This window comes from Pinus tabuliformis, chromosome 8 (assembly GCF_031772625.1).
Source record: "Pinus tabuliformis cultivar Carrire ecotype Pingquan chromosome 8, CPIR1, whole genome shotgun sequence".
Lineage (NCBI taxonomy): Eukaryota > Viridiplantae > Streptophyta > Pinopsida > Pinales > Pinaceae > Pinus > Pinus tabuliformis.
The window spans coordinates 232,173,926-232,318,104 of record NC_142294.1 but is presented as its reverse complement, the minus strand read 5'-3'; the positions used below and the strand labels follow the sequence as shown (position 1 = coordinate 232,318,104).

Below are 144,179 nucleotides of genomic sequence, written 5' to 3'. Positions count from 1 at the left end.
CATCGTTGTACCATTCCCTAGGTACTTCCCTTATCAACATCATGATTTCCTCAACCTCCATGTTCATCTACGCTCTTGCAGGTACATGTTACTTCTTCTTTGTTGGTCCAAATTGTTAACACAAATCAATCCCATTAGTGTCTATAGGATCTCAATCTCCACCTCATCATATGATCTTCATTCTTCTGCATCCTCATACTAGTAAATAAAATGTAGTATTACAAATGTTTGGCAACTTTCTATCATTGTTTGTTACCTTGAACTCCTTGATTTCCAATAAAACAAATTTTCCAGAGACACACTAATCTCATCATTTTTTTTTCTTCTCCTTATCTTGACAGCATTTGTTGTCCTTCTTTTTCTCCTATAACCATACCTCCAACAGTCTTCTCATCATCATAATACAACTTTGGTTCCTTGACCATTTCAGCTTCACTCAATTCTTTCGTTACATTCTAGAGACCTTAACTCTTGTTCATACCATGGCAACGTAGTAGTTGTACATTGTTTTACACATTCCTTATGGGTGTCTTGGCATTCCAGTTCTTCACTTTCACTCATCTTTGTAGCATCCTTCCAGTGTTGTTTTTCATCATTTGTGTTGTTATAAGTCAACCTTGTAGCTACTTCCATCTTTTCTTACTTCTATTGTTTTGAAGTCATCTCTGCACCTTCACTCTTTTGTACTTCCCATCCATGTTCTTCACTTGCAAAATTCACACATAAACTATCAACATGATGCTTCTCTACCTCTTTTGTTGTTAGCAGTCCTTCCCTTGGTGCATAGGCCTTCTTCTCTTTCATTCTAACAAAACATCGATTATGTCCTTCTTCTTTCTCATGGTTTCTAAGTACCATGGCCACTCTTGGAAATTCCTTGCAAGTCATTCATCCTTATATGTATTCATGGAACAAGTTTATTATTCTTTGCTTCTACCTCGGAGAAACTGCCTTGCGCCGCTTTGAGGACTGCCCACCATTTTCTATATGAATTTTTCCTCCTTGGAATAACTTAGTACCCTCATCCTTCTTTTGGTCTAGTTGTCCATTCTCCTCCCTTGTAAGACTTGCATTCACATAAAATTCTCCAATCTTAAAAAATAAAGGCCTTGTAGCCTCACCTGGTGCTTTTTCCATCCATTCCTCTATTAGCTTTACTTGTTGATTTGTCACAAGACTTCCACTTAGTGTATCATCACCATTATCAGGTTGTAGTTCCTTCTGTTGCTTTGGAATTTCCACATGGTCCATGAGACTTCCATGAAGTCTCCCTTCATCCTCTTTTCTAAGAATGGCTCCTCCATCCACAATATCCATGACAACTTCAGATGGATACCCTTCTTGATTGTGCTTATGGCCTGCACATAAAAACACTCAATTAGTTTTGAAAATATTTGGCCATTGAGCCTCTGTTGGTGTTCCTTGCATCACTTGTTGGTTTGGAATTCTCCCACAGTCCATGGTACTTTCCACCAGTCTTCTTTCCTTATCTCCAAGGAATTATCTCCCTTTTGCTTCTTCTTTTGGCTCAGTTTCTATGAGGTTTTCTTCTTCCATCTAGGATTTTATTAAAGGCCTCATCTAATGCTTCCCTAGCTCTTTGGGTTTTAGGGATTTCCTCTTAAATTCCTTTTGTTTAACAAATAAATTTAACCTCCTCCTTAGGTTTTTCCTCTAGCCTGCTTCACTCTTTTGTAGTAGCTACATTAGAACATTAAGTTTGAGACTTCAACTGTGTCATCTCCTTTTCAAACTCTTCACCACTTATCTTCCTCATGCCATTTCTCTTGTCTTCCTTCTCTCCTTTGTTGTGGCTTTTAATCAAACCTTCATTTTTACCATCAATGGTCACCTTCGTTTTCTTCTTATTTTGTCTGAGCTTCTCCAGGCTCATCTATGAGCTACAACCTAGCCCTATAATAAGCCTCACTTTACTTGTTACTTGAAAACCTCACCTCCTCTTAGTTATTGGTGTCCTTCTTGGTTCCCTCCTCCGAAACCTCTTGAGAACTCATTTCTCCTTTTATGGTTGTTGCACCTTCTGCTCACCTCTTGAGAAATTCACTTATTCTCTCCTCTTAAGGATATCCTTTCCTCTTCATTATTCAACCACAATCGGGTTCTCCTTCTCTGTTTCGGGTTCTTTTCTGCCATAGTCCTTGAGAACACTACTGGTTCTCTCCTAAAATATTATCATATTAATTTTGCTACCAAATTCCTCATCAAACAAAAAGACCAGATTTACCTCCTTATCATAGGAGTCTTCTCCTTTTCCTAGATGCACTCTGCTCCCAAATCTACTTTGACAACTCCTGTTCAATCCTATGTGTTTCTCTGTCTCCTTCGAATGCAAATCCCTTTGCCTTCTCTTCCACGGGTCTCTTCACTATCTTCACCCATTCATTTATGTTGATTTTATAAAACAAGCATCATCAATTATACACCATAAATTGTATTACCTCTTGGGTTCTGCTCCAAACTTCCACGAGATTCTCTCTTTTGCTATCTTCTACAATTTTTCATTCACCAACTGCGATATCCCTTTCAATTCTTGAAAAATATCTTCTTCCTTGATACCAATTAATGGCAGGCCCCTTCGATGGCTTGTTGAAATTGCCCCAATACCTTCATTATTTTATTGTAGTGATGATGTACTTACCTCATTTTCTTTCCCCCTCGAAGTCTACACATCTGCACTCTTTCTTCTCTCCAATAACCCTCTTCCATTATGGGATCAAAAGCTCCCTTTATATTTGGTACAATTTAAACTTAATGGCAGTTGCGGGAAACTTTTATTTTCTTATTATATAATTCAAAATCCCTCATTACAAATTGGCACAATTTCAAGCAAGCCTCAATCCTCCTTTCCTTCATATTTCACTAGTGGATTAAATTTCTTTACAAAGCACCCAACAAGAGATTATATTAATCGTTGTATCCCCCATTGGAACAATTAGGAGGTTGGCTCCGACTATGAGGTCAAAGGTTATACCTCTTTGGAAGCATGTTGTTCATTAATCAATCGAAGCCTGACACCTTTGCTGGTCGACTCGTTAACAAAATTATTTGATAATTTTTACTCGTTAACTCAATTTCCCTAGGCCTAACTCCTTTGGGTGTTGTAGGCATAATTTTTTCCTTGACTTTAGATGTGCACGACAATTTATAGGCCCTCAAACCATAGTGTTTTCCAACATATTTGTTCGCAAACTAGTCGACAAGATTTTCTTCTTTGGTACAACAAAACCCTACCTAAACATATTCAGCCTTACTGAAAATCCATGCCTCTTACAATTTCTCATTTACCACCAGCACCACACTTCCCTTACTCAATTCCTTCACAATTCAATCGAGGCTATTAAACCATACAAATAGCTATGAATGGTTCTAGCAACCAAAACTTTACTCCCCTCTACATGAGTCAACATTAAACATATAAAAAATAATTTCGGAGGTCTTTGGTCAATTGTGTTGGGTTGTGTTATATTCTTTCCATGAATAGCCCACGTAGTTAACTGGGGGGTTAGAAGGGGGTCGGAGCCCCCCTTTCGTTGCGTCGATTGCGTAGTGAGGGGAGTCATAGGGGGTTTGAGGGGTGTAGGTAACGCCACTCTATGGGGTTCGGGGCAACACCGCAGAAAATTTTCTTTTTTGATGCCATATTAGGTTGGGCAGACCTACCCATGGTTTTGTGCATGATTTTTCGCACATGGTTTTGGACACAATGGTTTTCGATCTATGGTATTGGATGCTTCGGCATGTATAAATATGTATTGTAACATTGAAAGGAACATAATGAAAAGTCAAGCTGGTAGTCCCGATTTTGAGACCCAGGGGAAAATGTCTATGTATAAGTGTTTTATGTGTTATGCTCTCGCATTGTTTATTTTCTTTGTTTTAGAATTCGTATGCAGGTAATTTTTGTAAGGGGTTAAAACCTACATTTGGTATCGGAGTTGTTTTGGCATCAAGGGGATGCCTTTGTCGCTGATAGGTTTCGATTGGGCCTGTGGTAGACCCTACTCAATGGGAGATTTGCGAGATCGATTCTGGTAGTGAAAGAAGATGGTGAGCAGTGGAAAGATAGAGATCAAGAAATTTAATAGTCAGAGTTTTGAGTTGTGGAAACTCAAGATAGAGGATCTGTTGGTGGATAAAGATCAGTGGATTACGGCAGATCTAGGTACTAAACCAACAGGAGTGTCCAATGAAGAATGGAAGAAGTTAGATCAGAAGGAAAAGAGCACAATACAATTGTGTGTCTCATATTCAGTATTTCTAAATGTATCAGGAGGAAGCTATGACTAAGGCTTTGTGGGACAAGTTAGGGACTTTGTACCAATCAAAGTCTCTAGTGAATAAACTATTCTTGTAGAAAAAGTTGTATACCCTGAGGATGAAAGATGGAGACTCGGTGACAGAGCATCTGAACGCATTTAATATTGTGGTATGTCAGTTATTATCTATTGATATTAAAATTTCAAATGAAGATAAGTGCATCAGTTTGTTGTGTTCTCTACCAGATTCGTGGGATAGTCTGGTTATTGCAATAGGTAGCAATACAACTACCTTGCAGTTTGATGAAATAGTCTCATCCTTGCTGACGGAGGAAATGAGATGGAAAAATATGGAGAGCCAAAATGGTGATGCCTTGTCTGTACGAGGATGGTCACAGAACATAAACAAAAATAAGTCATCGAGTGGGAGGTCTAAATCTAGAGGGAGATCTAAATCTCCAGGAAAACCTGTAAAGGTGGTGTGCTGGAAATGCAGAAAGGAAGGGCACTGCAAAAGGGACTGTAAATCTAAATCTCTTGATAAAGGAAAGGGATATGATGATGCTCCTTCTGCAGTGGCAAAAACCACCTCAGATGAAGGTGGGGATGTGTACTTGGCTTCTTCAAGTACACATATAGATCATGAGGCATGGTTGATTAACTGAGGTGCATCCTTTCACTTCACTCCCCATAGAGAATGGTTCTACGAGCATAGAAATATGATGGTGGTGATGCCCTCTTGGGGGATGACAGGACGGCTAGAATTGTTGGTCGCGGAAAAGTAAAGTTGAAGTTGCAAGGTGGAAGGGTTATAACACTTCCGGGTGTTCTGCATATTCCTGCATTAGCCAGAAATCTGATTTTTGTAAGCAAGCTAGATGATGCAGGTGTAAAAACAATGTTCGAGAAGGATACCTGTAAGATGGTTCGGGGGACACTGGTATTGATACGGGGAGTTCGAATTGGAACTCTTTACAAGCTGCAAGGTAACACTGTTGTTGATGGGTACAACAGTTCTGTGGTTCCTGAAAGTGGAGCAAAAAATCTAGTGATCTCTGGAGAGAAGACCATGTTGTGGCATCAAAGGCTTGGACATATTAGAGAGAAGGGCCTTCGAATACTTCATGGTAAAGGTATGGTAGAAGGTATGAGTAATAGCTCTCTGGATTTTGATTTCTGTGAAAATTGTGTATACGAGAAGTAGAATCGGGTGAGCTTCCCCTCTGGTGTTAAGAGGGAGAAACAAATATTAGAGCTTGTGCACAGTGATGTGTTTGGACCTGTGAAGGTTCCGTCACTGGGTAAGTCTGTGTACTATGTATCATTTATATATAACTTCTCAAGGAATACATGGATATATTTCCTTAAGAAGAAATCTGAAGTCTTTGACACGTTTAAATAATTTAAGGCTCTAGTAGAAAACCAGACATAAAAGAAGATAAAGGTGCAGAGGACAGATAACAGTGGAGAGTTTTGTAGTAAGGAATTTGAAGAATTCTATAAGAAGTGTGGTATAGCATGGTAGAAGACTACTCCATATACACCTCAACAAAATGGAGTTGCAGAAAGAATGAACAAGACGTTGATGGAAAGGGCAAGAAGCATGCTTAGTGGTGCCGGGTTAGGACATGAATTTTGGGCAGAGGCAATGGAGACAACATGTTACCTGGTCAACGGATCACCTTCATCAGCATTGGAGGATAAGATTCCACAAGAGGTATGGACTGGTAAGAAACCCTCTCTTTCACATCTGAGGGTATTTGGATGTGATGCATATGTACATGTTCCAAAGGAGAAATGAACCAAGTTGGATAGTAAATATGAAAAGTGCATCTTCATTGGGTATAAGGATGGTTTAAAGGGTTATCAGCTTTGGAACCCAGTAATAAGGAAGGTTGTGTACAACCAAGATGTGGTGTTCATAGAGGTGAAAGATGTTATTAAACATGAAGTCCAACCAAAAGAACCCGAGAAGATAGTGTTCGAGCTTAAGGAGGAAGATTCAAACTCTACAGTAGAGGAGGAATCATAAGATGAAGAGCCACAAACTATGGGTGTGAGAAGAACTGTTCGAGAAAGAAGGTAGCCAGAAAGGTATAATCCATCTACTTTCTGTTCAAATTTTGCTTTATCTATTACTGATGATGATCCCAGAACTATGAAGGAAGCAGTAGATTCATAGGATGAAAATCTCTGGAAAGAGGCCATGGTTGATGAAATGGTATCTTTGCACAAAAATGAGGCTTGGGATCTAGTGGAGTTGTCGGCTGGAAAGAATCCCATTGGCAACAAATGGATGTTGAAGAAGAAGACAAATGCAGAAGGAAAGGTGGAGAAATACAAAACTCGATTAGTAGAAAAAGGTTATTCCCAGGTGTCGGGAATTGATTTTGGTGATATTTTTTCTACTGGTGCCAAGGTAACTTTTATTAGATTACTTTTATCTGTTGTTGTTGCTTTTGATTTTGAGGTAGAACAAATGGATGTGAAGACAACATTTCTTCACGGGGATCTAGAAGAGGAGATCTACATGAAGCAACCTAAAGGCTTTGTGGTGAAGGGTAAGAAAGAACTGGTATGCAAGTTAAAGAAGTCTCTGTATGTGTTAAAACAATCACCAATGATGTGGTATCAGAAATTTGATACGTTTATACGAGGACTTGGATTCACCAGAAGCAAAGAAGATAACTGCGTGTATTTTAAATTAATTGGTGACCGTGTTATTTATTTGGACTTGTATGTCGATGATATGTTGTTGGTTGGAAATGACAAAGAAATTATCCAGGATTTGAAGACCCAATTGTCCTCCAAATTCGACATGAAAGATCTTGGTGCTACAAACTATATTTTGGTGATGGAAATTAAAAGAGATCGGACAAAGAAGAAGCTTTGGTTAAACTAGAGGAAGTATGACGAGACAATATTGCAGAGGTTTAATATGCAAGATAGTAAACCAATGAAGGTTCCTATTCCTGTAGGTGTAAAGTTATCTGTTGAACAGTGTCCCAAGACACAAGAAGAGGAAGAGGACATGTCCCGTGTTCCATATGCAAGTGCAGTCAGTAGCATGATGTATGTAATGGTCCGTACTAGACCAGCCATTGCGCATGCAGTGGGAGTATTGAGCAGGTTTATGTCAAAACTAGGGAAGGAGCATTGGACAACAATGAATCAGGTTTTCAGGTATTTGCGTGGCACTAGTGATTATGGTTTGTGCTACCAAGGAAGATCAGGACTGGACAAAGTGTTGGATATTCTTGGCTTTGTTGATGCAGACTAGGATGGAGATATGGATCAGGGAATATCTACAAGTGGGTATGTGTTTAACCTATTTGGAGGTGTAGTCAGTTGGATGAGTAAGAAACAATCTATAGTGGCACTATCAACTACAGAGGTAGAATACATGGCAACCACTCATGCAAGCAAGGAAGCAGTTTGGTTGCAGAGATTATGTTCAAGTATGGGGTTAGTACAGGGAGCTATAAGGATAGACTGTGATAGCCAAAGTGTAATTTTCTTGGCAAAGAACCCTGTATATCATTCAAAGACAAAGCACATAGATGTTCAGTATCACTTAGTGCAGAATATGATAGAAGACAAAAAGGTGTTGTTGGTAAAGGTGGACACTTTGAAGAATACTGTAGATGCATTGACAAAATCTGTGAGCTCTGAGAAGTTCCCTTGGTGTAAAGAAGCAATGGGCATTTTAGGGCTGGATAAATGACTAAGACCTCTTGTGGCCCCCCTGTGGAAAGAAAACAACAAGTGGGAGAATGTTGGGTTGTGTTATATTCTTTCCACGACTAGCCCACATAGTTAATGGGGGGGTTAGAAGGGGGACAGAGCCCCCCCTTCGTTGCACCGATTGTGTAGTAGGGAGAGTCACAGGGGCTTTGATGGGTGCAAGTAACCCCACTCTATGGGGTCCGGGGCAATGCCACGGAAAATTTTGTTTTTGGACCCTATATTAGGTTGAGCAGACCTACCTATGGTTTTGTGCATGATTTTTCACATATGGTTTTGGATGCGATGGTTTTTGGTCCATGGTTTTGGACGCAATGGTTTTTGGTCCATGGTATTGAATGCTTCGACATGTATAAATAAGTATTGTAACATTGAAAAGAACATAATGAAAAATCAAGCTGGTAGTCTTGGTTTTGGGATCCAGGGGAAAATCTATGTGTTATGCTCTCACATTATTTATTTTCTATGTTTTAGAATTCTTATGCAGCTAATTTCTGTACGAGGTTAAAACCTAAAAATTGTACTTGGTTAGATGGAAATTACATGTAGGGATGAATGGTAACTTAGAAACCCACAACCTTTACTTTTTAGCTTCTTTCAGCCTATACAATGTCGATATGATTTAGTACTCCCCTATTAAATTCTAGATTAATAGAATTAAGTCCGCAAAGAGTCTACGAAAAGGAATCAAGTGCAAATACAAAGAGAGATTCTAAACTCATAATCATCCCTTACTCAAAAAATATGTACATTGAGATTTTACGGACCACATGTCTAAGTGCCTCTTCAATGCACTAGGAACTTCTTCCTCTCCAAATTCTTCAAATCTCTAATTCTAGGGTACCCGCCCTACAATATTGCACACATTTACATATATACAAAATATTGGTTGGAAAATATCTCAATCAAAACACTAAGAATGAAACATATGTCACGTAGCCTAAAAATTATCAAATTCTTAATCCTACACATGTTACATTGACAAACGCCCACTTGGTGATCCAGATCTTAGGGGTAGGCCCTCAAGATCTAAAAAATTGAAATGGATCTTGGGGGGAGGCCCCAAAGATCTCAAAAATTGCAATGCTAGAAAGAAAATGAGAGAACACACAGTAAATAAAACCACAAAGAAATTTTTTATTGAAACGAAGAATAATTGTGAAAGCTACATTGTGGTGGACAATCTGTCCTTTTACAAAATGTGACTTGTTACTTATAACCTTCTTCGGTTACAATATCACGGCTAAATTCCATGGGTGAATGAATACTATGGGTGGATGTCACAATACCATGGGCAAATACCATGGGTTAATGAATACCATGGGAAGATGCCACTTACAATACCATGGGTGGATGCCACTTACTATGGGTAAATTCCATGGGTGTATGAATACCATGGGTTGATGCCATTTTCTATTTGGATCACTTGGCTAGTCACTAAAACAAACTAACAACTTAGCATAATTAAAAAGAAACACGTGACAAATTTAAAACCTACAATTTCTAATTTGTACAATTTACCCATGAAGGAAATTCGTTCCCCTGTAGAAAATTTCCTGACCCCTCTTAGTCTGGAAAAAAATATGGGTTCGATGCTTCTACATCACATTTCATGCCAATGAATTAATTTGAAGAAATAAGGGTATTCACAACCTAATGTGAAAATGCACAAGACTTATCCTGGAGTGAAGGTACTTCCATTCAGGGTAATAGGATCAAATGGAATTCCACTAGAAAAAAGTGCACACCCCTGCAAAGTAAGTCCTGGTGCCACTCTTTTATTAGACTTAATATCAATGGAAAATAATGACCATTATAAGGCCCTTCAATCTTGATAAACTAACATATTTAATGTAGAAATTAATGTGTCGATTCAAAATTGCTCATGAAATTTACTAAATCACAAGACTTGAAGCTACTCTACTCATTTGCAGAAGTTAATTCACCATCTAAAACATGAATCATTGACATGCAAAAAGAAACATCGCACATACACATAGATTTATCCAGGGGAAATAAACTTCTCAAAACCACTTACTATCTATATTTCATTAATAAAAAAATAGAGAAGAAATACAATGCTTGCTCAAGCCTGAGCAGACCCTACACTAGTATAATCTATCCCTCTGCTACTAATTGAACTTGGCCCAACACTTAGCCAATTTAAAGCCTTCCCAAGCTCATATTTCCTTGTGATGTTCCCTTGGGAAATTTCCCCTATTATTTAGGAATTTCTCACCAAGGAATTATGAAATTACCAAAGGTCAATCCTCTGATTGCATGCACCACCTATATAACTTGGATTAGTTTACAACTGATAGTACACTTCCCTTGAACTTCAATCTCAACTAGGTAACTCGAATTCTCTGCATGCAACAAATATTTTTGGTGAATTGATCTGTTATTTGGTTAATCACTCTGTGTGGTTGAAGTTAAACACCCACAACTTGACCTCCACAAGTTCTTCTAATAGTTGGAACTAGTTAAACTAACAATAATAAAAATTAGCTAAAATAGATTGCTACAAATTAGCAATCAATCATGTAGAATTGAACTCAAGTGTCTCCAACTCAAATTTACTAAGTTAACTGAGTGACAAGAGCCATGTCACCTCAATTGAATACCTCCAAGTATCCTGCTGAAATTGAAATTGAAATTTTAATCTATTTTGACCAAGGCAAAGTCAAAACTAGTTTTTCTTGCTACAATTTCAACACTCCCTCTCTGCAAGAAAGGGATTATCAGATACCCCAATCCTGCTTCTATGGAAATATAGTTTCCTCTTAACAAAGCCCTTGTAAAAATATCTGCATCTTGTTACTCTGCCAGAATGTACTGCAACAACATAATTTGCCTCTACACACAATCTCCTAGATGGTGATATCAGATGTCAATATGTTTGTATCGATCATGAAATACTGGATTCTTAGAGTGTTGATACAACTATGATTTTCATAGTAAATCACTGTAGGATCCATCTTCTAACCAAATAACCCAACAAGAATCTTTCTCAACTAGATAGCCTCACATGTTGATTGACTTGCAACCATGTACTCTTCTTCTATTGAGGTTAGTGCCACATATATCTACTTCCTAATGTACCAAGAAATTTCTACTAACCCAACACTAAAAATTTCTCCTGAAGTGCTCTTCCTATCTGATGGAATCCCTATCCAAATGTATCTCTGAAGCCTTGCAGCTTCACTCCTTCTAGTCGTCTGTACCAAAGACCAAACTGATTAGTGTCTCTAAGGTATTTCAACACATGTTTTGTTGCCTTCCAATACACTTTGGTTGGCTTAACCATTGCTTGACTAAGTTGGTTAACTAAATAAAACATGTATGATCGTGTGTTAACAAAATAAATGAGTGAACCCTCAAGATGCCTATAAATTGTAGCCTCCACTACTTCACCTGAAGTAGCATCCTCTTTCCTCTAGTTTCCTTCTCGAGGAGTCTCCATGGGTTTGCACCTATCCATGTAGAACCTCTGAAGTATCTCATTGGCATACTTTCCCTAAGAGACAGACAACTCCACATCTCGAACTCTCTTGCAAGGTCCTCCTTGCAAGATATGATCAATTGTTCATCACCAGTAAGGATCAAGTCATCAACATATAAAACAATAATAAATAATTTACCTTCTAGCACAATGTGGTAAAGGTTTGCATCTTCTTCACTTTTGGTGAAGCCAAAATCAGTCAGACAGAAATCAATCCTAGTAAACCAAGCACGAGGTGCTTGTTTGAGTCCATTCAAAACTCACTTGAGTCTACAAACATGCGACTCTCTATCAAAGGTCACAAACCCTTCTGGCTACTTAATAACTCCATTGAGGAATGTTGTCTTCACATCCATCTGGTGGATCTTCCATCCCATCTATGCTGGCAGTGATAGAATTGACTTGATGGATGAGTACCTTGCTACTCGATCAAAGGTCTCCTCATAGTCAACTCCATCCACTTGAGAGAACCCCTTGGTAAAAAATATGGCCTTGTGTTTCTCTATGCTCCCATATTTTGCATGATTTACCTTGTAAAGCCATCTCAAACCAACCACTCATTTGTTTAGTGGTCTTGCGACCAATTCCAAAACATTGTTTCTAACAATGGAATTAGATTCCTCTACCATAGCATAAACCTCTACTGGTTTCTCTACAACTTCCTTGAATCCATATGGATTTGTCTCTACTAGCTCACTCATTAGAGCCATGTAGCCAGTGTATCGATCTGGTGTCCTCCTCTGCCTACCCTCTGAAGTGGGTGCATCCTACAATAATATGTCAAATTCCCTGGTTCACTTCCTTCCTTATCTAGATGTCCCTTCTTGAGTGGATGTCTCCACTCTCTGCTCCTATGCTTGTGGTTGCTCCATAGCCTCCTAAGGTTCTCCTTTTGAGCCAAAATATACTGATCAGGTTGCCACTGAAGCTCCCTCTTAAGAGAACACCTCATTACCTTCTCCTCATCAAATTTCACATCTTGTCTAACCACTATCATCCCAAGGGATGGAAAGTACACACTATAGTTGTGAGGTGTATTAGTGTACCCCATAAATATACCCAACTCTGTTATCGGCTCTAGATTTTTCCTTGCTTCCTTGGAAACATGATAATAAACTGATGATCAAAATATCTTGAAGTGTGACACATCTAGTTTCTTCCCTCAAAAAGCTTCCTATGGTGTACTCATGCCAAGAATCTTATGAGGACTCTTTTTCTGCAACTAGACTGTTGTGTTGCATGCTTTAGCCCAGAAGTGTAGAGGTAGGCTTTGGTTATGCAACATTGTCTGTGCTTCTCCCACAATACTTCTGTTCTTCCTCTCAGCCACCCCATTTTGTTCTGGGTCATGAGGAGCTGTCAACTCTCGTCCGATGCCTTCCTTTGCACATAAATTTTTGAACTCATTCAACACATACTCACCACCATTATTGCTCCTAAGAGCCTTCACTTTCCTGCTAGTCTCTTTCTCAACAGTGTTTTAAAATCATCAAATTTGGAGAATGTATGGTCTTTCTTCTACATGAAGTAGATCCAACACTTTCGTGATAAATCATCTACAAATATAACATAATACCTATGCTTGGAAGTGGAGGTTGTCGAGAAAGTCCCACAAACATCAGAGTGGATCCTTTCAAGGATTGCATGTGCCTTGTTATCTCAATCATTGAAGGTGGATTTTGTGTACTTCCCCAACGTACACCCTTTGCATGTATCCTGCTGCTCTAGTTCTCCTTTGGGGAGGCCTGTAGAAATATTTTGCATGATATTCAAAGCACCATGATGCAAATGGCCAAGTCTTCTATGCCATAATTCACCGACATCTCAGCTCTGCATCTTCTCTAATTTTGTTCTCAATGTTGCAAAGTCTTCCACATCTAATTTGTAGAGGCTCTTTACTCGAACCTCGAGCTGCTTCACTTGTACAATGGCGATATGTCTAAGGAAAGCCTTCCCTTTACTAAATATCACATCGTATCCACAATCTTCCAACACAACTACAAAAACTAGATTCTTCTTCAGACCTGGTACAAACATCACATCCTTGAGCCTGAGAGGGGAGCCATAATCCCTTTAAAAAATAATTGTACCAATACCAGCCACGCTATACCTTCCATAATGTCCTATCTCGATGTGCATCTGGAGATCCTTCTCCTCCAAGTCACTATTTTTTTTTTGTTTTCCGTCATGTGGAATGAACCACCGTTGTCAAGATACTACAGACTACCCATCATTGTGCTTGTCATGCATGCAAAAAGAGTAAAATCAAGTTCGAACAGTGAAGACAAGGCTTCACCCACTTTTCCTCCTATGGTCTTCTTTCTTTCCTCCTTGTGTGGACACTTCGTTGAATAATTCCTAAATTCATGATAGTGAAAGCACTTGATTCTTGACAAGTCTTTCTTATTTCCACCTTGACTTGAATATGCTTTGGATTTGGATTTATTCCCTTTCTTTTCCTTTCCATCCAAGGTACAATTCTCCTCATCCTCACTAAGTTCATCATGAAACTGTGTGAACCTACATAGGTACTATGGAATTATGTCCTTAAAATTTAAACTAGAAGAAGCTAAACGAAAGGAAGAGGTTCTTAAAGATTTGATTCATGAATGGAAAGAGAATTTCAGAGTCTTGAGGTAGAGGTTGTCTCTCTAAGAACAAATGTGGAGGGAATAAAGACTGAGAGAGGTCTAAATGAGAAATTTGCAGAAGGCACAAGGAAACTAGATCAGATTCTAAATAGTCAAAGGTTCTCAAGAATCAAAACAGGTTTGGGATATGTAAAGACACAATGATCCTCTATGGGGAAGATAAACTTTAGGTCCATAGGATTTTAAGAACTATAGAGATATGAAAAGAAGCATAAAAAGGAATCAATGAAGACATAATGGAAACAGGGAAAATAGGACATTATCAATGGAGAACGAACCAATCAGCCATACAACCAAGGTAACTTCATGCACAAACTCATAAGACTTCCAATAATAGGCATGCCTATTTACTTTATGGTCATTGTTATAAGTTTCATATCTTTGGACATAAAGTTGTTGATTCTAGAAGGATCGGAGTTAAAAGAGCTGAAAATCCTAGATATAATAAGTATTTGAGTTTTAGATCTAAAAAATCTCCTATCAGAGATCGAAATGTTTTCTCTCCCCTGTTAAGTGAAGTTGAATGCTTAAAATGTAATAATTTTGGGCACAAAGCAAGTGACTCTAGAAGCAAGTTTGAATACCTATCTAAGTTCCAAAATATTAGACAATCAACTATCCAAAAGGATAAGGAAAGTTGGAAATGAAAGACTGAAAAAGCATGCAGTGTGGACTTGATCTCTCGGCCCATAATCAAGAGAAGATATTGTATGTAGATAGTCGTTATTCCAAGCATATGACTGGGGATAAAAGAAAAAAAAATTGCTAAAAGAAAAGGACAGAGGAAACAAAGTCACCTTCAGAAAGAATGCTCCAACAAGAATTAAGGGTAGAGGCATAGTCAGTGTTGATCAAAACACAAAGTAACAAAATGTGTTGTATGTGGAACGTCTCAAGAATAACTTTCTTAGTGTGAGCCAGATGTGTGATAATGGCTATGATGTGACATTTCAATCCAAGGATTGTGAGATCTGCAATATGAAGGATGGAAAGCTAGTAGGAAAAGCAATTAGAACTCACAATAATGTATATGTGTTTGGTAACTCCAACGTAAGCTGCAATTTAAGAAACACAAGTGAAGCATGATTACGGCACAAGATACTTAGCCATATGAGTTTTTATAGTTTGATAAGAGTCAACAAACTTAGATTTTTGAGAGGTTTGTTGAGATTGTCAAGACCTGAGAACTCAATTTGAAAGTCATGTCAATTTGGTAAGCAGACCAAGACTCACTTCAAGTCAAAAGAGTTCTCTTCATCTAGACCATTGGAGCTAATTCACACAGATATTTGTGGCCCAACTAGAGAAAAATTCCTAAGAGGAGAAAGGTACTTTATGTTTCTCATTGATGATTTTACCAGGGCAACATGGATTGTGCTCTTGAGAGAAAAATCAGAAGCTTTTAAACATTTTAAAAAATTTTAAGCTCAAGTTGAAAATGTGAAAGATCTAAAGATCAAATGCTTAATTTCATATAGAGGAGGAGAATACACTTTAAAATAGTTAGAATAATTCTGTGAAGTGCACGACATCAGGAGACAATATTCAGTGGCTAGAACTCCATAACAAAATGGAGTAGTGGAGAGAAAGAACAAAATAATCCAGGAAATGGCCAGAGAAATGTTGATGAAGTACGTGTGTCTCACATCTTCTAGGGAGATGAAACACATGAAACAATGTATCTATCAAACATAACTCAACTAAGGAATAATAGTAATAAAAGTCCCTATGAGTTGTGGAAGGGAAGAATTGCATCATTTAAACACCTCAAGGTGTTTGGGAGAAAGTTCTTTATCAAAAGGAATGATAAGAATCTTAGAAAGTTTGACTCTCGCGCTGACTAGGGAATATTACTGGGGTACCCTGCTTGAAGTAAAGGATATAAGTGTTACAACAAGTGAAAAAAGAAGATTGAGGATTGCATTGATGTGACAGTAAATGAGATAGCTTCATAACCTGAGTCCTCTAAAATAAAAATGAACTCAGATGGTGAAGTAAATCTAGATATGAGGTCCTAAGTTCAAGAAGAAATAAATTCAGATAGTGAATGCAAGGAAACAAGCACAAATACAAGGCCAAAAACAACTTCCAGGTATGTACAAAAAGAACATCCTGAGAGCTAGATACTTGTAGATAAAAGACATGGTGTTCAAACGAAGAGGAAACTTGTTGGTAGTTCAAGTTGTGAAAATATGGCTCTGTTGTCACAGATTGAACCCAAGAATATTAGCCAAGAAAGTGAGGAAAAATTCTGGGTGAAAGCTATGAATGAATAAATTGACCAAATTGAAACTAATGACACTTGGGAGCTTGTTCCAAGACCTAGAGTGAAAAATATCATTAGGACCAAATGGGTTTTAAAAAACAAGTTGAATGAGAAGGGTCAGGTAATTAGGAACAAGGCTCGATTGGTCTGCAAAGGGCATTCCAAAATAGAAGGGGTAGATTTTGAAGAAACCTTTGCACTAATAGCAATATTGGAAGCTATATAAATTTTTCTTGCCCTTTCCAATCATAAAAACATCAAGGCATATCATATGGATGTAAAATCTACATTTCTCAATGGAGATCTGGAAGAAGAAGTTTACATTGAGCATCCAGAATGATTTATGCTCACCATAGATAAAGGGTTTGTGTGAAAACTGAAAAAGGCTCTATATGGACTGAAACAAGCTCCTAGAGCTTGGTACAAAAGGCTAGATAAATACCTTCAACAACAAGGCTTTAAAAAGGGTATTGTTGAAAACAATTTATACATAAAATCTAAAGGTGACCATCTACTAACTGTAGTGTTGTATGTGGATGATATAATGTTTGGCAAGGATGTGGAATAATTGGGGCATCAATTCGCAAAATGTATGCAGAAAAAGTTCTAAATATCCATGATTGGAGAGTTATCTTTCTTCTTGGGATTGGAAATCCCTCAATCTCCAAGTGGAGTGTTTATCTCCCAATCCAAATATCTTCGAGAAACTCTGAAGAAGTTTGGGATGGAATATTGCAAGCCAATGATCACACTTATGGTTACACGCTATAAATTGTGAAAAGAAGATGAGACACCACTAGTAAATAAGACTGAATATAGATCCATGATAGGAATCTTATTGTATCTTACATCTTTGAGGCCAGATATCATGCAAGTACTGGGACTTTTGGCCCGATTTTAGACCTTTCCTCATGAAAGTCATTTTGTTTCTGTCAAAGGATTTTCAAATATCTTCAAGGAACAATAGAATATGGACTATGGTATGCTAAGAGAAAATAATTCAAGTTGAAGGCCTACAATGATGTTTATTAGGCTAACAGTCTTGATGATAGGAAGAGCACCTCAGGTGCAACTTTCTTCTTGGGAAAATTCTTGGTGTCATGGGTTAGAAAGAAACAAGCCTCCATTACCTTATCAACCGTTGAAGCAGAGTATATTATGGTTGCTACTTGTTACACACAAATTTTATGGATGAAGAAGACCTTAAAAAATATTCAGGTAGATTTTACTGATCCTGCTCCAATTATGTGTGATAATACAAGTGCCATTATTATCTCTAAAAATCCAGCCATGCATTCAAAGACCAAGCATATTCCTATCAAGTTCCATTTCTTAATGGAACAAGTTGTGACCAATGTTGTAAGAATTGAATACATCGCCACTAAATACCAACTTACATATATATTTACTAAGCCACTCACAAGAGAACCCTTTGAATATCGTAGGTAGCAGATAGGAGTTGTGACTCCTCCTTCCAAATGACTCAATTTTGGTGGGTGTTGGAAGCTACTCAACATGTGGAATCGATGGAAGAGTAGGTTGCAGTGGTTTAGGGGAAGTATTCAAGAGCTATTTTTTTCCATTGACGCCAAAGGGGGAGAATATTATTGGGGCATCAGAGAAGACCATGTTTAGTTTTTGGGTGAGAAATGAAGAAGGCCATGTGTAGCTTCAGGGGGAACTTATGGTTTTGCCATCAATGCCAAAGGGGGAGATTGTTAGACAGTTGGCATTATCTGGATGGTTAGTGGCTATGAGTGTGTTGGCATTGATGTCAACCGAATTAGCATGGTGATCCTATGGTAGCTGTAGGTTTCTAATAGAGAATCACCATAGTAGTAGGCTTATTGGAAAAGCCATGAAATGATGACTATGGTGAATCAGGGGTCCAGGTTCTTGGAGATTTATCTGAAATATATTTCCAATAGTATGAACAAGTCCAGGAAAGGCCATGGGGATCAAAATTTATTGACTGCCAAAGTTTGCCCAAAACAGGTAAAAATATCAGGGTAGGCTAGCTTATCAGGACCTCGGGAGGGAAAAATTTCAAAGGGCCGAAGTACTAGAGGTTTTTGAAATATTGGGACTTGATATCAGAGGATAGTAGATCAGAGATCGAGATTTTAGAACTCTAATGAAATCCCCTTTGAAGAAAGTTTCGATATGATGAGATGCAAGCCTAATATCAGGACCTCAAAGCAGGAGATTGATTGGAACCTCGGAGAAAAGGACTGATTTGAACCTCAAAGAAAAGGACTGATTGAAACCTCGGGGAAAAGGTTAGATTGGAACCTCGAAGTGGGAGACTTATCTGAACCTCGAAGTAGGCTATATCAAAGGATGACACCAATGGAATTTCAGAACCTCATAAGTCCTTACAAATTTTATTTTCTTGGAAGTGTTGAGGTTAGCAAAGGAAAAGAAATACAAAGGAATTTTTTAAAGGACCAGGGACCAAGGTGGCTCTCCTCCTAATAAACACATGGTTGTATCCAATTCGTCCTTAAGAGTTGAAGTGGAAAATGACATCAGCATGACATGGAAGTATGGTGGAGATGTGGCATCTTATTTTGACATTTTCGGTGGCCTAATGGAGAAAATTAGGGTGACACGTATCACCACTCAAGAGGTGCCACATGGAGAGATGACGAAAGAATGACATGATCTCGAAGGTCACCATATCAGAGGTTCAGGACTCCAAAACTCCTATGCAATGGAATTTTAAACATGTTCTAATAAAAGGGGCTCTATATTAACTTGCACATGGTCGTGTGGAGACCAAAGAAACTAAGGACTAAGCACCAAGGGGCTAAAGGTATCAAAACTATGTGATTTCATAATGTTCCTTTCATATGAGTTACGATATGTTGTGGCTCTGATGCAACCATATAGATTATTAAAAGGTTGAATTGGTCCGTAGCTAGAGATTAAATGCAAATCAACGAAGTCGGTTTATGGAGACAGTAAAATCTGCAGAAAGAGCTAAGACAAGAAAATGAGGACAATGATCCATAGAGAAGAACTGATGAGATGAAGAGAGCCAACTTCTACTTCTAATGCATGTCTTGTATATTTAAATAAATAATAGAGTGGCCATTCCTAAGTACTTTCAAGCTCTGCGAAGTAATGAATAAGCATGGGAATTCATGGTAGAGTGTGTAGGTTGATTGAGCTTAAATTCTCAATATGGAGGATTACATAGGAAGTCAGTGAAGAACTTGGAAGCCCATTCTTATGTTTACTATAGAAAGTCATGTAGATTGACAAGCTCATGCAATGTACTAAAGCACAGGGCAAGAATATACTTCTACTTTCAACCAGTGAAAGCCAGTAGATTGATGAAAACAATATGAACTAGAAGAAGACAAATCAATGGCACATAACACAAGACGTATCTTGGGAAAGCCACTGCTCAAAATCCTGCTATCTGAATTACATATATCAGAAATATGAGTGAAGATACAAATCTTGTTCTAACTAGAACAATTCCACACAAGTATTCTCAACTCGCTTAGCTCACAAGCTAGCTCAAACCAAATCCTTAACCTATTCAGCAGCTCTCCAAGCCCCTAATCTCTTGCGTAATTCCTAGGATGAATAACCCATATTTAAAGGGAATCCATGCTTCCAAAACTGCGTAATCCAAACATAGGATCAATCTTTGATGCATGCATGATATTTACACTCCAAAAAATAATATCACTAATACAATGTCCCTACACTCTAGTCTCAACTGGGTCTTTCTTAGAATCGACATGCATGAGTTTTTCATGAGGGAATATTCAGTTAACTAGAGTAACACTAGTGGATGCATTAATGCACCAACTGACTGTTAGTGCTCCATTAGTTCCAAAAACAATTTAGAACTAATTTAACTGAACTTAACTCAGTAAACTGAGTGATTTAATTTCCAACTCAATTTAATCTCATACTAGACCCCTAAAACTTAGGGAGAAGATATACATGACTACAGAAAGACTTCCAACTCAAAATTCCTAAGATAATTAAGTTAATTAAACTTAATTAACTATTTACAAGTTTCTATGAGAATAGAATTCGATTTTGATTCTCAATTTAATTCAAGGACAAATTAAACTGGAATTTCTTGTTTCCATTTATCAACACTCCCTCTCAAAAAGAAATAGATTATCAACTATGCTGATCCTATCTTTATGAAACTCGAATTTACATCTTAACAATACCTTTTTCAAAATGTCATCATCTTTCTCCTCTATGGGAATGTACTCTAACAACATAATCCTCCTCAATACACAATCTTTGAGATGATGATATCGAGTATCAATACGCTTGGATTGATGATGAAAAACTGGATTTTCAAAGTGTTTGATACAAATATGATTATCACAGTAAATCAAAGTTGGATCCATCTTCTAACCAAAAAAACCAACCAGGATCTTCCTCATCCATATGACCTCACATGCTACCTAACTCGCAGCCATGTACTCTGCCTCTTCTGAACTGAGCGCAACTGATCTTTGTTTCCTGCTATACGAAGAAACTACCACTGACCCAATACTTAAGATCCCTCTTGATGTGATCTTCCTATCAAATGGACTCCCTGCCCAATATGCATTAGTGAAGCCTTGAAGCTTCACTCCCTCTGTCCGTCTGTACCATAATCCATACAGAGAAGTGCCCCTGAGGTAATTCAACACATTCTTTTTCGCCTTACAATACAGCTTGGTAGGCTTAACCATCGCTTGAATAAGTTGGTTAACTACATAGCAAATATCTACTTGTGTGTTCACCAAGTACATGAGTGAACCCACAAGCTTCCTGTAAACAGTAGCTTCCACTACCTCTCCTCAAGTAGCATCTTCCTTCCTTCAGTTACCTGCTAGAGGAGTCTCCATGATTTTGTTGCTGTCCTTGCAGAATCTCTTGAGTATCTCATTGGCATACTTTCCTTGAGACACAAACAACTACCCATATCCCTGTCATTCCTCCATGCCAATAAATTAATGCATGAGCCCTATTTCCTTCATCTCAAACTCTTTTGCAATGTCCTCCTTGCAAGACTTGATCAAATGATCATCATCTTCTAGTATGATATCATCAACATAAAGTACAATGATCAACAATGTACCTTCCACCACTATGTGATACAGGTTTGCATACGCTTCACTCTTTTTGAAGCCCAACCCGGTGAAGTATTTGTCTATCCTAGTGTAGCAAGCATGGGGTGATTTCTTCAGCCCATACAACGCTATCTTGAGCCAGAGCACATGCGACACACAGTCAAAGGTCTCAAAACCTTTAGGCTGCTCTATGTACACCTCTTCCTCAATCATGCCATTAAGGAAGGTTGTATTCACATCCATCTGATGTATCTTCCAACCCATCTGTGCTGATAGTGCCAATATAGATCTGATCAAACGAGTACCTTGCAATAGGAGCAAAGGTCTCATCATAGTCAATCCCCTCTACCTGTGAAAAGCCACGGGCCACAAATCTAGCCTTATGCTTCTCCAAACTACCATCTGCTGCTTCCTTTACCTTGTAAGGCCAATGGGAGTTCACCATTGACTTGTCCTCTAGTCTCGGGAGCACATCCAAAGACTGTTGCGGACTATGGAGTCATACTCCTCCACCATGGCATCAACCCAAACCAGCTATTGTGTTGCTTCCTTAAAGGAATATGGCTCTTTCGCAACGCATTTACCCATAAGAGCCATGCATCCAGTGTACCACTCAGGTGATCTCCTCTGCTTGTGCTGAGAAGTGGGTGCTTCCACATTCTCCCATGCATCATCCAACAATATGCCAGCCTCTCTGGTGTGCTTTATTCCCTCTCTAGAAGACTCTTCCTGAGTCGATGTCTCCACTCCTAGATCCTCTGCATGTGGTTGCTCCACATCAATTTAAGGCTCCTCAATCTTAGGAGCTAAAAGTTCATCATCTGTATGTAGCTAAAGCTCCCTCTCAAGGGATACTCGCATGGCCTTCTTCTCATCGAATCTAACATCCCCGCGAACCACTGTCATCCTGTTGGTCAGAATGTACACCCAATAGTTATGAGGTGTATCAGTGTACCCCACAAATACCCCCAACTCTACTGTCAGCTCAAGCTTCTTCCATGCATCTTTGGTCACATGGAAATATATCGATGACCCAAAAGTCTTGAAGTGGCCAACATCTGGCCTATTACCAGAATAAGCCTCCTCCGGTGTATTCATCTCAAGTATCCAATGTGGGCTATAGTTCTGAACATAAATTGCTATGTTGAATGCCTCAACCCACAAGTGTAGTGCTAGGCTCTGATCATGCAACATTGACCACACTGCCCCTACTATGATTCTGTTCTTCCTCTTGGCCACCCCATTCTGTTGAGGGTTATGGGGTGTCGTCAACTCCCATTTAATCCCTTCCGCTGCACAGAAGTTCTTAAACTCATTTGAGACATACTCACCACCGTTATCACTCCGTAGATCTTTAACCTTCTTTCCTGACTCTTTCTCCACCAATGCTTTAAACTCACAAAACTTTGTGAAAGTTTGATCCTTTTTTTGCATGAAAAATATCCAGCATTTACGAGAATATTCATCAACAAATATAACATAATACCTGTGTTTGGTTGTGGATGTTGTCAAGAATGGTCCACACACATATGAATGGACTCGCTCTAGAATAGACTCTGCTCGACTGTCTCTGTCATGAAAGGAATACTTGGTGTATTTTCCCAGAGTACACTCCTTTCATGTATCATCTTGCTCAAGTGTACCTTTGGGAAGACTGGTAGAGATCTGCTATGATATCTTCAAAGCCCCATGATGCAAGTGGCCTAATGGCCTATGCCACGACTCACTAATGTCTCATCTCTAATGTTGAAAAATGTGCAACAAGAAATGATAAATTTAGAAAGAGCTAAAAATAGAATTGCTAAAAATAGCACTTCTAAAAATAGTAGTTTGGCCAATGAGCATTTTGGCCACCTTGGGTGAGAGGTGAAACTGCTAAAAATAGAAACTTCTAAAATAGCATTTCTGGGTCCCTTCCTATTTATAGCAATATTTGGTCTATCTATAGGAAGTAAATTCAAATTTGGTCTTGCCAGCACTTTGGAACATTAATTAATTAATTCTCCATGAGTTAATTAGTTAAGGAAAAGAAAACTTGAAGTCTTTGTGAGAACATGCAATTATTTCTCCACTGATTGGGGAATGTGTCCTTGATTTTCTCCACTGATTGAGGAATTAAGGATGAGTTCTATTGAGAGGATCAGTTGACTTAGTTTAACTTAGTCAAGTTCAGTTAGATTAATTTAACAAGTTGTTAAATTAATGAGATATAGTTTGTTGATGCTTGCATGCATGTGACAACTATTATTTTCAAATAACTAAGTATTCTCTCATGAATAACTTATGCATGGTAGTTCAGACAAAGACCTAGTTGAGATCATATGAGGGACAGTGTACTATCAGATGCTAGGATATTTCTAGTAAGTATTCCTTGCATGAGGAAGGAATATATTTTCTTGTATGACTACATAGTTGGACCTAAGGTGACAACAGGTATGATTAGGGCAATTTACAGCCTATATATTGAGGCCTAGGTAGTCCATTATTTTCGTCTTTTTATTATAGAGAGAGCATGATAGCTATTGAGTTGATTCTTTTTGTATGTTGTTGAGGATCTCCACTTGACTGATAATACAATGTTGGGGTTTTATGCTGGTGCTTTCCCCAGTGATATATTCTGTGTTATGTGTGATTGATTCCTTCTTATCAGTTATATGTGTTCATGCTTGATGTTGCTCTTGGTTGATTAGCTTCCGCAAATTTTATGGTAGATGTAGATCTAGTATTATGCTTTAGTACATTGCATATATCAGCTTGATCTGCAGGTGAAATTTCTACATGATATCAGTGAGCTAGCTGATTTGTAGAGAAAATTCTACATCTACGCCATTTCTGTTTTTGTGCTCAAAGCAGCTCACTCCTCTACCTCCAGCTTCTAGTGATTCTTCACCCCAATCCCTATCTTCTTTACTTGACCCGTGGCTATGTATTGAAGGAACTCCTTTCCTTTCAAGAAGATCACATCATAGCCTCTATCCTCAAGCATGGCAATAGATACCAAGTTCTTCTTCAACCTAGGCACATACATAACATTCTTCAAGGTGAGTGGCACCCCATGATCCCTTTGAAAATGAATCGTGCCCAAACCAGTAATACTATACTTCTCGTCATCACCCATGTCGATATGCATCTAGAGATATTTATCCTCTAGGTCACTGAATAACTCTTTGTTGCCAGTCATATAGAATGAAGCTCCATTGTCTAAGTACCATACACTTCCCATCATTGATGACACCATGCATGCATTGAGGAAAAAGTCCAATTCGAATTGAGAGGCCAAAGCCTCACTGTCCGCTCCTCCTAGGGACTTCTTCTTAGACTTATTGAGTGGACAATTTGTAGAAAAATGGCCCAGCTCATGACAATGAAAGAACTTAACTTTCTTCATGTCTTTCTTCTTACCTCCATGATAAGAATCTGATTTAGAATGGGAAGCTTTCCCTTTCCCCTTCTTCACCTTAATTGCTAAGGCAGAGTTCTCTTCATCACCAGTCTTTGATGAAGAGCCATCCTTGGTGTTCCTCTTGAGCTCCTCCTGCATCAAATCCGACCACAGTCGTTCCCAATTTGGCAGCTTCTCCCAACTGTTGACAATCCTGATAACTGTGCCAACTCTTTGGGAGTCCTAGAAGAGCAAGAATCACCATATCATTCTTGGCAACCATGATTTCAACACTTCCAAATTCATCATGACATTAAGTGAACTTGGTCAAGTATTTTGGATTATTCTTGCCTTTTTTCATTTTAATTTTTAGAATTTTATCCTTCAATGCCAATTTCCTTTGGTCATTGTGTTTCTGATACAAGTCCGTCAATGTTTTACACATAGAATATGGAGTTTCTTTTCCATGGAGACTCAAGACAATGTGGTATCAAACTCCCTCAATGATTATCCACCTCACCTTAGTCACACACTTCTTCCATTCGACCAAATTCTATGCATCTGATGCTACTGGCTTAGGAATTTCTTGATCAACGAATTCCTTCAAGCCATTATCCTCAATCACAACTTACATTATGTCCCTGAAGGCTATAAAATTCAAGCTTCTTTCCAAGGCATACTCGAGCCGCAAACCGTAGAACTCCATTTGTTGATCCTGAAGTATGCATTGCAAATTTGAATTTCACTTGTAACCCAAAACTCAAAAATTCGAAATCTCCTATACTATACTGTTCTCAGCTCAGATACGATGTAGAAAATCTTGTAGATTCACAAGCTCATGCAATGTACTAAAGCATAGGACAAGAATTTACTACTACTTTCAACTAGCAGAAGCCAATACATCGATGAAAACAATATGAACAAGAAGAAGACAAATCAATGACACATAATACAAGATGTATCTGAGGAAAGCCACTTCTCAAAACCCCTCTATCTGTATTGCATATATTAGAAATATGAGTGAAGATACAAAGCTTGTTCTCATTAGAACAATTTTGCACAAGTATGCTCAACTCTCTCACCTCACAAGCTAGCTCAAGCCAAATCCTTAGCCTATTCAGCAACTCTCCAAGCCCCTAATCTCTTGCATAATACCTATGATGAACAACATTTATTTAAAGGGAATTCATGCTTCAAAAATTGCCCAATCCAAATATAGGATCAATCTCCGATGCATGCACGATATCTACACTCCAATAAATAATACCACTGATAGTACATTGTCCCTGCACTCTAGTCTCAACTAGGTCTTTCTTAGAATCGACATGCATGAGTTTCTCATGAGGGAATCTTCAGTTAACTGGAGTAGCACTAGTCAATGCATCAGTGCACCAACTAACTGTTAGTCCTCTATTAGTTCCAAAAACAATTTAGAACTAATTTAATTGAACTTAACTTAGTAAATTGAGTGATCTCATTTCCAACTCAATTTAAACTCATATTGGACTCCTAAAATTTAGGGAGAACATATACATGGCTACAGAGAGACTTCCAACTCGAAATTCCTAAGCTGATTAATTTAATTAAACTTAACTAACTATTTACAAGTTGCTATGAGAATGGAATTTGATTTTAATTCTCAATTTAATTCAAGGACGAATTAAACTGGAATTTCTTGTTGCCATTTCTCAACATTTAATGCCATGAAAGATTTCATCCTTCAAATGCAACAACATTGTGCAGTGTGCAGCAAAGGATCAAAACCATGGATTTCCATCAAGCAAAGTGGGGGAAGAGTGTATTGTTGAAGTGTTGAGCAATGTGAGCAGAGAGTGTGTTGTGAAACTAGCGCAAGATCAGAACTGAAAGGTGTGTAATAGAGAGCCTATGCGAGAAAAGGCAAAGGGATGAGGATATGTTGTTGTGAGCAGTGTTGGCATTACGATACAAGTGTTTTCCTTGATGGCAACTCACTCACATTGTAACAGGTCAATTTAGAGGTAACAGGACATTGGTATAGAAGAACAGGAAGTTGGAACAAAGGTCTACTAATCAAAATCAAGAAGTTGAAGGAAAAGGATGTTGTAAGTTGTATATGTAGGTTCACTTTGACAAAGAAGCATATACACACAGGTTAACAGAACAAAAAGAGCGTATACATATGCACGCACTTTCACAAGAGGAAAAGTGTGTATAGGTTGGAAAATCAAGGAAATTCAAGTTTAAAGAATACCAAGGGTCAATACCATGGTATTAGCCCACAATATTGAGTGGAGTAACGACTATTTGATCCTGTCCAAGAATACCACAGGCTCTAAGTGTTGTTTTGGTCCGAGGTATTGAGAAAGGCCAAAAACTATATAAGGAGGAGAATATCAAAGGGCCAAGTGTGCAAGTGAAAGGGTTTCTTAGGAATACTTCTATCTAAAGTATATTTTATGTTGCAGGGGCTATGATTATGATATGATCTGAAATATTTTGTGCACCTTGGATATAATGTTGGATCAGGATCATGAGACCTGAAATGAATTATCATTGTATGATCTAATATTGATTGAGCTATATCTGATTGCTTACACATATTTTACTGTTTAAATGTCATGATCTGGGTGTGTTTGAAGTCTGGAATAGCAGCGAATTTGTAAGTTAATATTTGCAGATCTATACATTGGTTCGCCTTGGTCAAGGTGCATATACATGTATGTTCAACTCTTCCAAGTAGCATATGGAAAAGGAAAGCTTGTTGTTCAGAAATGACTAATCTATCTGATTAGTGTTGTTGTTTTACTGTTGTCTGTCAATGAAGTCTTCTTAGATATGAAAGTAAAAATGAATGCATAAGGAGTTTGTGTCTGATTGATTGATTGATTAAGTGAGAAGAGTTATCTTTGTTGCTTACTGTCTAGATCTCTGCAATTGATAGTATATGTTCAAAATATTACTAGTTGTACAAATTTGATTCAGGATTTTTTATGATTCAGCAGTTTTGGAGGTATACGTAGGTTTTGCTACAGGAAGTAGCATATATACGCAGGTTTGGTTCATTAAAGTAGCATATACATTATGATGTATGATTCTTGAGGTTGCATGTGGTTCTGAATGATGATGCAGGTTTCTGGGTTCAACAAAGTGTTGTGGTGATAGTGATATGACTGTTCAGATTAACTGATTGTTGGTTGATGCAGTTTGAGTTTTTAAGTTTCTAACAGGTCTAGTCTAAAAATTTGATGAAACGAGGCCTTCATATTGTATTTTTGTGTACTAGGAGCATCCAATTTGAAAATTAATGAAACGTGGTCCCTGGAGGAAGAGAGAAGGTCAAAGCCTTATGTAGGCCGATGCCTACATACTAGTAAGCATATTGGCTTGTACATGAACTAGGGGGTTGTAGCTCCCTTCCAGTAGAAGTTGGAAAACGAGATAAGGTTGTAGCATTCTATAGGTGGGTCACTGCATACTGGTATGAGTCTGCACTAGTACAAGATTGTAAACAGATTTTCTTTATATTAAAAGAAGACAGAGACAACAAAAACAGGTGGTTTTTCTCCCACATTGGGTTTCCACCTTAAATCTTGGTGTTCATATGTGTTTCTTATGTGTGATGGTTTATTATGTTATTATTGCACATAGTTACTATACCGATGGATTGATTAAAGATCAACACATGATAAATTGACTAAATCATAAGTTCTCTGCGTATATGTTGGTTTCTTTAATCATAGTAGCATACACATGCAAGTTCACTTCACTAAAGTAGCGTATATAAATCTGATTGGGAATTGAAAATTATTTAGTCATAAATACTGATTCACCCCCACCCCCCCCACCAGTATTATTTCCATCAATTGGTATCCGAGCAGGTCCCTCAGAAGAAGCTTGATCGCTTGAAGGGAGATATTTCAAGATGAACAATCACGAAGGCATGGGATCTATCATACCACCAATATTCAATGGGAATAACTTGGTATATTGGAAAATAAGAACCAGAGCCTATCTTCAATCACTTGGAGCCAATGTTTGGGAAATTGTGGAAGGAGGATATCAATTTCTAGCAGCAATACCTACAGATATAGCAGGTAAGAAGTTATATGAAACCAATGCCAAAGAAATCAATACTTTATTGGGAAGTCTGTCAGAATCAGAATTCATCAAAGTCATGCAGTTCAATACAATCAAAGAAATGTGGGAGAAAACCATTAAGAGCTACGAAGGAGACTCCCAGGTAAAATGTGCTAAGCTTCAAACTCTCAGAATTCAGTATGAAACTCTTAAGATGCATAGTGATGAAAGTATTGCTAGTTACTTTTTACGTGTAGATGAGATTGTTAATTGTATGAAGAATCTGGGTGAAGAGATAAAGGAGGCTACTTAGAGATTTTGAGATCTTTGTCTTCTAAATTTGAGTCAAAAGTAGCTGCCATAGAATAAAAGCAAGATCTTCAATCTATTACTATGGTTCAACTTCATGGAATTCTAACTTCCTTTGAAATGAGGAAAGGAGGTCCATCAGATATGAGAGAAGTCACTTTCAAAGCTTCAACAAAGGGAAAAGAAAAGGAAGAGCACAATGAATCAGGATATGTTTCAGAAGAAGAAGATGATGTGAACTTTGTCAAGAAGCTTCAATGGGATTCCGGAAGATTCAAAGATAAGCCACCATTTAAATTTTTTTCTTGTGGTAGAGTCGGCCATTATGCTTCCAAATGTCCTAATAAAGATAAATATGAAAAAGGAAAGGAATATGCAAAATGCAATAGAAAACAAGGTGTTAATAGAAGAAGTTACAATACCCATGAAGATAGTGATGGATTATCTAATAGTGATGAAGATGAAACTGAACAAGATTGTAAACTACTCATGGCTTATAACAATGATAACTTTTTGGATGCCTTAGAAGAAGAATACTTTCTTGAAGAAATCACAAAACTCAAAATTTGTTTAGAAGAAAAGAATACCATCATCAACACGTTGACACATCAACTCACTGAAAGAGAAAAGCACAATGAAAAACTAGAATGTGAAGTTGTGGGTCTAAGAAAAGAACTTGAGAAGACAAAATCTCTTAATCTTAGATTTGCTAAAGGATCAGAAACTTTAAATGAAATCATCAAAGTTCAGCATTCTCCTCTTATAAAGACAGGTCTTGGATATACTGAAGAATCATCCCAATCACAAAAGTCGTCAGCCTCCACCAGAAGCTATCTTGATGTAGCAAAGACTAGTGAACAATATGTCAATCGTCAACAAAAGCCTAAAAGTACTCATCAGGTAAATCATGCTCAATTTACTCCAAGGATGAACATCAATAGAAGCATCAACCAACAGGTAACAATGCCAAATGATTCTATGATCACATAAAATTCTTTAATGGAAAATGTTTTACATGCTATAACTTTGGGCATAAGGCTACTCAATGTGTTGCTTACAAAACTATCATGACTAGAGAAGCATGAAATCAAAGGAGCATAACAGGAATCAAGAAAAGTTACTATAATAACTTTTCTCCTCTTGAAGATGAAATTGAATGTTTGTTTTGTAATAACTTTGGTCATAAAGAATCTGAATGCATGAGCAAATTTTGGCCTACACTTCAAAAGGAGCAAACTTCATCAAATTCCAAGGTATGGAGAAAGAAGGAATTTCAATCAGAAAGATGTGGCATAGCTCTATTTGCAGAAGGACAAGAGAATCAATGTTACATTGACAGCGGATGCTCCAAACACATGACAGGTGATAAAGAGAAACTTCATTCATATAATGCTTTAGAAAAGGAAAAGAATGTATCCTTTGGAAATGACACACCAGCTGTCATTAAAGGTAAAGGTTTTGTTTATTTGAAAGAAAAGTTTAAAGCTAGAAATATCATGTATGTTGATGGTTTAAAACATAACTTGTTGAGTGTCAGTCAAATGTGTGATCAAGGAAATGAAGTTGTGTTTCGATCAAACGGATGTGTGGTTCGTGAGCTTGATACAGGAAAGACCATAATCATAGTTACAAGAACTCCAAACAATTTATACATACTCAAAGGAGGATAAAAACAATGCTATCTAAGGAAAACATATGAAAACTAGTTATGGCATAGAAGATTGGGGCATCTATGCTTTTCTCAAATAAGAAAAGCATGCGGGCTCAAGGTGGTCCATGATCTTCCAAATATTAGCATCGCAAAAAATATCATATGCAAACCATGTCAAGTCGGTAGGAAAACCAGAGTTCATTTCTGTGAAAAGGAAGGATCAGCAAGTAAGCCTCTTGAACTCATCCATACTGATTTGTGTGGACCAACAAGGAAAAATTCACCTCGTGGAGAATGATATTTTATTTTATTCATTGATGATTTTTCTAGAATGTGTTGGATAGCTCTACTAAAGCATAAAGATGAAGCATTTGAAAAGTTTAAATCCTTCAAAGCTTTAGTTGAAAATGAATAAATCTGATGTCTCAGATCTGATCGAGGGGGAGAATTCATATCAGATGAATTTTTTGATTTTTGTGAACAACATGGAATAAAAAGGCAATTCTTTGTTGCCATAACTCCTCAACAAAATATCGTAGTGGAAAGAATGAACAAAACAGTTCAACAAATGGCTCGAGCTATGCTTGATGAATCTGGAACTCCCGCCACCTTCTGGGGTGAAGTTACATTTGCTGCCATGACTATTCTCAACAAAGCTAATGTTTGAGTAAATAGTGATCAAAATCCATATGAACTTTGGTATGATAAGCCTGCTACTATAAAGCACTTTAGAGTTTTTGGAAGAAAATGTTTTACCAAAACGATTGATGAGAAACTTGGTAAGTTTGAACCCAGAGCAGACAAAGGAACTCTTCCTGGTTATTCATCTAGAAGTAAAGGATACAAATGTTATAACAAAAGAATTCAGAAAATTGTTGAATGCATTGATGTAGTAATTGATGAACCATGCAAAAATCAATAACATATGAAATCAACAAAGTAATATGACAATGAGGAAGACGATGAATGATTTCCCGTATCAAATCAAAATGATATAGAGGAAGAAACCAATGAAGCATCAAAATAAGATACAAGAGACAGGGAAAAGACTTCATCCAGGTATGTTCAAAAGAACCATCTAGAGTCTCAAATTCTAGGAGAAAAAGAGTCTGGAGTACATATAAGAAGAACTCTTACAGGAACCTCAAGTTATTTAGCATTACTATCCTCCATAGAACCATAGAATGTAAATGAAGCTAACAAAGATAAATGTTGGGTTAAGGCCATGGATGAAGAACTTGATCAAATTGAAAAGAATGATACTTGGGAATTAGTTCCTATACCTCATGATAAAAATGTCATAGGAACAAAATGGATATTTAAGAATAAGTTGAATGAAAATGGAGAGGTTATTAGAAACAAAGAAATACTTGTTTGTAAAGGGTATGCTCAACAAGAAGGTATAGAATTTGAAGAAACTTTTGCACTTGTTTCCAAACTTGAAGCCATAAGAATTTTTTTTGCTCTTTCAAGTTTTCGAAAATTCAAAGTATATCAAATGGATGTAAAATCTACTTTTCTTAAGGGATATTTAGAAGAAGAAGTTTATATTGAGAAACTAGAACATTCTAGGAAATGATGCAAAACTTGTATGAAAACTCAAAAAGGCTCTATATGGGCTGAAACAAGCTCCAAGGGCCTGGGATTATCGTCTTGACAAATATCTAGAACAACAAGGTTTTACAAAAGGATTTGCAGACAACAACTTATATACAAAGATTAAAAATGATAAACTGCTAATTATTGTTGTTTATGTTGATGATATCATCTTTGGTAGCAATGAAGAATCTATGAGTTAGAACTTTGCTTCGGTTATGCAACAAGAATTTGAAATGTACTTACTAGGTGAACTTACTTATTTTCTTGGTCTACATTTACAACAAATAAAAGATGGTATTTTTCTTTCACAAACTAAATATCTCAAGTAGATTCTAAAGAAGTATGGAATGGAAGATTCTAAACATGTATGTACTCCAATGGTAATAGGATGTCGTCTTGGTTCTAATGATGAATCAACTGTAGTGAACCAACCAACATACAAATCTATCATTGGGAGTCTGCTTTATCTAATAGGTACCAGACCTGATATCATGCATGCAGTAGGAATTGTTGGAAGGTTCCAAGCAAATCCAAAGGAATCACATCTTCAGGTAGTAAAAATAATATTTAAATATCTTCAAGGAACTCAAGACTTTGGTCTATGGTATCCTAAAGATACTGATCTTAATATTCATGCATATACAGATGCAGATTAGGCAGGCAATGTTGATGATCGAAAAAGAACTAGTGGAGGTGCTTTCTATATGGGATCACGATTAGTGTCTTGGTTCAACAAGAAACAAATTTTGATTTCCTTATCTACAACTAAAGCACAAAATGTGGTGGCTGCATCTTGCTACACACAACTACTTTGGATGATGCAAACGTTGCAAGACATTCAAATCACATGTACTCCACCCATCTCTATTCTTTGTGGTAATACAAGTGCCATCAGTGTTTCGAAAAATCTAGTCATGCACTCCAAGACTAAGCACATACCCATTAAGTAGCATTTTCTACAAGAACAAGTGCTTGAAAAAAAGGTTAAATTGGAGTATGTTCCCTCCAAAGAACAAGTTGCTGATATATTTACCAAACCACTTCCTAGAGAAACATTTGAATATCTCAGAAAAAAGTTGGGAGTAGTTTCTGCATCATCCTGCTATTAAATCCAGTTTTCAGAGGAAGGTTCCTATATGTGGGTTTCATGAAGGATAGTCGCGTATATACGCGATTTTCTGTGGCTAAAGGGGCGTATATATTTTTCTGATAGAAAAATAGTGGGTCAAACTCTAACATGGGTGCTCAGTGTGATATGGATGATTACTGTCTGTTGATATGCTTTGTTCATTGATTTTTATCTGACTGATGAAGATGCCTTGATGAATGGTTTGTTGAAAATGCACAGGTAGCACAGGTTCAGGGGGAGCATTTTCCTTCACAAACATTCTGCATTGTTGGCATTATGGTTTCTGATTTTAGCTATGGTTTCAGATATTCATTGTTGCATAGGTCATGTAAAGATCTAAGGTGTAATATGTCACATCCTGTCATAGTCGATTTTTGAATGAGTCCTATTGGACATATGATGTGATTTGTTTCCCCACTATGCATGGGAAGGATGGTTTAACAATTATTATATTTCGGCCATGTATAAACAATTGGTATATCCCCACTTGGTTGGGTGGTTGATGTATGTATGAGTCATTGGTGATAGGAAGGTCATACTCACATAGTTGAGTTATAGAGCCATGTTATTCTTTTGAAAAATCTATCTGTAGACTCTGCATGTACTCGGGGGGAGCATGGACAGCATAATGTATCTCAAAGGGAGAATATCTTGGTCTGCGGGAGAGTATTTTGGTGTTGCTTAATATCTCTAACAATTTCTACAGCTTGCAGTAATCAACACCAATATAGTTGCCATCAAGTCCAAAAGGGGATATTGTTGGCATTACGATACAAGTGTTGTCCTTGATGGCAACTCACTCACATTGTAACAGGTCAATTAAGAGGTATCAGGACATTGGTACAGAAGAATAGGAAGTTAGAAAAAAGGTATTCTGATCAGAATCAAGAAGTTGAAGAAAAAGGATGTTGTAAGCAGTATATGTAGGTTCACTTTGACAAAGAAGTGTATACATGTGGGTTAAAAAAAAAAAAAAGTGTATACATATGCATGCACTTTCACAAGAGGAAAAGCACATATAAGTTGGAAAATCAAGGAAATTAAAGTTTAAAGAATAAAAAGGGTCAATGCCATGGTATTAGCCCACAATATTGAGCAAAGTAACGACTATTTTATCCCGTCCAAGAATACCACAGGCTCTAAGTGTTGTTTTGGTCCAAGGTATTGAGAAAGGCCAAAAACTATATAAGGAGGAGAAGATCAAAGGGCCAAGTGTGCAAGTGAAAGGGTTTCTCAGGAATACTTCTATCTGAAGTATATTTTATGTTGCAGGGGCTATGATTATGATATGATTTGAAATATTTTGTGCACCTTGGATACAATGTTGGATCAGGATCATGAGACCTGAAATGACTTATCATTGTATGATCTAATATTGATTAGGTTAGATCTGATTTCTTACGCATATTTTATTTTTTAAATTTCATGATCTGGGTATGTCTGAAGTTTGGAATAGCAACGAAGTTATAAGTTAATATTTGCAGATCTATACGTTGGTTTGCCTTGGTTAAGGTGCGTAAACATGCAGGTTCAACTCTTCCAAGTAGTGTATGCAAAAGGAAAACCTGTTGTTCATAAATGACTAATCTATCTGATCAATGTTGTTGTTTTACTATTTTCTGTCAATGAAGTCTTCTTAGATTTGAAAGTAAAACTGAATGCATAAGGAATTTGCGTCTAATTGATTGATTGATTAAGTAAGAAGAGTTATCTTCTCTGCTGACTGTCTATATCTCTGCAATTGACAATAAATGTTCAGAATATTATTGCTTAGTATGGATTTGATTCGGAAGTTTTTATGATTCAGTAGTTTTGGATGTATACGCAGGTTTTGTTACAGGAAGTAGCATATACACGCAATTTGGGTTCATTAAAGTAGCATATACATTCCGATGTATGATTCTTGAGGTTGCAGCTGGTTCTAAATGATGATGTAGGTTTCTGGGTTCAGCACAGTGTTTTGGTGATAGTGATCTGACTGTTCAGATTAATTGATTGTTGGTTGATGCAGTTTGAGTTTCTAAGTTTCTGATAGGTCCAGTGTGAAAATTTGGCGAAACGAGGCCTTCATACTGTTTTGTTGTGTACTAGGAGCATCCAGTGTAAAAATTAATGAAACATGGTCCCTAGAGGAAGAGAGAAGGTCATAACTTTCTGTAGGCCGGTGCCTACGTACTAGTAAACATATTAGCTAGGGGGTTGTAGCTCCCTTCCAGTAGAAGCTGGAAAATGAGAGAAGGTTCTAGCCTTCTGTAGGTGGGTGCCTGCGTACTATTATGAGTCTGCACAAGTGCAAGATTGTAAACAGATTTTATTTGTATTAAAAGAAGATAGAGACAACAAAAATAGGTGGTTTTTCTCCCGCATTGGGTTTCCACCTTAAATCTTGGTGTTCATATGTGTTGCTTACGTGTGATGGTTTATTATGTTATTATTGCACATAATTACTATATTGATGCACTGATTAAAGATCAACACATGATAAATTGACTAAATCATAAGTTCTCTAGGTATACGCTGGTTTCTTTAATCACAGTAGCATACACATGCAAGTTCACTTCACTAAAGTAGCGTATATAAATCTGATTGGGAATTGAAAATTATTTAATTGTAAATATTGATTCACCCCCTGATGAGCCCCCAAATTGGGTAACCTATTGGGCTCATTTTTCCTTATTTTCCTTGTTCAATCCTCCATTTTTCATAGATTATGCATGTTTTTCTAGTATGTTTATGTTATTTGAATGAATAAGGGTGGTCACTCTACCTAGGATGCTAATACGTGGTTATTTCAGGATTTTTGGACAAATTTTGGAGCAAAACCAAGCAATCATGGGTCAGCTGACAGCCAAGCTTGAGGTGAGGATTCGTAGGGAGGTTGTCTCTTGCATTAAATGGCCTTCCTCGAAATATCCACCCTCAACACCAAGCCCCACAGGCCACCAAAATGAGTTTTAAAGGTAGCCAAGAAGTTTTTGGAGGAGTGGCTATTCACTAGCAGTTGGGACAGCCGAGTCCCTTGAATCTAGGAGGGATGCTAGCCCCCTTGTATTGTACAAATAGGAAGGCCTCAGCCTTCATAGTTTACTTTTGGAACTATTGTTATTTTTACACTATAGTGCTGTCATTTTGCTCAGCCTATTATATTGTAGCTACTGCTGTACAACTTTCTTATGATGGTTATTTTTGAATAACGATAAGCAGCTTTACTTGGTATGAGATCTGAGTTCTTTATAGGAGCCTACAGCTCTTGGGGTTGGGCCTAACCTGAGTGCTAAGGCCTTCTCTATGTATTGTTATTTGTTCTTTATGCATTTGCAAAAACATTTCTGTTAAGTAGGTTAAAGTTTGCTGATTAACTAGGTCACTGTTAATGGTTAGATAGACTTTTGAATGCTCAGATTTTGTTGATAGGTTGTAAATCGGAAAAAGCTTCAAGAAAAGGGTCATCAAACATCTCTGGTTTCACCTCTCCTTCAGTAGGATCTGGAGCTGGGATCAGGATAGCTTTGTTGCCCACAAAACACTGATTTTGCTCTGCCATGCAATCGCTAGTGTTTGATTTTCATGTGTAGAAGTTGGTTACAAGTCCAAACTTTTGTTTTCTTAGTTGCATGAGCTAAAATACACGGCTTCATTGCAGGTCACACTTCTGATTCATTCTCTTTACTGGCATCTAGCAGATTAGGTCATCGTAATTAGGTTTTTGAAATTCCAAGTCTTCGTTGGATCGGTTGGAAGAAACGCCTTGCAGAGCACCTATACCACTCCTTCATCTGTTCATTCTCCATTAGCACCATCCACTCCACCCTCTGCTTAGAATCCTTGCCTCCTGTTCGCCATTTGCTCCCATAACCCTAGTTTTGTGTGTAACATTGCTTTAGTCTTCTTTGAACCAAATACAGCCATCCACACCTGTCCACAACTCCATCCACTGAGTTCTAGACCATCTCCAACCCTCACCCTACCTCCTCACTCACTCCTTCACCTTTCCCTCTCCATTCATCCACCAAAAGCCTCATTTATGAACATCCTGTAGAAAGTTACAGACATCCTGTAGAAAATCGCAAACATCCTGTAGAACCCCTGCAGACTTCCTATAGAGGCTCACGAATGAGGTTTCTTGATAGCCAAACTCGGTGAAACTCTATGGAAGGGTGTTAGGGACCCCTTAGGCCCTCTCTGAACCTTCTTGACCTTTCCCAAGCATCTCTTCTTGCCCATCCACCTCTGCACAACCCAAAAATAGTCAAATCATATGCATAATAACTCTGGCAACTTATTCAAAAATACAAAAAGATGTTTCTTTCAGATGTTACTGTAGAAGTAGCTTAGATACACGTATTTACCTTCCTAGAATTCAATGGCATTTATTTTAGTAGCTTGCATCCTCTTCCTTGCATCAGTAGGGTTAGTTGGCAGAATTAGGGTTTGCTAGGGTTTGTGTTTTCTTTTAGATTTTCAATGTCTTTCTGCAAGTAGATCAACCTTCTTTAAATTAGCTTTCGTCCATCGGTTAAAAAGATTCTTCTCAGAGCCCATAGAAGTTGGCTTGAGCCCCTAGCGAACTTGTGCCAGCTGACCAAGTGACTGCTGCGGCAAGAGCTAGTACTTGTGCATACAACACCGTCGCTTCCAAGTTTGTTACGAACTACCGAGTTGATAAAAGTAAAGAAGGGAGTCCCAGGAGTTGTAGCATTATTGCTGCAATACTAGAGCTCACCACCCCCCCTCTCAGTATTATTTCCAACAAGTAGAGGTTAAGTGCTACTATGTAAGACTAATGGAGTCTGTGGAACTGTAGAGTTCCGAGAGAAGAAGTTGTTTCTACAACCAACCATATTGGTATTTTTCCATAATTGTATGTCCCTCTGTTTTTAGTTTGAAAATTGTATGAAAAGTAGAACAATGGAAAGAGTAGGTTATGGCCTACATTCAGAAGAGGTTGGTGCCTCTTGGCAAGTAGGTTCTTGCTAACCTAAAGGGATCGGTGCCTTCCATGAGTGGGTGCTCACAAACAAGCTGGTGTAATTAAGTAGGTGCTTAATTTACATCATAAATAACAACAAATTGGTGGTTTTTTTCCCTTTGAGTTTCCACATGAAAAGACTGGTGTCAATATGTGTTGTTGCTCATGTGATAGATTGTATGAACATATGCATGCTTAAGCTTGCTGCTCACTTTCTTTATGAATAAATACTCTCATAAGTAACAAATAATAGAGGAAATAACTAAAAGCATATTCAGTAAAAAAAATTAAGAATCTCACTATTACTGATTCACCTCCCTCTTAGTAATTCCTTATTCCAACAGTAGAACCTCTAAAACCCCATGAAAATCCTATGATAACCATGACAAAAGTATCCTAAGTGTCACTACCAAGTTGACCTAAAAGGCCAACAAACATAGGGTTGACAAAATTGTCAACAAGTCCTCTACTCTCCACAAACACCTGCACAAGTTGCAACACATATGTACACCACTGTAGCATCTCAATACCATCATCATCATCATCATGAGGCCAAACCAACACTGCAACAAGTTATCTCATGAGAATAAGCATGAAGACCTAGATGAAGACCTAATTTCCAACTCAACTAGTGTGCCAACTCAACAACATGAATGACACTTGAGCCATCATCTCCATCACATGTAGATCTGCATCATCCACCTGTAGTAGCATCAATAATGCCTCCAATCAATGCACATGCTAACATATGCCAAAAAAAGAAAACTCAATGAAACATCTCCATGAACACCACTAGCACATGAGGAACCATCAACCACACCAATGCCATCATCTGACCACTCTTAAAAGGCTGACATCATGAGTTGACATCAAAGCCAACATAACCATCTTAATGCCATTTCAACTAGTTGTAAACCATTCTACAATGAAGGCATCCAAACATCAACTAGACTACATAGGGTTGACATCAATGCCAACATAAACTAGCTGCCATCATGAACCAATGCCAACATAAGCTAGCTAGAACCATGTACACCATAATGAAAACAATCATAGGGATAGGGTGGTACTCTCTTGTCACCTTTCTCAATAGAGGATGGAGGTATGGATACCAAATTCTTCATTTATCATAGCATGAGCATGATATCCTCACACAATCAATAAACAAACTCAAAGACTACAACCAATAACAAACCATGACCCATGCAAGAAGTAGTGCAATCCAAAAGCAAGAAAACAACAAAAGGAGGCATTGGGCTGGGCGTGCAACCAACCCAACAGAGAAAATCTGACCAATGATATAAATAAATAGTATAGATGGGAAGGTGTAATTATAATGACTTTCAACTTGTTGTACCCTTGTTTAACAATATGGGCTAGAAATAGAATAACTTGACTCCCTTCGTGTGCCAAAAAATAAAAAAATTTGATGTATGTTTAATTTATCTTCCCTTTAACTTAAGACATAGTTACATTTCATTTAGCTTGCCATATTTTATTTGTCATAATTGTAAGACTTAGTTAGCATTCCTTATAAAAGCATAAACATGAAGTTTATAAACATAGATATATCCCAAATAAGGTTAGATGGAAAGCATGACTTGACCTCACTCCAAATTGCATGAATCACCTTGAATATTTTTTTCTTTCTCCTAGTGTATCCTTTTTCAACTTAAAAGATTATATGTTTAAACAAAACATGTAACCCAATACTTGTGGATGTGAATTTTGAACTAAAATCACAATCTAGTGTTTTTCAATTTCTTTGTTTACAATTTCTTTGATGCTACCAACATTATTGTTATCCCTACAAAGAGATGAATACAACTTACAATTTGACCAAATCTATAGTTGGTTTATTCATAATTCATTTTTTTGTACCAGCCACTGTTATGGCCCTTGTTTACTATTGAATCATCTAGATAATTCAGAGAAAAGGAGGTCTAAAAATTCCTTCCAAAAAAATGTTAATAGGGATCGAATGTCACCAAAGTGCATATAAACCTTCGAAGTTGAAATAATCAATCACTGAACAAACACTCATGAAAAAATAGACTGAGAACCCCAAAATGATAGGAAAAAGATGTACATACTTATCAAAACTTACTTCCCACCATTATTTATGTTTTCTTGAGCACTTATATAGGAGTAAAATTGTAAATGTGTAGACTTATTAGTGGATACTACCCACCAAAATGTATGCAAGTCAGTGTGTCTAAGCAAGCAATTAATTTATCTGCTTCACATCTCAATTTATTAGTTCATTCAATTTTCCTATTAACCACTATTAATTTAGCATTAATCAATGCAGGTTATAATATTTTATGCACTTGAGTGGCAGACATTGAGCTACCCTAAAACACTTATTTTAAATGAATTTTTAATTTTGCATTCAATACATTTACATATAATCAAAATTTAACCTCTTTCTCTTCGGTGTTCCATTCCCCTTCTCTGAAGGTATGCTAGTTACATATTGCTTCATAATTCCTACCTTCTGATCTCATTGGATCGGATAGACGCCAAAATAAACGATCCACTTGACAGGTCACATCAATTGACAGATTTAGGCAATTGCAAATTTTCAAGTAGAGAAGTTGTAGGATATGGCGTCACCTACAGGTTAGAGTAATCAACAGATTTTCTAGAAGCCAAAGACTATGGCGTTGGCTAAATGGTAAGTGAAAGCATTCTCTATGTTTAGGTATTTAGTTGGAATTTTCCAATACTTGAGATTGTGATATTTGGTTTTTAAAATATTTTTTAATATATAAATATAAATAAATTCAATATTTCAAAATAAAAATTAATTTAATTCATTTAAAAAAAAAAATTCAAACTTTGAATTATACAATTTAAATTTGTAATTATAATAAATATTTATGGCATTTCAAAAATTAACTAAAAATATTTCCATAACATAAAATAATTAGACTATAAAAACCTTTGAAAAGGGTTTGTACACCACCTACCCTTCCAATACCACCTCCAACACTACCATCTTAAAAATTCACATGCACAATGTCTTCAATCACAAGTTTATGTATACCTTGTGAACTTTGAGGGACTCTTCACCTCCAACCAGGATCTCTACACTCATTCTAGCACCAGAGCAATTGTCAAAAAATTCGCTTCTGATCAAGATATTTTCTTCCAAAAAATTGCTTTTTCCATTGTGAAGATGAGCTAGCTGAGTGTCTTGACGGGATCCAAAGGGGAGATCAGGAGCAATTGTTCTTCTCCAAATCCTTCTTCTGTCATCGAAGTTGCGACAAAAGACGTCATTAATATTGAATCTTTTGTGGCTTTCATGTGAATGCAAGGATTGTGGCTACCCTTTGACCACACCTCTTCTCATTCATGGAATGCACTCTCTTATTATTTTTTTCATTTTTTGCATGTCGATGTATAAAGAACTCCAAGACTCCCTATTTCACATGACAAAATAACGATCGTGTACATGTGCATTTGACGCTTGCTATCGAACATTTTGATTTACTGCAATTTTAACTCATACACGTGACTGATCAATTCCAAATCCCACACATTCTCCTCCCAATCTTTGTCCTCATCTCCATCTGAATCTTAAACACCTTGCATTTTATTTCTTTCCAAATTTCCCCACTCCTCCTATCGTCATTCCTTTGGACATGTTGATACAATTGCTAGTTTAATTTACTATTCACCGGTTAATAATTTATATAGGCCTTCAACGAAGACTTCACAAATAGTGCAGCGCCAACGATCCAATGTAGAGATTCATTCACCACGTAATTCCTTACATTTTTTTGGTTTTGACATTTATCTGGTATTACTCATAAAATATTTAAGCTTAACTTCATTTGACATATTAGATATTTTAAAATTTTAATAGATATTAATAAAGTTTAATGTTTGAATTTATTTATATTTTAAAATTTATAGTCATTATAAATATAATTAAAATATAAAAATAATTAACCATAAAAAATATCATTACAAAATGAGAGTTCAATTATTTGGATCCAGTTTGTCCAAGCCCGAATAAACTCCACAATGAAAGAGCACAATGAAACAATATCGTATTAATGATGAAATTACTTATTTATACATGTGTAATCTAGGTACGAGACAATTGCGTCTCGGTAACTTATTAACCATAAAAATAGTATGTAAAACTAATTACATATTATTCAATAACAATCCTGAAGTATTAGTTAACATTCCCCCTCTTAATCCAAAGGGATATTTGACATGAAGAGTAACATTCTGAACTTTTCAAAAATTTCACCAATGGCTTTGTAAATATGTCTACAATCTGCTCTGAAGTAGGACAAGTGTCAGATGAATAACTTTGACCTCTACATAATGTCGAATCAAGTGATATTTGGTATTAATATGCTTGCTTCAATCATGATACTTGGGATCCTTACCCAACTGAATTGCAAAATAATTGTCAACGATTAGTGGAGTTGAAGCCTTTTGTTTCTCCTGCAAATCTTCAAGTATTTTGCGAAGCCAAATGATTTATTTTGTAGCTTGAGTTGCTGCAACATATTCGGCTTCGGTGGTAGAATCAACATGAACATATTGCTTGCGTGATCCCCAACTAATGGCCATTGATCCAAGACTCATCAAATAACTAGAAGTAGAGACTCCATTCTCCTTATCTCCATCAAAATATGAATTTGAATAGCTGGTGAGATGGAAATCTACAGCTTTGGAATATTTGATGTTATATGTTCTAGTGCCTTTCAAATACTTGAGCACTCGCTTTGATGCATTCCAATGACCTTCACATGGATGATGCATGAACCTGGAATGTATCCCTACAGTAAAATCTATGTTAAGTCTAGTAGTAGTTAGAAAATTCAAACTTCCAACAGGTTGCCTGTAATTTGTTGGATCTTCAAACATACTTCCTTAATTGGAAGTAAGTTTCAAATTTTTCTCCATAGGAGTAGCGATAGGATTACAATCCTATATCCCAAATCTGTCCAATAGCTGTCTAATATACTTTTTCTGAGAAATGAAAATATATTTTGGTTTCTGATCAACTTCAGTCCCTAAATAATAATGTAATAAATCCAAATCTATCATGTCAAAAAATTTCAATAATTCTCTTTTAATGGATGCTATATAGTCATAATTGTTTCCTGTGATCATCAAATCATCTACATACATAAACAAATATATAAATGACTTCCCAATTTTCTTAAAAAAAAGAGTTGCATCATCTAGATCAAATAACTTATAATTCAACTTGAGAAGGTGTTCAGTTAGTTTTTCATAACATGCATGTGATGCTTGTTTCAGTCCATATAAAGCCTTAACTAACTTACATACTTTTTTCTCTTTGCCTTTAACAACAAAACCTTTGGGTTGAAACATATAAACATTCTCCTTCAAATCACCATTCAAAAAAGTTATTTTAACATCCATATGTGTATCTTCTGGCTACTCTAAGCTGCAAGAAAAAACAAAGGTCTAATTGTGCCCCACTTTTTTGTAGGAGCAATTGTCTCTTTGTAATCAACACCTTCCTTCTGAGCGTAGCTTTTTGCTACAAGTCTTTCCTTATATTTATCAAGCGAACCATCTACTTTGTATTTGATCTTATACACCCATTTGCAACCAATGGATTTGACACCTGCAGGAGGATCCACTAACCTCCAAGTTCCATTCTTAATAAGTGCATCATATTCCTTTTTCATTGCATCCTTCCATTCATCAAAATTAGCAGCCTCTTCAAAACAACTAGGTTCGCTAATTGTAAAATGATTGAATTCACAATCATGAGAAACATTACCTGAATAACCTTTAGAAGACTTTCCTGTTTCAAAATCATCATACTTGCTTAGAACTTTTCGAGCATGTGTAGATCTTCGTAAAGGTTGTTGAAGTGGTTGTGATAGTTGTTCATCCTGAAGTACAAGTTCTTAAGGGACACTTTATGACCTTGCAGAAACAACATTATCCTCCATTTTTTTTCAACTAAACATCCTCATGAGTCAAAGATGGAAAAACCACAGACTGATCCAGAATGGGAACCCCCAAACATCATTATCAGATTCAAAATAGAACTTAGATGAAAATTTCTCCAAATGATCGAGTTGCCTATCAACAGTGGAATCATGTTTATCTGATTCAAGGAAAATAAAATCTCTCAAAAGAATGAAATTTTTATTTTCTTCATCATACAATCAGTATGCTTTGGAAGTATTAGAATAACCCAAAAATATACATTTTTGACTTCTTGCTCCTAATTTATTTTGTTATTGCTTAGGAATCAAAGCATAACATTTTCATCCAAAAACTCTGAAATGTTGAACTTTGGATTCGATCATAACAATGTCCATAAGGAGTTATGTTGTTAATAACACAAGAAGGACAACGATTTCTAATATAAGTTGCACAAAGGATTGCTTCTCCCCAAAACATTAAATTCACATTCTTAAAGAACATCATAGATCTAATCATATTAAGTAAATTTCTATTCATCCGTTCTGTAATGCCATTCTGTTGTGGATTATAAGGTATAGTAGTTTGATGTTTCATTCTGTTGTCCTTCAAATATTGTTCAAAGGCATGAGTAGTATACTCATCACCATTATCCGTTCTGACAATACCTATATTCTGTTGAGTTTCATTTTTAATCATTAAATGAAAAGTTTTAAAAACTTCAAACACTTGTGACTTATATTTTAACAAATACACCCAACACATCCTTGAGCAATCATTAATAAATTTCAACACATATTTATTTCCATTTGTAGTTGCAATAGACATAGGTCCACATAAATCTAAATGTATGAGACCTAATTTTTGAGCCAGAGGAGATCTGGGATGGGTGACCTCCCGGGAAGTCCTGGTTACCGGGTGCAAGCCCCGAAAGTGATGATTGACGCTATGTGATTCATTTCACTAGTTTCAATCCCACTTCTTCACCCCTGTGAGCATCACCCGATGCAATGAGTGCTAAGTGAACAATTCAAAAATCATGAGAAATTAGTCAATTACGACTACCTCTCATGGAAATGGTCATACGTTAATGACTTACTTAACGCAGTTGAATCCCAAAATGATATCTAATATAATGCACTGCGTAAACCCCTAATACTTAAATTCAAAAAGAGTGAAGGGATCTCTACTTGAATGGTTCATGAGGCACAATACTTGCTAAGGTTTTGCAAATGGGGTAGCAAGCTAAGTGGGCTTGATTGTGGGGAAAACTCCACAGTTAAGTGCGCTTGAGCCAGAGGAGATCTGGGCTGGGTGACCTCCCGAGAAGTCCTGGTTACCGGGTGCAAGCCCCAGAAGTAATGATTAACACTATGTGATTCATTTCACTAGTTTCAATCCCACTTCTTCACCCCTGTGAGCATCACCCGATGCAATGAGTGCTAAGTTAACAATTCAAAAATAATGAGAAATTAGTCAGTTATGACTACCTCTCATGGAAATGGTCATACGTTAATGACTTACTTAACGAAGTTGAATCCCAAAATGATATCTAATATAATGCACTGCGTAAACCCCTAGTACTTAAATTCAAAAAGAGTGAAGGGATCTCTACTTGACTAGTTCATGAGGCACAATACTTGCTAAGGTTTTGCAAATGGGGTAGCAAGCTAAGTGGGCTTGATTGTGGGGAAAACTCCACAGTTAAGCACGCTTGAGCCAGAGGAGATCTGGGATGGGTGACCTCCCGGGAAGTCCTGGTTACCGGGTGCAAGCCCCGAAAGTGATGATTGACGCTATGTGATTCATTTCACTAGTTTCAATCCCACTTCTTCACCCTTGTGAGCATCACCCGATGCAATGAGTGCTAAGTGAACAATTCAAAAATCATGAGAATTTAGTCAGTTACGACTACCTCTCATGGAAATGGTCATACGTTAATGACTTACTTAACGCAGTTGAATCCCAAAATGATATCTAATATGAAAAGGTTGTTTACAATGTTTTCCCAAAATATAAACATCACAAGGTGTAATTTTTCTTGGAATTGTTGGAAGACTTTTAATACCTTTCTTTTTCATAATTTTGATGCTGCTATAATTAATGTGACCAAATAGAGCATGCCACAACAAGCTCGGAGACAAGATATCACTTTGTTGCACAGAAAAGTAGAACTTTCACGAAAATTAGGAGATGAAGTCCCATTTAAATTTAAAAGTGTACCTTCTTCCACACTGGTCATAATAATTGCATGATCATATGTTCTTATTATCTCAATGATGCCATCAAAAATATCAATAGAATGCCCCTGCTTCCGAATATGGATAAAGACATCAAATTTCACTGAATCTATGGAATATAAATTACATCCTGTAGAACATAATCTGCAAGATTCAGTATCTTCAAATGAATAGACCCAATGCCAAATGGTTTAATTTAGGACTTGTCAGCAAAATAAATAACACCATCAATATCATCACTGAAATTTAAAAAAAATCTCGCCTAAATGTCATATGACAAGTGGCTCTTGAATCCAAAAATCCAACTATCTTGCCATGAAGAAAATGCAATGTTGAAAACATCATTAATGTTAAAATTAGAGTGAGAGACAATGTAATGTGCAGACTCTAATGTTTTTCCCTTATTTGGTGGTGCTTGATCTTTCTTTTCATTCCACTATTCTCTTCTTTCACTAACACTCTCCTAAGGGATTTTACAGTTAGCAACAGTATGACCAATTTTAGGACATCTAAAACATTTGATAGCTAGTTTATCATTAAAATTTATTTGTTGTCTATCATTATGTTGTTTGTATCCTTGATTTTTTTTGGCCCCCCTACCCCTATAATTTCTCCTACCACGACCTCTACTACACCTCTACTACTTTTATCACTTCTAGAAGTTTCAGCATGAGACTTCTGATCTTTTGTTATGAAACCAGCTCACAAAAAGATAGAAAAGAAATATAAACGCCTTAGAATTCAGCCTCTTCGAGGGGGCAATGTCCTTTACATTACACAAATGAACAATTCTTGGATTATACAAATGACAAGACCTCCTTTCTATATATAGGAGTCTAAGGGGTCATAATATAATCAGAGCCGACATAACAATAATAATGTAAGGCCACAACAATAACAATAGTGCACTTCTATGGGCCACAATAATAACAATATGGGGACTACATGGGCACAACAATATAATACGGGGGTTGCACTAATAACAATAAGGGGTTACACTAGTAATATAGGGACATAACATGCTCCTCTCCTTCAAAAAGAGTTGTCCTCAACGCTTGAGTAGTTCTGGATTATTATTTATAAAGTTATCATCCATCCATGTGGAATCTTCAGTAGGTAAGTTCTTCCACTTGATGAGATACTCTGAAATTGATCGATTTCGTAGCTATTGATTTCTCGGTTCTATGACTACTTCAGGTTCCAATATGGTTTTTCCTTCCTTGTCAAGTTCTGGAAATATTGTTTGAACTGGGATCTTCTGCGACTTTTGAATGAGTTTCCACCCTGCTTCGTCATTCTTCCATTCATCCCTTGCTTCGTTTATCGAATTTGGTTGGATAACTATACCGACCTCTAGCATTTCTGCAACCATATGTTCAGTTTCACTCCTTTGTGCATAAGGATATCTGTAAGGCCTAATTTTTGGAGGAACACTTCCTGGAAATAAATGAATAGTATGATCATGATCACGAATAGGTGGGAGGCCTTTGGGAGTCTCAAATACCTTGGAATGATTGTCTAGGACTTTCTGTATATTTGATAAATGGATTATTTTGATGTGGGAACCTCTAGCGAACATAATTGTGCAATTGTGCTTCTTTGTTCTTTCTTTAGAAGCTTTGTCATTCCATTAGAGCTGATTATCTTTCCCAGTTTCCCTGTGATACCCCTTAATTCAAATTCTTTTCATTCCGAAGAAAATTTCATGAAAAGTTGTTGAAAATTAAAAGCTATTGTACCCAAGGATTGTAGCCTTTGGACTCCTAGTACAACATCAACACCACCCATTGGAATGGAAAGCATTGGGCTATTCAATACATATTCTCCCATGGATAGCTTGATATTATGGCACTTTCCAGAGCAATTTATGGTTCCTCCACTTGCAACCATCACTTGGCACTCTCGTGTTGGATATAGGAAGCAATTCAATTCCTTGGCTATCTTACAATGAATAAAATTATGGGTACTGCCCGAATCAACCAACATTATTACATTTTTATTCTTGATATGCCATTCTATCTTGATAGTTTGAGGAGTGGTAATTCTGGCCAATGCATTACAAGATATGGTCAGATTCATTTCTTCTTTCTCTAGGGTTTGTTCCTGGTGTATATCCTCTTCTTTTTACGTTTCTTGTTCCTTTTCTTCCTCCTCTTTATAATCTATGTAAATTAATTTCTTCTCAGCACACTTATGACCTTTAGTGTATTTTCTATCACAACTGTAACAAATCCCTTTTTCTCTTTTTTCTTCCAATTGTTGTGGTGTCAACTTTGTAGGTTGTGGAAGGCTAGGGGCAACAACACTTCCATAGTTGTGAGTGGTAGGCTTCCTTCTTGCCATAATTTTTCTTTCCATTTTTCTTGCCAACCTAAATGCCTTCTCCAATGAATCAGGTTCTCAAAGGCGAACCTCATGTTGGATGTTATCCTTTAAAGTCCCTATGAACACCTCAATCCTATGCTCCTCTATAATATATTTTACACTTATGTTCAATTTTTGGAAGTCCTCAATGTGCTCCATCATTGAACCCTTTTATTTGAGATTTATCAATTGGCTAAAAAAGGTGTTTCTTTTTGTATCCTCATAACGTGTTATTGTTTCTTCCGAAAAAATTTCCCAAGTGACAATTTGTTTATGAGAGCAAAGCCATCGATACCATACAAATTGATTTGGTTCCAAATATAAAGTTGCAATACGTACCTTTTGTGTGTTTTTCACATTATGGAGATCGAAAAATTGCTCCATATGTAGTATCCATGTTCTGGGATCCTTGACATCAAACTTCCTCATATCTATCTTTAGAACATGGTGGGTCTTCAGTCCAACGTTAGAGTCTATGAAATCATGAGTTTCCTTTACTACCTTTTCTCTGTTCGTAAACATTTCTTGTAGCAACTTTGTCAAATCTCTCTTCAAATCGTCCATTTTCCCTTCCATCTTAGCTTCCATGTCTTTCTTTAAACCATCCATTTTATCTTCCATGTCTTTCTTTAAACCATCAATCTTAGCTTCTGTTACTTTTTGTGAGAGTGAATTTTGTTGCACTTGGTCTTGTAATTTTGATATATCATGTTGCATTTTTTCCTCTTCATCATGAGTCATGCTAGAGCTTTCAGGTTTCTTACTAGGTGTTTCCATTTTCTTTCTCCGGGGCATCAATTAATGCTAATAATGCTTCACTATGCCCTTTGAATTCCTTAAAACTATTTTTCAAACCAATATTATGCAAAATTAAAAAAAAAAAACTACACACATTTTTTTCACTTTGTAAGAGATTGATATTGAATCTGTTGTATCTCTATAATTGTGGCTATACAGGATCTGAAATTACTTACTACGGTAGTCCTATGAGTCCTCATTCCAATGCCACCAGTCTGATCAAAATTGGATTCTCCAAGAAAGAGTTATTCCCAATCTCCTAAGATGACTTGATTATATAATGTTTCAGTAGAGCGAAATTGTACGAAGTGACACGTGTTACTGTTTCGACCTTTGGATCTAAAAAATATACACTGAAAAATATAGTATGTCCTCTTTCTGTAACTTCTTACGAAATTTCAATCTGATGCTGAGAGCGAAAGTTATAACAATTTTCCCAATGTCACCTTTTAGAATGTAATTCGGAATTCTATAAAAGCCCTAAATTCCTCAGATTCTATCTTCCAAAATATAGCGACACAAGATTGAAATTCAGACCCGAGCTTCACCAAGATTTCAGCTCAAATGGGTTTTAATTTCAGAGTGTAACCCTTCGTATAAAAAACATTATAGCGAAAATTCCATGATGACCTGTTTGAGATGAAATTCTGGAGCTTACAAAAACCATAACTTCCTTAGATCATATCTCTGAAAATGTAGCGAGACAAGATCTGAAATTCGAGCCCGAGGTTTAGAACGATTTCTTCTCAAATGGGTTTTTTTTAGCTTCTTAAACTTCGTAGTGAAAAAGTTATAGAAAAAATGCCACGATGACCTTTTTGGAGGAGCAAAACCCTAGAATCCAAAGCTCTGATACCAAATGTTATGAAACTAGCTTACAAAAAGATAGAAAAGAAATATAAACGCCTTAGAATTCAGCCTCTTCAAGGGGGAAACCTCCTTTGCGTTACACAAATGAACAATTTTTGGATGATACAAATGACAAGACCTCCTTTCTATATCTAGGAGTCTAAGGGATTATAATATAATCAGAGTCGACATACTAATAATAATGTAAGAGCACAACAATAACAATAGTGTGCTTCTATGGGGCACAATAATAACAATATGGGGACTACATGGGCACAACAATATAATAAGGGGGTTGCACTAATAACAATAAGGGGTTACACTAGTAGTATAGGGACCTAACATATTTTTGTGTAAAGCACAATGTTTCTACATTAGAGTTTGGTGGGGCCTCTCTCTTCCCAAATGTCTTTTCTCTCTCAATTATTTTGTTTACAAGTTTATCAAATGTAATGACTTTTAGTTGCTCACTAGCTTGGAGAGATTCCAAATAGTATTAATACACAGGATGAAAGACTTTTATAAAAGTTATAAGCTGTAAATCTACTTCAATTACAGCGGCTTTTATATCATGAACAATGACTTTTATTTCAGAAGAACTTTTCAATAGATCATTATCTTTCATCTGCAAATTGAACAACTTCAATAACAACTGAATAATTTCGAGTTTGAATCATACATTTCTTTCAACTTCTTTAATGCTTCAAATGCATTATCACAAGAAATGATATATCAGCTTACCTCTTCTCTCGCCGATGTAGGTATTAATGCATATGCCTTATTGTCTTTTGTCTCCCAAATTGCATGATGTTTTTCGTTATCAGACAGCTCCGGTGCAATTTCTTTTCAGTCACTATCCTTCTTGCCTTTTCAAAATTCCCACAAATTATTTAAAACAATAACACTTTCAAACTTTCTAAAGCACTCTTGATGATTCTCATTTCCACTAAGAACAACTCCGAATTTGAAGACTATTAAAGAAACTTAACTCTTCATGCTTTAAACTTCAAATTTCACGAACCATAAAAATATGACTTCAACGAATTCAACGGGCCACCCCATAACTTTATTTACTTCAACAACAATCACTCGAATATCTTTCCAAAGAAATCTTTTTAGCGAAAATTCCAGGCAACGACACTTTCATTCTCACTGTCTTCATGTTCGTGTATGTAAAACAAACAACCAACTGCAGACAAAGAAATTTATCACATCCAGACCGCAACCTTTTCCACAAAAAAAATGCCTTACCAACTGCTACCAGACAAATAAATTTATCACATCCAGACTGCAGCCTTTGCCACAAAAAAAAAGGCCCACTCAGCCTTCCGTATGGTGATCACAACATAATTCAACAAATATCTTGGTAACACGTTCTCAACAAACAAATCAAAAAAACTTTAGCGCCACCCTCTCAAATTTTTCATTTAAGCCTTTACGTATAACTTAGGGAGTTTAGAAACAATTGATTTGTAAAAATTTGAATAAACTTCGCAATGAAAAAACATTTTATTACTAATAAAATTATTTATTTATATATACGTAATTTAGATATAAGAAAATTGTATTTAAGTAACTTATTAACTGTAAAAGAAAAAATGTGTAAAACTAATTACATATTATACCATACAAATATCAAAAACTTAATTAATACAATTATCCACTATGAATGCAGTCTCTAGTAATTATAGGCGAACTCAATGCATATGAATGCACAATTTTTTCCCAACTCATACCATTAATATGAAAACAATAGCGTATGAGCTCTTTTGGTGTATATATAATTGGTCTGAGTTGACTTTAAAATTGGTGGGTGAGTAATATTCTCTTCAATTTAATTTGGTATCAATTCCGGCTTCTGATATGCATTGCAATGCAAGATTTTAATCTCTGTCTCCCTTTCAAGCAAATTCTCCATCTCCTTTGCCATGTAAGATATCTCTCTCCCTCCAATTTATTGTTTACCTCATCAAATTTCTGTTGCGTTCTTTTACGTTATCTGGTTTTTAATTGCATAAAACTTTTGAGCTTTTTTAAACTACTCTCATTATGTCACTGATCCATGAAAATTATCATACTCTGCCCTTGTATACTTCAGTATATGCAATTTTCTCTTTTCATGGATTCTTGTAAATGTGTTAGAAAACCTGCACAGATAAATCTAGCTAGTGAAGGTTGAACGCATAGCTTTGCAGAGAAAAAACACTAAAAGAAAATCGAAAGAACACAATAATGATTCATTAGAAAATAGGCTACAATGCTCATGATATAGCATTACTGGGTGACGATCCCAAGGTAATGCACCATAGTGGTGATCAATGAGAGGACTCAACACTTACAACAAGTTCCAGAGAGAACTAGCCAGTTGCGGAGTAAATCAGGGACTAAATCATGCAAAAGAACTAGTCAATTGCGGAGTTAAAGAAGGAACAAATCAGGGAGTAAATCATGTAGAAGAACTAGCCAGTTGCGTAGTTAAAGAAGGAGCAAATCAAGGAGTAAATCATGCAGAAGGAATCTTGCATGTAGTCCCATGCTCTAACTAAGTGTCCGTGTGTAGGTGTGTAGTACTCCAACACCCTCCTTGAACATCACTATGGCGAAAAAATAGAAAATGGGCCTGGAAACTAAGGCCAAAGGTCACCCAAAATATAGTGCAACTTGTACTAAAATTGAGGAAAGAGGGAAAACCTCGTGGAAAACCCCCCCCTCAAAATACAATGTAATCAAAAGAAAAGAGGAAGATAAGACAGTTGCTAAGAAACTGTGTCCTTCACTCCAAGACGATCGCGCAGAGAGCGAAACTTCTGCTCAGTGTATGTCTTGGTGAAGATGTCTGCAGTCTGTTCTGCTAAAGGATAGAACTACAAATCATTGACCCGATCATGTACTAAGGCTCTGATGTAGTGCATATGGATCTCTATGTGCTTCATCCGCTGCCACTATACTGTATCCCTGCAAAATTTGAGAGTGATCTGATTGTCACACCAGATGACAATGGGCTGGTGGAACTGGACGCCCAACTCAGTGAGGAAGTGTTGCAGCCATAGAGCCTGAATGGTGATGTTGACTACTCCTCTGTACTCAGCCTCAGCTGAAGAGAGAGCAATAGCATCCTGCTTCTTGCTCGACCAACAGATAGGGCTAGACCCTAGACTAAGTGAATATCCGAAGGTGGACTTGCAATCAATGTTGTCGCCTGCCCAATCAGAATCAGTGAAGCCAAGGAGATTTAATGCAGTGCCTGCTGCATAGTGAATCTCGAAGGTGATGGTTCCCTGCACATATCGGAGGATGCGCTTAGTATAATTCCAGTGTAGCTCATGCGTCTCCTGCATGTATCTGGAAACTGCCCCTACTGCATATGAAAGATCTGGTTTGGAGTGGGTGAGGTATAATAAGCTCCCCACTAGCTATTGGTAGAGAGTATTGTCAACTAATGGAGTGTCACCTCCATCCTCAAGGAGGACCCCAGACAAAAAAGGAGTCAGTGCTGGCTTGCAGTCAGTCATGTGAAATATCTTGAGGATATCCAGTGCATACTTAGCCTGAGAGAGTTTGATTCTTGTGGCATCTTGGCTGATCTCAAGACCAAGAAAGAAGTGTAATGGACCCATGTCCGTCATCAAGAACCTATCATGCAAGGCCCTCTTGACTACAGCAATGGCTGAAGTCGAGATGCTGGTGATCAGGAGATCATCCACATAAAAAACTAATATAAGAAGAGAATCATGTGTCTTGAGCATGTAAACATTCAGATCAAACTTACATCTTTCAAAGTTTTGTGATAAGAGAAAAGAATCCATCTTCGCATACCAAGCTCTCGAGGCCTGCTTAAGGCTGTAGAGAGATTTCTTCAGTCTGCAGACCAAAGATGAATCCTGAATGAAACCATGTGGCTGCTCCATGTAGATCTCCTCAGATAGGTCTCCGTGAAGAAAGGAATTCTTCACATCCATTTGATGTACTTCCCACCCCTGGGCAGCCACAATGGCAAGTGCAAGGCGTATGGAATCCATCTTTGCTACTAGAGCAAAGGTCTCATCATAATTAATGTCATGCACTTGCTGGAAGCCTTTAGCTACTAGCCTAGCTTTCTTTCTGGTGATTTTCCCATCTGCAGCACTCTTGGTCCTGTAGACCCATTTGCATCGGATAAGTTTCCTTCCTGAAGGAAGGGGGACCAGATCCTAGGTCTGGCCCTTGAGGAGGGATTTATACTCCTCCTCCATGGTGGACTCCCAAGATGGATTCCTAGCAGCCTCACCATAAGACTGAACCAAATGTCAATGCCAGGATGGTGTTGGTTTAGTGGCAGTGAGGGCAAGAGGAGGCTCAATAAACTCTGAGCTAGTCCTCCGTGGATCAGAATTATCCCCCACAAGACCATTTCTAGCAGCTGGGTGGTCTTGTGCATATATCTCACGTAAGCTCCTTGTTCTCTAATTTATGACAGGGGAAGTTGATTCATTGCTGGAAGCCCGATCTGGGCTTGGATGTGGATCATCATATGCATGCACTGGATTTGTATCTGAAGACTTTGTCTCTGCATCTGCATGCTCTACTGTGACATCTGCATGCTCTGTATCTGCATCTGAGTGTACTGAGTCATCATCTCGGACATGAGGTAGATAAAAGGTGTCTGCATGCAGAAATTGAGGTGCATGCGAGAGACTTTCCTCAAATTTGACACTTCTCTCAATGAGGAGCTTGTTCGTAGAGGAAATTAGGAGTTGGTATCCCTTCACACCATCAGGGTATCCAAAAAAGATGCACTCAATGCTTTGTGGATCAAGAGCTTTCCTCTTTTCAGAGGGGATCCTAGCCCATGCTCGGGAGTGGAAAACACGGAAGTAGGTGAGCTCTGGTTTAGTGTCGCTCCAAGCCTCAAAAGGGGTATGATCCTTGACAGACCTATGAGGAGATCTGTTCTGGATGTAGTTAGCATAATTAAGTGCTTCAACCCATAGCTTATGAGGCAGTGACTTAGCATACAACATGCAGGAAGCCATCTCTTTGAGAGATAGTTATTTCTCTCAGCAACTTCGTTCTGCTGCGGAGTGTATGGAACTGTGTACTGCAACTGTATGCTGGACTCAAGGCAAAGGTTCTAAAGTGTTGTGTTAACATATTCCCCCCCATTTTCTATACAAAGGGCTTTGATCTTTCTCTCTGACTGTGTCTCAACTAGTGCTTTGAAATCTTCAAAGTGCGCAAAAACTTCAGATTTGTCCCTGAGAAGATACACCCAAGTATACCATGAGAAATCATCAGTAAATGTAAGCACATACCTTGCTTTGTTGATGGAAGGATGAGGAAAAGGCCCCATGAGATCACTATGGATAAGATCTAGAGGAGAGGATGCCCTGTGAGTCTTGCCGGTGTCAAACTTTTCTCTAGGATGTTTGCCAAGGACACACCCTTCAAAAACTCCTTTGGAGAAACTAATATTTGGCAAACCTTCCACCATCTCATGCTTGCTTAGCTGCTGCATATACCTGTAATTTAAGTGACCAAATCTCTCGTGCCAAAGCCTACTACTATCATCAACATGTGTAAGCAATAAGGAGGATTTAGATTCAATAAATTCAGAAAATGTATACAGTCTGGCTCCATTGTTTACCTCACCGGTTGCAATTTTGGAGCTGCTATGTAGGTCATATATGTTCACTACATCTGGAGTGAATTCCACTCTCTTTCTAGTGCCAGAATGAGTGATATGATAAACTGAAAGCGGGTTTACCAAAATTTTTGGAACATGAAGCACATCTTCAAAGTTTCCATGTAAAAGTTCCACTCTACCTTTTCCGGTGACCTCAATAGGTGAGTCATCTCCCATGAGGATGGGAGGTCCTTTGCATGCATCCAAAGAGGAATATACTTCCTTTGCGGTAGCCATATGATGTGATGCACCAGAATCTATAATCCATGCATCAGGGCAAGAATTAATTGCAATTAAAGCTTGAAAATTGTTACCTTTCCCGTGTAGCGGATCCTCAGTTTTCTTCTTGGTGCCCTGAGGGATGCGGTCCCCAAGGTTGTGCTTCTGAAGGATTTATACCATTTGGTCAATTTTTTTCTTCATGCAAGAGGATTTTGGATGGAATCCTCTTTGACAGTAGGTGCATTTGTTTCCTTTCTTCCCTTTTTCATTTCTCGAGCCGGAGGAGTCATTGAAGGGCTTGGTGTACCCTTCCTTCTTTGGATGGGAATGTGCTTTTCCTTTGTCTTTTTGCTGCTGATTTTTTTTATTTGAATTAGATTTGTGATTTTTATTGTGGCTGCCATCATGCACAGCAAGTGCATGCGCTTTTGGAGGTTTGACTTTCCCCATGCTAATTAGTTTATCTTGCTCAAAAGTAAGGGACTCGATGAACTCTTTGAGAGAAGGCATAGTGTAGGATTTACCTATTGCGAGCCTTACTGAATGAAATGTAGACACAAAGATGGAGTATTCCGGTCTGAGCTTTCACATAATAGAGAGAACTTGGCGACTCTCCTCCTTGGATTTGTCAATTCCACAACCCTTGAGTTGCAGTAATAGATCATTATATTTGGTGAAGAAGTCTTGAATTTTGTCATAGTTCTGTGGATCCAATGACAGTAGCTCCACTTCGAGCAGATTTCCTTTCATCTCATCATGTTTCCCATAGATTTCTTCAACCTTTTTCCAAATCTCATTGGGAGTATTGCAGGCAGATAGATGAAACTGCAACTCTGGGGAAATGCACATGCATATAGATCCATGGGCCTCATCCATGTGGTTGAGGTACTTGAATTTCTCTATGGATGAAGTGGGTTCCACTTCTGTAGCCATGGTAATCCTGTACAACCCTTTTTGACGAAGGTATTGAGCCATTTGGTCCTTCCATTCGTGATAGTTGTACGGTGTTAGGATCGATTCTTTGGGAAACTCCATTTTTCTGTCGATCTTTGATCTCCAAGTTGTAATACCTACAAAATAAAGTACTGGTGTGCCTTTTATCTAGCAACTTGTGGGCTCTGATACCATGTAAATGTGTTAGAAAACCTGCACAGATGAATCTAGCTAGTAAAGGTTGAACACACAACTTTGCAGAGAAAAAACACTAAAAGAAAATCGAAAGAACAAAAGAATGATTCATTAGAAAATAGGTTACAATGCTCATGATATAGCATTACTGGGTGAAGATCCCAAGGTAATGCACCATAGTGGTGATCAATGAGAGGACTCAACACCTACAACAAGTTCTGGAGAGAACTAGCCAGTTGCGGAGCAAATCAGGGAGTAAATCATGCAGAAGAACTAGCCAGTTGCGGAGTTAAAGAAGGAGCAAATCAGGGAGTAAATCATGCAAAAGGAATCTTGCATGTAGTCCCATGCTCTAACTAAGTGTCTGCATGTAGGTGTGTAGTACTCCAACAATTCTTTGTTGATGTTTGGCATTCCAAGTGGTATTGTTGACGTATTTCTCCTGAAAATAGAGTGTGGAAAACGTTTAGAGTGGATCCATTGGAACAATTATTCAATATTTAGCATGCTCTATAAAATTATTTTCTGAAATGAAACAATACATTGTTAATAGGATTTCAAACTCTGAAAATCTATATATTCAAATTTCAAATGGTTTTAATATGATAATGTCACGTCCCCTGAGCTTATGTTGATTGCTGATTTTTTTCTATAATAAGATGGATATGGGTGCGGTCATTATTTGACCGTGTTTATATCCCTCCAATTCTGGAGTAATTTTCATTTTTTTTTCAATTGAATAAATCATACCTGAAACAACTCTCAAATAATTTTCAATCTGATTTCAGCCACTTGTCTGTGACAATGGATCTAGTATACTGAATATTAGCTCAGTTTGAACTTGAAGTATCCAGTCAAGCAAGGAATTATTACCAACTGGGATGAAATGGAGAAGATTTGGCATCATACATTTTACAAGAACCTACAAATTGCTCTAGAAGATCACCCTATCCTTCTCACCAAGGCACCTCTGAATCCCAAGGCAAACAGAGAGAAGATGACCCAGATTATGTTTGCAACTTTTAATACACCTGCAATGTATGTCGCACATCAAGCTATCCTCTCTCTCTTTGCAACTGGCAGAACAACTGGTAAGCATGTTGTGTCATCTCCAAAATTGCAAAATTAAATTTAATTTTGATTTTCAAGAATATATTATGTATTTGAATTTAGGTTTTTGTGATCTCTATTATAAATGCGATAAATTTATTATGTATTCAAATTTAGATTTTTGTGATCTCTATTATAAATGTGGAATTTTTATTCTACAAAAATCACATAAATAAATTAGTTCAAAATATATTTATTTATCTTGTTCAGAAAATAAACCATCCTAGAGAGATATTTCTTTATCTTTTTCGGAAGATAAACCATACTAGTTTATTTATATGATTTTTACGAGAAGAGAAAAAAAAACAAACAATAAAAACAAAACTCTCAACATTCAATTTATCATGTATTTGATATGCAGGTATTGCTCTTGACTCTGGTGATGGTGTCACCTACACAATTCCAATACATGAAGGGTACGTTCTTCCTCATGTCCCCGGGTTAGATGTTGCTGGTCGGGATTTAACAGATGCAATGATGAAGATGCTGACTAAGAGAGGGTACTCATTCACCACTATTGCAGAGAGTGAAATTATTGGTGATATGAAAGAGAAGGTTGCTTATGTAGCCCTTCACTATGACTAGGAGCTTGAGACAGCCGAAACCAGTTCTTCAATGGAAAAGAGTTATGAGCTTCCCGATGGGAAAGTGATGAGCATTGATACAGCGCATTTCAGATGTGCTGAGGTCTTGTTCCAACCTTCTCTCATTAGAATGCAAACTGCTGGCATTCATGAGGGAATTTACAACTCCATCATCATGTATGACAAAGATGTGAGAGATGACCTGTATGGAAATGTTGTTGTCAGTGGAGGATCTACCATGTTTCCTAGTTTTGCAGATCGTATGAGAAAAGAGATCACTGCCTTGGCTCCACGTAATATGAAGATTGAGGTGGTTGCGCCTTCCAAAAGGAGGTATAGTGTCTAGATTGGAGGATCAATCTTGGCATCTCTGTGTTAGCAAAATAATGATTCTATAATGCGGAATAAATGCTTAAAAGAATCGAAAAAACTTTAACACCTAAGAAATCATACCTCCGGCCATTGATGCTTGCTCACACTGTTTATTCTTTAACAGGCTTATGATTTCACAAATAATTTCCAGATTTCCACTTTTGTTTTTGATCTTGAAAAGATTCGTTACGCTTGTGGCAGTCCCTTCCTTTGTGCTAATATGGACTTCAATTTGCTTTGGCCCCAAGCACTGAATGATGCCGACCTCTGGACTCTTCTTGGAAAATCTCTTAGTTTTTCTCTACTCGTGGTTTTTCAATTCTATATGTAGGCGACAGTGTTGGTGAGACAAAACAATTTGAGCCAAAATACATTTGAAAGAAATAGCACGGAGTTTGAGTTTTCGCAGGTCCTCCTCCTTAACAACTAGAAATATTGAAATTTTGATCCTGGCAGAGAGTATATCTCGGGAGCATGCGATTCACCAAATATGACAATCTCAGAAAATCTATGAGATTGAATGAAGGCAACCTGCAGACTTTTTCTTTCACCCGTGTGGCACTTCCAAGCTCTGCTCACTCTGATTTGATGGTGTAAGGCTGAAGGGGATTGAGTGAGTGAGCTTGGGGACCAAACAGAAGTATTTATAGCCAAGCTTCCATCAAGCTTTAGTTGGCTATGTGTCAAGTGTTCCACACAACATGGTAGAGAACTGCAGTGGGAGTAATGGACCACTCCAGGAGCTCCCAACAAGAAATTAATCAACAGCAGATGGTTTCCATAATTTTTGGAATGGGCGGCAGATGGTTAACGGAATCGGCGGCAGATTTGGTTTCCGTAATAAATCGGCGGCCGTAAAGGGAGCCGACTCGGTGACAGTTATGGGAGCTTAACATTCTCCCACTTGGTCCATACTTCCAATCTTAATGTCTCATCTTAAAACCCATTGATAATCTGTATTAAGTAATAGATACATGAATCATGGCGATAAGTCCTCTAATGACGAGTATTATCTTCCATGTATTACTATGTATTTATTCTTATTATAATTTATGTGTCAAAAATTTCTTAATGAATAAACCTTATGTTTATTCTTGGTCCTACACAGATGAATTCTCTCAAATCAAATTAAGGTGCACATAAATATTAGGAATACGTCACAATGAATTTCATTAAAATAACATTGTCCATACAATGAGAAACTACATAATGGAACTAAGTCCCATATTCATTACATGATCCTTGAATTTCAACGGTGGCATGCCCTTAGTCAAAGGATTAGCGATCATCAACTCAGTGCTGACGTGCTCAATGACCACTTTCTTTTCTTTAACACGTTCCCTTATAGATAAATACTTAATGTCGATGTGTTTATTTCGACTCCCACTTTTGTTGTTTTTAGCCATAAAAACAGCAGTTGAATTGTCATAATATATTCTCAATGGCTTAGAGATAGAATCCATAATTCTAAGTCCAGAAATGAAACTCTTAAGCCATACACCATGTAAAGTAGCCTCAAAATAGGAGACAAACTTGGTTTCCATAATGGAAGTGGAAATCAAGGTCTTCTTGGCACTCCTCCATGATACAGCTCCACCGGCCATCATAAAAATGTATCCTAATGTTGATTTGCATGACTCAATACATCCAGCAAAGTCAAAATCTGAGTAGCCAATCACTTCCAAATTGTCCATCCGTCTATACATAAGCATGTAGTTTTTGGTTCCTTGAAGGTACCTCATTACTTTCTTTGCAGCTCTCCAGTGGTCTAAACCTGGATCACTCTGATATCGTCCCAACATTCCCATAACAAATGCAATGTCAGGTCTTGTGCAGACCTGAGCATACATTAGACTTCCGACAACAGAAGCATATGGAATGTTCTTCATTTGTTCCCTGTCAAAGTCGTTCTTCGGGAATTGGTTCAAATTGAACGTATCACCCTTCACAATGGGAGCTACACTTGGTGAACAATCCTTCATCTGAAATCTCTCTAAAATTTTATTAATATAGGTTTCCTCAGATAGACCCAATATGCCTCGAAATTTGTCTCTATGGATCTTAATGCCAATGACATAAGATGCCTCACCCATATCCTTCATATCGAAATTTTTAGAGAGGAATTGTTTCACCTCACGTAGCAAACCCTTATCATTGGTTGCTAGCAAAATGTCATTCACATATAAAACAAGAAAACAAATTGTACTCTCGCTGACTTTCAGGTATATATATTGATCCATAATGTTTTCTACAAAACCGAATGAAGAAATTACATTATGGAATTTAAAATACCATTGGCGGGATGCTTGTTTTAAACCGTATAAGGATTTCTTTAGCTTGCAAACCAATTTCTCACCATCACTAGTGGGCAATCCTTCAGGTTGTTTCATGTAAACCTCCTCTTCTAGATCTCCATTGAGAATGTCGTTTTCACATCCATTTGTTGCAACTCCAAGTCAAAATGGGCTACTAATGCCATAATAACGCACAAGGAATCTTTCTTATATATAGGAGAGAAAGTCTCCATGTAATCGATTCCTTCTTTCTGAGTGAATCCCTTAGCAACGAGTCTTGCCTTGTATCTCTCAATGTTGCCCAATGAGTCTTTCTTTGCCTTAAAGACCCATTTACATCCAATGGCTTTTGCACCATTAGGCAACTCAACAAGATCCCAGACTTCGTTACTCTTTATAGAACTCATCTCTTCCTTCATGGCTTCATACCATAATTCTGATTCTTTGCAACTCATGGCTTGTGAAAAAGACTTGGGATCATTTTCGGCTCCAATGTTGTAGTCAGATTCTTGCAGATACACAACATAATCATCAAGAATTGCTGATCTCTTTAGTCTAATAGATCTTCTTAATGTTGTACCATCATATTCCTGAGAAGTATGTGGTTCAACTCGTTGTTCAAAAGTTCTTGGCAACTCTTGAACTACCTGATCTACTGGAATGCCATCAACAACTTATGGAACTTCAACAATTGATTGTTCAACACTAGTTTGTACTTGAGGGATGTTTTGAACAATAACCAATCTATCACTTAAGGTAGAAGGTTGAGATTCTAAATGATCCTTCTCAGAAACTATGTTCCTGGTTTGATTTCTCCCACTGATCAAGTAATTTTCAAGAAACTTTGCATTTCTTGATTCCACAATCCTAGTGTTGTGAGATGGATAATAAAATCTGTAACCTTTAGACCTTTCAGCATATCCAATGAAATACCCACTAATGGTCCTTGGGTCCAGCTTCTTCTCTTGTGGATTATATATTCTTACTTCAAACGGGCATCCCCAAACGTGCATATGTCGCAAACTCAGTTTCCAACCTTTCCATAATTCAAATGGCATTTTAGGAACAACCTTGGTTGGAACTCGGTTTAATATATACACTGTTATCTTAAGTGCTTTAGTCCACAAGGATTTAGGAAGATTGGAGTTGCTAAGCATACTCTGCACCATGTCCAATAATGTTTGGTTTCTTCTTTCTGCTACACCATTCTTGTCGGGTGAACCAGGCATGGTGTATTGGGTAACAATCCCATGCTCTTGAATAAATTTTGCAAATGGCCCAGGTGCTTGTCCATCTTCTGTGTATCTACCATAATATTTTCCACCTCTATCTGATCTCACGATCTTAATTTGCTTTCCACATTGTTTCTCTACTTCAGCCTTAAAGATCTTAAAAGCATCTAATGCTTCATTCTTTTTTATGAAGCATGTAGAGATACATATATCGTGAGTAATCATCTATAAAAGAGATGAAGTATCTCTGACCATGTGTGTCCATGTCTGGACTACATATATCAGTATGTATGATCTCTAATATGTCCGAAATCCTATTGGCACCTTTCTTTGACTTGTTGGTCTGCTTTCCCTTTATGCAGTCCACACAAGTCTCAAAATCAGTAAAATCCATAGTATTAAGTATCCCTTCATTTACTAATCTTTTAATTCTTTCTATGGAGATATGACCTAATCTTCGGTGCCATAATTTAGAGGAATCTTCATTAATAACACATCTTTTAGTGCCAGTGTGAACATGCATTGAATCATAAATGACATTGTTTTGTAAATTAATGTAGTAAAGACCATTAGACAAAATACCATTCCAAACACAATCAGATTTATAAAATAAACTGAAGGATGTTTTTGAAAAGTTAAAGGAATATCCAAAAGGTACAAGCCTTGAAACCGAAATCAAGTTTCTAGAAAAACCTGGAACATAAAAGGTATTTTCTAATTCTAAAACAAAGCCACTACTTAAAGTTAAATAGCATGTTCCTATAGCTTCCACATGCAAACCCATCTTATTTCCTGATAAGATGCTTTGCTCACTTCCCACTAGCTTCCTTAGGTTTTGCAAACCCTGCAAGGAATTCGAAATGTGAATGGTTGATCCAGAATCAATCCACCAGGTGTTAATATTGACATTAACCATATTAGATTCATAACAAACAAACGAAATTGGATTACCTTTGTCCATAAGCCATTTTTGAAATTTGGCGCATGCCTTCTTCATGTGTCTCTTCTTTTTACAGAAGAAACACTTGGAATCCTTCTTGATATCGGCTTGGGGAGGTAATTTACCTTTCCCTTTATGATTGGCTTGAGATTTGCCCTTTCCTCGCATTTCCAGCATTGCACTTTCTCCTAGTTCCATCACCAGTCTCCCTTCCTCTTGAACACACATAGTCATGAGTTCATTAATTGACCATTTATCCTTAAGTGTGTTGTATGAGATTTTGAAGGGTCCGTATTGGTGCGGAAGAGTGTTCAGGATGTAGTGCACCAGGAAGGACTCCGATATTTCAACCTCAAGTTTCTTCAATTGAGCCACAGTGTCCCTCATTTGCATGATGTGCTCGTGTACACCTTTCACACTGGTGAGCCTTAGGGATGAGAACTTCATGATTAGGGTGCTTGCTAGTGTCTTGTCTGAAGTGACGAATAGATCATCAATGGCTTTCAGCAAGTCTCGGACCTTTTCATGCTGATTAATAGAACCACGAATACCAGCTGAAATTTTAGTCTTAATGAACATCATGCTTAGGTGATTAGATCGCTCCCATCATTCATAAAGTGTGATGTCCGCTGCAGTGCTGGTATTAGTCAGTGTTGGTGGTTTATCTTTCCTAATAGCATAGTCTATGCCCATCCACCCCAAATGAAGGAGAACTCTCTCCTTCCAGACCTTATAGTTATCTCCCTTAAGTTCAGGGATATCACAACGAATTTCAGAGAAATTTGCAGGTTGTACAACTGTGTAAAATTAAAGATCACATGCTTATGTTAAATTTGAGGCCTAAAAATAAAATTTCATGCTTTACCAATGTAAACCATGCTTAAAATTGAATCTAATGACATAAAAATTGTCTATGAACTAAATTTTCAATTCAAGCAAATTCAATTATTCTTTATGATAGAATTGATCAAATTATTCACTTAATTCATAATTCTAAAGGATATATTACGATTATAATTCGATATAAATTCTATCTTAGATTTGAACTTTATGATAAAACAATTAATTCATAATTCCTCTAGGTAAGTTATGAATATTTTATCCTAATTAATTATATAAATATAATAAAAATTCTCGTGGGATAAAATTTATTATATTTAGTATAATTAATTACAATTAATGTCTAAATATTCTTTATGTGATCCTAATCAATCATAATATATAATATTATTTAATTAGAGATGTTGTGGCTATTCTCTAATCAATTAAAAATTATATGGATCACTTAGACATTATTTCTTTTATGCATAAAAATTAACTTGATATGTGAATAATTATAAATTGCATAAATAAAACTATAATATTCATGCATAACATTCAACGAGTATACTCATCCAAAATAGCATGTATTAATTAGAGCAGAAATAATTAATTCATGCAAATTAAATATGAGCATAGTTATAAATTTGCACAACAATTATACAAATTGCATATAATTAAACCAAATAAATATTATAAGCATAAAAATTGTGCAAAAATTAGACATATTTCCAAATAAATGCCTTAATTCAGAAAATTCTCAAATATGGCATTGACCCAGACAGAGCATGTCTATAAACACCAAGGCAGAGATAAAACAAAGGCTCTGATACCAAATGTTAGCAAAACAACGATTCTATAATGCAGAATAAACGCTTAAAAGAATTGAAAAAACTTTAACACCCAAGAAATCATACCTCCAGCCATCGATGCTTGCTCACGTTGTTTATTCTTTAACAGGCTTACGCTTTCACAAATAATTTCCAAATTTCCACTTTTGTTTTTGAACTTGAAAAGATTCGTTACGCTTGTGGTAGTCCCTTCCTTTGTGTTGATATGGACTTGAATTTTCTTCGGCCCCAAGAACTGAATGATGTCAACCTCTGGACTCTTCTTGGAAAATCTCTTAGTTGTTCTCTACTCGTGGTTTTTCAATTCTATATGTAAGCGGTAGTGTTGGCGAGACAAAACAATCTGTGCCAAAATACATTTGAAAGAAATAGCACGAAGTTTTAGTTTTCGCAGGTCCTCCTCGTTAACGACCAGAAATATTGAAAGTTCGATCCTGGCAGAGAGTATATCTCCAGGAGCATGCGATTCACCAATTATGACAATCTCAGAAAATCTATGAGATTGAATGAAGGCAACCTGCAGACTTTTTCTTTCACCCATGTGGCACTTCCAAGCTCTGCTCACTCTGATTTGATGGTGTAAGGCTGAAGGGGATTGAATGAGTGAGCTTGGGGACCAAACAGAAGTATTTATAGCCAAGTTTCCATCAAGCTTTAGTTGGCTATGTGTCAAGTGATCCACACAACATGGTAGAGAACTGCAGTGGGAGTAATGGACCACTCCAGGAGCTCCCAACAAGAAATTAATCAACAGTAGATGGTTTCCATATTTTTTGGAATGGGCAGTAGATGGTTAATGGAATCGGCGGCATATTTGGTTTCCGTAATAAATCGATGGTCGTAAAGGGAGCCGACTCGGCGACTTTTATGGGAGCTTAACACTTTGAGCATATTTCAATAGGTAATTATCTGCAATTTTTTTGTTTTCTTTGTAATTTATATGTATGGCAACATTTGAACTTTGATAGTTAATGTTTTTGCATGCAGATGTGGATTATCAAGGTTGACTATAATGAATATGGTCCATCAATTGTTCACAGAAAGTGGTTTCCCATTTCATTGGTTTAGTAATTTTTTAAAAAGCCGAAGTAGAATTGTTTTTGTAATCTATTTGAGGAAATGGGTTAAATCATTGATATGCTCAAATGTATTTTTAAATAAAGAGGATACTCACGAAATTTTGAATGAAATAATGATTTGCTAATCAGTCAGAAGTGCTTTGGGGGGTAATTATTGTTTTAATGTTGGGATGTATTTTTATATAAAGAGGATACTCACTTAATTTTCAATCAAATATTGATGTGCTAATCAGTGAAAGATGCTTTTTGGGATACCGAATGTACTTTTTATGTTTAATTTTTCTTAAAATTAGATAAAAACCAATTCCTAGCTTATTTTGATTTGCTAACCCTCTGAATATTTGGCAATCTGACTGATATGGGTGTGGCCAATAATTTGACGGCGCCCATGTTTGTACGGTTGCCGAAGATTTAGGGAATTGGTAATTGAGATAAGGATACCCAAAAACTAAATTCTAAATTCTAGATATTTTACTTAAAGTAATTAACTAATTAATTTCTACGTCATAAATTACCATAAAATTAATTAGTACAATCACATTAAAAATATTAATGTAGTTAATATAGCTGAATTTATAAATATTAAAAAAAACTATTGCAACAAAAAATTATTGTAAGACAAAGAAAAAAACTATTGCAACACTAAAAATGTCTTACTAATTTACACATTTACCTATTTTTAAAATTTATTAAAAGTCAATGCAACGTTGAAATAAAAAACCTGTCAATAGATCCTCATCCACCTTAGGTTGAAATAAAGAACCTTCAACAATTATTCTCATCACCCAAATTTAAAACGAGTTGTCTTTAGTGCGACTTTTTGAAAGCTTTTTCGGTTTGAAAGCTTTTCTGGTGGGGTTTTCAGGTCTAATTTCTCTAAAATCCAACATGAATTTATTGAAATCACAAGCTTGATGAGTAACCCTTGCACAATCCAAACGCCTTACAGGTTTTTCACAAATCAAGATTTTATCTCAAATTTTTCCACTGAATTCTAACACCTGAAAATCTAAAATATCACACTAAAGATAACTACAATTTAAAATATATATGAATAATATAATATTTTGTAATGTTTAATAAATTATTATAAATAATAAAAATAATTTTAATGAAAAAGATATTATTGAGTATGTCAAATATTCTTTTAACACAATATAATATTAACAATAGATATATTTTGCCAAATATTAATTTATATATCAACAAATTAACATATCTATTATAAATTAAATTTTAAATATAGATCGAACATGTATAACTCTGTTATAAAAAATTTGAAGTAGAATAAGCTCGAACATATATATCTCCGTTACAAAATATTTAATCTCCTATTGTAAATATGGACGAGTGTAATGATTCAACCTCGACCAATAAAATAATGTACACATTACCGTTGAGATGAACGGATAGTGACAAAAGTATCGGGTGAAGAATTTGATTCTCGAAATTTATTTATTTTTTTGTTTAGAAATTTTTAATCGCTAAAAATATTGAATGCTTAGATTTCTAATATCATTAGAAGAATGTAGAAATCCAACCCAAAACAAATATTCTATATGAAACATTGAAAGAAAACTGTTATGTATTTTATTTGGGAATTGTCTATAATGCGACTTTTTGAGATTCCGGTGATGGAATCAGGCGGAAGAAATTGAGATGAAATCATGATTTGTTGCAGTTAAAATGGTTTTTTAACTGCATATTCGGATTCAGCACCCTGAAAAACCCCTGGGACGGTTTCATTGTGCAGAAATTAGCTATCAAACTTGGATTCCATAAATTACTGCCGGATTTTCACCGGAAAAAATCGCCGGAAATGTTTTCAAAAAGTCGCGTTAAAAACTATTCCTTTTATTTGTAGTTATGAATAAAGGTACAAAGTTTAATAGCACTACCTACTACTATAATAATATATACAAATTTTAATGTCGAGTAGTTATGAGTACAATGATAATCATTATGAATTATTAAGAAGAGTAATTATGAGTTGTTGCTAATAAGATTGGCCTTACTGAAAATCCACGCATCTTACCATGGTTCGTTCACCACCAGCCCCATTCTTCTTTTACGCAATTCCTTCACAATTCAATCAAATCTATTAAACCATACACATAGCTTTGAATGGTTGTAGCAACCAGAACTTTTCTCGCCTCTGAATGAATCAACATTAAACATATAAACGATAATTTTAGAGGTCTTTGGTCAATTACACCTTCTCGGTTAGATGGAAATTAGATGCAGGGTTGAATGGGAACTTACAAATCCACCACCTTTCCTTTTTAGCTCTTTTCAGCCTATACAATACCGATATGATTCAATACTCTCCTATTAAATTCCATATTAATAGAATCAAATCCACAAAGAGTCTACGCAGAGGAATCGTACGCAAATACACAGAGAGATTCTAAAGTCATAATCATCCCTTACTAAAAAAATATGTACTTTTAGGTTTTACGGACTTCCTGTCTGAGTCCCTCTTCAAATGCATTGGGAGTTTCTTCCTCTCCAAATTCATAAAATCTCTAATTCAGGGGAGCTGCCCTACACTATTGCACACACTCACATATACATAATATATTGGTTGGAAAATATCTCAACAGAAACATTAAGAATGTGACATCTGTCTAGTAGTCGTAGACTTGTTACATTGAAAAAGGCCCACTTGGCCAGTCACTAAAAAAAACTAACAACTCGGTAGAATTACAAAGAGACACATGGCAAATTTACAGCCTACGATTTCTAATTTGTACAATTTACCCACGAGGGAAATTCCTTTCCCTGTAGAAAATTGGAAAAAAATATGGGGTCGATCCTCTTGCATCAAACTCGGCAGGTAGAAAATTTTTGACCTCTTGGTCAATGGCCTTCAATAGGTGTAGAAAAAATTTGACCTCTTGGTCAATGGCCTTCAATAGGTGAAACCCTCAAGGGTCCCAAACTTTATGTTGTAGTTGCCCACTTAATTTTCTTTGTTGGATTGATGTTTCATTAAGTTCTCCTTGGTCCCATACCTTACTTTGCAGCTGCCCATAAACTTGATCATGTTGTTGCTCCAATCCCGACTTTAGTCTGCTAGGATCCCAAGTTCCTTTTTGTTGTGTTCCACTTGTCTCGCTGAGATAATATTATACAGTTAGCTTACTATATGTTGTCCTTCTCCTTCCATGATCCTATATTTTGTTTTGCAGTTGTCTCACCTTCACCATGTTCCCGCAATGTTCCATAGTCAACCATGTGCTGGAACTAATTACCATTTTCTCATCACTATACCATTCCCTGGGTACTTCCCTTATCAACATCATGATTTCCTCAACCTCCATGTTCGGTCTACACTCTTGCAGGTACATGTTATTTCTTCTTTGTTGGTCCAAATTGTTAATACCAATCAATCCCATCAGTGTCTGTATGATCTCAATCTCTACGTCATCATATGATCTTCATTCTTTTGCATCCTCATACCAGTAAATAAGATGAAGTATTACAAATGTTTGGCAAATTTCTATCACTGTGTGTTTCCCTGAACTCCCTGATTTCCAATGAAACAAATTTTCCAGAGACACTAATCTCATCATTTTTTTCTTCTCCTTCTCTTGACAACATTTGCTTTCCTTCTTTTTCTCCTACAATCATACCTTCAACAGTTTGCTCATCATTACCATACAACTATGATTCCTTGACCATTTCATCTTCCCTCAATTCTTTCGCTATACTCTATATGCATTCTTCTCCAATTCTGGGATCTTTCAACCAATCCTCTAGAGAGCTTAAATCTTTCTCATACCATGGAAATGTAGTAGTTGTACATTGTTTTACATCTTCCTTGCAAGCGTCTTCAGTGACATTCCAGTTTTTCATTTTCACTCCTCTTTGTAGCATCCTTACAATGTTGTTTTTCACCATTTGTGTGGCTATGAGTCAACCTCACAACTACTTTCATATTTTCTTGCTTCTACTATTTTGAAGTCGTCTTTGCACCTTCACTCTTTTGGACCTGGCGTCCATGTTCTTCCCCTACAAAATTCACACATAAACTATCAGCATGAGGCTTCTTTGCCTCTATTGTTGTCAGCAGTCCTTCCCTTGGTGCATAGGCCTTCTTTTTTTTCATTCTAAGAGAACATTGATTATTTCCTTCTTCTTTCTCATGGTTGCTAAGTACCATGGTCACTCTTAGAAATTGCTTACAAGTCATTTCTCTTTGTCTGTCTTCATGGAACAAGTTTATTTTTCCTTGCTTCTGTCTCGGAGAAACTGCCTTGTCTTGCTTTGAGGACTATCCACCATTTTCTATATTATTTTTCCTCCTTGGAACAACTTAGTACCCTCATCCTCCTTTTGGTCTAGTCGTCCATTCTCCTCCCTTGCAAGACTTGCATTCACATAAATTCACCAATCTTGAAAAAAAAAGGCCTTGTAGTATCACATGGTGCTTTTTCCATCCATTCCTCTGTTAGCTTTATGTGTTGATTTGTCACGAGACTTCCACTTAGTGTCTCATCACCATTATCAGGTTGTAGTTCCTTCTGCTACTTTGGAATTTCCATATAGTCCATGAGACTTTCAAGCAGTCTCTCTTCATCATTTTTTCTAAGAAGGGCTCCATCCACAATATCCATGACAACCTCAAATGGCTACCCTTCTTCATCGTGCTTATGGCCTGCACATAAAATCACTTGGTAAGTTTGAAAAATATTAGGCTCTTGAGCCTCTGTTGGTGCTCTTTGCATCACTTGTTGGTTTGGAATTCTCCCACAGTCCATGAGACTTTCCACTAGTCTCCTTTCCTTATCTCCAAGGAATTATCTCCCTTCTTCTTTTTCTTTTGGGTCAGTTTCTGTGAGATTTTATTCTTCCATCTAGGCTTTTATTAAAGGCCTCATCCCCTGCTTCCCTAGCTCTCTAGATTTTCGTGATTTCCTCTTAAATTCCTTTTGTTTAACAAATAACTTGAACATCCTCCTTAGGTTCTGTCTCTAGCATGCGTCCCTCTTTTGTAGTAGCTACATTAGCACATTAAGTTTGTGACTTCAACTAAGTCATATGCTTTTCAAAATCTTCATCACTCATCTTCCTCGTGTCATTTCTCTTGTCATCCTTCTCTCCTTTTTTGTGGATTTTAATCAAAACTTCATTTTGACCATCAATGGTCACCTTCTTCTTCTTCTTCTTCTGTATGAACTTCTCCATGCTCATCTACTAGCTACACCCTAGCCATGTAATAAGCCTCACCTTACTTATTACATGAACACGACACCTCCTCTTGGTTATTGGTGTCCTTCTTGGTTCCCTCCTTTGAAACCTCTTGACTACTCATTTCTCCTTCTACGATTGTTGCACCTTCTGCTCACCTCTTGATAACTTCACTTGTTCTCTCCTCTTGAGGATCTCCTGTCCTCTTCATTATTCAACCGCAACCAGGTTCTCCTTCTCTGTTGTAGGTTCCTTTCTACCATAGTCCTTAAGAACACTATTGGTTCTCTCCTAAAATAATATCACAATAATTTTGCTACCCAATTTCTCATCAAACAAAATTTCAACGGCGAAATTATCTTTATCTAGATGTACTATACTCCCAAATTTTCTTTGACAACTCCTCTTGATGCAGGAGAATCCAGCTAAGGGAGGTCATGGCTGGAGTATTTGTCTTTGTAGACCGGAAGGAGTTTCAGTTAGTTTTTTTTAGTTCCATTTAAATTTCTAGTTAACAACATTTAGGACTTTATGCTAAGTTTAAGGCTGTCCCAGCCACTGTTCATTTTTATTTACTGTTCTTTTATTTTTAATTTATTGTTTCAACTTAACTTTAGAATACAGACAAGGATGAACAGTTATCAAAGAATAACTAAAATGTAACTACTGACAGTTTAAATAACTGTACAGTGATCTTTAAGAGGGAAGGAAAAAGCCACTGTAATCATCCATCATAGTATTGAATAAAAAAGAAGCATGCAATCATTTTGAGAAGCAAGAAAATATGAGTCCATATATTTTGCAGCCTAAAGTTATTTAACTAAGTTCATCTATCCATTTCCTAACAGTGACAGAGAGCAGAAATCATCACAGAGGCAAGAAGAAAACACAGTTGAGTTCCATAAATCAATAGAGAGGGTTTGCAGGAGAGTCGAATACAACAAGCATCTACAGGTACCAATGAACTCGTAACATTTCACATTTACTATCTTTCTTTTCAAAATCTCTGTGCATATATATAAATTTACAGTCCAAGATAAAGTCACAGACAACCGAACAACGAAACAGAAGCCATCCATAATAGGCCGAACATAACCACGAGTTCATAAGTTAACCACAGAGCAGACATAATTACATAAGTTAACAGCCCGGAGGCATAAATACACAAGACCATGAAACAGTGAGGCCGAAGCCACAACCCTTGACAACAGACCCAGAGAAGACTGCAAACAACAAACTCTTCAAAACTGGCAGACAGAGAAATGACAAGGCACGATCCTACCCAATACAAGAGAGTAGGTGTTAGGGCAGAGACCAGTGGCCGACGAGCCCAGTTATTCACCTGTAGTGGCCACCAAACAAGGCTGTAAGAATCCAAGACAAGAACCATAAAAAGAAAATGAAAACAGAGACAAGGGTTTAAGGAGAGTTCACTTACCAGAGGAGCCAAGTCCTTGTGAACGAGGGAGGAAGCCGTAGACCAAGGTCACAGTCGCCAGAGCGCCCACTACTCACAAGGAGCGAGAATAATCAGTAACAATAGAAAATGAAGCAAAACCTTAAAACGGGGAAGGAGAGCTTACCTCTGTTCGAATGTCAGATGAAATCTGAGGGTCGAGCCACCCCACGACCGTGACCTGCAACAGAATGACAAGCTTACATTCAAAACATGAGGCGCAAACCTTGAGGAAAAAAGTATAAGCGAAACCACACAACGACAAACAAATTTATAGAGCCGAGGCAACCCAAAAGTATAGCTGAAGTAGCGCCCGCAGAGCCACAAGATAGGCGGCCAACATAGGACAAAAGTCGAGGGTTTCATGCCCACGAAGCCGAGCTTCGAATCGATATACAGAACCGACAAATAGAGGAGCATTGCAGCCACAGCCGAGCCATACGGCCGAGGAAAAGAAGAGACCAGTGTACAGCTAACCACAATCATTACCAGAGCTTGCAGACAGAGACCCTCACGGAGAACCATCCCGAGAATAGGATAACCAAAGCCCTCGAGGAGCAGCAGCCTGAAACCAGTAGTAGAGACCTCACCTCGACGGAGCAGCAGAGCACTGGAGACAGAATGACAAAGGTTAGGGTTTCTTTGGCATAGTGAAGAGGTGGGAGAAGCGAGACCCGAGGATAGGACAATTGTCCTCACAACACTAATTCACCTATACTATGCCATAAAACCAATCAACTATAAAATCATCCATGCAATCACACATTAAATGATATGTTGTAAGTGATCAGGGTTGGTCCCATCACCTCTTCAACCCTCTGTGTTTCTATGTTTCCTTTTGATCGAGGCACCTCCGAAAACACTTAGTGAAATTTTCGAGCATGCGTAAATCTTCGTAAAGGTTACTGAAGTGGTTGTGATAGTTGTTCATCCTGAAGAAAGGAACACTTTCTGACCTTGAAAAAACAACACTATCCTCTAATCTTTTTTCAACAGAAACTTCCTCATGAGTCAAATATGGAGAAAACACAAACTGATTTAGAATAGGAACCCCCCCACATCATTATCAGATTCAAAATAGAACTTCTTAGATGCAAATTTCTCCAAATGAGCCAGTTGCCTATCAACAGTGAAATTATCTTTATTTGATTCAAGGAAAATAACATCTCTGGAAAGAATGAACTTTTTATTTTCTTCATCATAGAGTCGGTATTCTTTGGAAGTATTAGAATAACCCAAAAATATATATTTTTGACTTCTTTATCCTAATTTATTTCATTGTTTCTTAGGAATCAAAGCATAACATTTTGATCCAAAAACTCTAAAATGTTGAATAGTTGGGAGTTGATCATACCAAAGTTGATAAGGAGTTATGTTGTTAATAACAGAAGAAGGACAACGATTTCTAATATAAGCTTCACAAAGAATTGCTTGTCCCCAAAACCTTAACTTCACATTCTTGAAGAACATCATAGATCTTATCATTTCTGTATTCAAGCTTCTGTGATCCATAATGAATTAAGCAAAGTCTTTTGGTAGAAATCACATAAGAGAATTTTTTGGTCGACGCGTTTCAAACCAACAAGTGTGGTTCATCATCAGGACCAGATGATGAACCACACTTGTTGGTTCGAAACGCATCGGCCAAAAAATTCTCTTATGTGATTTCTACCGAAAGACTTTGCTTAATAGATCTAATCATATTAAGTAAAGTTCTATTCATGCGTTCTGTAATGCCATTCTGTTGTCGATTATAAGGTATAGTAATTTGATGTTTGATTTCATTGTCCTTCAAATATTGTTCAAAGGCATGAGAAGTATACTCGCCATCGTTATCAATTCTAACAATACCTATATCCTGTTGAGTTTCATTTTTAATCATTAAATGAAAAGTTTTAAAACTTCAAACAATTGTGATTTATCTTTCAACAAATACACCCAACACATTCTGAGTAATCATTAATAAATTTCAACACATATTTATTTCCATTTGTAGTTGCAATAGACATAGGTCCACATAAATCTGAAAGTATGAGACCTAATTTTCATGAAGATGTGAAAGAAGAACTATCAAAAGGTGGTTTAGAATGTTTTCACAAAATATAAGCATCACAAGGTGTAATTTTTCTTGGAATTGTAGGAAGACCTTTAATACCTTTCTTTTTCATAATTTTGATACTGTCATAATTGATGTGACCAAATCGACCATGCCACAACATGCCGGGATACAAGATATCACTTCGCTGTGCCAAAAAAGTAGAACTTTCACGAAAATTAGTAGATGAAATACCATTTAACTTTAAAAGTGTACATTCTTCTACACCGGTCATAATAATTGCATGATCATATGCTCTTCTTATCTCAGTGATGCCATAAAGAATATGAGTAGAATGTCCCTACTGCCAATCGTGGATAAAGACATCAAATTTCGTTGAAACTGTGGAATATAAAGTACATCCTGTAGAACATAATCTGCAAGATTCGGTATCTTCAAACGAATAGACCCAATTCCAAATGGTTTAATTTGAGACTTGTCAGCAAAGTAAATAACACCATCAATATCATCACTGAAAGTTTCAAAAAAATCTCGTCTAAATGTCATATGACAAGTGGCTTTTGAATTGAAAATCCAACTATCTCGCCATGAAGAAAATGCAATGTTGAAAACATCATTAACGTTAAAATTAGAGTGAGCGACAATATAATGTGCAGACTCTAATGATTTTCCCTTATTTAGTGGTACCTAATCTTTATTTTCATTTCACTATTCTCTCCTTTCACTGACTTTCTCCCAAGGGATCTTACAGTTAGCAACAATATGACCAATTTTACCACATCTAAAACATTTAATCGTTGGTTTATCATTAAAATTTATTTGTTGTCTATCATTATGTTGTATGTCTCCTTGATTGTTTTGCCCCCTCCGTCCGCCCTCCCCCGTGCCTCTATAATTTCTCCTACTACAACCTCTACTACTTTTATCACCTCTAGAAGTTTCAACATGAGACTTCTGATCTTTTTGTGTAAGGCACAAAGTTTCTACATTAGAGTTTGGTGGGGCCTCTTTCTTCCCAAAGGTCTTTTCTCGCTTAGTTATTTCGTTTACAAGTTTATCAAATGTAATGTATTTTAGTTTCTCACTAGTTTGGAGAGATTCCAAATAGTATTAATACACATGGTTAAAGACTTTTATAAAAGTTGTAAGTTGTAAATCTACTTCAATTCCAATGGCTTTTATATCATGAACAATGACTTTTATTTCAGAAGCACTCTTCAATGGATCATTATCTTTCATCTCCAAATTAAACAACTTCAATAAAAACTTAATTCGTTCGAGTTTGAATCATACAGTTTTTTCAACTTCCTTAATGCTTCAAATGCAATATCACAAGAAACGATATATCGACTTACCTCTTCTCTCACAGATGTAGTTATTAATGCATATGTCTTGTTGTCTTTCGTCACCCAAATTGCACGATGTTTTTCGTAATCATGCGGCTCTGGTGCAATTTCTTTTCCATCACTATCCTTCTTGCCTTGACAAACTTCCCACAAATTATTAAAAATAATGACACTTTTAAGCTTTCTAAACCACTCTTTATAATTCTCCTTTCCATTAAAAACAACTCAACTTTGAAAAATATTAAAATCATAATTATTTTTTAAACCAAATAACTTCTTGAGCGATAAGCTTCGAAAATAATCTAATTGGTCTCTAATTTCAAATCTTGTTCCTCCTTTGAAAAAACTTAAATACAACTTCAATTTCACGAACCACAAAAATATGACTTAGATATTTTTTACTGTTTTTAACCACAGTAAAGAAATTCACGCCAAAAAAAAAAAACTTAAATACAACTCTTCATGCTTTAAACTTCAAATTTCAGGAACCCTAAAAATATGATTATCTCTGCGTTCTGCGTTTTGTTTTTTTTTTTTCAGTTTTTAACCGCAATAAAGAAATTCAGCATTGCAAATTGCAATTTTGCATAATTGAATTATTGTTCTTCTCTGCGTTTTGTTTTTTCCACGGTAAAGAAATTCACCAGTGCAAATTGCAATTCTGCATAATTGAATGACTATTTTTCTCTGCGTTTTGTTTTTTTTTTTTACTGTTTTTAACCACAGTAATCACTATTCATGTTTGACTAAGTTTTGCAGAGTCAGCAATTCAAAAAAATCAAACCCTTTCTTATATAAGGAAGTTAGGCCGAATGCTTACTGTTTTTAGGCAGCAGTCACTCGAATATCTTTACAACGAAATCTTTTCAGCGCTTCTCACTGTCTTCAGGTTCGTGCATGGAAACAAACAACCAACTGCGGACAAAGAAATTGTCTTCAGGTTGGTGTATGGAAACAAACCACCACCTGCAGACAAAGAAATTTATAGCATCCACACCGCAGCCTTTTCCACAAAAAAAACGCCCACTCAGCCTTCCGCAGGGTGATCACAACATAATTCAACAAATGTCTTGGCGGTCTCTCGGTCACTTCTCAACAACAGGTTATCATCAAACAAATCAAACAGGTGGTACTATTGCAAATTCATTCTAAAGTTATTGTAAATCCATTCCAAACACTAAAATTCCAGTGCCACTCTTTTAACTTTCCATTTTCATTTTTATGAGTTTAGAAACAATTAATTTATACAAATCTAAATAAACTCCACAACAAAAAATATTTTATTGATAATAAAATATTTTATTTATACATATGCAATTTAAATATAAAAATATTATGTTTAGTTAACTTATTAACTCTAAGAAAAAATATGTAAAATTAATTACATATTATACAATAACAATATTAAAACTACTTTTATCTGTTATGAATACAGTCTCCAATAATTTTACATAATTATAAAAATACTCAATATATATAAATATGCAATTTAATTACATATTATACCATAACAATATCAAAAGATTAATTAACACAGTTATCTGCTATGAATGCAGTCTCCAAATAATTATAAGCGTACTCAATGTGCATATGAATGCGCAATTTTTTCCCAACTCATACCATTAATATGAAAACAATAGCGTACGGGCTCTTTTTGGTACATATATAATTGCTCTGAGTTCACTTTAAAATTGGTGGGTGAGTATACTCTCTTCAATTTAATTTGGTATCAATTCCGGCTTCTTATCTGCATTGCAATGCAAGCTTTCAATCTCCGTATCCCTTTCAATCAAATTCTCCGTCTCCTTTGCCATTTAAGATATTTCCCTCCCTCCAATTTGTTGTATACCTCATGAAATTTTTGTTGCGTTCTCTTACATTATCTGGTTTTTAATTGCATAAAACTTTTCAGCTTTTTTAAACTACTCTCATTCTGTCACTAATCCATGACAATTATCATACTCTGCCCTTGTATACTTGTATGTGCAATTTGCTCTTTTCATGGATTCTTTGTTGATGTTTGGCATTGCAAGTGGTATTGTTGATGTATTGCCCCTGAAAATAGAGTGTGGAAAACTTTTAGAGTGGATCCATTGGAGCAACTATTCAATATTTAGCATACTCTATACAATTATTTTCAGAAATGAAACAATACATTGTTAATAAGATTTCAAACTCTGAAAATCTACATATTCAAATTTCAAATGGTTTCAATATGATAATGTCGCGTCCTCTGAGCTTATGTTGATTGCTGATTTCTTTTCTGGAATCAGATAGACATGGCACGGTCATTATTTGACCACGTTTATGTCCCTCCAATTTTCAAATTTTTTTTTTCAACTAAATAAATCATACTGGAGCAACTCTCAAATAATACACAAAGGATATTCAGCCACTTGTCTGTGACAGTGGCTCTGGGATGGTCAAGGTGAGTCTACTGAATATTAGCTCTCTTCATGATTTAGATCGGATTTGCTGGTGATGATGGTCCACCAATAGTGTTTCCCACTGTTGTTGGTTGCCCACATCACGATGGACAAAATGACACATATGTAGGTGATGAGATTAAATGGAAGAGAAAATTTATCAGTTTGAACTTGAAGTATCCAATCAAGCGAGGAAATATTACCAACTGGGATGAAATGGAGAAGATTTGGAATGCAATGCAAACTGGCGGCATTCATGAGATAATTTAAAATTCCATCATGATGTCTGACGAAGATGTGAGAGACGACCTGTATGGAAATATTGTTGTCAGTGGAGGATCTACCATGTTTCCTGGTTTTGCAGATCGTATGATCAAGGAGATCATTTTCCTGGCTCCACGTAATATGAAGATCAAGGTGGTTGCACCATCCGAAAGGAGGTACAGTGTCTGGATTGGAGGTTCAATCTTGGCATCTCTGGGCATATTTCAACAGGTGATTATCTGCAATTGTTTTTGTTTTCTTTGTAATTTATATGTATGACAACATTTGAACTTTGATAGTTAATGTTTTTGCACACAGATGTGGATTACCAAGGCTGGCTATAATGAATATGGTCCATCAATTGTTCACAGGAAGTGCTTCACATTTCATTGGTTTAGTAATTTTTTAAAAAGCCGAAGTAGAATTGTTCTTGTAATCTATTTGAGAAAATGGGTTAAATCACTGATATGCTCAAATGCATTTTTAAATAAAGAGGATACTCACTCAATTTGGAATGAAATAATGATTTGCTAATCAGTCAGAGGTGCTTTCCGGGATTATTATTGTTTTAATGTTGGGATGTATTTTTAAATCAAGAGGATACTCACTTAATTTGAATCAAATAATGATGTGCTAATCAGTCAGAGATGGTTTTTGGTGTTTAATTTTTCTTAAAATCAGATAAAAACTAAATTTTAAATTTTAGATATTTTACACAAAGTAATTAACTAATTAATTTCTATCTCGTAAATTACCATAAAATTAATTAGTACACTCACATTAAGAATATTAATGTGGTTGATATAGCTAAATTTATAAATATAACAAAAAAAAACTATTGCAATACGGAGAATGTCTTACCAATGTACACATTTACCTGATTAACCATGCATAAAAAGGTTATGGCTCAACTTTATCTTGAAAAAAATTAAATTTAAAAATAGTTCATTTTGCTAAATAAAATTTGTTTATATATTGATTTTCCCATATAATTAGAATATGAACTTTATTAGAATTGGAATAATCTCAAATCCCTAGGAAATTGGTGGGCACACATTTTATTGTAAAATGGACCATTTTGCTGAATAAAAATTGCTTATATATTAATTTCGCCATGCAATTAGAATATGAACTTACTAGAATTGGAATAATCTCAATTCCCTAGGAAATTAGCCGTGACATGAATATAATTTTTTAAATTTATTAAAAGTCAATGCAACCTAACAAATTCTCTAACACACTAGAGTCGTTGATAAGCATTAAAACTAACAAATTCTCTAACACACTAGAGTCGTTGATAAGCATTAAAACTAAGCATATGCTAAGCATATTCCCTTGAGAATCAATCTAGGCCGTCAATTAAAAGAATAAAAAAAAAGGTCAATAGATCCTCATCCACCTTAAATTTAAAATGTGTTGTCTTTATTGCGACTTTTTAAAAGCTTTTCCTCTCTAATTCCTCTAAAATCCCGCAGGAATTTATTGAAGTCATAAGCTTGATGGGTAACCCCTACACAATCCAACCACCCTATAGGGTTTTCACGGTGTTGAATCCATATATATAGTAAAATTTTACCTCAAATTTTTTGCCAAATTTTGATACAGGAAAATCCAAAAAATCGCACTAAAAACAAATCTGATTTAAAATATATATGAAGTGTAATATCAGAGTTAAACAAGGTTACCCCTCTCCCCTACCCTATTTGGCATTTACATCGACAAGCTATAAGGTTGTTTAGAGGAAGCAGGATGTTCTGACACGATCTTAGCTGGGATAGTCATCATCCTTCGTCTCTACGCTGACAATATTGTTCTTCTCACAAGGTGCCCATCTGATCTTGATAAGAAACTTATACCTCTCAAGGATTTCTGCTCTACCATGGGTATGATTGTTAACACCGACAAAACAAAAGTTATGATTATCAAATCGAAAAAGGACACTTATGCTAATTCTATGTATGACAATAGTAACTTGGAGGAAGTGTCTTCCTACAAGTACCTAGGAATTGATATTCATCACAAGTTCAACTGGAACTATAGAATTGAGAAAAGGATTAATGGGGGATGAAAAGCTTATTTTGGTCTTGAAAATAATTGTAAAACGGCAAACCTCGTAATGTGGGATAGAAAGAAGTTCCTCTTTGAAACTTTAGTCACTCTGGTTATCTTATATGGATGTGAGGTTTGGGGTTGTAGCATCTCTACAGAATCCTGGAGAAAGATGGAGCAAATCCAGAAGCGTTTTATAACGTATAACCTCAAAATTAAAAGCAACACACCCTATCCTATTCTCCTTATAGAAGTGGGTCTTTCCCCTATCGAGAGCCTAGCTATGAATAGGCTTTTGTTGTACAAGCACAAACTCAATAATATGGGAGACCATAGACTTCCTAAGCTAGCTTTAAATTCCAGCCAAAACCATCAAGGCTCAAATGAGGTTGGTATAAAGACACCAGGGCCTGGTTAAACAATTGGGAGATCGACGAGAATGTTGCATTGCAAAACATTAATAACAATAAAAATATTGTTACTTCTAAGTTCAAAAAAAAATGTGGTGTGAGAAAGATTTAACAGCTAAAAAAAAAATTAAGATATTATAAGGAGGTCATCAACCCCACCCGAGAAGATCAAAAGTATCTCTCTGTTTTAACTAGCTCAAAGAAGAAAATTAATATAGCCAAGATTAGAACGAACTTTCATGAGCTTCATAGTGAAACAAGTCGTTGGGCAGTTCCTAAAACACCATGGATGGAAAGGTTCTACCATCTTTGTGAGAACATGAACATCGAGGATGAAAATCACTTCCTCTTAGAATGCCCCGTGTACAACCACATTAGATCTCAGTTTCAAAATCTTTGTTGCAACACTGACCTTCCTAGCCTTTTACAATGTCAAAATTACAGACTTTATAAGGAGGTCATCAACCCCACCCGAGAAGATCAAAAGTATCTCTCTATTTTAACTAGCTCAAAGAAGAAAATTAATATAGTCAAGATTAGAACGAACTCTCATGAGCTTCACATGAGCTTCATAGTGAAACGAGTCGTTGGGCAGTTCCTAGAACACCATGAATGGAAAGGTTCTGCCATCTCTGTGAGAATATGAACATCGAGGATGAAAATCACTTCCTCTTAGAATGCCCCGTGTACAACCACATTAGATCTCAGTTTCAAAATCTTTGTTGCAACACTAACCTTCATAGCCTTTTACGATGTCAAAATTACAGACCTTCTTAGCCTTTTACAATGTCAAAATTACAGTGAGCTCGGGAGGCTTCTCTCCAAGCTTTTTGAGCATAGGAATAAAATCTTAATTCAAACTAAATAATTCGTTTCTTTAAATCTGATAGACCAAAGTTTGGTCTCAATGGACTTAACCATCATCATCATCATAATATTTTGTAATGTTTAATAAATATTATAAATAAACAAAATAATTTTAATGAAAAAAATATTATTAATCACATCAAATATTCTTTTAACACACTATAATATTAACAATAAATTATATTTTTCTAAATATCAATTTATATATCAATGAATTAACATATCTATTATAAATTAAATTTTAAAAATAGATTGAACATGTATATCTCTGTTATAAATTTTTAAAGTAGAATAACCTCGAACATATATCTCCATTATAAACATTTAATCTCCTATCGTAAATATGAACCAGTGTAATGATTCGTTGAGATGAACTGATAATGACAAAGGTATCGGTTGAAGAATTTGATTCTCGAAATTTAATATTTTTTTGCTTAGAACTTTTTAATCGCTAAAAATATTAAATGCTTAGATTTCTAATATCATTAGAAGAATGTAGAAGTCCGACCCGTAACAAATATTCTATATGAAACACTGAAAGAAAAGAACCCGATACCTGTTATGTATTTTATTTGTTAATTATGAATGGATAAAATGTTCAGACGAATTAATGCCTTAGTAGTTAGTAGTTAGGGATAAAGGTACAAAGTTTAATAGCACTACCCACTATATACAAATTTTAATGTCTCAGTAGTTATGAGTACAATGATAATAATTATGAATTGTTAAGAAGAGTAATTATGAGTTGTTGTTAAAAATATTCGGCCGTACTGAAAATCGACGCCTCTTACCATAGCTCGTTCACCACCAGCCCCACTCTTCTCTTACGCAATTTCTTCACAATTCAATCAAATCTATTAAACCATACGCATAGTTCTGAATGGTTCTAGCATCCAGAACTTTACTCCCCTGCGCATAAGTCAACATTAAACATGCAAACGATAATTTTAGAGGTTTTTGGTCGATTACACCTTCTTAGTTAGATGGAAATTAGCTGCAGGGCTGAATGGGAACTTACAAACCCACAACATTTCCTTTTTGGCTTTTTTCAACGTATACAATATCGATATGATTGAACACTCTCCTATTAAATTCCATGTTAATAGAATTAAATCCACACAAAGAGTAGGAATCATACGCAAATACACAGAGAGATTCTAAACTCTTAATCATCCCTTACTCAGAAAATATGTACACTTAGGTTTTGCGGAATGCCTATCTAAGTCCCTCTTCAAATGCATTGGGAGCTTCTTCCTCTCCAAATTCATCAAATCTCTAATTCGGGAGACCTTCCTTACACTATTGCACACACTTACATATACATAATATATTGGTTGGAAAATATCTCAACAGAAACAGTAAGAATGTGACATCTGTATAGTAGCCTAAAAAATACCAGATTTCTAATCTTACACTTGTTACATTGAAAAAGGCCCACTTGGCTAGTCACTACAACTAACTAACCACTCAGCAAAATTACATAGAAACACATGACAAATTTACAATGTACAATTTCTAATTTGTACAATTTACTCACGAGAGAAATTCCTTTTCGTGACCTCTCTTGGTCTGGAAAAAAATATGGGGTCAATGCTCCTGCATCAAACTCCCTAGGTAGAAAATTTTTGACCTCTTGGTCAATGGCCTTCAATAGGTGAAACCCTCTGGGGTCCCAAACTTTATGTTGTAGTTGCCCACTTAATTTGCTTTGTTGGATTGATGTTTTCAGTTCTCCTTGGTCCCATACCTTACTTTGCAGCTGCCCATAAGCTTGATCATGTTGCTACTCCAATCCTGACTTCATCCTGCTAGGATCACAAGTTTATTTTTTATGTGTTCCACTTGTCTTGCTGAGATAATATTATACAGTCAAATTATTGTCAATTGTCCTTCTCCTTCCATGATCCTAGATTTTTTTTTGCAGTTAGCTCACCTTCGCCATGTTGCTGCAGTGTTCCATAGTAAACAATGTGCTAGAACTAATTACCATTTCCTCATCACGATGACATTCCCTAGGTACTTCCCTTGTTAACATCATGATTTCCTCAGCCTCCATGTCCATTCTACACTCTTGCAGGTACATGTTATTTCTTCTTTGTTGGTCCAAACTATTAACACCAATCAATACCATAACTGTCTGTAGGATCTCAATCTCTACCTCATCATATGATCTTCATTCTTCTGCATCCTCATACTAGTAAATAAAACATAGTAGTACAAATGTCTGGAAACTTTCTATCACTATTTGTTGCCTTGAACTCCCTGATTTCCAATGAAACAAATTTTTGAGATACACACTAATCTCATCATTTTTTTCTTCTCCTTCTCTTGACAACATTTGTTTTCCTTCTTTTTCTCATGCAATCATACCTTCAACAGTTTGCTCGTCATCACCATACAACTCTGATTCCTTGACCATTTCATCTTCCCTCAATTCTTTCACTATACTCTATGTGCATTCTTCTCCAATTCTGGGATCTTTCAGCCAATCCTCTAGAGACCTTAACTCTTGCTCATACCATGGCAATGTAGTAGTTGTAAATTGTTGTACATCTTCCTTGCAAGTGTCTTCACATTCCAGCTCTTCATTTTCACTCCTCTTTGTAACATCCTTCCAATGTTGTTTTTCATCATTTGTGTGGCTATAAATCAACCTCGCAACTACTTTCATCTTTTCTTGCTTCTACTATTTTGAATTTGTCTATGCACCTTCACTCTTTTGGACCTCTCGTCCATGTTCTCCACCTACAAAATTCACACATAAACTATCAACATGAGGCTTCTTTGCCTCTATTGTTGTCAGTAGTCCTTCCCTTGGTGCATAGGCCTTCTTCTCTTTCATTCTAACAGAACATCGATTATGTACCTGTTCTTTCTCATGGTTGCTATGTACCATGGTCATTCCTGGAAATTGCTTGCAAGTCATTCCTCTTTCTTTGTCTTCTTGGAACAAGTTTATTTTTCCTTGCTTTTACCTTAGAGAAACTGCCTCGTCCTGCTTTGAGGATTGTCCACCATTTTCTATATTATTTTTCCTCCTTGGAACAACTTAGTACCCTCATCCTCCTTTTGGTCCAATCTTCCATTCTCCTCCCTTGCAAGACTTGCATTCACATAAAATTCACCAATCTTAAAAAAAAATGCCTTGTATCCTCACATGGTGCTTTTGCCATCCATTCCTCTCTTACCTTTACCTATTGATTTGTCACAAGACTTCCACTTAGTGTCTCATCACCATTATCAGGTTGCAGTGCCTTCTGCTACTTTGGAATTTCCATAGAGTCCATGAGACTTCCAAGCAGTCTCTCTTCATCCTTTTTTCTAAGAATGGCTCCTCCATCCACAATATCCATGACAACTTCAGATGACTACCCTTCTTCATCGTGCTTATGACCTGCACATAAAAACACTTGGTTAGTTGAAAAATATTAGGCCCTTGAGCCTCTGTTGGTTCTCCTTCCATCACTTGTTGGTTTGGAATTTCTCCCACAGTCCAAATATTGAAAGCTAGAAGTATGTACACATCGTTTTGAGTAGTGTAAAAAAGAAAATAAACATTTTCAACATAAGAACAAACTCTCATGATCTCGATAGTGAAACTAGACATAATTGGTAAATTTCGAAACACCTTGGGAGCAAAATGTCTATCACCTTTGTAACACTAAGAGTGTGAATATGAAAAACACTAAGTTCTCCTAGATTATCTAGCTCATAATGAGATGAGATCTAAAATATTTGTGACACTACTAACCTTCTTGACCTTTTAACTCAACAAAATTATGTTGATCTTGAAATATTCTCTTAATGTTTTTCAAGCATAGAAATAAAATTCTAAATAATTATGAGTCATCAATTTATGTCGTAGAAAGGTCCAAGAGACCATATTTCACTCTTGGTGGATGTTAATCATCTTCATCATCATCGCCATCATCATTATATTTTATTATGGGAAATTTACACCACTTTAAAGTTGACAAGATAATTTTATGTTGATAACTTCTCGAAAAAATGTGTATTATATTCGATGATATGCCCGACATTTCGGGTGAACACTTCACCCATCTTCAGGGACAAGAAGCTTGATAGAATATATGAAGAGTGTTGGATCCAGTTAAATACTGAAGGAGTGAATGTTATTGTTAGAAAATGTTAGGTTAAAATGGAGTGAATATAGCTGGTAGGGAAAAAATATAGGTGTTAGGGAAGTTGAAAGTGATGAGTCCAAATAATTAATATTGACTCAAAAAGAATGATATATTAATTTCTAGAAGATTTAAATTTGAATTCAAATGAATTTATAATTAGTTTATTGAATTGAAATAAAAATATTAATAAATAAAAAGATTTAAATTGAATTCAAATTAAAATATTAATTACTAAAAATATTTTAAAATTGAATTCAAAATTAAAATATTAATTACTAAAAAGATTTCAAAATTGAATTCAAAATTAAAATATTAAATCATTGAATTAATATTGAAATTAAAATATTAGTTATTAAAATTATGAATTATGAACTATGAATTAAAAAGATAAAAATAAATTATGAATGGGAATAGTAACATAATTTATTTTTCTTATGTATATGTTTTTGATAAAAGACAAGTTGATTAAGGCTTACTTCATGAATAATAAATTAATGTGCGAGAAATATATTATAAAACTATTTAATGACAATGACATTAGTAATGTTTAGTATCTATTATTAATCAATTTAATAATCAAAATCAATTATGAATAACAATAGCAATAGAGTAATATAGATTGATTTTTTTCAAATAGAAGAGGAAAGAGGGTAAACTAACAAAACTAGTTATTGCAAGTGTTCAATATTTATTCTTGAATTGTTTGAATATATTATGTTGAAAAGAACATAAAATTGATATTCCTCTAAAAATTGGATTCCCTACATTATTTTCATTATAATTAATATTTATATTTTTGTATTAAAACCAAGTTCATCAAGATTTAACTCATGAATAATAGATTATGTAAGAAATTTCTTACCTATTTTATATTATTATAGTAAATTTACATCACTTTATAGTTGAAAAAGGAAAAATAAATTATGAATCGGAATAACAATATATCTTATTTATATTATTTATATATATATATTTTTTAAAACTAAGTTGATTAAGGCTTACTTCATGAATAATAGATTAATGTGCGACAAATATCTTACTTATAAAGTTATTAATGACAATGACATTAGTAATGTCCAATATCGATTATTAATCATTTTAACAATCAAAATAAGTTATGAACAAGAATAGTGATAGAGTAATATAGACTTAATTTTTCAAATACAAGAGGAAAGAGGGAAAACTGACTAAACTAGTTGCGTCAAGAGGTGCATTCTACAGCCCACTATGAGAGTGAAGTATAAGTATGTCACGGCCAATAAAATAATAATAATAATTAATGTCGACACTAAACAAAAATGAATTTGCATTCTGTGAAATAGAATTTTGTTAATGAAAAGGAATTTCTTGCGCTTATTTATTTCTTGATGACAATGTGTTTTATGTAATTTGATGTATGGTCCCAACACCAATTATTTATTTATTTATTTATAACACAATTTATTCGTTGAAATTGCAACTCAGTTAAACATATAAATCAACTTTTAGATATCTATTATGTTTTAACACAAAAACAATAAGAAAATATAACAATCATCACGTAAGGATCTTTCATTTGGTCATACAAATTCAATGAGTATTGTAGGCACAATATAGTGTGTTTGGTCCAACTGAGAAATCATTAGGAGCAGTTGTCGTTAAATTTAAGAGTGTTGTCATTAGTTTTGAATTTATAATAGAGGTCCATATGACCTTTCTTAGAATTCCATGAAATTCTCCACTGGATTAGTGTCTATTCATACACTAGTCAGAGCTAGACTTCAGTGATTTTCATTGTAGAATTGAACCAAAACAACAAACTTCAACAAGAGTAGAACATATTGCAGGTCTGTGTTGGCCTCCATTACGAGGAAATTCTTTAGAACTGTGTTGTCTGTGTCTACATATGCATCCCAACCAAAATCAGACTATACAAAAGACAATGAAGGGTTGTTTTGCATACAAAGTCTAAGAGGGAGGGAGGGATAGATAGATATGGAGAAAGAGTTTGTATGTTTTGGGGGTGATATAGAGAGACAACGAAAGAAGGAGAGGAGTGAGAGAGGGAGACTGGGTAAGAGGGAGAGATGGAGACACAAAGATGGAGCGAGAGAGATGGGGAGAGAGATAATGAGAGAGGGAGGTAGGAGAGATAAGGAGAAAGAGAATGAGAGAGGGAGGGAGAGAGAGGAGGAGAAAGGGAGGGACATGGATATAGATTTGGAAGGGGATATGGAGGGAAGAAGAACGACATAGAGAGAGAAAAGTGGAGAGAGAGTGTGTGTATTTTTGGGGGTGAGATAGAGATGTTGGGTGTGGAGCCTGATTATCTTCTTTATTCAAAGGTATCACCGCAATGGACCCTAGTTCGTAATGCGGTGGAAACGCTGCCCATTATTTGTGTTGCAAGGGGGGTCCAGGGGGGGGGGGGGGGGGGGGGGGGCAACGATCTTTAGGAGTCCCCCCCCCCTAGCGGGGGATCAGGGGCAGTGCCCCCGAAGCTAAAAATAGATGTAAAATTTCCTTGTAAAATGTTGTAATTTCGTAGTCAATCTGGGCCGTTCATTAGGTGGAAATTTGACGGTAGAAGTTATGTTTAATTTAGGGTTTTTTTCCCTAGAAGGAAACCCCTCACTATATATGAGGGAATTGTATTGCAGCTATGTAGATGTGTATTCTAAGTAAGAAAGAGAGAGGATATCGTGTGAGAGTGAAGAGGGAATTACAACGGATCTGCTATAGGTTGTATCTCTTCATTTTGATGGATAATATAAAAGGAAGGATTGGTTGTTTCTCTCTTGTTTTATGGGTTCTCTGTGTTTATATTTTTGCAATATATTTTATGTTTTCCATTGCTCTGTAATATATAATTTTCTAACAAGAAAGACAAAGAAGGAGAGACGGAGAGAAGGTGGGGGGAGAAGGAGAGAGGGAGGGAGGTAGATAGTGACATAGTTGGAAGGAGGAGAGAGAGATAAAGATGATGGGGAGAGACATAGGGAGGTGGGAGAAAAAGGGAGAGAGAGGAAGGAAGAGAGAGAGTACATGAGAGAGAGAGAGAAGGAGGGAGGGAGGGAGGTAGATAGTGACATAGTTGGAAGGTGGAGAGAGAGAGAGATGATGGGTTGAGACATAGGGAGGTGGGAGAAAAAGGAAGAGAGAGGAAGGAAGAGAGAGAGTACATGAGAGAGATAAGGAGAGAGGGAGGGAGAGAGAGAGATGGAGGTGGAGGGGGAGAGAAAGGGAGGTAAGAAGAAAGACATAGAGAGAGAAAGATAGATAGATAGATAGATAGAGAGAGAGAGAGAGAGAGAGAGAGAGAGAGAGAGAGAGAGAGAGAATGATAAGGGAGATGGATAGAGAGGGAGAGAGGAGAGCATGAGGGAAGAGAGATAGAAGGGGGGAGAGAGGGAGAGAAGGGGAAGAGAGAAAGAGAGAGGGAGAGATAGATAGATATGGAGAAAGAGTGTGTATGTTTTGTGGGTGATAAAGAGAGACAAAGGTAGACAGAGATATAGATGGAAGTTGAAGAGAGGGAAGAAGAGAGAGATACAGAGAGATAGAGGGAGAGATAGATAAATATGGAGAGAGAGAGAGTGTGTGTGTGTGTTTCTAGGGGGGTGAGATATAGATACAAAGAAGGAGATATGGAGGGAGATATAGATATAGATGGGGGGGAGATAGGGGAGAAGATTTCTTGCAAAGGTATATTGATTTTGGTGTAGATGGTGATTTCTAATCCTATTTGATTGTTTTCGCTAGATGCATTGATTTCAGTGTAGATGTTGATTTCTAGTCCTATTTGATTTCTTACACTAGATGCATTGATTTCAGTGTAGATGTGATTTCTAATCCTATTTGAATGCTTGCACTAGATGCACTGATTTCAGTGTAGATGTTGATTTCTAATCCTATTTGATTGCTTGCACTAAATGCATTGATTTCAGTGTAGATGTTGATTTCTAATCCTATTTGATTGCTTGCACTAGATGCATTGATTTCAATGTAGATGTTGATTTCTAATCCTATTTGATTGCTTGCACTAGATGCATTGATTTCAGTGTAGATGTTGATTTCTAATGATATTTGATTGATTGCAATAAATGCATTGATTTTAGTGTAGATGTTAATTTCTAATCCTATTTGATCGCTTGCATTAGATGAATTGATTTCAATGTAGATGTTGTTTTCTAATCCTATTTGATTGTTTATATTAGACGCATTGATTTCAGTCTAGATGTTGATTTATGATTTGATGTAACTGGATGTATGATGTTACATTAATTTTAAAGTGATTGGATTAATATTGAACATTGATTTCAGTGTAAGCAAAAAAAATTATTGACAATGTGCATTGATTTTTGTGTTATAGTAATTCAACCTCCTAATATTGGCGAGCAAGAGAGACAAGGTATGAAGTTTACTACAATAACTCAAGTTAAATATTTGAATGGTTTACGATTTCAACTTCTCTTTTCATATAATCGATATGAAAATATGGAAAAACTAATAGTGTCACTACTAATATATCAAAAGTTGTGGCACTATGGAGTTAGAGGGACACTATTAAGAATTAATTAGTTATCAATGTTGTAATACCTACAATTAAAATGAAATAGATGTGCAAAATCAATCCTCCTGCAAAGTGAAAATTAAATCCTGAAAAGATCATCTCCCTTCTTCATCACCAACTAATTACTAATAGACAATTACATATATTCAAAATTACTAATAAATAATTGCATGCAGCAATGTATTCAAAGTATTTATTCGAGGAAAAGATATATTTACAAACATTCAAATCAAATCGTCTCTCAAAAAATTTCATCAAAATGTTATTCAAGATCCATTTTTAAGATATATAGAAATTGGAGATGTGATAATTCTTTGGAGAAACAAATAATTTAAAGATTTTGTAAATCTATCAACTCATTAAAAATAAATAAAAAATACATTATTTCTTGACTTTGCAAAAGAGAGTATAGATTTAAAAAAATCATCAAAATATTCTTGAAGGAAATAAATTATTTCAATATTAACAAAAACAAATTATTTCAAGAGTAATCTTTACACATTAAATTATTAAAACTACTCTTCAAGATATATATTATTTCAAGAGTAATATTGACGCAGTAAATTACTAAAACTACTCTTCAAGATATATTTTGTAATACCTCGAGGGACATTATTAAGAATTAACTAGTTTCCATAAGATGTGATACCTAAAATTAAATGAAATAGATGTGCAGTATCAATCCTCGTACAAATTATTGACAAGATTATCTCCCTTCTTCATTACCAACTAATTACTAATAAACAATTACATACACTATAAAATAACAACGGTAACATTCAAAAATGTTACCATCCAAATCCAAAAACATGAACACACAAACCACTCAAAGCATCCAACACAGAAGTACAAACCATTCAAGGCAAGTGACACAGACTAAATTAAATAAGAGAATGACATGGTCATGTCAAGCAAAGAAAACATAATGTAAATATCAAAGTATGAAATTTATCTCAAACATATACATAATAATGATAATCTAAAAATGTGACATTGTTTCCCTCAACTAGAAGCATATATTTTAGATGCTTTGTCATGGGAATCTAGCCATACATCTACTGGTTAGTATCACATTGCTTGCGTGGCTTTTTGCAGATTTCATGATTATGATTAAATTCCAATTTGAGTTATGTTATGTACAAAGAGGGATGAGTTTTCTTACAATGAAATTAGAATAGTATGGATCAATCCCTTTTAGAATGGATACCATATTCAACATGAATGAGATTAATCCTAACTAGAATCTATGCAACAAGGAAGAGAGAGTCATTGAAGAAGTATCACAACATGTTATGGATGCTTGTTGTCAAATTGTGAACATTATTTGATTGGAGATGAACATGGACACTCCTTTATGAAATCTACGTAGAAAATATGTAATTTTGGTGCTCGTTGGTTCCCATGTCTCCTCCTTAAATTAAAAACATGTTACCTCAGACGACTACTGATGGGTTGTAAGAGACTGGGCTATCTAGTTATATGGAATCCATGTCATAGGAAATGGGGATGTTGGTTGGTCATGTAGATGTCTACAAAATTTGAATCTGGCATGCCTTCAACTCATTGGAGGAACCAACTCTGATTTCAACTAAGGGCATGCGTGTTAACGATTGCATAAGAGGAAGACAGAGACGAGAATCAACTCAAAACTAGGAAATTGAACAAAACTCACAATTCTCATTACTCAGTGATAGTTGAATAATATTACATAGGAGAAAACAATAATTAATAACTAAAATAGAACTCAACTATAACTCAACCAAACTGGACTAAACTAAAATTGACTATGACACATGGATTAACAGTTATCACACCTAGCAGATAGGAACAAGGGGTTGGAATTATTTTCTCCAACACTCCCCCTTAATTACAACCACGAAAAATTAAACTACGATTTCTGTTAGTCTAAGTCTTATCTAAGCTTACAATTTAAAAAAAATGGCATTAGCTCGGTTTCCTTTTCTTCCAGATTGTGTATTCTTTGAATTGCTTCATCTTTGTCTTTTTTATTGTAGACTTCAAATTTCAATTTCTTCATTTGTTGGTGCACCTCTTCCATTGTTCCATGTTGTCCATGCATACCATCTATTTCAGAAAGATTCTTGTATGTAGACTGTTGTCACATGTCATCTTCAATTATGTGCCCTCCATCACTAACATTTTGATCATCAATTTGGTGCAACATAAGATTAGACTAAATTTTTATATCTCCATGACTCCAATACATGAGCATTTCATTAATATGTGCATTTCGTACAACGTCCATATTTTCTTCAATGGTCATTGTTGCAACCTCTATGCAGACTTCATCAAAACATGGTGTTGCAAGCCATGCTTTAAGAAACATTATTTTTTCTTAAAATTTTGTTCTTATTCATTTGCACATTCAAAATCAAGGTTAAATTTAAAAACATTTGCAAAACCATGTTGATTCTATTCTTTCTGCTTTGCAATGAGAGCTTTCTCCTCTTGTGCTTCCTCTTTTGCCTATGTTGCTTCCACTTCTTTACTAACCTGTGTTGTTGTAAAAAAAAAATCTTCCACTTGGTTTTCAAACCCAAGATAAATTTTCTCCCCGTATAACATCATATCTATGATATTTTTTGTTGCATCATGTGAAACCACTCATATTTGGCTATTTCTTTCTCATCAAGACAACATTAACAATTTTAATTGTTGAATTCACCATGCCATTGGCCGCTCCAATGGTAAACATGGTGTTGCAAGCCATGCTTTAAGAAACATTATTTTTTCTTAAAATTTTGTTTCTTCTTCATTTGCACATTCAAAATCAAGGTTAAATTTAAAAGCAGTTGTAAAACCATGTTGATTCTATTCTTCCTGCTTTGTAATGAGAGCTTTCTCCTCTTGTGCTTCCTTTTTTTTCCTATATTGCTTCCACTTCTTTACTAACCTGTGTTGTTGTAAAAAAAAAAATCTTCCACTTGGTTTTCAAACCCAAGATAAATTTTCTCCCCATATAACATCATATCTATGATAATTTTTGTTGCATCATGTGAAACCACTCATATTTGGCTATTTCTTTCTCATCAAGACAGCATCAACAATTTTAATTGTTGAATTCACCATACCACTAGCTGCTCCAATGGTAGCTTCACTATCATCAGCAAGCTCTATTAATAGATTCACTAAAGGGCCATCCACTTGTGGTTTCACATAGTGGGATTCACAAGCATTTGTGTGCTCTTTCTTTCTAGTTGGTAACAAACCATCATCATTGTCATCCACTTTGAAGTTGGATTCATCAAACTCTTTTTGTAGATTTGTTGGTATAGATCCACCTTCCTTTTCCTCTTTGATTACTCCTCATTACACCAAAACTCCTCTCAAGGGTATGCGAGGCTTCCTTGGTTGTCTTTGCATCTACAATGAGGGAATGAGGCGATTCAGACTATTGTCATCTACACATTCTTTTATGCATTTTTAATGTGAGGGCATTATTTTTCCTTTTGTCTTCCAACTCGTTCAAATAGATCTTAAACGACTCTTGTTTTTCCTTTGATTTTCTCAGCCTCTTGCCTTTTCCCATTTGTTTTCCCATTTGTTGAGTATTGATTGACTATGGCTTAACAAGCAAATTGACTTGCATACATTACATATATAGAAGCTGCCTATGATTACACCTCTATAGCGCTTCTTTGTTACCGAGAGTCTACAAAATAAATGAATTTACAAATTCTCTACAAAAACAATTCTCTCACAAAATCTTTCACAAACCCTTTTTACAACCAACTTGAATTTTTGTTCGTTTCTTTTTAAGAAATATTCATGGAACTATGAACAAATCCCTTAAAAACAAAAATACATGAACACTTCTAAAATAATACCCTCGAAGCCCTTTTAAGAAATCAAATAAGCCCTTTTCTAATAGAGCTTAAAAAAAATTTGAATGTACTCCTTTTTTTAATTGAGGGAGAAATTTTCAAAACAAAACCTTTCTTCATGATTTATTTTAAGAGTCTTGAATAAAAAAATAAACACTTTCAAAATCCTCCTAGGTTGGTCGTTGTTTGGCTTTTGGTGTCTCGAGCTCCCAATCGGCTTCGTGCTCTTCAGATTTGTATTTCAAACTTTGACAGTGATACATCCTTTTGTGTGAAACCCATGCTTCAGGCCTTTGACTATTTCGTGCTCCCAATGGAATTCTCCTTCCATATGAAGAGTCGCGCTACAGATTTCAAGGGGGCTGACCTTTGATTCCGCAAACTCTGTTTGTGCACTTCTTTTTTATATATTAATGTAATGCTCGTTTCGACATTCTGAGGCTGGGCCAGCGGAAAATCGGTATAAGTGATGTGAGGTAACACATTTTGTTGAGGCAGTGGAATGCTTTTGTAACGTAGCTCGATAAAATTCTGGGGTGCCTTATTTTGGCTGCGATTAACGAAATATATTTGAAAAAAATTGTTGGTTTCTTGGCACGAGCGGGCTTCTTCACAGTTGGCTTTTTCAAACAATGGAGACATCTCATGGCTACCTTACATTCGCTCACATTCTCTCTGCTGCTCTCAAGGAGTTTTACGTAGGCTGAGCTTCAATGCCATGTTAAAAGATTGCAGAAACAGAATACAAAGACAATAATCAACTCGAAATTAGAAAATGGAGAAAAATTCACAATTTTTATTACTTAGTAATAGCTAATAAGATTACATAGGACACAACAATAATTAATAACTGAAATAGAACTTAACTTAACTGTAACTCAACCAAATTGTACTAAATTCAAATTAACTATGACACTTGGATTAACAGTTATGACACTTACCAGATAAAAATAAGTGGTTGAAATTATTTTGACACTTGGATTAATAGTGATGACACTTAAAAGATAAGAATAAGTAGTTGAAATTATTTTCTAACTCACAATTTTTATTACTTAGTAATAGCTAATAAGATTACATAGCACACAACAATAATTAATAACTAACTAAAATAGAACTTAACTGTAACTCAATCAAATTGGACTAAACTCAAATTAACTATGACACTTGGATTAACTGTTAAAACACCTGAGAGATAAAAATACCTAAGAATAAGTGGTTGAAATTATTTTCTCCAACAGTCGACTGAAAAACATCGATGGATTCGACTAGCTAAACAGCCAACTTTATTCTGACATATCTCGCATGACTATGAATAGAGAAATTTGATGCCTTCGCCATGGTTGTTCTGCGTTTGGTCGATGTCTATGGGTTGAGTAATTCAAAGAGTTGTACTCACCCAAGTCGAAACCAAGTCAATAGTGCATTTACAGGTAATGGCATATGACATTTAGATTATTTTTCTATTGAAGCACCCAGCAATGACACCATAATTGGATTGAACATATATTATTAAACAAAAAAGTCTAACAATCATCTATTATGGAGGTATGAGGAATTTATATTAAAGCTTCTATAAATATGGATATGGGGAGACACACACAGACTAATTAACAGAGATGCTCATCGATAAAAAAATTCCATATTGTTTTGAGGCTTAGCACAAAGACCCCTCCGAGAGCCAGCATATTGTCTAGATAGCCAACTGGAAAAAGAATGACGTCGAGTCGACTTACTATCCTGCTGATGGTCCACTCGACCAACAGATATGGTGAAATTGACTTCGACCATTGGCATAGCCGACTTCAAATCAACTGAATGTGGCGCAGTAATCTTGACTTCCTTAAAGCAAGAAAAATGTTATTCTGAAAAGTGTATATGACATCAAGGGCATCACTGTAATCAAGTCATTGGTGTGTTTCCTCATCACACCTTTAGTACAGTTCTAAAACATTATCTGATCAGTTGTCTTTACGGTGGGAAAATGCACAAACCAACGAGAGAGCATGTAGTCTTGGTTCTCATATGTTTCTTAGCACCAAAAAGCAAATTTCTAATGCTTGTAAACAAGAGAGGTGGTAAACATGAAGTTGACTTGCTCACATATGTAATTGTCTTGTCGAAGTATTGAAAGAAGAATAAAGAGAAAAAAATAGTAGCTTGCACATGAAAGATATCGTTTTATGATTATAACCATACATTGTGTGACTATAAGTATAAGGGAATACATACTTCGGGGTATACATTGAGTTTAAAGGTGACTTATGATCGATGTATAGCTAAAATGCATTTGATCGTAGGCATGATAACGTGTTTTCAATGCATTTTCTATCAGGTAAGAAGTCAAATGAACCAACTCAAGTTGAGAAAAAAATTGTTAGTGAGATGACTTGAATAAGGTCAAAGCACTGAAGAGGATCCCATCATGAAAGTCTACTATGATCAATAGAGAATGTAGACTACAAATTTCAGAAAAGGATCCCATCATGAAAGTCTACTATGATCAATAGAGAATGTAGACTACAAATTTCAGAAAAGGATTGATCAAGTTAAAAACCCCTACGTTGATTGATACATCTTCTCTGTGAAAGATAACATGATTTGTTTTGTATGCATGTACATGTTGTGATTGAAGATAATTTTCACCAATTGTAGAGGACTAAAGGAATTGACTACAATAAATATCGTGCGGTGGACCTATCTTCCTAGTCTACTTGTGAAAAAATTGTATAATTAAATTTTCAACTAGTGCAACATAAATCGATTGAACCCACCAATGGAATTAACATTGATTTGTCGCAACCAACCACATTTTAAATTGTTGGTCTATTACTTGTAATTTAGTTCATTGATTTTGTAATTTATGTAAGAATATAGGAAGGATGTCAAGTGATTGAGTCTTTTAGTCAATCATTGAGTCATTGGGGAGGGAGAAACGTGAACCTTGTTCAAGGAAAGTGACCTTATCCACCTTTGTAGCTAAAATCAACATCCAATTAATGAGATATGCCTCTTGTTGATACTCATTGGTATTAAATCGATAACTACGATAAAAAATCCCTAGTTTAGGAAAAATATTAGTGTGTTTGGTCATGTTAAAGTCCTTCCTCAAAAATTAATTGAAAACTCCAGGAAAAAGTCATAGTAGTCAGTAGTAATGTAACAACTACCCCCGACCTACCCCATGGCGGTGATGTTACTGCTAATCTAACTCCTTTGGTGTTGTTAGAAGAATGGGATAATAATTTTTGTTGTCTTTTATCTTTTGTTCCTCCAAGGGTTTGGATTGTTAAATGAAGGTCACCAACCTTCTTGTAAATCCCATGACCAGTCTCCTAACCTCACCATATATACAGATATATGTATATGCCCTTGAGAAGAACATGATTACAAGACTAATTGGCATGCGTAGTTTTGAGTTATACCTCTATAGATCCACTATGCTTAGAGTCCCTCCCCCGCTAGATCAACCCGTCAATGAATTTAAGTGTGTTAGATAAACCACAAAGGTCGTGATGCCCTTACCAGTGCTCATCCGCACCAACAGCGCAATAAAATCACACCCAGTACCTATGACACTGGTATATATATATATATATATATATATATATATATATATATATATATATATATATATATATATATATATATATATCTTTGCATTCAGAGTGCTGAGAGGAAATCATAGTCACAAGAACCATTCAACAGGGTTTCCTTCCCTTCAAATTATCACTGTAAATTATGCACTTTTCAAGCCATTCAATGCAACTTAAATTTAATAGTCTTGAAACATATATCAATTTCTTTAACCAGGGTTCCCTCTTTCCATACCAAGTTGCGGTGGGATGTAAACAGAATGATCACATGCATTCCTTAGCTATTGCATCCATCATTCAACTAGAAAAGAGCCATTCATTAATTAAAATTGAAGGTATAATAAGGAAAATTTATCTAATATATTATAGGCATATGAGTTTGGGACAAGGACTCTTCTCCCAACCAAAGATAGTTGCAGCCAAATCTCACTTGCATCTATCACCCCCGAGCCAAATTCCAAAGACTTAGGGACTTGCTCAAAATATTGAAACACCAACTGCTAGCTGAAAAAGGGACTCCATAGGACCTCCACCTCCACCCACCAGCCACTCAGTAATCCAATAATATACAAGGAATATAGAACACACTGTAAAAATCACAACAATAAAGGCTTAAAAAGTCCTCCCTTCATGAATCCAAGGACACAATCCTCCACTCACACCATCAAGGGAATTTAGAGAAAGACCATCTCCACCCGCTGGCTTTACAGGGACTTGAGAGGTATTTTTCCTCACGAAGGAGAGACCATCTTCAAGCCATTCATGCCAACCAAATTGTTGTTGTTATCTTCTCTTCTCTTAAGCAAATCCTTGCTCTTCTCTTCTCTTCGACTCCGTTCTCTATTGAATGTTGCTATAAATTAGATGAATCTTCATGAATGAATGAATGAATCCTTGAGTTAGCATCTAAGTGAGTCCCCTCAATGAGGTCAAACTTCCTTATTTTCCTTCTCCTATACAGTGCTTGACTATCACTGTCCTAGCTTCCATCATTGCCAACTTCATTAATTTTTGTCCTTGTTTCCTTGTAAGTGTTCTCCAAGACAACATGGGTGTGCATACTTCTCTTGAAGGCCAATTAACTTTAGAAAACTAGTTCATTAAACACACCTATTGACCTTTAATGGTTTTCATAATAGCTCAAATTTCCTACACAAGGAAACCATGACTATTACAAGCAAGAAACCTCCTTAGCTCTAGAATCAATGTCCCTTGACTCAATCCATTTTTAAATTTCTTGTAAAAAAAAATTGCATTGCAATTTTCATGAGGATACCCTGGTTGGGCCTATCACAAACCCTTCCCCCTTTAGGGAACACCAACCTTAATGTTCTTCCACTCATATGCAACACTGGAAACAAAATAAAACACATACTGGTTCATGCAGCTTTATATGTACAACTCTATACAATATTTACAATCATATATATATTTTCTTCAACCAACAAACAAAAATGGATAAATAGACTTCATAGTATCAATCATCTCCCAAGTGGTTTCCTCTAGCCCAAAGTGCTTCCACTTCACTCTGACTTGCTCTATGGCTCGATTTCGAAGCATGAGACTCCTCCTGTCTAGAATGCACAATGGCTCTAGATGGAACTCCCCCTCTAGTTCCACCTATAGCATAGACCAATCAATCACATGATTAGAATATTTCACATATATTTTAAGCAAAGAGACATAGAAAACATAATGAACTCTAAATGATGGAGGTAAAGCCAGCCTATAAGCCATAGGTACAATCCTTTCAAGGATCTCAAATTGCCCACAATACCATGGTGTGAACTTGACACATGACCCAATCTTCAAGGAACTTTTCTTGGGTTTGATTCTCAAGTAAACGTGTTCCCCAAGTTACTTGGAACACTTTATGCACCATATGTTGATCTGCATAGATTTTCTACCTATCTTGTGCCACCTTCATATTCTCTTTGATAATTTGAACTTGTTGCTCCATTTCCTTGAGCATATCAGGCCCAATAAGGGCTTTGTTCACTGGATGACTCCAATTGATAGGAGTATTGCAACTCCTCCCATATAATGCCTCAAATGGACTCATTTTTATGGATTATTGGTATCCATTGTTCTATGTAAACTATACAAGTGGCAGACACTCCTCCCACTTCTTTGGATGATGGATTACATACATCCTCAACATGTCCTTGAGGATTCTATTTGTCCTCTCTATCTTCCCATTTGTTTGTGGACAATATGTTGTACTAAATGCCAACTCGGTCCCCAAACCTGCAAACAGTTCCTTCCAAAATCTTGAAGTGAACTTATCATCTCACTATGAAATGATTTTCTTGGGGATACCATGCAGTCTCATGATTTCTTTTATGAAAATCCATGTCATCTCACTAGAAGAATTAGTAGATTCGATTGCCACAAAATGAGCCACCTTGCTCAAATTTTCAATCGCCACCATGATAGCATCATGTTGCTTAGAGGTTCTAGGAAAAATTGTGATAAAATCCATGGAGATTACCTCCCATTTCCATTCTCGAATCGGAATGGGTTACAACAAACCTATTGAGTGCTTGCACTCACCCTTTACTTCCTGGCAACCTATGTATTTAACCACAAAATTAGCCACTTATTTCTTTAAATTTGGCCAATGATAGAACTTTTTAATGGCCACGAGGGTATTTTGGTACCCTAGATGGCCTAAATAAGTCTTGGCATGGGACTCCTTCATTATGAGCCTCTTTATTTCATCACTATTTGGCACATAAATTCTATTCTTGAACCTTATTATTTTGTCATCAGTGAGGTGATATTCCTCATCCTGACCACCATCTCATAACAACTTTTCTTTCATTTGCTGATATTTTTCATCTTCTTGTTCTGCATTATTGACCCTTTCTACTAGGTCTAATTTGTAAGAACTCATGGATGTTACGTGATTCACTTGAATTCTCCTGCTAAGTGCATCAACAACCTTGTTCTCCTTGCCTTTAATGTACTTGATATCAAAGTCAAACTCGCTAAGTGTGGCCAACCATCTAGACTATCTTGAATTCAACTTGGGTTGCTCAAACAAATACTTGAGCCCACTATGGTCTATCATAAGTGTAAATTTCTTACCAAGGAGGTAGTGCCTCCACATCTTCAACGCGTGAATAATGGAAACTAACTCTAGATCATAAGTCACATAAGTTACCTCATGCTCATTCAATTTTCTTGACTCATAGCATATTACATGTCCTTCCTACATCAAGACCCCATAGAGCCCTTCCTTGCAGGCATCTGTGCATACCACAAAATCCTTATCAGGATATGCAATCCTCAACAATGGTGCATTTGTGAACAATTGTTTCAACTTGTCAAAGCTTGTTGCACATTGACTTTTTTGCTCAAATTTCTTTCCCTTTCTCTGCAAGGTTGTGATATGATGGCCTATCTTGGAGAAATTTCTAATAAATCTCTTGTAATACCCTACCTATCCCATGAACGATCTAGACTCATTCACATTTTTTGGCATTGGCAACTCCATTATATATTTGATATTCTTTGGGTCAACTCATATCCCTTCCTTAGAGATAATATGCCCTAAATATTGTATATGTGACTGGAAAAAGTCACACTTGTTGAGTTTTGCATAGAGTTTGTGCTCCCTCAACAATTTTAGCACTGTAGCCAAATGATTTTCATGCTCTTCCTTTTTCCTTGAGTACACTAATATGTCATCAAAAAACACAATGACAAACTTGTCCAAATAAGAACGCAACATATTTTTCATTAAGCATATGACTGTGGCAGGGGAATTAGTAAGCCCAAAGGATACCACTACAAACTCATAGTTCCCATATCTTGTCCTTAAAGTAGTCTTGTGAATGTCCTCCTCCTTGATCCTTACTTGATGATATCCTGACCTCAAGTCAATCTTGGAGAAGAATGTTGCTCCTCTCAACTGGTCAAAGAGATCATCAATCCTTGGAAATGGGTACCTGTTATTTATGGTCAGCTTGTTTAATTGCATGTATTCAATGCATAATCTAAGAGTCACCTCCTTCTTCCTTACAAACAATATAGGTGCTCTCCATGGAGACATGCTTGGCCTTATGTAGCCCTTGTCCATCACCTCCTTTAGCTGCAATTTTAACTCCACCAACTCAGGGGTACTCATCTTGTAAGGTGCCTTGGATATTAGTGTTGCTCTAGGTACCAACTCAATAGAGAAATCTATCTCTCTATGAGCAGGTAATCCATGTACTTCCACTGGAAACACATCTGTATATTGCTGCAGAACCAGGTACCTTTTCAATATTTCACTTTCCTCATTCCCAGTAACATTGCCTGCCTTCTCATCACTTGAGACTTTCACTAAAAATAACATCTACCCTTTATTTTGTTGTGTTTGTCTTGCATGGTCATGATTAGCCTCACTGAAGTAGGATTTATCCTACCCTGCAAAACCATTATTTTTCCTTACTCATTTGAGAATTCATTTTTTTTTCAAAATAGTCCACTTTAGTCCTGTGTACATATAACCAATCCATGCCCAATAATATGTTGTATGCACCCAATGGAAATAAATTCAAATGATTTATGGTTGGCATACCACATGATCGTACCTAATCATGAACCTTTCTTTTTGTTTCAGCTACTAGTTGAACCAACCATGGTTCTTCATGAAATTACTTGACCAAATTGCATTTTTCAACAATCTTTGGGGTAGCATAACTATAATTAGAACTAGGTTCAATTAAAATAGAAATAAGTTGATTACAAAACTTACCTTCCATCTCAATGATGGATTCCTGGTGGTCTTCCTAGAGGTTGTCTTCTAATACATAAATTCTTTGCACACTTTGAGTTACTTCTCCCACCGTGTGAGCTTCTTAGCCACTCTAAATATTTGTTCCAATAATTTTCTGGTGTGGACAGTCCTTTTGCCTATGGTTTTCACCACATTTCTAGCATTTTAATTGGTCCCTTCCTTCAAACTTATGTTGCTATAGTGTTGGTTGCTTCACATTTCCCTTAACAACAACGTTAGCCTTCTGCTGAAATTAATTTGTAGGGGATGGATGCTTACCTTCCCCCTTTTGTGAAATTTTCTTAGGAAAATTATTCTTAATTTTAGCGTCGTTCCTTGCCTTCAAGACATTCTTGATTTCTAGTCTACATTTTGGTTGCTCAAAGAAATGTTTCAGCTTCTTAATGGCATCCTTTAGAGTCTGAGATTCCAACAACTTAATTTTGTCTTTGAATGTCATAGGAAACCCACTAATAAATCTTTGAATATTGGCTTGCTAATCCTTGATATATGGCACATACCTTAATAGTTCCATGAACTTAGTGACATATTTATGATTTGGCATTTGTCCCATCTTGAGTTCATAGAACTCTTTTTCTTTGGCATCATAGTAGCATTCAAACAAATATTTATTTCTAAAAAGCTCTTCAAATTCTTTCCACATCAATTATCCCTCAGTAATGCCTCTAACATTTTTCAAATCTTCCTACCATATGTTTTCTTTTCCTTTCAAGTTGTAGGTGGTAATCTTGGCTTTCATATCTTCAGAATAATCATGAATTCTAAAAATTTCTTCATGCCAAGCAACCAAGCTTCTGCCTCTTATGATTTCTTCATATCCCTATTAAATGTGGGGGATTGTATTTCTTGAATTCCTTAGGCATGTAATCATTTTCATTTCTTTCCCAATGATGATGATGGTGATGGTGAGAGTGATGGTGGCACCTTTTGGTAGTAGAGCAATATGGTATGCTAGAGTAATGAACACAAGTGTTGGTTCTTTCTCTTGGTGTTATCAATGATGTATTTCCGTATACAATATTCTCACTTTCCTGCCTATGCCTCTTCCTGGACCTACTACCATCTGCTCCATTTGTTTTCTCTTCTGAATCCTGAGGCTTCCTTTTGTCTCTATGACTATCCCTCACCTCATATTGCCTCCACCTTAGAAAATCCGAGAGACTTTGTAGGATGACTACATTTATCTTGGCTTGTCTCTATTGAGCTCTTAATAGCCTTTCATTATCTGCCTTGAAGCTTCTAACTTCATCCCTTATGATTCTCAAAGTATCCAACCAATCTAAAGAGTGATCAAATCCCCCTTGGTTAACTTACTTGTCTTCTTCACTGGCCCCAACCTCTCCACTTCTATGTTGTGATTGATAAAAAATATATTGCATGATTATGTTCCCAATTATGTGTTTTTTCTCTACCTTACGATGTTTGTGATATGTTGTCAATCATACACACTGTTAGATACTTCATTTGATAATAAATCAACACAATCATAACCATGAACCTTGCATTCATGGAGCTATCATGGTTATCTTTGATGTGACCAAAAAACAATGTTAGTATGCTCATGATACTCAATATTTCATATGAATAAGTCATATATCAAGAAATACCAACTATTAGAGCATAATTAATAAACGAACAACAAAATTATGCCCATGGTCCTGCTCTCACAAAGCCACAAAACAATCCACATTAGCACACATTTATCAACAACTCACTAACTAAAATATATAGTCCTATAGAATTCAATAATGTTTTAAATATTAATCCCGGCTATTAATTCGTTCATGATAGTGAAATATATAATTTATTTGGCCTTCTACTACTTCGAATAGATCACAGAGTCATTGTATCAATTAGGTTTGCAGTTAATTGTTTTAGACTGGCTTTTAACACTTAAACAATTGTTTAGTTAGTTTTGTAAAAAACAATGTAAAATCCTCTAGGGGTATTTTCTTCCTCACTTGCTCATCATAGAGCCCATCCATTCCAATTGTTGAACTTGGATGCTTTGATACCACTTGTAACAATCACCCTCGACTTACCCCATGGTGATGGTGTTACTACTAATCTGACTCATCTGGTGTTGTTAGAAGAATGGGATAGTACTTTTTTTTGTATTTTATCTTTTATTCCTCCAAGGGTTTTGATTGTTAAATGAAGGTCACCAACCTTGTTCGAGATCCCAAGACTAGAGTCACTAACCTTGCCATATATACAGATATATGTATATTCCCTTAAGAAGAGCATGATTAGAGAAGGATTGGATTGCATGCTTAGTTCAAGCTTTGCCTCCATAGACCTGATATGCTCAGAGTCCCTCCCCCACTAAATCAGTATGTCAATGAATTTAAGTGTGTTAGTTAAAGCACGAAGGTTGTGATGTCCTTACTAGTTGTTGGGTTGCGTTATATTCTTTCCAGGACTAGAGGGGGGGCGGAGCCCCCACTTCGTTGCACCGTTTGCGCAACGGGGGGGTCACAGGGGGTTTGAGGGGGGCGAGTAGCCCCCCTCTACAGGTTTCGAGGCAGTGCCTCGGGGGAATTTTTTTTTTGGACCCTATATTATGTTGGACAGACCTACCTATGGTTTTGTGCATGGTTTTCGCACATGGTTTTGGATGCGATGGTTTTTGGTCCATGGTATTGGATGCTTCAGCGTGTATATATATGTATTGTAACATTGAAGGGAACATAATGAAAAATCAATCTGGTAGTCCCGATTTTGGGATCTAGGGGAAAATCTTTGTGTATATGTGTTTGATGTGTTATGCTCTCGCATTATTTATTTTCTGTGTTTTAGAATTCGTATGCACGTAATTTTTGTAAGGGGTTAAAGCCTACATTTGGTATTGGAGCTATTTTGGATTCAAGGGGACGCCTTTGTTGCTGAGGGGTTTCACTCGGGCCTGTGGTATACCCCGTTCAGTGGGAGATCTGTAGGATCGATTCTGGTGGTGAAAGAAGAAGGCGAGCAGTGGAAAGATAGAGATCGAGAAATTTAATGGTCAGAGTTTTGAGTTGTGGAAACTCAAGATGGAGGATCTGTTGGTGGATAAAGATCAGTGGATCATGGTAGATCCAGGTACTAAACCAAGGGGAGTATCTGATGAAGAATGGAAGAAGTTGGATCGAAAGGCAAAGAGCACAATACGATTGTGTGTCTCAAATTCAGTATTGCTGAATGTATTAGGGGAAGCTATGATGAAGGCTTTGTGGGACAAGTTAGGGACTTTGTACCAATCTATGTCTCTTGTGAATAAATTGTTCCTACGGAAAATGCTGTATAACTTGAGGATGAAAGATGGAGACTTAGTGACAGAGAATGTGAATGCATTTAATACTATGGTAAGTCAGTTATTATCTATTGATATTAAATTTCAGATGAAGATAAGTGCATTAGTTTGTTGTGTTCTCTACCAGATTCGTGGGATAGTCTGGTTATTGCAATAGATAACAGTGCAACTGCCTTGCAGTTTGATGAAATAGTCTCATCCTTGCTGATGGAGGAGATGAGATGGAAAAGTATGGAGAGCCTGAATGGTGATGCCTTGTCTGTATGAGGATAGTCCCAGAACAGAAACAGAAATAAGTCATCGAGTGGGAGATCTAAATCTAGAGGAAAACCTATAAAGGTGGTGTGTTGGAAATGCAGAAAGGAAGGGCACTACAAAAGGGAGTGTAAATCTAAAGCTCCTGGTAAAGGAAAGGGATCAGATGATGCTCCTTTTGCAGAGGTGAAAACCACCTCAGATGAAGGTGGGGATGTGTACTTGGCTTCTTCAAGTACACATGTAGATCATGAGGCATGGTTGATTGACTCAGGTGCATCCTTTCACTTCACTCCGCATAGAGAGTGGTTCTGCGAGTATGATAAATATGATGGTGGTGATGTCTTCTTGGGGGATGACAGGAAGGCTAGAATCGTTGGTCGCAAAAAAGTCAAGTTGAAGTTGCAAGGTGGAAGGATTAGAACACTTTTGGGTGTTCTGCATATTCCCGCATTAGCAAGAAATCTGATTTCTATAAGCAAGTTGGATGATGCAAGTGTAAAAATAGTGTTCGAGAAGGATACCTGCAAGATGGTTCGGGGAGCACTGGTATTGACGTGTAGAGTTCGGATTGGAACTCTGTATAAGTTGCAAGGTAACACTGTTATTGATGGGTGCAATAGTTCTATGGTTCCTGAAAGTGGAGCAGAAAATCTAGTGGTCTTTGGAGAAATGACCATGTTGTGGCATCAAAGGCTTGGACATATTAGAGAGAAGGGCCTTCGAATACTTCATGGTAAAGGTATGGTAGAAGGTATGACTAATAGCTCTCTAGATTTTGATTTATATGAAAAATGTGTATATGAGAAGCAGAATCGGGTGACTTTCCCCTCTGGTGGTAAGAGAGCGAAACAAATATTAGAGCTTGTGCATAGTGATGTGTTTGGACCTGTGAAGGTTTCATCACTGGGTAAGTCTGTGTACTATGTATCATTTATAGATGACTTCTCAAGGACTACATGGATATATTTTCTCAGGAAGAAATATGAAGTTTTTGACAAGTTTAAAGAATTTAAGGCTTTGGTGAAAAATCGGACAGAGAAGAAGATAAAGGTGCTAAGGACAGATAATGGTGGAGAGTTTTGCAGCAAGGAATTTGAAGAATTCTATAAGAAGTGTGGTATAGCATGATAGAGGACTACTCCATGCACACCTGAGAATAATGGAGTTGTAGAAAGAATGAACAAGACATTGATGGAAAGGGCAAGAAGCATGCTCAGTGGTGTCGAGTTAGGACAGGAATTCTGGACAGAGGCCGTGGAGACATCATGTTACCTGGTCAATAGATCACCTTCATCAACGTTGGAGGATAAGACTCCACAAGAGGTATGGACTAGCAAGGAACCCTCTCTTTCACATCTGAGGGTATTTGGATGTGATGCATATGTACATGTTCCAAAGGAGAAAAGAACAAAGTTGGAAAATAAATCTGAAAAGTACATCTTTATTGGGTATAAGGATGGTTTAAAGGGTTATAAGATTTGGAACCCAGTAACAAGGAAGGTTGTGTATAGCCGAGATGTGATGTTTAGAGAGGTGAAAAATGTTCTTAAACATGAGGTCCCATCAAAGGAACCTGAGAAGATAGAGTTTGAGCTAAAGGAGGAAGAATCAGACTCTACAACAGAAGAGGAAACAGAAGGTGAAGAGCCACAAACTCCAGTTGTGAGAAGATTAGTTCGAGAAAGAAGGCAGCCAGAAAGGTATAGTTCATCTGCTTTCTATTCAAATTTTGCTTTATCTATTACTGATGATGAGGATGGCAAACTTTGGAAAGAGGCCATGGTTGATGAAATGGAATCTTTGCACAAAAGTGAGGCTTAGGATCTGGTGGAGTTGTTGGCTGGAAGGAAACCCATTGGCAGCAAATGGGTGTTCAAGAAGAAGACAAATGTAGAAGGAAAGGTGGAGAAATATAAAGCTTGGTTGGTAGCAAAAGGTTATTCCCAGGTGTCGGGAATTGATTTTGGTGATATTTTTTCTCCTGTTTCCAAGGTAGCTTCTATTAGATTACTTTTATCAATTGTTGCTTCTTTTGATTTTGAGGTAGAATAGATGGATGTGAAGACAAGATTTCTTCACGGGGATCTGGAAGAAGAGATCTACATGAAGCAACCTGAAGGTTTTGCGCTTAAGGGTAAGAAAGAACTGGTATGAAAGTTAAAGAAGTTTGTGTATGGGTTAAAACAGTCACCAAAGATGTGGTATCAGAAATTTGATACATTTATACGGGGACTTGGCTTCACCAGAAGCAAAGTAGATCACTATGTGTATTTTAAATTAATTGGTGACCGTGTTATTTATCTGGTCTTGTATGTGGAGGATATGTTGCTGGTTGGAAATGACAAAGAAATTATCCAGGATTTGAAGACCCAATTGTCCTCCAAATTCGACATGAAAGATTTTGGTGTTGTAAACTATATTTTGGGCATGGAAATTAAAGGAGATCGGGAAAAGAGGAAGCTCTGGTTAAAACAGAGGAAGTATGTTGAGAAAATACTATAGAGGTTTAATATGTAGGATAGTAAACCGGTGAAGGTTCCTATTCCTGTTGGTGTAAAGTTATCTGCTGAACAGTGTCCCAAGTCATCAGAAGAAGAAGAGAACATATCCCGTGTTCCATATGCAAGTGCAGTCGGTAGCCTGATGTATTCGATGGTTTGTACTAGAACAGACATTGCACATGCAGTGGGAGTATTGAGCAGGTTTATGTCGAAACCAAGAAAGGAGCATTGGACAACAATGAAGCAGGTTTTTTAGGTATTTGCATGGCACTAGTGATTATGGTTTGTGCTACCAAGGAAGACTAGGATTGGACAGAGTTTTGGATATCTGTGGCTTTGTTGATGAAGACTGGGCTGGAGATCTGGATCAAAGAAGATCTACAAGTGGGTATGTGTTTAACCTATTTGGAGGTGCAGTTAGTTGGATGAGTAAGAAACAATCTATAGTGGCAGTATCAACTACAGAGGCAGAATACATGGTAGCCACTCATGCAAGCAAGGAAGAAGTTTGGTTGCAGAGATTGTGTTCAAGTATTAGGTTAGTACAGGAGCTATAAGGATATACTATGACAGCCAAAGTGAAATTTTCTTGGAAAAGAACTCTGCTTATCATTCAAAGACAAAGGACATTGATGTTCATTATCACTTTCTGAGCGATATGATAGAAGACAAAAAGGTGTTGCTGGTAAAGGTGGACACTTTGACGAATATTGCAGATGCATTGACAAAATTTGCGAGCTCTGAGAAGTTCTCTTGGTGTAGAGGAACAATGGGTGTTGCAGGGTTGGATAAATGACTAAGCTCTCCTATGGCCCCCCGTGGAAAGAAAACAACAAGTGGGAGAATGTTGGGTCGTGGTATATTCTTTCCACGACTAGTAGAGGGCAGGCGAAGCCACCCCTTCATTGTGTCGATTGTGCAGTGAGGGGGTCACACGGGGGTAGCAGCCCCCCCTATCTAGGGGGTTTGGGGGGGGTGGGTACCTCCCCTCTATGGGGTCTTGGGCAGCACCCTAGTGGAATTTTTTTTGGACCCTATATTAGGATGGGCGGACCTACCTATGGTTTTGTGCATGGTTTTCACACATGGTTTTGGATGCGATGGTTTTCGGTCCATGGTATAGGATGCTTCCACATGTATATATATGTATTGTAACATTGAAAAGGAACATAATGAAAAATCAATATGGTAGTCCTGGTTTTGGGATCTAGGGGAAAATCTCTGTGTATATGTGTTTTATGTTTTATGCTCTTGCATTGTTTATTTGAATCTGTGTTTTAGAATTTGTATGCAGGTAATTTTTGTATGGGGTTAAAACCTACACCAGTGCTCACCTGCACCAACAGTGTAATATAATAACACTCAGTGCCTCCGAAACTTGTGTGTGTGTGTGTGTACATGCATCCTTGCATTCAAAGTGATCAGAGGAAATCACAGTCACAAGAACCATTCAACAGGGTTTCCCTCCCTTCAAATTATTACTGTAAATTATTCATGTTTTAAGCCATTCAATGCAACTTAAATTTAATAGTCGAAACATATATCAATTTCTTTAACCAGAGTTTCCTCTTTCTAGAATAGATTACGGTGGGATGTAAATAGAATGGTCATGGGAATTCTTTGGCTATTGTAGCCATCATTCAACTAGAAAAGAGAGATTAATTTATTAAAGTTGTAGGTATAAGAAGGAACACTTGTCTAATCTATTATGGGCATCTGAGTATGGGACACGGACTCTACCCTACCATAGATAGTTGCAGCCAAACCTCACTTGCAGTTATCACCCCCGAGCCAGATTCCAAAGACTGGGGGGCTTGCTCAAAAGATTGAAACACCGATTATCATCTAAAACAGGGACTCCAAAGGACCTTCATCTCCACCAACTAGCCACTCAACAATACAATAATATATAGGGAATCTAGAACCTATTGTAGTGGTTACAACCACCCTCCAAAATTTTTCCTTAGCTTCATTTTAGAGCCTCCCTACCAACCTTTCACAACACCTTGTCTTGCTTCGTCAAGTACACAAACTTCAATGATTTTCTTGCAGAAAGATAGCCTGTTTATCAAAGCTTGATGCATTCTCCTCACAGGTTATTCCTCCTGACTTGGTCTAGCTACAGGCTGAGAAACTCCCTCAAGAAATTGCACAATTCTAGAGGGCGACCATCCTTCCCTCTAGAAATTGTGGAATCTTGTCTGGCAACCTGCTGGGCTCCAGAATTACGCAATTCTGCCAGTCAGGCTTCATCAAGAAAATTGCGCAATTCTTCCCAGCAGGGATTCTCAGCCTAAGAATTACACAATCCTGGGCAGCAGTCAGCTGCTCTACCGAGAAATTGCACAAACCTCTTGGGCAGCTAGCCTAGCTCCCATCCAGAAATGTGCAGTTTCTCCCAGCAGTTGAGCAGCTTCTTGCATGTGCAGTTGGGTTGACCAGCTCCACCTGGGACCAGGGAAACTTGACTTGCATGCATGTCTTGCTTTTTCTCGAAATAGTAAATGGAAACACACAAAAAATCATTCCTTGAGTTAGCGAGCTATTTTTAGTAGCTATAGGTTACATGCAAAGTTCGTTTTAGAATCTTCCCTCCAAGTGTCATTTTTTCCTAGATTTCTGGCATGCGTGTCATGAGCCCAAAATTATTTATTTGACACATTAGAGCTCATTCTTTCACATCAATCTTAGAGCTCTGACATCCCACAACACATCCAGGACTCTTCAACACATCTAGCTCAGCTATTCACGGGTAAGTGGTCTCAACTTGTCTTTTTCAACATTTTTGTCACTTTTTGTGTTTTCTCTTGTGCGAGTGTTGTTTTCTTGATTTCTTTGAATGCTTGTTATCGTTTACATGCACACTGTCTTGTACTAGCACCATTTTAGTTTTCGTTGCTAGCTCACTAATGTCGCATGCATGAAATTGTTTTGCACGAATGGTCGCTGATTTGGCGACTCGCTTCATCCACATGCATGTTGTTTTGTTTTTTGAATCTTTCATTCAATGTTTGCATGCATGATTAATCACTTCTACTTTCACTTAGTATTTCCATACATTCGCTTTTGCATTTGCTTTCAGTTTCCCGTCAGTGGGTCTAGGTAGTCTTGGCCCAGACTTTGCCTCACCAAGACAATATTGCACAATCTGGGGAAGGAAGGCTTTGTCTTCCTCTCTAGAAATGTGCATTTCTACCCAGGAATTTTTCTCTAGGACTGCTTTGTGCATTTCTGAGGGACAGTGATTGCTAGCCCAGAAAAAATTGCGTAATGCAATCACTAAGTCTGCAATCATTGCTAGCTAGAATTGTGCATTACACAATTCCAGAAGTTAGCAGTCAGCCTGGATTGTGCATTGTGCAAATCCAATAGCCAGTCATCCTCCCCAGATATCCCAGACTATTTTTTGCGCAAGTCTGGTAGCCATTCTCCCAACCTCCTATAGGAAATATTGTGCAATCTTTGTCTATCAATCCCAGGTATGTGTTATGTCATTCACGAATTTGCTTTGGTTTCTGCTGATAGATTTTTTTCCATATATGTCACTTTGTCTCTAGATATTTTAGTTGTTCATCCACCTCTTAGCAATATAGGATCAATGGCCTCCAAGAGAGCATGAGCAAAGGACACTAACGAAAGTGAAGCTGGAGCAGCAGTTGAGCAAGTGTCCACACGTCCACCGATCTATGATGATACCAAGTTGTTTCTAGACAAGGACATCAAGCTGAAATGGCAAGAGGTCCATGAAGCATTTGTAGGCACCTTTAGGGAATATCTCGAAGATTGGTAGGTTTATGTGAACATTCACAAGTCCGGTTTGTACCAGATTGCATGCAAATACCTCGCGTTCCCATGTGTGGACATGATACACTGGATTGTCTTGCACAGTGATCCCGAGACGATGAATTTGAGCAGTGTCAGTGGGACAAAGATTGAAACCTTCTGGGCATAGGATTATGATGATATGTATCAGATTTCAGAGCCCATGACTATCATGGAGACTCCCTTCATCTTACCCAGTAGCAGTGCCAACTCTAGAGACATTTTGAAGAAATGGGTAAAGGAGTCGGCTACATTCAGGATGACACCCAACCAGATCTACAAGACGAAGATACTGTGGAAGGCATATCAATAGTTGATCATATTTTAATGTCGACTGTATGGCCAAGAAAGCACGGAAACCTTCCCACAGATTTGGGTGATCGCGCTGGACCAATGCGCTCATCAGCTGAAGGAACATGTAATGAAGGCTCGACAGTCACCCAAAGGTATGTAAGCAGAGGTCTACATGTCTGCCTACATCTTAGATGCAATCTATGCCCGATAGGAGTTCCTGGGCTTGGAGTGGGCATGGTCACCGACGGAGACTGCTGTGAACACTTATTGTAAGTTTTTGTCTGAATGTAGCTTCAGAGGAGTTATCACATGGTTGTCTGATCATTTTTTCACCCCAGTTTACAAGATGATATTTGAACAGGATCCACCTTGCATGTCGAAGGCATCAATGGAGGCATTGATAGACATTGTTGATTGGTATGCCTCATCGTCCGACACCTTCATACAGATGTTTAGCGCTGAGAAGTCTCTGCATGTTCTACCGATGTTAGCCTTAGACATACTCGTCATGCAGGAAGTAGCATATCACATCTTGGCAGGATTGACAGCTAGACTGCACCGAAATAAGAAGGCACCTTGGCCCACTCTTCCATTGAGGATTGGGTTATACGAGATCTGGAGTTTCAAGCAAGTGGATTTCGAAGTAGAAGAAATGAATAAGTATCCATTCGACCTCCGAAGTTACAATCCGTATGACCCACATTGTCTTGTGAAAGATCACTCCATGAGAGTCAGTTCAACTAGATGCACGGGGCATTTCATTGGGTGGAGGAGGACCCATGGAGATATTGCTACAGTTTCTCCAGACCCAATGAACAGGTCAGCTTCATTATGGTGTGGTTAGCGAATCAATGTGAAGCAGCGTCCCAGAGAGCACTAGCACCAGAAGCAATAGCAACAACAGAAGTAAGCATACCAGTGTGTGACAAGGGCAAGAGGAAGATTATTAATCGCATGGAGGAAGAGAAAATTTGCAAGATCCAAGCAGATCCACTTGTGGAGAAAGAAACTTTAGCTATAGAGGCAAAGAGGGAACAAAGCGACAAGAGAATCGTGAGAGAAGAGAAGAATAGAGGAAACAGAGAAGGACTTGCATGAGCTGAAGGAGCAACTCCAGAAGGAACAAAAGCTACACAAATAGGAGAGGGAAGCATAACAGAAACAGGTACATCAGGGGGTGCAACATGTGCAAACAAATGAAACAACGCTCGTATAGGTAGTGGACTTATCAAATCAGTTGGCATCTCGAAGACAGGGTGAACCATAGCAAGAGCAGGACTTCGCTAGTGAGATAGAGCAAGAACTTCAATAATTGGAACAGGACATCGACCTTATGCCTCATCACCAAGAGGTCAACTCACCTGCTTAGCTACATGTAGAAGATGAGAAATTCTCAAGTGACCAAGGAGGCACAAAGATCCTTGGTGATCAACCTAAAGGAGAGATGCAAAACAAGTCTCAACATAGATTTGTGAAGTCTCGCAGAGTGTCGACTTTTGATGATCATACATCTCCTGTGCAAGTTGAGGAACGAGTGATCATTCCTGACGTGCGCAAACATCTAGCAGCCTTGGCCGATGTTACCAAAGTGTATGCTTAAAGCCACTAGGTCAAGTGTTCATTTTTGATAGCTGAAAATGAACGAATGGCTAAGGAACTTCAGAAGGCCAAGCAAGGAGGAGAGTTGGTGACAACGTCTGCTTGAGCTGAACTAAAGAAGGCAAGATTAGAGGAAGTATTTTCACTTGACACGGTTATGCAAGTGTTGTACTCCAAGTTTGGTACCATGCATAAGGCAGTCGTCCATCTCAATGGATGGCAGCAGTGATGTGCTAGAAGAGCACATATCTTGGCAAAGTTGTATGTTGATGTTAACTACATGCAAACATGGATGATGAGATACAAGGGAGACCCACTTCACTTGCCTAGGATGATGATGGTCAGTGTCATCGAGCTAAAGGCATGCATCCAAAGTCAGATCAGGAACTATGAAGAGCTCCCATAGCTCATCACTAGTATACAGGCTTCCCATGCACGTGTACTCAAGAGTATGGATGTTGTGGTGCATGCACATGCGATCCCATCTATTGGGACTCTCACCCAAGCGAAGACAAAGGCACAGGTCTGACTAGATCTTGACTTGTACTTTGACGAATTGATGCGCATTGCCACCAGCCCAGACTTGCCCATCAGTGCAGACATCATGCACAAGTATGTTTTTGGTCCAGCCGCATTAAATACAATGATGCGCATGCTTTCAAATGAGTTGGACAGAGGAGCTCGAGCAGTGTACTCAGATGCTATGGATGCAAGAGTTAGGTTCCAAAAATATGTCACCTTAGAGCACATGAACACCATTGCGGACTACCGATCTTGGCATTAGTACGTTACTATTGATCATCGTGAGGATGTTGAGAATTTGAACTTCCATTGTTGTCTAAGTCATAGTGATGTCTAGCATGGCTTGCTCAAGCCAGTTTGTCTCACATGGGTGCATGTGCATTGTAATCTAATGTCTTGTCAAGTGTAAGTCAAGTGTTGAAAGTTGGATGTAATAGTCATAGAGTAGATGAAGAGTCATGAGGGTAGATGAACTATCACAAAGGGGAATGTCAAGGATCACCCCACCCTTTGCTATAAATAGTCCCTTATAGCTCATTGTAAATTATTTTGGTCAGCCAAGCTTCTGATAAGACTACCTTGGAGAGAGTTAGGATAGTATTGTAATGAGCCTTGGCTTTTCCACTGTGCAGAGCTAGTACATATCTTTGGAGGAGTAGGCGGTTGTGGCTTTAACATTCTGCTTTTGGAACTAGTGGTTGGACATGGATGTATTGTATGACTAGAACTTACACTTCTTAATATAACAAGAGCCAACACGTTTCATGCATATGTTTTACTGTACTCTATGCTATCTAGATTACTTTAAATGATATATGTATCTGTTTACTTACGCATGCATGTATAGAAATCTGTGTATGTATGTATGAGTCTTTCTGAAATGTGTTGTTGGTTTAACCATCACTTTGGATTGCTAGCTAACTTGGCTTCCATGTTGTGATGCATCTTTTCTTGTGTTTTCCCTTCTTAACTGCGTGCTATCACAGGTTTCCAAGGGGCGCACTCATCTACACCCCCATGTGTTAGAACCTCTCATGCACCTTCCTTGGCTCACTACAGCTGTCACACCATTGCCCTTGCTACCAACAGAGTTACCTTACTTTCCTCTATGCGAAATCACGGTCAAGGCATTATCGTACGACCTACTGCTAGGACTCCTATAAGATCCCCTATATGTTATGTAAGTACTACATTTATGTGTCCAACCTCTTGATGACTAGATTGATTTTTTCTTCGGCCAAGTGCTTCGTGGAGGTGGTAAAGGTTTGTTTGGGTAGTGGTTGAAAGTATATATGATGCCCATCCCAAACTTCTCTACCAATCCAGGCTAGGACGAGACTTCATATGGAAGGCTTCCTTTGATAGAACAAAATTTTGGGCGTGCATATGAAATGTGGCAGGGTTGACGCACTTAGGTCGCACCCAAGTTCTACCATGACTTACACCAAACTAGATATCCTACGATTCTTCATTAAGGAGTGATAATGGGATTCTTGGCTTGGCCTTGGTGATGTCTAGCATTTTCTGGTACCGTCCAACAAAAGAAGCTTCATTGATTTCCTTGCTGCTAGGGTCCCCAGATGTCTTCCATGGTAAGTATCTGAGAGCAAGGGTTTGATATTCTATAACCGACACCAACTCTCTGCCTTCTGGTGGGCACCACTTCCAAATTTCTAAGGAGATAATGATATATCCATAAATAAAATAGGTGGCCCTTTTGTAGACATCTTCATAATCTTCGAAGAGTTCATCTAATAGAAAACTACACAAATTTAACTATGTGCCTTGCACACAAGCTTCTGCGACTGAGATAGTTTCCAGGGTGCATTCACTTTTTGTGAAATGGTGCATGAGCTTCTCGACGATTATGTGGGACGAGAACTTGATGTTTTGTTTGTTAATTGGTTCAATAAGGGCTCCCTTGCCACCATGTTGAGTTTCATACTTGTTACAGTGGTTGTCATCATCCATCTTTTCACCCAGCTTGGAAGTATTCTGAAATTCAGTCGATATCGAGACTCCTACAACATAAAAACCTGTGAGTTTGTGAGGGTCGATGGCATGGATTTGGTGTTCCTTATCAATCCACATAGACCCTCCATGTATTCTACTGATAAGGAATTTTGTGCATTGCATCGTTGCTCCCATAACGCTGAACATTGGTAGACTTCGCATATTTAACAGTGTAGACCTCTATAGGCCTCTGAAATATTCTTTAATTTTCGATGATTGGCTTCCATTGGACTTGGGGATAGCCTTTGTAGAGACTTCATGCTTTAGTGTTGGAAAATGGAATGAATATGAGAGATCATTGTCTACGAGCATGACCTTGTCATACTTTCCATAGAGAGGTTCAGTTTGTGTGACTCTTGAGTCTTGTTGGGTTGTTGGAATAGAGATTATGTTCTTCATTGTGGCTGCAATGTGACGATGATACACAATGGACACAGGGGGCTTCAACTTGGGCTAGGGACAGGGGAAATTTGACACAGACTCCAAACTAGGCAATTTGACCACGTTGGCTATGTTACCGAGAAACTTATCGTTCCCATGCAAATTAAATAGAAATACTTGACATGATGTTTTTTATTAGACCACCTAACTAATTAATATGGTAACTTTCCATACTCAATCTAAATCATGGAAATAACGATGACTGTGACCTGGACCTAACCCAGATGACATGAAAACTGAAAAAGGAGGATAGGGATGATGGGTAGTTATGATGATACCATGAAAAGATCCTAGAAGTTGATGAATGAATCCTGCCAAGGATATTACGGGAGATATTTACCCTAACTTTGAACTAACGTAGGGAATTATTACTAATTATTACAGATACGATGACTGACATGTGTGACTCCCTTACCATAATCGGTTGCAGACGGAGTCACGTGACCGATACTACTAGAAGAACTAATGGCTATTTATTCATGATTGACTTCGACTGGAACAACTAACTAACTAAATTAACTCACGCAACTGACATACTAAAAGGATTGGCTGACTCTACCTAGACCTACCTACGATTCCATTTTATATATCAAATCATTTTGATGTAGAACTGCTTGTGCCATGGAAAGATTTTGTGCATGCACCATTCACCCAACCAAGCAATAAGACTCCATCCAATCGTGTGAGCTTAACAACTCTTGATTATTTCACTTCTGCAACAATGAATTGTCCTAGCCAATGCATTTTCAACTTTCCAGTATGTTTTAGAAACTTACTATCATATAGCAGAACGTGACCCCCAACTACAAAATATTTCTGCTTGATGTGTTTGTCTGCCTCTACTTCTCGATAGTTTGGTGGAAGTCTACTAGAAACCTAGCTTTGTCTAGCTCTCATAGCTTTTCCAACCATTTTGAATTTTATTCATCCTCTGACATGTCAGTGGCATGTGCAATAAAAATTTTGGTGATGATGAATGATGAGCACTAGTATTGCAGCAAGAATGTTGCAACTCCTAGGGCTACCAACTTTACGTTATCAACCCGGGGTTCCTACAAACTTGGAGGTGACAGTGTTGTATACACAAGTAAATGTGATGGGTCTTCTCTTTGTCGTTGCTAAGCTAGCGATAGACCACTAAGGTTTTTCAAACCAGACTTCTATGGATTTAGAAGAAGCTTGATTACCAATGAGGAAAAGAGAAATCTACACCAAGGGAAAGCTTGTCTATTGTAGTGAAGAAAAAGATTGAAATAAAATGCTAAAACACACCATTTTTCTAACTAATTGCTAAGAGGATTTGCTTCAAAAGAGTGCTAAGTTAACATGTATGCAATCCTACTATCCTAAGCATGCAAATTGAAACATCAAACATTCTACTGTTGTGCATGTAAATGACCAAAATAACTATGTTTTTCTTTTTGTCTTTTTTTATGTGAAAGTGTGAAAGCTAACTTCTTTTGGTGATGTGGCAGGGGGATTAAGGATGATGGTGAATGGTCAGAAGGCTTGGGAGACAAGTAGGGGTCCTCTTCTAGCTTCCTAGGGGATTTTTCCACAATTCGGCCTCAAAACAGGCCACTACAAGTCAACCTACAGGATGTCCTAATGCGTTCTACAGGATGTCCTGAATTCCTACAAGATCCCCTGACACCTGACACAAATGCCAATTTTCTTATTCTTGGCTATGGTGTTCTTATTTTATACATGTGACCCTTGACTATTCCAGCAATCCTCCAAAATTTCTTAAAAGGATGGGAGCTCATCTTCATGCATGAAGCTAGTGGAATGTGATAAGTTATCCAAAATTCATCCAAATATGTAATTTGTGCCTTGGGAAATGTGAAATGTACCCTTGGTGGAAAAACATGCATAAATATTTGTGACCAAGTGTCCTAAATGTGAGATGTTTTCCACTTTTCAATTGTGCCTCTTGTCGATGATGAAACCAACACCCTAGTTGTGCAAGGCTCACAAAGTGTCACTTTGCGTCAACTCAAGGTTGTTGCCATTGTCACCTCAGCAACGAATCCTTTTAGTTTGGATTAATTATTGAATCTTAGGGGTGTCCCAAAGCACAAATTTATGGGGTCTTTTATGTGACTAGATCACTAGCATTGAAAACCATCTTTACATTGGATGGTTTAACATCTTGATGATCCCTGTCCTATTGACCACAACTTTTGCATTCATTATTGCTTTCATCGCAGCACCTCCAGTAGATATTGATGGTGTTCATGAGCCTATTTATAGTTGTGATAAGGGGATTAGGGGCTTCCTTATCACAACCTGTAACCCCTAATGTGTTTAATCCCTTAGCCAAGGGGGCCCAAGGGGGTAGTCTTAGGGGCATTGGGACCAAATTTGGGGGTTCATAACATTAGGAAAAGTGGAATGGCATGACCAAAAAGGTTGTGGGGGGGTATGTTATGGTGTATTGAACGGGGAAAGGGGACACAAGGGTAGCATGGATGGTATAAATCGTAGGTAAAATCACGATTTACTAAGATCTATAATCCTAACATTAGATAATGAGAAGGGGGCTTAGGACTTCATTTCATAGGGTCTAGGGGACCTAGAGGGAAGGTAACAAGAGAAATTGATAAGGGAACCCCCAATAGTGGTGATAAAGGGATTAAGATTCCAATTATCACAAACCATAAGCCCTTAACCCATAACCACTAAATTCCCTATCCCCTTAACCCCCAATCCACAATCCCTTAACCCATACACTCACAAATCATAACCCATAAACCCCTTGACTCATTAAATCTTAAGACACTAACCGCTAACCTATAATCCATGAACCAGATTCTAAGCCACAATTCCTTCTCCTCTTAATATGTGACCCTTAACCCCTCACCCCTCACCCTTCACTTCCTAAACACCTTAACTGCCAACCCCTTAATCACTAACACCTAAATCCCCTAAATCATAAGTCCTTAACCTCTAAACTCAATTGTGTCAATGTAGAATAACATACATAAGAGAAAAAATAATGATATTATCCACATCAATGCTTGAAATAACCTTAAATTATCCATGAGTGGTGATCCAGGGGGTGAATTTGGGGCACTATTAAAGTTACATCATGTTTAAATTCCTTTTACATTGTGAGGTTGTTCTCCAATAGGGTTGAAGCATCATCACAAGGAAGCATGACACATTTTTGTGGGGGAGCAATTAAATTTGTAACATAATTCAAGTGATTTACACCTCCAATGTAAATGACATCATTGCATGTTTGTGTCAAGTTGTTAGAGAGGTTATTTATAGACAATACATTCAATGTACTTAGACTTCATCTTTTCAGGGCCTCGACTCTAACATGGATTTGTATCAGGAACACTTCATGCAAATGAAAGAGGGCCTTTTTGTTTAACCACATACACATAAGAGCACTGGATGTTGCCCTTAAGACCCCCCTTGGTGCGTTCAAAGTGGGTTTACATTCCTGTCGAGTAGAAACTAATCATAACGACCTTACTCTTCTTAATAACATCTGCTAGATTTTCCATATACTTGTAGAATTAAAGGATCACCTCATCTGTAGATGCCCCCATTTATTATGAGATTCAAGGGATGTTCTATTGTCTTTATCAACATTTGAATGGGTCATTATCTACATTATTTAAATGAATGTATTTAACTTTTTATGAGGGAGGTCCTTTGATTTAGATCTTTATATAAGGCCTCATGTGGCCTTCCCCTATAAAACTCTTCAAAGGGGGTCACCTCCTTCCATGTTGCCTTGTCTACTTAGGGCCAAATTGACAAACCAAGACTCAAACTTATTCAGCTACCAAATTAGTGAGACATCATACCTCTTCGTGACCTTGGCCTCAATGAGACATATTTCTTCAAAGATACTTTGAGGATTTCCCACCATATATCACAAGTTGGATGTCATGGGATTTGTTACCCCATTTTCTATTTGGGCTTTTACATGATATTTTAAAATTTTGATTGTGTTAAATTTGGCAACTAGGGCCAAATTCCACCTTGGGATAACTTATTTGATGGATATGATGATTACATTAAATTCCTCTTTTCGAGAGGGCCAAAATTGATATAAAGATCATCTCATTTAGACAAGCAGAAATGTGATTTTTGAACACATGTACAAATTCTCTCGAATTCGACAAATGATGGATAAGTCTAGGTGGGAGCATATGAGCATTTTCACATCCAATCCAAGGGTCCATTCCAATCTGAATAGAGTGACCATTGCTTATTCTCCATGTCAATCCATCCTATACATGACTTGTTGTATTTAGTACCGCCCGCCAGACAGTGGATATGTTGTTCCTATCCCATGTTGGTAACTTGATCTAGTCAAGCAGATGCAATGGGGAGGTGTAATTTTGGTAGATAACCTCTGTTCATAGGTTCTTGGATGATAAAACATTCCAACCCATTTTGGCTGTCGGAGCACTAGCAAAATAGTAAAGATTCTTAAGTCCCCATCCGCCCCATTTCTTTGGAAGTGTGATCCTGTCCCAGTAAACCCAAGAAAAGGTGTGTCCGGTTTGTTTACCCCTCCAAAGGAATCTACAACATAACTACTGTATTCTATGGATGATTCCATTAGGTATCCAAGCTAAACACATCCAGTAGACAAAAGTGTCCTCCAAGACAGCTTTGATGAGAGTCAGTCTACTAACGCAAGACAACCACTTATGATGCCAGATATTTAATCTTCTTTTGATCTTGGCAACCAGCTAGACCCAATCTGCAATCCGATAGTTCGATGGTTTCAACTTGAATCCCAGATATTTGAGTCCCTCCTCTATCTGCAAGGTGATAAAGGGAAAGTGCAGTAAAGCAGAATGGATCTCATTCTGGCTGCACCCATAAGTGGATAGAGTAGATTTTTGGTTGTTGCAGTGCATCCCAGTAGCATGGTAGAATAAACGAAATGCATCAACAAAAGTTGTAGAATCCCCAAGGAATCCATTCAGAAAAACAAGAATGTCATCGACAAATAAGAGATGGGTGAGAATACAAATGTTTGTGATCTTGATGCCTTTTTGTCTACCCTACAATCATTCCTCTATGATGAGTCAGCTCATGCCTTCCATGATCAACAAGAAGAGTAGGGGGGAGAGTGGACATCATTGTCTCAATCCTCATTCTACATGAAAGAAAGAGGACGCAGATCCATTGATCAAAACACTATAAGATGCATTGTTAATGCAACACATAATCCATTGAATGAATAGTAGAGGAAAGCCAAGATGCGTAAGAAGCATTTGAATGTAAGCCAACAAGTGTGATCAAATTATTTTTCCAAATCAATTTTAAGTATCATCCCTTTGAGGTTCTTTGATTTGATAGAGTGAAGTGCTTCTTGTGCAGTGCCCATTGCTTCATGAATTTGTCGATGTTCAAGGAATGCAAATTTCTCTGAGGATATATGCTAAGATAGGATGGGTTTGAGCTGATTTGCAATGATCTTAGCAATGATCTTGTAAATACATTTGCATACGGATATGGGTCTATAATCATCAAAACTCTGTGGGTCATCCAACTTGGGAATGAAAACGATAAATGTTGAATTGAAGGCATCATACATTCACCCAGTAGTCCAACATTCTTTGATGACTTGCAACAACTCTTATTCAATTAATCAAAGAATGCAATATAAAATTCAATTGACCAACCATCTCGTCCAAGACTTTTATCCTTCTTAAACTACTTAATAGTAGCCTCTACCTCCCCCATGGTTACAGGATTAAGTAGATCTTCATCAAAATCTTGATCAACATATCTGGGGAATAGTACAACTACCTTGATAATATCAACAAGGTTTGCATCAGGGGGAGCTCTGAATGAACTTCCAGAGTGAGACATACCAAGGTTGGCCAATTCGTGAAAGGTCTTTGCTTGTGTGCCATGCTCATCCTTGAGATGCCATATGGTGTTGATGACCTACGCCCATTTGCAACACGATGATAGAACTTTGTATTCTCATCTCCCTCCTTTAACCAGATGGCCCTACTTCTGAGTCGCTAGGTTTCCACCCTATCTTTCAAGATCTGATTCCACTTGATCTCAAGCCAGATCAAATTCTCTTTAGCATCAACACATGTGAATCCACGAATCTCAGGGCCATTAAATTGTTCAATCTCCAGTTCAGTGTCTCTCAGTATCATCACATCTTTGATCCTTTTATCCTTTTCCCATTTAATATATTTATGTTTTAGGATTTCCATTCTGTTTGTAAAAATCTCGGAGACACTTAAACCCTGCTGAGAATCTATGGATTTCTAGGTCTGAGTAATCAACTATATATAGCTCTCATCATTTAGCGAGGTTGAGTTGAACTTGAAGGGTGCATTAGGTTTTCTAACACTGCCAACAATCTCTAGATATATGGGATGATGATTTGATAACCCCTCAGATCCCACCCATTGTCGATAAAGGGGTAATTGTTCCAAAAGTGCTTCCTTTACCAAAAACCGATCCAGTCTTCTGGCTAATGTTGCATCCCCGGTCCTTTGTTTTCTCCAGGTGGGCTTTAAGTTCGGTGAGGGGATATCAATCAGCAAGTGATTCTCCATAAAATGTAATATCCCATCTGATAGAGAGTCTAGTTGAGAATTCATTACCCAAGACTCAGCATGTCCCAAAGAAAAATTAAGATCCCGCCAATAATAATGTTCCTAGCATGGAATTGTTCCATGTCTAGAATCGTTTGCTAGAAATTGCCTGTTGTTGCAAGGTCTGTAGACATTGAAAATCCACAGCTCTCTATCAAACTCTGTTGAGTAAATATCTGCTCCGATGAAACCCGTCCCCCCCAGAAGTTTAATAGTCTAATGGATCTGAGGTCAATCCCCAACAATCAACCCCCAGATCACCCACGAGCATCCAGTGTAGTGAAGTGCCATCCAAGTAGCATAGCCTAAAGGGTGGGGAAAATTTGCATAGCAGTCACAAGGGTCTCCTGTAAGAATATAATTTCCATCGGTTCCAATTCCATCAAACGATGGAAGGCTAATTTCTTTATAGGGCTAGCCAACCCCCTAGAGTTGTAAGAGAGCCACTTCATGGGGAACTAGGGTGGGGAGGTCAGTGCTATAAGAACTTGCTCAATCGGGATTTGTCTCCCAGATGCCACTTCCAAACTAGCATGAAGAATGGCTTTGGAGATGTTAGATTGTCGACCCTGGGCCGACTTGGAAGAAGGAAGATGAGGTGTAATGGCAAGGCCAATAGCATTCCCTGAAGGTATACGAGATATAGACCGAAAGAAATAACCATGTCCTAAAATAGATTCATTAGATGATGCAGGAGGGGAGGGGGACTCCACAATCCCAAAGAGGGTAGGGGGAGTGGGGGAGTAAATAGTTGCAGTGGTAATCAGAGTGAAAACAATAGGGGGACAATGCACAGAGCCAACATTACAAACAGATAAACTAGGAGAAGAAACAGACGACATCATATGGAAAGGAGGAGGTTTAGAGATAGTACCTACATCAGAGGCAGTCGCCACTGCAGCCGCACGTAATCTGGTGATATGTGTGGATGGGAGAGGAAACTGCTCCTTGCGAGTGTCTGTGCCACGAGAAACCCGAGTGTCCAGAGGTTGATTAGCCATCTAACCTACAAGTGCCTTCCCTCGTTGATCAGTATCTGGATTTGCAAGAGCATGTTCAGACCGAGCGACCAAAGCCAAGCTGGATGCAAGAAGGGGACTATCCTTATAGAGGTGTCCAATTTTTTGACATCTCCTGCATCGGTAAGGGACTCCCTCAAAGTCCAATATCTAAATCCTACAAGTGTCCCGCCAATGCAGCTGCATGCTTTCCTTTAGACCTTCTCTGGTATCAAGGAAGACTAGAATGTGCACCATGGACATGTTTCCTATCAGCATGTAGGATTTATCGAAGTCCATAAACCTACCAAGAGCATTCCCTATTTGTTTGAAAATGTCTTCTGGCCAAAAATGTAGAGGGAGTTTAGGTAATCTGACCCAGATGGGTCTAGCCCTAAGGTGTTCACGCTCAGGATTGAAGAGGGGGCTCCAATGCTTAAGGAGGACCATGGCCAATTTAATGTGTGATTGTTTTGATAACACCCATCGGATAAACTCAGGCCTCTGAAAGCACAATGCAATTCATCCTCAAGAGAGAGTTACCACTGATGACAATTCTATGAGGATCTGACCCAAATCTCCAGCACCCACTGCTTCAAACGCGCTGCCGAGTATGCCTGTCCCCGAATATGACCAACCAGAACTTGGTCAAACATATCCATAACTTCTCCCATCTATATATCAACCCCAAAAGTGAGGGATATCTGTTTATTGTCTGCTTTAACCCCTTTAAAGTGCTTTGCAGGGCACCTTGACCGAATGGGGGGTGTTCTCACCTGTTGGGATAGTGGTGGGTTCGTTGCAACCTCTGAGCCAGGATTCCCAGACAAACCGATTTGGGGGAAAGATGAATCAGCAAAACATCTAGATGTGGGAGGGTCGTGGGAGGGAGGAGGGGGGAATGGGACCACAGGTTCAAGTGGCTGGGTTGAGAAGGCTTGAGATGCTGTAGGTGGTGGGATGTGGGAGAGGGCAGGTGAGGAGGATGATGGTTGATGCGATGGATACGGGGGATGAGGTGGGTCAAGGCAGGCAGAAATGAACTAAAGAGAGGTCGGGGATAATGAAGGGAGGTCGGTTCCAGGTGGGAAATCCACCACATCCGGGCAGCCAGAAAACAACAAGGTAGAGGAGGACAGCCCAAAATGGTGAGTCTGTAGAGCCGAAGAAGTGAAGGCAGGATATTCCGGGACAGAGTAAACCCTAGAAGACCTTGCTAGGGTAGAGGGAATGTTAAGTGAAAGATTCAAGGAGATAACCGGCAGATGCGAGGGGAAGATAGTCCAATGGGGGTCGAGTGGAGAGGGGTCCTCGGAGTAATCAACGACGTTGTCCTCCATGATAACCGACAATAGATGTATAATCATCCCAAGACCACAGTTGACAAATGTTGGGTCAAGAGGGAATGTAGTGTAGGTCGCCGCAAAAAAAAATAAAGAGCAGACCAGATGGATCGAAAAGGAGGTGGTCACCTAGTTAGCAAGCAAGTGATAATCTAAAGAGTGCAGAGCACAGGTAAGTGAAGTCAGTCCAGGCTGATTGGCAGGCCGCTATCGCCGAAAACCGATGATAACCTAGACCATGGTTTGAGTTCATTGTCCGCCACCAAACCCTTGTTTTCACCATGCCCCACTACCTACACCTATTTCCATGCCTCTACATCAACATCTATTAGTTTTTTGATAGCTTTTATCTTAGGGAGATTTTCGAATATTTGCCTAAATTTTCCTAGCAACATAGAAAGTAAAGAGAACTAAAAAGAAAACTACAAAAATGAATAAATAAAGAAAAGACTATTTAAAATTAATCTAATGTGTGATCTCTTCCTTCTTAAAATTTGTGCTCCTAAAATTACAAAAAATAAAATAAAATAAAAAAATAAAATATTTCCTTCTTACAATTTGTGCTCTTTCATCAAACCAAAAAAATACAAAAAAATAAAATAAAATATTTATATGACTAAAGATTTTTTTTTTTAACCTAAAAATCATATAATGTGTTATATTTTTCTTATTATAACCTACCTCATTTTTTTAATTACCCATTTGTCATCAAATTAAATTAAGATGACATCTTTGTTTCCCTCGCGTTTTTAGTGATCACAACTTTGAGTTTTAAATTTCCCTCTAAGCATTTAGTAATTTTCTAGGAGCTTCAAAATTAGAGTTTCAAAGTTTGTAATTTCCTGGGAGCTTCAAAATCGAAGTTTGGCAGTTACAGTGGCATCTAAAAAAATTAGCTATTGGGAGATGGTTAACAATTAGCAATCGGAGATTCAAATCAAAGTTTGTTTGAATTGTTGTTGTTGCATGAGAGAACTAGTAGCCATCGAGACTTTGCCCTTCTTGGCCCTAAGTTGAAGCTTATCGGCCCAAAGGTTGGTTGCATTTATTAGATTTCGATTCTAGGGTCTTTATTTTGTATGTGGTGGCAATATGTATTTAGTTATCTTGTTGTTATGATAAATTCTATGTGAGGTTTGCTGATTATTTTATGTAATGTTGAGTGAATTTCGGAGATGTTTGGAATGCCATTGTTAGGATATGATGAATGTTTAAATACCCAAATTTTATTATATCCTGGATTGGTTTTTACTTGCATAGAATAGCTTAAAGCCTATGATAGAATAAAATCTGTTGTTGTAAGGGCTGTGTATCGGTTACTATATAGTTGGATTTTTGAAATAAGTTTGTAACCGTGGGCATGTTTTTTCATTTTGGCAGGGTTGTGAAGTGGAGTAATATGGAAAACTGGGGGTGTCGAAGAGTGGAATGGATCTAGTTATAGCATGACAGAACCTTAAGTCACTCAATCTTCTCAATCTCAGATAGTGAATGCTCGAAGGGACAATGAACACTCAAGGAGTCCATTCCTTTCAAATTCCAATGGACCAATCCTGTATGCTCTTCTGTTGGAGAACAATCATTTTGAGGGACTTGTTCCTAGTTTTAATCAGTCTGGCATGAAAGTATTCAATGTTTTTAATAACCAACTCTATGGAAGAATTCTAGCTACTATAGTTATGGCCATGTTCAATGCTTCTTCATTTGCAGGAAATCCTGGGCTCTGTGGGAGCCCATTGCCTAGGCCCTACGTGCTTAACACAGTAGTGACCCCTTCTCCATGCCCTATTGAGCTTGCCAATGGAGCAATCTTTTAGGCCATTTTTTAAGAGGCATGAAAGGCTAAATCTAGGAAAGATAGCAGGAATTATTGCGGGATCCGTTGTTGGGGTGATTTTCATGGTGTTCCTTATTAGCTTTTATGGCAAGAGGTATAGACAGCAGAAGCTTGGGGATGAGGCTGAAAATGCTGCAAATGATAAGATTTCGATTGAGGAGACTGGTTATGATACGTATTATGTTAATACAGATGCTAAGAGCCTTCAGTATGAGTAGCAAAGGAGTTTGATTCTTATGTTATGCAGTGGGGAAGCTTAGATGTACACTTCAGAGTATTTGCTCCATGCATATGCTGAAATTATGATAGCAGGAATTATTGTGGAATTCATTGTTGGGGAGATTTCCATGGTGTTCCTTATTAGCTTTTATGGCAAGAGGTACAGACAGTAGAAGCTTGGGGATCAGGCTGAAAATGTTGTAGGTGATAAGATTTCGACTGAGGAGACTGGTTATGATGTGTATTATGTTAATACAGACGCTAAGAGCCTTCAGCATGAGTAGAAAAGGAGTCTGATTCTTATGTTCTGCAGTGTGGAAGCTCAGATGTACACTTCAAAGGATCTCCTCCATGCATCTGCTGAAATTATGATAGTAGGAATTATTGTGGGATCTGTTGTTGGGGTGATTTACATGGTGTTCCTTATTAGCTTTTATGGCAAGAGATACAAACAATAGAAGCCAGGGGATGAGGCTGAAAATGCTGCATGTGATAAGATTTCGATTGAGGAGACCGGTTATGATATGTATTATGTTAATACATATGCTAAGAGCCTTCAGTATGAGTAGCAAAGGAGTTAGGTTCTTATGTTCTAAGTGGGGAAGGTCAGATGTACACTTCGGAGGATCTGCTCCATTCATCTGCTGAAATTATGGAGAGAGGCATGCTAGGGACTACTTATAAGGCTTTGATGGATAACAAAACTATTTTAACTGTGAAGATATTGACAAATTCTAACAAGATGACTAGGGATGAATTTGAGAGGCATATGGAGATGGTGGGTAAGCTTTGACACCAGAATATAGTTTGTCTGAGAGCTTATTTCTAGGCCAAGGAGAAGCTTATTGTCTATTATAACTATCCCAATGGAAACCTTTTTTCTCTCATCCATGGTATGTGCATGATTACTTATAAACCCCTTCTCTTCAAGCTATAAAAATAGAAGTAGAGCATTTTTATAATTTTATTCCTTACAAAGTTTGTGTTTCTCATCTTGAAAGCCACTCATGTCTTCCATGGGGTTTGAACATTTCTCTCATCTATTTGAATCCAAGATATTTACTATTTCTTGTAACCCATGTTGACAAGCTGCAATTGTGTTGAATATACAAGCTCGACATTGAATAGACCAACCTACAAATAGAGTCTTGATAAAAATAAGTACAGTCTCCCTCTGTGCTCAACCCCTAGATAATAACAAACTCAAGGTCACAATACACATCACAGATTTACCAGATTATTTTTCCTTGGGAGCTGGGTTTTCAAAACATCAGTTGTCTTTGGATACTGCTATGTAGTCATCCCAAATAAAAAATTATTGTTATTGGGAGATATAATCAATTGAATGGCCCATTTTTGAAAGTCAATGGTGGACTCTTGCATGGTTTGTCCTTGTCTCTGTTGAAAGAGATTCCATTATATTTTCTTTCTTACTCATATCCAATGGGATAGAATTGCCACATAATGAGATTCTTTAATGTTTCCCATTGATTTACTAGTGGTTCCTACTCAATTATTTGAGTGGTAACATAACCTTCCCACGAGGTTAATACATGGAATTCTAAATTCAACCAAGTGAAAGAGATTATTTTCTCTTCACTAATTTCATGCACACTTAAATAAACATAGAGATGTTGTAACCATTTATTGAATTTAAGGGTGAAAATATCAACTACATAAGGCTTGAAGTCAATCTTTGTTTTCTCTCTGATGGGTGTTTGGACTTTCATAATGTTCTCGATTTCCCAATTTTTCTTATCTTCTCATTCAAATTATTCTTCTTTAGAACTCAAACTTCATCCATGAGGTTATGTTATTGTTTGACCTTTCCATCCTTATGGTCTGCTGCAACATGTTTAGAGACATATGGATCATTTGAGTCTTTAGATTAATAAGTTTGGTTTCCAATTCACTACCTTCTTAATTGTCTCCCATATCAAAATATTGAGATTGTTTATTTCTTCTTGCTCCAATCTTAGCTTTATGAGGAGTACTTCCTTTAAACCAGGATTGTTTACTTTGTCAATAGGGTGCGTATAACACATGTCCTCCTCTCCTTGTAGTGCTCCTCAAGAATGTCCAAATATAGCAATTGAAATCCTCAATTTGTGTGGAGTGCTTCTCAAGGTTGACTATCATTCTTCCTTAAGATCATACATTGTTTCCATGTGTGCTCCTTTGAGCTAGGGCACTCAAACCAAGCATTTAACCTTTGACCATGTCTTCTTTGTCTTGCAATGGGAATTGGGACCATTAAGACCATTCTCCTACTTGCTTGAAGTAGTATTACCAACTTTTAATTTGTTATTAGATTGTTTTATCTCTCCCCTTCCAGTTCTTTCTTGTTTATACTTGGCACTATATCTAGCACTATACCTGGTACAATTCCAAATAAAGATTAGATTAGAATGCATATAATGCATATAAAGTGAAATATATAGTACCATATAGTACCTGCTACTTAGTACCATCCCCTCCCTTCCAATTCCAAACCTTCTAATTCAAACCTTGTGCTCTATATGGTGCCTCCCTTTGGTTGGAGATTAGAGAGAAACCTTTCCTCTTTATCTATGATTCTATTCTTTTCTTTCTTTACTGGAATCTATTCTTTCTTCTGGAATCTATGCATGCATTCTCGTCTTATCTGTCTCTACTACATTCTATAGTGAAACCACACACTATGGCTCTACGAAGGCTAGTGAGCTAGTTCCAATCTCTATGGTTTTGTTCCATCCTTATGGCTACTAAATGAGTTCAACCTTTCTAAGCTTCTAAGAAGGCTAGTGTGATTGAGTTCCACTTCTTCCTTTGCATGCAAATTGTCTTGATTCATCCCATCCTTAGTGATTGAGTTCAACTTCCCACTTCTTTCTTTGCAATCTGAAGTGAGTAGTTCCACTTCCCTCTCTATGGTTCCATCTTAAGAGGATGAGTTCCCATTTAGCTGCTCTAAGTAGTGTATTAGTTCCCACTCTATGGCTCTAAGAAGTAGTGCAAGTCTCATAGAGTTCCAACTTTGGGCAACTCAGGGATCTTTCCACTGTCACCTCAGCAAGATGCCCTCTAACTTTGGACTGGGAGATAAGTCTTTTGGGGTATTCCAAGGAATCACCTTGGATATAAGTGTTCTTTTAATGATTTCCAAGTACAAGAGAGATTACACTCAATGTGAAGGTGAAATATGTTAAGTCAAGGGAGTCATGGTAGTTATGTTGTAGAAGACTAGTATCACATAGAAAAGAGACTACTTCTATTTAGAGTGATTACTTGTGTCAGACAATAAGCATGTACACATTTAGATTATGTCACAATGTATTTAACCAAATAGATGTGCAACAATATGTAATTGTATAATCCCTTGGTAATAATATTATTCCCTTAACAAGTGTTGTTATACATCATAAACGAAATAGTATCTATTAGAATCACACCAACACTTATATCATGTCATACGGTATACCAACATTTTGTTTTCAGTCAACAATATATAGTCAATTACAGTAGCTATATATCAACAAATTAAACAATTATATTAGCAACAGATTGAAACCAGTGTTGGAGCTAGTTCTCCTAGGTAAGTGGGTACTTTTTTGAGTTCAAACCAAAATAAATAAGAGGCAAATGTACAACTGTACTTTTGCAGCAATAAGAGTGAATCATTAAGGCTTGAATCAGTGGATTAGGAACAATAGCAAGTTCCTACCATCAAATTAAGGAAATAAACCATAAAAATGAGTCCTAGATACAGGGAGAAGACTTAGGGAGAAAAAGATTTGTTCCAACAGTTGAAACTTTCTGAAACTCAGTCAAAACTTGATAGTAAGGCTAATACAACCCTATAAAAATAGTAAATCTCTTTATCCTACTAGCCAGGGCAAAACAAGGAGGTAAGGCACCTATGTCAAGTAGGTCTTTTCTTTTCCCTTTGAAGTCTACCAGAGATATTCCAGTCCCATTAACTTAGTTTGGTTACTAGGGGACACTGATATCAAAACTCCAATTGCTTGTACACCGGCTTCATCAATGGACTTTGGTTTTCAAAAAATCAGTTGTCTTTGGATATCACTATGTAGTCCTCCCAAATATTGACTTAAAAAAATATTCTTATTGGGAGATATAATCAATTCAATGGCCCATTTTTGAAAGTCAATGGTCAACTCTTGCATGGTTTTTCCTTGTCTCTATTGAAAGAGATTCCATTTTATCTTTTTTTCTTACTCATATCCACTAGGATAGGACTGCCACATAATGAGATTCTTTAATGTTTCCCATTGATTTACTTGTGGTTCCTGCTCAACTATTCGAGTGGTAACATAACTTTCCCACTAGGCTAATGCATGGCCTTGTAAATTTGACCAAGTGAAAGAGATTCTTTTCTCTTCAGTAATTGCATGTACACTTAAATAAACATCAAGTTGTTGTAACCATTGATTGAATTTAAGGGTGAAAATCTCAACTACATAAGGCTTGAAGTCACTCTTCACTTTCTCTCTGATGGGTGTTTGGACTTTTATAGTGTTCCCCTTTTGCCACTTTTGCTTCCATTCTCATTCAGATTCTTCTTATTTAGAACTCAAGTCTCAAACTTCATCCATGAGGTTATGTTATTGTTTGACCTTGTCATGCTTATGGTCTACTACAACATGTTTAGAGACATATTGATCATTTGATTCTTTAGATTAATATGTTTGGTTTCCAACTCATTGCCTTATTGATTGTCTCCTATATCAAAATATTGAGATTGTTTCTTTCTTCTTCTTGTTCCATTCTTAGTTTTATGAGGAGTGCTCCCTTTAAACCAGGATTTTTTACTTTGTCAATATGGTGCACATAACACATGTACTCCTCTCCTTGTACTGCTCCTCAAGAATGTCCAAATATAGCAATTGAAAACCTCAATTTGGGTGGAGCACTTCTCAAGGTTGGCTATCATTCTTCCTTAAGATCATACATTGTTTCCATGTGTGCTCCTTTGAGCTAGGCCACTCAAACCAAGCATTTAACCTTTGACCACATCTTCTTTTTCTTGTAATGGGTGTTGGGACCATTAAGACCATTCTCTTACTTGCTTGAAGTGGATTACCAAATTTTACTTCATTATTAGATCGCTTGATCTCTTCCCTTCCAATTCTTTCTTGTCTGTGCCTGGCACTATACCTAGTACCATTCAAAATAAATATTAGATTACAATGCATATAATTCATATAGAGTGATATATAGTACCATATAGTACCTGGTACCTGGTACCATCCCTTCCCTTCCAATTCCAAACCTTCTAATTCAAACCTTCTGCTCTATATGGTGCCTCCCTTTGGTCGGGGATTAGATAGAAACATTTCCTCTTTATCTATGAGTCCATGCTTTTCTTTCTTTACCATAATCTATGCATATATTCTTGTTTTGTCTGTCTGTACTGTATTCTATAGTGAAACCACACACTATGGCTCTATGAAGGCTAGTGAACTGGTTCCAATCTCTATGGTTATGTTCCATCATTATGGCTACTGAATGAGTTCAACCTTTCTAAGATTCTAAGAAGGCTAGTGTGATTCATGTAATCTATCTTGATTCATCCCATCCTTAGTGATTGAGTTCAACTTCCCACTTCTTTATTTGCAATCTGAAGTGAGTAGTTCCACTTCCCTCTCTATGGTTCCATCTAAAGAGGATGAGTTCCCACTTAGCTACTCTAAGAAGTAGTGTATTAGTTCCCACTCTATGGCTCTAAGTAGTGCAAGGCTCATAGGGGGCCAACTTTGGGCAAATCAGGGATCTTGCCACTGTCATCTCAGCAAGATTCCCTCTAACTTTGGACTGTGAGATCAGTCTGTTATCACCCTAAGAAACTCTCCTAGGTTGTATCTCAGAGATTCTCGGGAACACTAAAAACTCAACAAAAATGTTGGAAATAGGTGGATGAATGGAAGGTATGATGCATATTCAAGCCAGATAACCACTTCTACTATGCTTAACCGCATACATGGGTGAACACCCCCAAACTACAAGGCTTTAGACCACCAATTACACACAGTTTAAGGATTAAGTGAACATGGAGAAAACTGACCACACCAGCAGATGCACAAGGCCATGTGATGGCCAGCTGCAACCAATAAAGAGGTCTGCGAATCTATTTCCTAATACACAGACAGGATGAAAACTCTATGGCATTAAGAAAACAGAAACCTGCATAGCACATTCAATGATACATACTAGATTTCAACATAGACGTGGGATGACAGCCCCTCTAATGCTAAATATCAAGAGCACATGAACAATACATAACATGCACAACCTGGAATAGAATAGAAGTGGAAAGTGAGCAATTAAAAGCAAAAGAAGCTTATATTAGCTGAAAATGAAGACCAAACGCTGCAGGTATCACAGTAGTTACAGTCTCCAGAAGTTGAACCTTACATCAAAACAATAATCATCAACCCTCAATCAATCTTCTTTCTGGGTATATATAGAGGTTGATTACAAAAATGCTCTGCTATGCTATGCATGGAGGGGTCATAACTAACCACCAACCACATTAACTATCTAAAATGGGCCTCTGCTACAATCTGTTGCTTTAATGAATAAATTTGACATTCTTTGGTACTTGGTTGTCCTTCCTGAATAGGTGGAGTGTTGTACAGAAGAAGTTCCATAACCGATAAATGTTTTAACTGCTCGAGGTTGTCCTTTTCTTCTTGGCCATTCTTCCTTGTTAATTGCAGTTGTTGTAGAATAATTGCACAGGGTACTAGGTAGCTGATCGCTTCATCCTTCGGGTGTACAGAATGGTTATGGACGTGAAGATTACATGGCGGATGCATGGGCGAGACGAGAATAAACATCAGCCGTTAGATCAAACAAACGAATGGCGGAGATCTATTTTGTAAGAGGAATCAGGAGATGTGGGATCGGGATAAATGAGGGCCATCAGATCTTATATGGGCAGATCTGACGGTGAACGGGGGTAGAATTTGCGTAGGAGATAACGAGCGGGGGAATGGTTTTGCGTGGCGAGCGGTATTTATCGCACCGCCTATGGGGTTGAGCAGAATTCGTACAACAGGCGAGTGATGCAATAGAATTGTGACGCGTGGGAGATGCGACAGGCGGGAAACCACTTTCCTAGGGGGTTATTGCATGTGCAACTTGCGGGATCGGGAGCAGCGAACGCTGTCGGATCACATGGCAGGAACGATCGGACGGCGGGGTCTAACACATATGTTTTGTTCGACTGATGTGACAGGGAAAGACTATGTGGAAGCACGCGGTTATATGGGTTAAAACCTTAGCGCCGAGGGGTTTAACTAAAAAGGGTCTCATGCCAAGACTTGAAAAAAACGGAGATGATGAGGGCTATGAGAGTATAAACAGAGTGAAGGAGAATAAGAATGATGGCTGGTGCAAATATTCTATGAGCATAAACAACCCGATCAGGCTTGCATTTTTCCTCGAATTGCTGGATTATAGCAGAGCTAACACTGGCTCCTTCTGGGGATGAGATCCTCCTTGTGAGGTCTCAAGAACCTGCAGATCAATGCCTTCCTGATGAAAAACAAATTAACAAAACTCCTAGTGTTCCATTGGGCATGGAGTCTGACTGAACCTACACTAAAACTGATAAAACAAAATATTTACAACCTTTAAGGCCAAAAGACCTTAAATCACATAAATTTTCAGAAAACGCCCATTAACTGGGCCATCAAAAAATGTCTCTCCCCCCATACTTTTCAGTATGAAGGTGTTGTTCCCTTGGATCTGTGAAATAATAAAAGGGCCTGTCCAGAAAGCATCAAACTTCCCATGATTTCCTTTCTTTTCCTCCAATACATCCCTGTTCAGAACCAAATCTCCAACCTAAAAATTATTTTTTTTGGCCTTCTTGTCAAAGGCTTCCTTAATCTTTATCTGATGCGCTGCAGCCTTTTCAACCAGTTGTTCTCTAATCTGATGTACCTCTGCTAAATCAGTGATTCTTCATGCCATGTCATCTTCCTCATTACATTCATCTTGTAGGAACGTTTCCACTGGGAGAGTTAACTGAATTGGGAATACAGCCTTAGTACCATATACCAGCTTGAAAGGAGAATTCCTTGTGGATTTCTTAATGGTCACTCTGTCAGCCCACAATGCATACTTGAGCTTAGAATCCCAATTCTTTTTTTTGTCCTCCAACAACTTTTTGATTATCCTTATCAGGCTTTTATTTGAAGATTCTGCTAGACCATTGCCTTGGGGATAATATGAGGTGGAATGAACCAGTTTAATGCCCATTGAATCACACATTTCCACCAATTCTTTTGCCCTGAAGGTTGCTGCATTATTTGTGACTAATTTATGTGGACAACCAAATCTGGTAAAGATATTTTCAATTAAAAACTTCATGACCACATTATGATCAACCTTCTTGGTAGGGATTGCTTCAATCCACTTGGTAAAATAATCAGTGGCTACTAATATCCATCTATGCTGGCCATTGGAATGTGGATTGATCTCTCCAATGAAATCCAAGCCCCACTGTTGAAAAGGACCTTTTGCATGTATTGGTTTTAAGGGCAGGGACTTTAACTGATGCTTTCCTTCAAATCTTTGGCACCTGTCACAAGATTTAACAAATGAAAACGCATCAGAAAATAAGGGGGGCTAGTAGTACCCAGCTCTGAGAATTTTGTGGGTAGTGGTTTTCCAATAATGGTGCCCTCCACACATGCTGGAATGAAACTGTTGCATAACTTCTATTGATTGTTCTTTGTCCAAACACCTCAAAAGCACTCCAGATGGATCCCTCCAATAGAGCAGATTTTTATTAATGCAATATTTAGCTGCTCTAAGCTTTATAGTTCTAGCTTGACTTGTGCTTAAGCTTGGAGAGATTTCTAGCTTCAGCAAGAATTTAACTATTTCAGAATACCAATCACAAGAAGCTAGATTTTCTTCCACTGACTGCTTTCTCTCTGGTTCAGCTGCTTCCTCTTCTTCATCTGTCTGACCAATTTCTGCAATTGTGCACAGGAAATCTATATCCAATGATCTGTAATTTTCTTCAGCCAATAACTTGGCAAGACCTTGACCTCTGACTAGCTTGGTGGGCTTCAGTTCTATATTAAATTCAATTAGCTTTGCAATCCATTTGGACCTTCTTCCATCAGCATCAGGTTGTGCTAAGACATCCTTTATTGTAGCAGAGGGTACATATGCAATTATCTTGGAATGCAGAATGTAAACTCTGAAAGCTTTCAAGGATTTGATAAGAGCATATGCTTGTTTCTCAATAATATCATACCTTAGCTCAACATCCCTTAAGATCTTGCTGAAGAGTGCCACTGGATGCTCTGAGCCTTCTTCATCTGCTTGCAATAAAATTGTTGCAAGGGTGTCTTCAGAGGAAAATGAAAATATATGGAACTCCTTGCTGTAATCTAGATTGCTTAGAGTAGGAGTTTCCATAATCGCTTTCTTAATGGACTCAAAATTTCTTCTTGCTATATCAGTCCGTCTGACCTCTGACCCTTTCTTCAACATGGAGGTAACATGCTTCACCAATTTTGCAAAATTTGGGATAAACCTCCTCACAAAATTAATCTTTCCCAGAAAGGACTGGATATCCTTCTTTGATCTGGGACAGGCAAAGTCTGTATTGCTTTGACTCTTTCTGGGTCAATTTGGACACTTGCAGCAGAAACAACATGTCCCAACAGCTTGCCTTCTTCTAAAGAAAATTGTGATTTCTTAGGATTGACTGAAATTCCAAACCTTCTGCACTTCAGGAACACTTTCCTCAAATGTTACAAATGGTCTTGATGGATGTTGGAGTATACTGTTATGTCATCAAGTTAGATCAAAACAAACTTATCCTTCTCTCCCACAAATTCTATATACGTAGCTCTCTGAAAAGTCGCTCCAGCATTCATCAACCCAAAAGGCATCTTGGCATACATAAAAGTGCCCCAAGAAGTGGTGAATGTAGTCTTCTCTTGGTCATTTGGATGCACAGCAATCTGATTAAAGCCTGAAAATCCATTCAGGAAAGATATTACTTTGGCTCCTGAGATCTTCTGTAGCAAATGCTCCATCTTGGGTAGAGGATAGTTGTCTTTCTTAGAGCATTTGTGTAAGTTTCTGAAATCAACACACAGTCTGATTTCTCCACTTTTCTTCCTTACCACTACTAGGTTGGCTACCCACCTGGAATACCTGAGAGGGACTATGATTTTCGCAGCCAGCAACTTTTTTATTTCTCTTTCAATTAGAGGAAGAAGCATAGGATTAATTGGTCTCAGCTTCTGTTTGAAAGGTATGGTGTCTTTCTCGAGAGGGATTTTATGCTGAATAATATTTTTATCATAGGTTTTCAGGTCACTATATTCCTAGGCAAACATATCAGCAAATTGCTTCATTAAATTATAGTATTCTGAACTTTGGTCAGCAGATAGATGAGAAGACAGATTTATGTATCTAGGCTGACCTGGACTCCCTATGTCATGCTTACAGACTGTAGATTGGTCTTCTTTCTGGGCAGTCTTGTAAGGCACATCATTCTGGTCAAATAGTCTTTCTAGAGGAATTAAACCCTTAGGAATGTGATTGCTGGGAAGCTGGACAATGCTATCTTTGCCAATTTTATTTCTAAGCTAGGATTGGGGACTTTCTTCCAAGGCTTCATTCTCTTGGTCAACTTGCATTTCAGAGAATTCATCAATGACTTGAAGGAACCTATTTAATTCATCATCATCATCAAAAACCTTCCAATGGTGTACATTATTAGGCAAGGATGGTCTATATTTCATTTGGACTTCATATACTAGTCTGGGAGGCATAGGAGGGATAAACAGACTAGCAGACATAGCAAGGGAATTAGCAAGTTGATTTTTGGCTCTAGGGATATATGAAATACAGAAATTTTCAAAGAAATCTTTGAGTCTCCATACCTCATCTCTGTATGCTTTCAGCCTTGGGTGCTTTGCCTGAAATGTTTTATTTACTTGCTAAATAATCAAATCATCATCTCCAAACACCTTTAGATTCTTGATTCCTCTGTCTTTAGCTGCATTAAGGCCCAATAACAGAGCCTCATACTCTGCTATATTGTTTGTAACTTGAAAAGCCAACTTGAAAGACAGATGAGTGCTCTATTTTCTGGAGATATCAGCACCACCCCTGCTCCTGCAGTCTCCCTGGAACATGCTCTATCAAAGAACATCTCCCAAACCTGACTTCCTTGCTCTTCCTCAGCCTGAACTATTGGTTTCCTGAGCTACATTTAGGCCTTATAAGATTCTTCAATTTGGAGGATACATGCTCCAAAATTAGTGTCCACATCATATATGGGATGATTAGTAGGATTATTCTCATCATTGATGATGTATGCCAACTATGCTTCTCTGTATAATCTCGTGCTTTCTCCTCCAAAAACTAGGACAATGGCGTAAGATAAATCATTCTATAGTGTCCCACCTAGTCTCTTAATCCATCCTTTGGACAGCAACATGCCAAACTTAGGAGGGACATCTGCTACCACAATATCCATCATCATACTCTTCATGGGCAGCTGAATTAAGGTAATGGTCAGGTCTTTGATTAATCCTAGGCATTTCACTTTCCTTGAATCAAAAGAGAATAAATCATGATATGGTCTAGTGATATCAATGCCTAACTCTTCCATAACAGCTTTAGGAATCAAATTGTGGCTAGCCCTTATGTCTAACAGGCAGTTGTGGAGGATTTTGTCATGAATGGTCAAGGAGACATAAAATGATGGAGAATTATTATCAGCAGGTTCAACCATGGGGCTAATCACAACTACAGGCATATCATCTTGCAAATTGACAGAGTCAGTAGAGATTTGTGTGGTTTCCAGCTCAAGAGCTTCAAGGATAGGCTTTCTAAATACTTCACTCTTTACCAACTCCACTAGAGGCACATATATTTTTAACTTCTGAACTTCTAACTCTAAGCTAAAAGAGGGAGATAACTTATCAAAACCTCTTACCTCTTGAACTGGTGCCTTGAGGATGACTGAATCAGCTGCTAGTCTTCTCTATCTGATATTTTGTAACTTAGTTTGGACAGCAGCTGTTTGGGCAGGACTCTCCTTGACATTTTTTGTATTTGACCTCAGATTGTATCTTTGCTGTTCACCAGTCTGCAGAACAGCTTCTCTGTCCCATTCTTGATTTATTTGGTCTTGCAGCAAAGATTCTTCGTATGCAGCCAATGTCAAAAAGGCAGCACTTCCTTTATCTTCCATGCAATGAATTTCATCCTCATCTTCAGACTGTTCCTCCTCCATGACTACATTCTGGAAAGGAGCTTTAACCTTTTGTTCTTCATTTGTTTCTTTACCCCTCTAAATTATTTGCAATGGTTCATTTGCTCTTTTGCATGGATTTGGATTTCTTGGAGCAAATGTGTTCTGCTGCCTTGTCTTTCCTGAATTCTACTCAACCTTTAGCTTAGATATTTTAGCAGCCAATTACTTTATCATCTTAGTCATTTTGTCTAATTTAGGTTCTGAAGATGACGTAGAGGAAGAAGAAGCCTCACCTCTCTGTCTCCTTCTATCAGCATGACTTTTAAGCTTTTCTGCAACCATAATATTAGATTCCACCTCTAGTGTTGCATCCTGCATGTCAACAAGAGTGGCACATCTTCTCTCTCTCAATAACAAGCAGAAATCATAGTCAAAATCATTAGCATAAGTGAGTTTGGCAGAGGTGGGGGTAGGCTTTACCTCAACTGGTATCTTACTATACATACGGTTGAATATTTTATTAAAATCAGGCAATGATTCCCCATTTTCCCTCTTTAGGTTACCAAACTCAATATGGTAGTAGAGCAGGGCTTTTCTATCTCCCCATTGCTTCAGGAATGCATCATCCAATTCTTCAATATCAGTTATGGATCTATGGGGCAATTCTCTAAACCACTTCCTAGCTTCTCCATCAAGGCTTTGGACAAAATCTCTCATCCATACATCATCTTCACTAATATCTAAGTTATTAGCATAACTATAAAAGTTTCAAGATGTTATTCAGCTGTTACCCCCTTTGTACCAGTGGATTTGGGCATATATTTCTGATACTCTCCAGCAGGCATAGCATTTAAAGGAGCAGGCAAGACTAGGGGTCCATATACAGTAGCAATAATTCTTTCCATCTTCGTGGGAGCTTGTTGGCCTGCCATGATTGGGATATGTGGAAGGATGCTGGCAGATTGAGTAGTTTGAAGCAATGTGATGGATGGCAGAGACAAAGGGATGTTCTAGACTGTATGGGAAGCTTTCTTTAGATTTAGATTCAAAGGTGAACTAACTGAACAAGGGGATGTATTAATCTCTGAAGGAATTTCCTTACTAATAGTGCTGGGCTCTAAATCTTCAAACTGTATATCTTCAGTTATAACCTTATCTTTCAGAGATGCATAATTCTTAGGCTTACCTAATCCTGATGCCCCTTTCTGTGATGTTTTCTTTGGTTTAACAATCCTCTTGGGGTCAGGCACTGGAGCAGCTGGTGATTTCTGAGGATTTCTTCGAGTATGCCTCACAAACTGAGCCAGAACTATACTGTGGAGTCGCCAAAGGTTGGTCTTCCTCCAGTGGAGTCGCTAGATAGATGATTACAACAAGAAATGTGTCCAAACCCTGTCTATCATCAAAATCTGGAACTGTGTCGTCTCCTAGGGAAGCTGAGCTTCAATCTCCTCTCCCCGGCAATGGTGCCAATTAATGTTATCACCCCAAGAAACTCTCCTAGGTTGTATCTCAGAGATGCTCGAGAACACTACAAACTCAACAAAAATGTTGGAAATAGGTGGATGAATGGAAGGTATGATGCATATTCAAGCCAGATAACCACTTCTACTATGCTTAACCCTAGACATGGGTGAACACCCCCAGACTACAAGGCTTTAGACCACCAATTACTCACAGTTTGAGGATTAAGTGAACATGGAGAAAACTGACCACACCAACAGATGCACAAGACCATGTGATGGCCGGCTACAACCAGTAAAGAGGTCTGCAAATCTATTTCCTAATACACAGATAGGATGACAGCTCTCTAGCATTAAGCAAACAGAAACCTGCATAGCACATTCAATGATACATACTAGATTTCAACACAAAGGTGGGATGACAACCCCTCTAATGCTAAATATCAAGAGCACATGAACAATACATAACAGGCATAGCCTGGAACAAAATAGAAGCGGAAAGTGCGCAATTAATAGCAAAATAAGCTTGTATTAGCTGAAAATGAAGACCAGACACTGCAGGTATTACAGTAGTTACAATCTCCAGAAGTTGAACCTTAGATCAAAACAACAATCGTCAACC

General features: G+C 37.2%; 1 pseudogene; it reads left to right on the top strand.

The window, feature by feature from the left end:
• The first annotated feature begins 58,681 nt into the window (after nt 1–58,681).
• LOC149234974 (actin-1-like) lies at nt 58,682–114,112 on the top strand (annotated as a pseudogene).
• The last annotated feature ends 30,067 nt before the right edge of the window (nt 114,113–144,179 follow it).